The sequence below is a fragment of the Rana temporaria genome, chromosome 1, assembly GCF_905171775.1.
Source record: "Rana temporaria chromosome 1, aRanTem1.1, whole genome shotgun sequence".
In the NCBI taxonomy this organism is placed as follows: Eukaryota; Metazoa; Chordata; class Amphibia; order Anura; family Ranidae; genus Rana; species Rana temporaria.
This window is the reverse complement of record NC_053489.1, coordinates 544901855-545046033: the sequence shown is the minus strand read 5'-3', so window position 1 is coordinate 545046033 and position 144179 is coordinate 544901855. Positions and strand designations below refer to the sequence as shown.

The 144179-nt window shown below is 42.5% G+C and overlaps 1 long non-coding RNA gene across 1 annotated transcript; it reads left to right on the top strand.

Moving 5' to 3' along the window:
• Window positions 1-29180: 29180 nt before the first annotated feature.
• LOC120920886 lies at window positions 29181-101947 on the top strand. The gene is made up of 4 exons (XR_005744801.1): window positions 29181-29266; window positions 51622-51700; window positions 101550-101645; window positions 101813-101947. It is a non-coding gene; the product is annotated as an uncharacterized LOC120920886 (long non-coding RNA).
• The last annotated feature ends 42232 nt before the right edge of the window (window positions 101948-144179 follow it).

Here is a 144179-nt window from a genome sequence, read left to right as displayed (position 1 = left end):
CACATATTTATTTGTAGAAAAATTGAAAACCATTTATCATTTTCCTTCCATTTCACAATAATGTTCCACTTTGTGTTGGTCTATCACATACAATACCAATAAAATACATTTATGTTTTTGGTTGTAGCATGACAAAATGTGGAAAATTTCAAGAGGTATGAATATTTTTTCAAAGCACTGTATGTATTAGCATTGATTTATGTGTAGCGCTCACCCCCGAAGGAGCCGCTGGATAGAATAGGGATGGCGTGTTACCTCTGTGAGCGTCTAGGGGTAGATGATGATGAGAGTAGCAATGATGGAATGTCCAAACAGCAGGTGTCTTTCTTGTGCTTTTATTTATGCCCAACACGGCAAACAATAAACTTGAGGTAGATAGATCAAAGATGGGTGAGGAGGAGAAGTAGCAGATTCAGGCCTAACAGGACGGAAGCAGTCCTACTTCCAATGACACTTCATTTTCGTCGCCACTCCAGCCGGAGTGGGTATAGTGTACCTGGACAGGCCTCTCACACCGACCTGGCAGCCAGGGTATCACTCGGCATCTTGAGAGGAACAGGTCTCCGCCACAGACCTGGCCTCAGAAATTAGGATATGGAGAAATGTTCTCCTCAGTAAACTTCTTCTTGCCTGAATCTTGCTCAGGTAGTCCCAATTAGGTTACCAACTGATAGGTGGCTAAATTCCACCCCTCAGTGTCTGGCTACCTCGATCCACGGTGGATTGTCTAGGCCCTGTTGGACCGCCAGCCTCTCATTGGCGCTCCTCAGACGGACTCCCCACCGAACAGCTATCACGCTTGGGATCTTCTCAGAATTGGGGGCCCAGTTGATTACTGGAGTCCCGCCACAGCTTTAAATGTTCCGGGCCAACATGGTCCCGGAACCAGGAACACCGCGTGTCACGTGCACCCCCCGGCCTGGTAGGCCGCATCGCCGGGGGCCGTGATGTGTGGTCACCCTGAAGGTGGGCGCCACACCAGGAACAGCCCCCCGCCTAATGGCGTCTGCTCAAGAAGTACCCTCCCCCAGCATGCTCCGTGAGGGAAAACCCCTCCTGATTTACTGATGGCAAGAGGCACTCCAGCCTGAACTCCACTGCCGTCACCTGCCGCCCCGGGGTGGAAAGGCACCTCAGGAACACAGAATGAACCGACAGTACAGCCCAGCTGGAACAGAGGCCTAATTTGTACAAATCACTTGGATGAGAGCTAACTAACTCTCTCATCCCCCTTTAAATTTAGAATAGCACCTGGACTGAAAGTACACAGGCGCTACATATGTTTTGCACTAGATCTTTCTTAACTACACTTTGATATTGTTTATATATGAGTTCACGAAATACTAGCAATGTACTTGATAGGGCTATATATTAATCAACCTCAAATCTTTTTGCAATACTGTATTAGAGAATGCTATGTCTGTATCAACAGCATTATAACATATGCACTTCTCAGAGGTATACTTGTCAGGGTTTATAATACTGCATGATATACTGTACCTCTGCAGAGATTCAAAGTTTACATAAAATGCTTTAATGGCATATTTAACATAGTAATTGCTGATGTTTATTGCATAGCGTTATTAGTTAAATTCTTTCACTTGTTGCTTGGAATTGCTTTTTAAATGACACAATTAAGATCAGTGCTTTTCCTTTGGGCTCACAGAGAAGGAGGTCAGAGGAGCTTTGGTCAATCATAAATATTGAGAAGATACAAATGCTGCCAGGGTAAATAGCACTTCCCAAATGTATACACTTCTGAAAACGAATAGCTTATTTGCTAACTGAATGCTCATAGCAAAAATTGCCGTACTGTGGTTTCTGAGAGCAAATGTCACAATGTAAATATTTATCTGCACATGCCTGCAAATGTTGTGCTAGGAGTCTCCAAAGGGAAAATTTTAAGGAGCATGGACAACCTTTATATATCATCAGCATTCTATTCTGCTGCCAATATAGCTTGCATTCCACCCATTTCATGGTCATCGCAATCGATGTTTCAAATCATGTTCTGTAAACTGTGCCCTGTGTTCAATACTATATGCAGAAAGAAACTGCATACATATTGAGATAAAAGCAAAATCATTTTATTAAAACGATAGATAGATAGATAGATAGATAGATAGATAGATAGATAGATAGATAGATAGATAGATAGATAGATAGATAGATAGATAGATAGATAGATAGAAGAATGAAGCTCATTATTATATTTTCAAATGTTGCCAAATATTTTAATTTGAAATGTATCCAACTTGTATATAAGATTATTTTTATATACATCTAGCTTTAATTAAATTATATGAGATACTTTGGGCTTCCTCGTAATCATAAAATTGTACATACTCTGTTTCTAGAAAAATAAATAAAATGGCATTAGCCGTTAGGAAACCAGTCTCTGCTGAGGATTACAGTGTGGTGTTTTTACATAAATTGTAAGAAAATGTAAAAGATATGATAATACATTACATAATATATATAGTAGGGCTGTTACTGATCAAAATTTTTCTGTTCGATTAATCGTTTTTTTTTTAATCGATTAATCGACTCATTTTGATTAATTATAACACACATACAGATCCAACTACTTTTAGCTGATCTTTTTGCAGGCTGATTCCCAGTGCAGCTACCAACCACTGGAAAAATGGATAGCAGGATACAAAAAAAAAAAAACACACAAAGGCAGCGCTCGATGGGAATAGCATTAAAACTTTTATAGTCTTCAAGTAGGTAACCAAATAAATATTGCACTGGAGATAAAATCGATGTAGCTACATAAACCGTAAAAATGGTGCGAGTAATACCAAACGGTACCAAAAGCAGTCATAAAAACATGTAGCTAAGTATGATACTGGTATAAAAATGTGTACAACGATACCACTGCTGAATCCAGATGAGGAGAGGTTAACATCAGTCCGTCGGCATGTAGATGTCCCATGAAGGGAACTATCACAACTCCCAGTGGATGGTTGTAGAATCCCAGGTTGATAGAGGGAAGTGATAGAGGGAAGTGTAACAGCCCTTGCGTGTGGCAGATAGTAAGGTCCCGCCGGCATGCAGATATGAAGGCACAGCAAAGGAGCCCTTCAGATGGACACAGCAAGCCCCGCCGGTGTCCGTGACGTTACTGGATCTCCGACGGAACTCCCTGAAGGCCCAGAAGCCGGCGGAGAGGTGAGTACCAATCAAAAGAATTTTAATCGATCAAAAAGATTTTGATCGATCAAAGAAATTAAAGATTAATCGATTAATTAAAAGTTAAAATTTGCACAGCCCTAATATATAGCACATAGTCTGAATTGTGGTGTAGTCGATCTTTGGAAGCTTAGTTGATCATGTGGACTCCTTACTGTGCCCCACTGTTCAGGTTTCTATTCTGCTATTGCTCCTTCTATCTTCCATAGGTGCTGCTGTACACCTGTGCTCCTACAAAGATGCTGCTGACCTCCCCATGGTCCTGCTTTTTCTGTTTAGGCCACTTTTCTTTTTCACAATGTGTGCACTGAGGAGAGGCTTCCGTCGGGCCACTCTGCCATAAAGCTCCGACTGGTGGAGGGCTGCAGTGATGGCTGACTTTCTACAACTTTCTCTCATCTTCCGACTGCATCTCTGGAGCTCCGCCACAGTGATCTTTGGGTTCTTCTTTACCTCTCTCACCAAGGCTCTTCTCCTCCGATAGCTCAGTTTGGCTGAACGGCCAGCTCCAGGAAGGTTTCTGGTCGTCCCAAACGTCTTCCATTTAAGGATTATGGAGGCTACTGTGCTCTTAGGAACCTTACATGCACTGTGAGCTGTAAGGTCGTATATAGACAGGTGTGTGGCTTTCCTAATCAAGTCCAATCAGTATAATCAAACACAGCTGGACTCAAATGTAGGTGTAGAACCATCCCAAGGATGATCAGAAGAAATGGACAGCACCTGAGCACTTAAGCCCCGGACCAAAATGCAGCTAAAGGACCAGGCCCCTTTTTGCGTCGCTTTAACTGACAATTGCGCGGTCGTGCGACGTGGCTCCCAAACAAAATTGGCGTCCTTTTTTTTCCACAAATAGAGCTTTCTTTTGGTGGTCTTTGATCACCTCTGTGGTTTTTATTTTTTGCGCTATAAACAAAAATAGAGCGACAATTTTGAAAAAAAATCAATATTTTTTTACTTTTTGCTATAATAAATATCCTCCAAAAATATAAATAAAAAAAAAAAAATTTCCTCAGTTTAGGCCGATACGTATTCTTCTACCTATTCTTGGTAAAAAAAATCGCAATAAGCGTTTATTGGTTGGTTTGCGCAAAATTTATAGCGTTTACAAAATAGGGGATAGTTTTATTGCATTTTTATTAATTATTTTTTTTTTACTACTAATGGCGGCGATCAGGGATTTTTTTTCGTGACTGCGACATTATGGCGGACACTTCGGACAATTTTGACACATTTTTGGGACCATTGTAATTTTCACAGCAAAAAATGCATTTAAAATGCATTGTTTACTGTGGAAATGACAGTTGCAGTTTGGGAGTTAACCACAGGGGGCACTGATGGGGTTATGTGTGACCTGAAGTGTGTTTACAGCTGTAGGGAGGTGTGGCTATAGGTGTGACGTCATCGATTGTGTCCCCCTATAAAAGGGATCACACGATCGATGACGCCGCCACAGTGAAGAACGGGGAAGCTGTGTTTACATACCGCTCTCCCCGTTCTTCAGCTCCAGGGCCCGTTCGCGGGACTCCAGCGGCGATCAAGTCCGCGGGTCCCGCGTTCACGGAGCTTCGGACCGGGTGGCGGAAGCCCGCCGCGGGCGCGCATGCGCGACACCACAGCTGGGCTTAAAGGGCAACGTACATATATGTTGATGTGCCCAGCCGTGCCATTCTGCCAACGTATATCGTCGTGCAGCGGTCCTTAAGTGGTTAAATATATGAGTGTCACAGCAAAGGGTCTGCATACTTAGGACCATGTGATATTTCAGTTTTTCTTTTTTAATAAATCTGCAAAAATTTCAACAATTCTGTGTTTTTCTGTCAATATGGGGTGCTGTGTGTACATTATTGAGGAAAAATATGAACTTAAATGATTGCAATATAACAAAGAGTGAAAAATGTAAGGGGGTCTAAATACTTTCCGTACCCACTAATATATATATATATATATATATATATATATATATATATATATATATATATATATATATATATATATATATATTAAAAAGGAGGCGGGATTGCTGCACAAAAATGTCTTTAATGAAAATATAAAAAAAATGACATCAAAATTACATAGTATTCAAGGTTGACAGTTGTGTGCTCAAAAGATAATGGCCCAGATTCAGGTAGATCCGAGCAATATTTGCGTGGGCAAAGAGCAAATATTTTTCTCTGCGCCCACGCAAATATTGCGTTTTGCCCGCGATTCACGGAGCAGTTGCTCCGTAAATTGCGCGGGCGATATGCTAAACAGCCGGGCGTAAGGCTGCCTAATGTAAATGATCCCGCGGGGGGCGGGAATCATTTAAATTAGGCGCGCTCCCACGCCGAGCGAACAGCGCATGCTCCGTCGGGAAACTTTCCCGACGTGCATTGCGGCAAATGACGTCGCAAGGACGTCATTTGCTTCTAAGTGAACGTGAATGGCGTCCAGCGCCATTCACGGTTCACTTACGTAAACAACGTGAAATTTAAATTTCACGAGCGGGAAGCGCAGCTATACTTTAGCATTGGTTGCCCCTGCTATTAGCAGGAGCAGCCTTATGCTAAAGTCGCCGTACGGAAACTCCGTACCTTGCGTGCGCAGGGCCCGCGCAACTTTTGTGAATCGGTGGTAGTATGCAATTTGCATACTATACACAGATCACAATGGCCGCGCCACCTAGCGGCCAATGCAAGAATGCAGCCAAAGATATGAAGGCATAAGGAGGCTTATGCCTGTCATATCTTAGGCTGCAGTCGGTGTAACGAGGTTCCTGAATCAGGAGCACTCGTTACACCGGAGCAAGTAAGCACTTGCGCCGCGCAACCTATGGTTGCGCGGGCGCAAGTGCTTCTTGAATCTGGCCCAATGTCTTTCTTCAAAAACTGAATATCTGCCCTTGGGAAGGCCTGATTGCACTGCACTCACACCTATGACCGACGTGCACCTCCCCCATTAGAACTTTGTTATGTATATATATATATATATATATATATACATATACACACACATTATATATATATATATATATATATATAGATAGATAGATAGATAGATAGATAGATAGATAGATAGAGAGAGAGAGAAAGAGAGATCCAAAGTAAAATTTTGCATACAGTATCTACTATTGCAAATATATGTTAACAAGGATAGAATCAGGGCTCAAGTCCTGCAGGAACGTGTGGGAACGGAGTTCCTGCACTTTTTTCACAGCAGAAACTCAGTTCCCTTTGCAGGACTAGAGCAGCCGAGAGCAACTGAGCTGCCTGAGCCAATCCTTCACTAAGCGCCGATGCCCAGCTCGAGTCACTGTCAGGGGCAGGCGAACCTTAGTAATCCTTTATGTTTCTGGCAGCTTCCTGTATATGGATTCATCAGGTAGTGTGCAGGATATCGCGGGATTTAGAAAAAACTTGCTTCTTTCTAAATCCTGTGATAACTCGCGGCAGACCTCTGCAATGTCTCCTGGAAACAATGACAAAAGCTCCCAGGAGACATTGCGGCATCGAGGAAGTGATGGAAAACCCGCACACTACCCGATGAATCCATATACAGGAAGCGGCCAGTAACAAAGGATTACTAAGGTACAGTGGATCGAAAAAAATAATAAAAACTGCGGTTTAGTAATTATGCATATGAGCGTAACTTTTTTTTTTTGGTGGGGGAGTGGATCTTGGGTGGGAGTTCCCACACTTTTTTCCCCAGGACTTGACCCCTGGATAGAATGGTGCAGAGTGCTGTTGTCTGTGCACTGGAATTGTGTGATGACAGGCTGTTGGCGGAAAATCCGATCGTGTGTACGACTCTTTCATTTTCTTTCAGTGTGCATGAGCTCTCTTGTGCTTTTGATTGGATTTTTAAAACTGGTAGTAGGGTTTACATGTGTATTTTCTGGTATAATTTAAAGGTGCTGCAACTTAAAGCAAACCTCATACAGATATACACTGCAGAGGAGGATTAGGTGTAAGTTTAAATGAGGATGTGGGCTAAACATGTGGGAATAGTGATTCTGTAATTCACACAGCCTCTAAATTTACCACAAAATATAATCAACACGTCTGCTGTTTAAAATGCTGTCACATTAGTGCAAGTTTTATGTAAGGTAACTGAATGATAGAGCTAAAAGTGAATGTCTATGTTTTATTTTAGTAGAGCTTTGTTCCTCTTTTAATTCCACATTGTGATTATACCCAAGGGAAAAATAAAACAGTGTGCACAGCTTTTTAGGTAACAATAGGATAACTTTAAGTTGGGTGGATAAGGATACAAACTAGCACGACTGCAAATTTTTAAATAAGTATCTGAACGACCTTGTGTTCGCTTATGTGAGCATTTGATGTGATGACAGCTGTGAACACAAATTTCATCCAGATCATCTAATGTCATTGTTGAAAGTTAGGAATTATTCTGGGGAGGAAATATTTTTGTTTGCCCCATACACATGGTCGCTTTTGTCCATACACACTAATGCCGCGTATACACGACCATTTTTAATGGTCTCGAAAAATGTAAGTTTTTTTCAACCCGATTCTTGTTAAGTACCATTCGGATGGCGCCACCCTTGGGGCTGCTTTTGCGGATTTCGTGTTAGTAAAAGTTTGGTGAGAGACGATTTGTGCTTTTCAGTCTGTTACAGCGTGATGAATGTGCTATCTCCATTACGAATGCTAGTTTTACCAGAACGAGCGCTCCGTCTCATAACTTCTGAGCATGCACGTTTTTTTCACGTCGTTAAAGCCTACACAGCCTAACGTCGCGAAAAATGCTCTGGAGCCCACACACAATTGTTTTTAATGACATAAAAAAAAATCATTTTTCACATTGTGAAAAACGGTCGTGTGTATGCGGCATAAGGCCGCTTTCACACTGAGATGTCATGGCGTTGGCAGTAAAGCAACGCTATTATTAGTGGCACTTTAGCGTAATTTTCGTGTCGCTATTCAGCCGCTACTGTGGTGCTTTAGCATCCGAAAAAGGGTTAAAACTATCGGAAAAACATGGCGGTTTGGCAGCACTGCCCATTAATTTCAATGGGCAAAAGCGCTTTAGGAGTTGTGTATACACCGCTCCTACAGCACCTCAAATATGCAGCTAGCAGGACTTTTTTTTACCGTCCTGCCAGTGAACCACTCCAGTGTGAAAGCCCTTAAATATCCCAATTTAAAAATAAAAATAATTGTTTTTTTCCCTCAGTTTAGGCCGATGTGTCTTCTTCTACGTAAAAAAAAAATGCAATAAGCGTATATTGATTGGTTTGCGCAAAAGTTATAGGGTCTACAAAATAGGGGATAGATTTACGGCATTTTTTGTACTGGCAACACACGATTGGTCTCCTCTCGCCTGACAGGACGTGGATCTGTGTTTACATGCACATATCCACGTCCCTGCTCTGTTACAGGCAATCGTGGGTGCCTGGCGGACTACGTAGCCGCTGGGCAAGCGCATCAGCTCCCGAGTGACGCGGCGAACGCGTGCCCCCTAGACGGCCGGGAAGCCAAGAACGTCATATGACGCCTGCCCAGGATGGGAGATCCTTCCTGCGGACATCATTTGATTATGGGCAGAAAGGAAGTGGTTAATAAATTGGGAGTTTATCCAAGTCCCAAAAGTAAAGGTGCTGCTTACAGATGCCTATGTAAATGAATAGCTGTGTGTGGCTGTATGCTGATACTCGAGTAAACTGGCATGTAACGTATTGGTGTATTCCATTACAACTGGCTGTAGGCGGCTCTATGTTGAGTTATGGCTGTACTTGAATTAGAGTGGAAACTGCAAGCCAGACCTTCTCATCTCATCCCCCGATTTTTCGCCGCCGCCGCTAGAAGTCCACGGTCGGGCGGAGACAATGTCTCCGCCGGCCGCCATTTTCTTGTAGCCCAAAATCGAGAGAAGGCAGTGTGGCTGCCAATAGGAATTGAGCTGCGGCACCGCCCACCTCCCGCCCCGCTGATGTCTGCCTGTGACCTGGCCGACTCCTCCACTGACTCCACTGACTCCACTCTGTACTTTTATAGGTCAGTACCTGATGATGTAAGGGGGCTAGGGGGGACTCCAATGGGAATGCCTGATGTAAGGGGGGACTCCAATGGGAATGCCTGATGTAAAGGGGGACTCCAATGGGAATGCCTGATGTAAAGGGGGACTCCAATGGGAATGCCTGATGTAAGGGGGGACTATAATAGGAATGCCTGATGTAAGGGGGGACCCCGCTGGGAATGCCTGATGTAAGGAGGGGCTCTGGTGGGAATGCCTGATGTAAGGGGGGACTCCGCTGGGAATGCCTGATGTAAGGGGGGACTCTGCTGGGAATGCCTGATGTAAGGGGGGACTCTGCTGGGAATGCCTGATGTAAGGGGGGACTCTGCTGGGAATGCCTGATGTAAGGGGGGACTCTGCTGGGAATGCCTGATGTAAGGGGGGACTCTGCTGGGAATGCCTGATGTAAGGGGGGACTCCACTGGGAATGTGTGGTATAAGGATGGACTCTGCTGGTAATGCCTGGTGTAAGGGGGACTCCTCTGGGAAAGTGTGGTGTAAGGACAGACTCTGCTGGTAATGCCTGGTGTAAGGGGGACTCCTCTGGGAATGCCTGGTGTAAGAAGGGACTCCGCTGGAAATGCCTGATGTAAGGAGGGACTCCGCAGGGGACACCTGATGTAAGGAGGGGCTCCGCTGGGGACACCAGATGTAAGGAGGGGCTCCGCTGGGGACACCAGATGTAAGGATGGACTCCAGGCTTCCACTGATTCTGCATTATGGTGAGTTGAATATTTTCATTCTATATTAAATGTAATAATAATAATAGAAATAATGCGGATCTTTATCTGCTGATTTGTTAAACTTTCAGGAATACACATATTTCTATTGTGGTGAAGGATCTGGCCTGCTGTCCCTCCATCCCTCTTTCTTTCTCTCTCTCTTTCTCTCGCTCCTTTTTTTCTCTCCCTCTTTCTTTCTTTATCTCCCTCTGTCTCTTTCTCTCCCTCTTTCTTTCTTTCTCCCTCCATCCCTCATTCATCTCAGACTCTAACCACACCCCTCCAAACCACGCCCATGATTTCACATAAACCACGCCCATTTTGTGCCACCGTAGAGGGCCCCTTAGCAGAATTTCGCTTAGGGCCCCAGGGAGGTCAGTATCAGCACTGGCAATAGGTCACTATAGCAGAGATCTGCTGCTGTGTGCAACAGCTGGTCAGAGCGTGATGTCATCAAACTCCCAAGCTAAATACAACATGGAATTGCTATGTTTTCTTTTGTTTTCACAAAACACTCTGCAAAAGCATCGGATGCCCAGGCGCTTATCATTTCAGCTCCTAGGCTTAGCATTGGATTCTGGCTGTTACACGCAGCCAGCAGTTCCAGTGCTTATACCCACTGGAACCTACAGGTGCCACCGATTCCCACCGCCATTTTAATAATGCACTGGGATAAATAGCTGCTATTGCAGTGCCATTTTAAAACAGTTCCTGTGACTCAAATGGTTAAAATAAATTTTCTGTAATATTTAATATGGCCTGTGACAACGGGCTTTGTGCTTGTGTCATCAGTTCCACATTAGTTTAAGATGCTTCTGGGATCATTCAGAATTCATTGCCATTAACCTCCTTCTGACCTGCATTTTAACTGCTAAAGTCCCGTTCACACTAGTGTGACTTAACAGTATAAAATCGCATGACAAGTCTCACCCTACTGTCAGCAATGGAACCATTTAAATCGGTGTGACTATAACTTTGCGGTGCCGCACCGATTTGAAAAAAGGGTTCCTGTACTTTTTTGGCGATTTCAGGTGCAACTTGCGTAGACATCTGTGCATGAAGTGGCACAGATGTCAGCCAAGTAGCACCTGAAATTGCGCCGTGCTGCTACTTTGAATTTGTGCTACTTCAAGTGAAGTGGCACGATTTTAAAGTAGTATCAATGTGAACCAAGGCTTAAACAAATTTTGCATTATATAGACTTGTATGGGAGTGCAAAACCCATTAGAAGTGAAAAAAATCATGTCAATACAGGACCTTATACTTTTATGTGGGCAATTCAGAATGCTACAAAACAATTAAAAGACTACAAACATAGTAATAAGATAATTTGTTGAAATTAGTTTATTGACAATGTGATCACCAGTTGAAGCTTCTAATTGGTGTTACATTTACAAAAAAGCTGATATAAAACTGCAAATGATTTTAATAACTATGGTATATGACCTTCCATATGATTAATTGACAACTAATTATTTTTCAAAGAAATGTAGAATTTATATTTAGTCCAAGTTTTTCAGTAGGTTAAAGGCATTAGTTAACACAACCCCCTTAAACTCACAATCTGAGTTGGCATCCTGTTGAGAGTCTGCATGCAGTTTTAATTAAATGTGCCTTACATTGATTTTTCTTGACCTAAACAATGTCTTACAATCACCTATTATGTTATTCATAGTTCTGAAAGTAATAGAAGATAAAAGAATTTCACTTCCAGAAGTTCTGATAGATCAAAATTAAACATTCATAAAAGGAATGATTCATAATTGTAATTTTTTCATTATCATTCAGACGCTCTGAATAAAAAGTATTTTGCAGAAGCAATGCTGCATACTTCCACAAAAGTACTCCATCAGCCAGTTTTATTGCAGTTTTCGATAATGTTAATCTTGAATAATTTGTTTAGACTTCAGTCATATATAAAATTAGCTCTAGGTTTAATTTAGTGTGAAAAAGCTGTGTTGTGCTCCCTAAAATCATTTGTAGCGATGATGACCCAATAAAGAGCTACTGAGTTCAACAGACTCTCCTAGCCCTGCTACAGTATTTGTGAGCCCAAAGCACTCACAGACCAACCAGTGCTGACCAAATAGCTGATATCAATACTGTCAATCTTTGCTTGCAGATTTTATTGGCTCAGTGTCCAGGGAAGTAAAGGATAGGTTTACACCAATTGCCCCCTCCGAGAATGCGGGTGAAAGAGCGGGCAGCCCTGCGGGTGACAGCGCGAGCGGCTCTGCGGGCAGGCAGTTCGTTGGTGAGTGGGCGGGTGAGAGCGGGCGAGCAGCTGGGCGGCTCGGTGTTTGAGCGGCTGCTGGCCAATCAGGAAGCCGACGGGCAGGGGAGCAGGGAGATGACATCATCTCTCACCGCCCGGCGCTCCCGCCCTGCATCCCTGCAGTTCCTCACTGTGCAGGCAGCCGTGGGCAGCAAAGAGATTACATCATCTCTCTGCTGCCTGACCGGTAATATGCTGCCTGAAAATCTAATGCCGCATACACACGATCATTTTTCGGCATGAAAAAAAACACAGTTTTTGGGATGTAGAAAAAAAATATTTTTTTTTCCAAATTCATCATTAAAACGACGTTGCCCACACACCATCGTTTTAAAAAAATGCTCTAGCAAAGCACAGTGACGTACAACACGTACTACGACGGCACTATAAAGGTGAAGTTCCATGCAGATTACGCCACCCTAGGGGCTGCCTTAGCTGATTTCCTGTTAGTAAAAGACGATTCACGCTTTTCTGTCTGTTACAGCATGATGAATGTGCTTACTCCATTACGAATAGTAGTTTTACCAGAACAAGCGCTTCCGTCTCATAACTTGATTCTGAGCATGCTCGGGTTTTTAACATCATTTTAGCCCACACACGATCATTTTTTACAACCCGAAAAACGACATTGTTTAAAACGTCGTTAAAAAATGCAGCATGTTCAAAAAAATTTTTTATCAGAACCTGAAAAATTATGTGAAGTCCACACACAATCATTTTAAATGACATGTTGTGTGTATGCGGCATTAGACACAGCAAGAGACCACCTTAGCAGAAAAGTGACACAGCAGGTGATAATCCGCAATGTGTGTCAGGCGACGTGGCAAGTGACAATCCGTAACGTGTGGCAGGTGACAATCTGCAACATGTGGCAGGTGACGTGGCAAGTGACAATCCGCATTTGGTGGCAGGCGACGTGGCAAGTGACACGCTCAGGGCTCTGCATTATGGTGAGTTGAACTATTTAATTTTATAGTACAATGTAATAATATAAATAATGCACTTCAATCATCCTGACACCATAACAAACCATGGTGCCGTGATGATTGAAGCGCCAATACCAGCCATTTCCCCGATAAATTTACCCCAAAAAAAATATTTTCTGGCAGTGCCCCTTCCGAGACTAGACTCTGGATCCGCCCCTGGTTTACAGTTTATGCAAACAGCAGCAAAATCCCTCCACTAAAAAAAAATAATAACCTCCGCTCCTATCGCTAATCAAAGGTTTGCCTTTAAGCTGAGACAAGCGATTCATCAATGTATGCTTTCAGACTGAGACCGACAGTTGACTAAAACATTTTTCTGAAGGTTCTTTCCTTTTCTGGCCACTCCCTCATCTTCCAGGCTCTAGCATAGGTCCATTTACAATACTTAGGACTGGATCCTGAAGTTGAAGGGACCTCCCCAGGCAGTAGGCTGGGATGCAAAAAGGCTCTTTACCATGGATCTCAAAGCTTTGGGTCTGTGGATTCACATATTCTCCAGACAAAGTGTGGGGCAGGCAAAGACCCTTATAGAAGAGATCTCCACATAGATATCTTCTTCCCCAGCTCACATCACTAGCAATAATACTCCTAGTGATCAGCTAGTGTGAAATAAACATTTACAATTTATAACATTGTGTCTTCTTGGTCTATCTACTGGAGAGCACTCCATAATAATAGGGGGATGCAAACAATTCCCTGGGTTAAGTGTTCTAAGGACTTCAATACTAACTCATACTCGTGGGGAGCAGGAAAAGCTGAAAATATATGTGCCATGGAGTTATGCAAAGAAACTGTCATGTATAGAGCCAGGAACATACATTACTGCACCAAAAATGAGCTTGGTGGGTTGTTTTCTACCTTGCTGCATCTCGTGTCAATATGGTATCCCAGACAGACGTGCCGGAGGAGCCTGCCACCTGGCAGATATTGCCACCTGTTAGGCGGCCCTTACCACTAAAATTGATGCGGTTCAGCTGGACATTGGGCTCATGCGACAAGATCTGGACAAAGTCCGCTCCAGCTTGTCAACTGCTATTACCCACCATGTGAAAGACAATGTGGTGGGTAATACAGGCACGATCCGCTCCCTGCAATCTAAGGTTAGGGCATTGGAATATTGGGCTGGGGACGCCGAGAACTGATGCAGAAGAAACAACATCCGCATTATTGGCCTGGCTGAAGGAGCGGAGGTTAAGAACCCTACAGTCTTTGTAGGAGCTTTTAAGGTCCCTACTGCCTGCCGCCCAGCTTTCCCCATCCTTCACAGTGAAGAGGGGCCACCGCACACTGCCAAAAACCAGGGCCACAGGGGGCTCCTCCCTGCACGTTTATCATGAAGCTTCTTAACTTCAAAGATCAGTATTAATTATTGCATTCTGCTAGGGCAGCAGGGAGCTGGTGTACCAGAACAACTGGTTAATGCTGTTCACAGACTACTTTGTTGAGACCCAGAAGCTCCGCCGGTCTTTCAAATCCATCAAGGTGGCCTTACAGGTGAAACTGTTCGAACACTGTGAAATGATCCGCTTCTTTACCTCCCTAAAAGATGCAGCAGCCTGGCTGAAGACCTTGCCCCCCATGGGCTGAAGATGCTTCCCTATACCTCTCTCTATTTTTCTGTGCTTTTGGTGTCTTCTTCTTTACACCGCTCTGAGCTGCGCACTTATCACTGTTTGGGGGCATTGACCCATGCAGGATTGCCAGGGTCAACTGACCCTTGGGTGCCTAGTTACGGAACTGCTGCACCTTATCCTGGCACAGGTCACCCGAACATACCCGTTACTAACTAGCTGATAGTTGGCTCTGTTTGCATGTACATTACCTAGTTTTCCAAGTTTAGTGCCCCTGGTTCTGCCCAGGTGATTCATCGGAACCCAGGCTATGAGGACATTCCAGCATCTCCAGTGGGGATCTTTATGTTTGTTTCTTTTTACTGTGGACTCCAACTCAGGGAAGTACACAGAAGGCACTCGACAGGGTTGCCCCCTATCCCTCTCTCTTTTTGCTTTGGCCCTTGAGCCATTGGCTATTTTAATTTGGGGCTCCAAATTAGTTGAGGGATTGCAAGTAGGCTTCATGGAAGAGAAAATCTCTCTCTGTGCCGACGACGCTCTTCTATACCTCCAGGATGCTGATGGGTTTCTTAGAGCTTCCCTCGCTCTGACGAATTTGGCAGGTTCTCAGGGATCTGAATCAATTCGTCCAAGTAAACGTTATTCCCTCTAGACCCTTAGGCAAGGGTGACTGCAGCTGATGTCCCACTGCAGTGGGTTGATCAGTTCAGATATTTCGGTATCCAGGGCCAGTGGAAACTGACAAGTTTTTCTGATTTTAATCTGATGCCGTTATTCTCTCAACTTCATTTAAAGTGTGCATCTTCGGCTTCCTTACCGTTGAATCTCATGGGGCTTATTAACCTCTTATAAAAAAAGATTTTTCTCCCTAAATTCCTGTATGTTTTCTGTAACTGCCCTACCTGGATACCCAATTCCTTTTTTTTTAGGGAGGTTGATCAATGTGTTGGAATGTTCATATAGGGAGGTTCTGTTCCTAGGTTGGCAAAATTAACTTTGCTCCTTCTTGTTATATGTGGAGGATTGGCATTGCCAGACTATTGGACCTACTACTGGGCAGCCCTTTTAGTTACTGTCCGTTGTTGGTTTGTGCTCTCTCAGGCCAATGCAGCCGTATGCCTAGAGGCAGCTATTTTAGGATTCCTTCAAAAGCTAGGCAATTTGGTTGACAGAGGTCCTCGATCAACTCCTTATCTTCCACACGCTACTAGAATGACACTTAGGGTCTGGGCGGTGTCTAGATGCAGATTTCTACGTCCTAACAGGTGGTCCTCTTTTAGTCCACTTTTGGGTAACCCAGCATTTTCACTCTCTGACCCTTACCTGTGTTCCAGGTATGGAGTTAAAATTTGAGGTATGTGATATCAGCAGGAGACCTGCTCCCTTTCTCCAAGCTTAGGGCTAAGGGAATCACTGTCCAAACCATTGCCTGCCCTTTACCAGATGTTACTAAGTGTGGACTCCCCTAAGATGGAAAGGTTATGGGATCAGTGGAAAGCAGACCTTCCTGACCTTGATAGGCAGGACTAGGGTTCAAAGCCCCAAAGCACCCCCCACATGTTGAAGGCATGTGGCTTGGTATGGTTCAGGAGGAGGGGCACTCCCTCGCCCCCCTTTTTCCTGGCCTTCTAGTCTGCATGCTCGGATAAAATAAAAATAAAATATAAAAAAAAAAAATTGAGTGGGAGTTCCCATCAAAATCCATAACATAAGGGTTTGGCATGGATTCTGGGGGGAGGCTGCTGTTTTTTTTTTTTTGCAGGCAAATTCGACAATGTTTTTTTTTTTTTTATTTAGCTAACAGCTGATGACTCATCCGTTGTTAAAGTGGATGTTAAGGCAGAAGTTTTTTTTTAGCTTAATGCATTCTATGCATTAAAATAAAAAAACATTGGCCCAGATTCTCAAAGGACTTACGACGGCGCAGCACCATGTACACCGTCGTAAGTCCTAATCTGACCCGTCCTATCTATGCGACTGATTCTTAGAATCAGTTACTCATAGATATCCATTAGATCCGACAGGTGTAAGTCTCTTACGCCGTCGGATCTAAACTGCATTTTTTTTCACCGCTAGGTGGCGCTTCCGTCGAATTCCGCGTCGAGTATGCAAATTAGCTAGATACGCGAATTCCCGAATGTACGCGCGGCCGACGCAGTAAAGTTACGACGTTTACGTTAGGCTTTTCCCGGCGTATTGTTGCCCCTGCTATATGGTGGCATAAGTGCGGCGCAACAATGTTAAGTATCGCCGTCGTTCTTGCGTCAAAATTTGAAAAAGTTACGTCGTTTGCGTAAGTTGTCCGTGAATGGGGCTGGACGTCATTTACGTTCACGTCGAAACCAATGACGTCCTTGCGGCGTACTTTGGAGCAATGCACACTGGAAAAAACGTCAATCACGTCGGGTCACAGTAGTTTTGCATAAAACACGCCCCCCTGATCCAAATTTTAATTTTTGAATTAGGCGGGCTTACACCGGCCGAATTACGCTACGCCGCCGCAACTTACGGAGCAAGTGCTTTGAGAAAACAGCACTTGCCCGTCTAAGTTGCGGAGGCGTAACGTAAATCAGATACGTTACACCGCTGCAAGGATACGCCGTTCTACAAGAATCTGCCCCATTCTGTGTGCAGCAGCCCCCTCAGTCCCCCTAATACTTACCTGAGCACATCTCTATCCAGTGATGTTGTACGAGAGACTCGGTTGTCTGGATTTTCCTAATCATTGGCTCCCACTTCTGTCAAAGTCAGTGATCCAATGAGGAGAGAGAGGGGACAGGGCTGAGTCACGGCTCCATGTCTGAATAGACACAAGGAGATGTGGCTCGGCTCGTGTGTCCCCATAGCAAGCTGCTTGCTATGGGAGCACTAAGAATGAGGGAGGAGCCAGAAGCGCTGGAGAGGGACCGGAGAAGAGGAGGATCTGGGCTGATCTGTGCAAAACCACTGCATAGAGCAGGTAAGTATAACATGTTTGTTATTTTCATACAGACGCGACTTTACAATAACTTCCCGGCCCTGCTACTTAACAGCCGATTGACTGTGTGCTCGGTGGGCAAACATCCCACAAGCACACAGAAAAGTCACATGTCCACCGAACACCCGACCGGGCAGTGTTCGAGCCAAACTTTTGTTCTGCCCGAACCGGTCACCCATCCCTACTCTGGATACACGTTTCCCTCCACCATTTTGATAACACACAGAATGCATTGACAGCAAAAGGACATTTAGCAGCAATAGTTTTTTTATTTCTAAGTGTCACTTTTGCTGTAGTGGACCACTTTATGGCAGATTCATATATTCCCATAAATGTTATTTAAAGAAAGTGTGTATTTTTAATTTTGTCCTTGAAGCTGCATTAAAAAGGGTTGCCCCCTGATTAACTGAATTTTTTATTGGTACCTATCCCCCTGGCAGTGCCCAGCACCCCCCAATGCCATTTTCTTGACAATTCCTTGACTATTAATCTTGAAGACGAAGAGAATTGAGTTTCACACTAAAGTTCAGAATTCCTGAACTTTTGAAGTTCATTAAACATCTTGTGAATCAAACTCAGGCACATTCATAACATTGCTATTCCTGCTTTGTCAGTCACCTTTTCTTACATGCCTCTGACGTAGACTATAAGCATCTGTGCTGACACACATTGTGAAGGCAAGGTCCTCTGTGGTAACAAGATGCCGTGCCTGATGAATGATATGCATCCGACATGTCTAAAGAACAGACCTAAAGAGGCTGAAGGAGATCAACAGCACTGAGGTGCAAAATAAGGAGAAAAGAAGCTGAAGGCTAGACATTTATATTTGTTTTTGTCCGAATGCATTTTCTTCCGAATTTCGGGTATTTTCGTTATCGTTTTAACGAACGAAAATGAACGCGTAGAATCCGAAATCCGAAAGATCCGACATAAAAAAATGCTTTATTTTAGTGTTTGTTGCTACAACAGTTCGATATAGATAGGAGGTTCGACATGACGCTGACAATAGCAATCTATTATCTATCAAACCTGTGGTCGAATGTGCCTAACCTTAAAGCGGATCTCCGCCGAAAAAAAAAATATTAAAAGCCAGCAGCTACTAATACTGCAGCTGCTGACTTTTAATATTAGGACATTTACCTGTCCTGGAGTCCAGCGCTGTTGTCAGCAGAAGCACTGACATTGGTGATGAGCTGAAACACACATCACACAGCCCCCTACTGCTGGCTCATTGCAGCCAGAACAAACAGCTGCCACACACAAAACCACTGCAGTTTAAGCCCAACTCCAGGGTATTACAAAAAATAAATAAACCTTGACCCCAGGCACTGCGAGGGTTAAATGCTCACTAAGTTCAGGGGATAAGGAATTAGATGTAATACTTACCTTGCTCCTTACTCTGGCACTCGCATCTGCTTCAAGTTGTGGGAAATTACTCATCATTCTTATGTACAATGCAGAGTTATTGGTCCTGCATTGTACAACCACTGGCCAAACAGTTTTAGAGAAGCGGCTTTGAAGGATCAAACACACAAATTGAGGGAGCTGCCAGAGTGCGAAATAAGGTAAATACACCTTATCTCTCTTCCCCTAGATTTATTGAGCATTTAATCCCTGCAATGCAGTGAGAAGCACTACAAGAGTCATATTTTTGCGTAATTCCTGGAGTTGGACTTTAAGGGTTCATGGAAGACCAAATGCCTCACCACCCATTATTCTCAGCTGCCCATCTACAGACGGTTTTCCTATGAAATTGCGTTTTCGGTGGTACTAACTAATGTGATTGAAATTCTTTATAAACCTCATTAAGAGAATTAGAAAACAATTGTGCATATCTCATATATAGTTCTTGCCAAAGTGGAAGCTATAAAAGTAAAATTAAATAATATATTTTCCCAGACACAAACTATTATTGTGCATTTATTGATCTTCAGTGAATCTTAGCACATAAAATTGAAACTGAATGGAGTCTGCACTAAAGGGAGGTAGAGTCTGATTGTTAATGTAATGTAGAACTTTTAATGAGTACCACTTTAGTGTTATTGTAATGTAGATGGGAGTATTTTATTCAAAACATTAAGAGAATAAATACATTTAAAGGTCCAACTACAAAATAGGATATTTTTGCTACTGAATATTTTTTTATACAAACAAATTAGAAAACATGTTACTATTACACACAAGTACTTGTATTAGTATTTGATGAATACCTTGTTTTACTTTTGGTAATACTTATAATTATGTATTATTACAGTTTCATGTTTCAAGATGCTGTTTCACGACCTTTTAATTTAATTCTGAAAAGCCTCATAGATTTTTGCAGACATACTATAGCATATTTTCTGTTTGCACTCATTTTAGCCCTTTATCGATGTGGCAGCACATCGATAAAGTGGTGGACTTTAAACACATCCTCCGAACTGTCTTGCGCTCTACTTTAATAAAATCAAAAGGAATTTGCTGACCTGTGCTTGGTGTGCCTTACAAACTCATGTCAAATGTAGGAAAGAAATGCTTGTAGACATAAGGCTCTTAAATGGTCAGTCAAATTTAAAGTGATGTATTCTTTGTGGTTACTTTTTTCTAACGGAGACTTGAGTGGCTGTACAAGTTCCTGGTCTATCTTGGAGTTTTGGATGTATTTGCCCACCTTTGGATGCTCCTGCTCTTTATATTGCATTGTACATGTTATAAATTAAACATACAATCCCTGGAATTCATAAAGACTGACACATACCAGATTTAGCAAAAGTGACTATAAGGCCTCGTACACACGACAGAGTTTCTCGGCAGAATCCGGCGAGAAACTCGGTCAGAGCCGGATTCTGCCGAGAAACTCTGTCGTGTGTACACTTTCGGCCCGATGGAGCCGCCGAGGAACTCGTCGAGAAAATAGAGAACATGTTCTCTATTTTCTCGTTGTTCTATGGGAGCTCTCGGCCCACCGAGCTCCTCGGCAGCTTCAGGGCTGAACTGGCCGAGGAACTCGATGTGTTTGGCACGTCGAGTTCCTCGGCCATGTGTACGAGGCCTTAGCCCTGGTTCACACTGGGCTGCGGGAGTGAAGCCGTGCGAGTTCAGCTGAACTCGCACGATTTCACTCCCGCCGGCAGTCCCGATTTCGGCCGCGATTTAAGAGACATCTGTGCAGGTTTCTGCACAGATGTCTATGTAAATCGCGGCCAGAAATCGCAAAAAGTAGTACAGGAACTACTTTTTGAAATCGGTGCAGCGCCGCAGATGCAGCGTCGCACCAATTAGGACAGTGTCATTGCCGACAATTGCCGGCAAATGCCGCCGATTTGAGATGCGATTTCACATGTTAAATCGCATCTCAAATCGAAGCAAAACGTACCCAGTGTGAACCTGGGCTTAAGTGGTGAAGAATATGCCAAATGTGTGCACCTGTCCAGAACTTGTACTTGAATTAGGCTCATGCTGTGCCATTTTTAGAATACAGTCGAGACACTTTCACTAAAACTGTCTGAGACAGTTGTTCTCTCTGGGCGCCAAAAAAGAGTTGGTCTTAATTAGCTCCATTTTGAATTTGGCACATTTAACCACTTCCCTACCTGCCCATAGTCAAATGATGTCCACAGATATGATGTCCTGGGCTTCCCGGCCATCTAGGGGGCACGCGGGTCATCGTGCGGGACTCAGTGCGCGTGCCCGGGCTTGCCCGTGATTACAGCAGGACTGTGGATCTGTGTGTGTAAACCACATCATGTCAGAGGTGAGGAGACCGATGTGTGTTCCCACTACAGAGGAACACAGATCGTCTCCTCCCCTTGTGAGTCCCCTCCCCCTACAGTTAGAATCACTCCCTAGGGAACATATTTAACCCCTTCAGCGCCCCCTAGTGTTAACTCCTTCCCTGCTGATATGTCCGTTGCAATGTCATGGTCACAATAAAAATCGCAAATCGCAGCCGTTACTAGTAAAAAAGAAAAAAAATGCAATAAATCTATCCCCTATTTTGTAGACGCTATAACTTTTGCACAAACCAATCAATATACGCCCTATTGCGATTTTTTTACCAAGAATATGTAGAAGAGTACATATCGGCCTAAACTGAGGAAAACATATATATTTTTTTTAATTGTGATATTTATTACCGTATTTGCCGGTGTATAAGGCGACCGGGCGTATAAGACGACCCCCTATTTTTACAGTTGTTTATACTCATCGTATAAGACGACCCCCCTTCCGAGGCTTCAGACGCTTCATATTTCTTCCTTCTGGAGCCATATTCTTCTTCCTTCTGGCTGGAGCTGGAGCCAATCACGGCGAGCGATGTATTCTAATGAATACAAAGCCTGCTTGGATTGGCAGAGGCTGTAACATCATCAGCTCATGCCTCTCTGACTCTCAAAGCCAATCCGAGCAGGCTACTGTATGTAGCCTGCTCGGATTGGCAGAGGTTATTACTCCAATCCGAGCAGGCTCTGTATTAATTTGAATACATCGCTCACCGGGATTGGCTAAGAGGAATATACTGTATGTAGCCGAAGCTACATACAGTATTACCGCACATCCAGCAGGCATCCGAGCAGTTGACCCGGCGTATAAGACGACCCCTGTTTTTTGACCATTTTTTTTAAGTGTAAAAGGTAGTCTTATACGCCAGAAAATACAGTAAATCAAAAAGTAAAAAAAATATTGTGTTTTTTTCCAAATTGACACTCTTCTTTTGTTTATAGCGCAAAAAATAAAAACTGCAGAGGTGGTCAAATACCACCAAATGAAAGCTCTATTTGTGGGGAAAAAAAGATGTCAATTTTGTTTGGGAGCCACGTCGCACGACCGCACAATTGTCATTCAAAGTGTGACAGTGCTGAAAACTAAAAATTGGTCTGTGCAGGAAGGGGGTGAAAATGCCCTGTATTGAAGTGGTTAATGCAACACAATGGATGAAGGGTGCATTTAATGCAACACAATGTAAAAAGTGGCACATTTTAGAACTACCAGAATTTGGCTCACGAGTTGCTGTCAGAACCAAAAAAGTTGCAAATGCTTCTTGAATTTGGCACAATACAGTAACAAGAGGGTTTAAAGCAGAAGTAAACCCTGGAAAAAAAACTGCAAGACAAAGCCATAATGAGCTAGTATGACTAGCATACTAGCTCATTATGCATGTAATTACCTTAGAACGAAGCACCAGAACCCGTCGTCGTGTCCCCCTCTGCCGCATCCATTATACCCGGAGGTTACTTCCGGGTATCGCCACTTTGGCGCTGTGATTGGCCGTTGCCGCGATGAAGTCATTCCGCACATGTGCGCGGGAGCCGTCAAATTCGGCATTGCCAAATTTAGACCGGCTATTCTCAGTGCGCCGTTGTCTATGGTGCATGCGCCGTAGATGGCAGTGCCTGTCATTCGGTGAATATCTCCTAAACCGTGCAGGTTTAGGAGATATTGCTAACACCAACAGGTAAGCCTTAATCTAGGCTTACCTGTAGGTGTAACTTACAAAAGTAGGTTTACAACCACTTTAAAGCCAGAAAAGTGGTGGAGCTACTCTATTAAATTGCCCCAAATTAGCTGAATGAAAGCTTCTAGTAATGTCAGCAACAAACGTGCTGACTTGGAAACTACATCAAATACATTTCATAACCAGAGTGAGAGAGAGCTTGTTTCTGAAAAAGTTAGAACTCAAAGGTTTTCCTAAAAACAGTTAGGGCTGTAGGGTGGCTCCTTTCATTCCATGGTGTCCCTGGAGCCACCCTAATGTTCACTCTCCCAGGACTACAGCTGTATGCAAAGAGCCAGCAGAGTAGTCCATAAACTGCAGCTCTTTTCTGTCCAACAGCATTTAGATTAACAGCTGTCCACTGTAATCTGCCCTTGCATGTGTGATGCAAACAGTGGGTGCACCCTGATGGAGAGTTCATGGAAGCACCGCAGAGATCAATACAGCCACAGCCTTCCCTAAAAATGCAGTTATTAACATGGATAAAGATGCAAAGATGAAAATGTTAAAGGACAATGAAATGTTTGTTTTTGCAAATATATACAGTACATAGCTTACAATCTAGGAGTAAGGGAAAGGGGTCTTAAAGAGGAGTTTCACCCTCTGGTATCACATTTGGCAGAATCTGCGGTGATCTACGCCATGTCCGGCTCCTCCTTTGTCGCTGTCTTCTGGGAGACAAACATGTCCCAGAAGACAGCAGGGACCAGTGAAGAAGCGCAGCGTGACTTGTGCATGCGCAGCAGAGAACCAGGTCGCAAGGCTCCACTTCCTGATTACCTTACTGAAGATGCTTGGGCCTGCACCCGGGAGCCAAGGGACAGATCGGCTTTGGGTGAGGACATCGTGGGCGCCCTGGACAGGCAAGTCTCCTAATATTATAAGTCAGCAGCTGCAGTATTTGTAGCTGCTGACTTTAATTTTTTTTTTTGGCAGAACTCTGCTTTAAGCAAGAGTTCTGCTGGAGTGTATATACACGAGTGTATATAGAAGTCCCAAGCAAGTTACGCTGAATCTTTCTAGGCATCCCATAATTTCCCCATTCCCATCCAAGTTAAATCCCCTCAATAACAATAAAGAAACACAAAGCTTATTCTATGTCTCTGAGTGCATGAGAGATGAATGGCAGGCTAGTCAAGGTGACAGGTGAACCACAATATCCAGCAAGCACTACGGGGGCATGGCTACATTTGGGGACTTTGTCTTGGATCACCTGTTCACTGTTAGCTTGCCAGCCGTTGCCCCTAGAAACCGAAGTTGATTGAGGCAGGAAACTGTGCTTTGTTCCGATACCAGTTGAGGAATTACATTTTGAGGAAGTACTTTTGTGCACTGCCTGCTATTCAGCACTATAGTAACAAGTGCTATAGCAACCAGCGGGAGCTGCCTTCAAGTTACATTTTATTGCTGTCTGCTCACCCAGTTGCCCCAACTGCTGCTGGGTGACTGAGCAGCTTGAACTTTTGCTTCAAACCCCTGCTTTGAACAGTAAAGTGTGCCTGGAAGTGTCTGTTGCCAGGGGTGACCGGGGTAAGCCTGCGGGTGCATGCGGGCAGGACTGTGCTAAATGTGTTCCCTTCAGTGAGACATGGGTTTCAAACTTTATTGTTGCTACTGGCAACCACCGGGGATGTCAGTGGTCATCTGCTTCTAGTTGCTTGGGCACAGTCAGTGCCAAGGGACATGCCTGGACAAGTCCTGGTAGTTACAATGTGCCTGCAAACTTCAGTTCACCTAACAAGGGGTTACAGAAGCACGTCCAGGAAAGAGCCTGCTTATCAGTTCTGCAGACGCCAGTCTGCCTGGAAACGAGAAGGTGGTGCCACGACCTGGAGGAGATTCAGCATTCCCAGACACCACGAATCAGAGAACCAAGATGGCAGAGAGTGGCCGCATACTATCAGCGCTAACTTGGTTGCCTGACATGAAGGAGTGGATGCTGGTCGACACCGGTGTCCGGTTGGAACATCGTGGGGGATTCGCCCTCGGGACGATTGAGGGAATGGATCGGCTGTGTCTTCACCTTCAGGTGAGCTGAATGAGGAGTTGCTGGGGCTGATATTCTTTATAGAAGGGGCTTGAAAGAGGAGGAGAGGAGAGGTGGAGCTGCCTGGGGTATTTTGAGGAGCCTTGACTAATCCCCAGCTTGGATTGTCAAGGGGAGGGACTCATTTAATACCTGGGGTCAGTCCAGCTTGGGGAGGAGTTTCCGGGTGGAAGAGCTGGAGTGAGAGAGTGTGGATGCTCGGGTGCATCCAGGAGGAGAGAGATCCTGGGAGAGAGGCACATGAGAGAGCAAGGAGAGGACAGCAGGAGAGAACACTGCTAAGAGACTCCAGGAAGGGCCAGACTGGGAATAAAAACCAGCCCTGGAAATAATTTCATACAAGCCCCATAGTGTTATTATACCAGCCAAACAGCATAACGTCATTATTTTCTTGTTCATAAAAGGGAAAACCATGTATTTTAAAGCACATTTGAAGAACGTATTATATATAGATAAAACAGATATGAAAGCACATATGGCTAGGGATATATACAGCAAATTCAAGTTAAAAGTGGAGCAATCATCAAGGAGGACACATGGGACTCTGGGAATGTGGGGGGGGGGATGCTGGTGACCAGAGATCATCATCTTCCACAGAAAGAATACACAAGGTAAGGGGGTGAGTTACTGATATAAGGGGGAAACCTTTATATCAGTACCCCCTTACATTATTGTATTCACTCCACCCTTACATCAGTGACCCCTCCCCCCTCAGACTAGCCTGACGGCGCTGTCACTGACCTCCTCTCCGGTGCACCATGCAGAGATCATTCAGTCGGCTCCAGCTTGGTGGTTTTGGTTTTCCTATAGTCTCCTCTCCACAGTCCGCACACCTCTGTGTTCTCCCATGACCCCCATCCCAGCGGCGCTCCCACTCTTGACTCCACTCCAGAGGTTGCGGACATGGTACAAGGGATTGGGTAGAGGCTGTGGACATTGTACAGGAGATGTCAGAGGCTGCGGGCATGGTACAGGAGATGGTTAGAGACTGAGGACATGATACAGGAGATAGTAAGAGAATGTAGACATGATACAGGAGATGGTCAGAGACTGCAGACATGGTACAAGAAATCACTGTGCCCACCATTGCAGCCTTACTGTGCCTAACAATGCAGCCTCACCATGCCCATCATTGCAGCCTCATCATACCTATCATTGCAGCTTCACCATGCCCATCATTGCAGCCTCACCGTGCCCATCATTGCAGCCTCACCGTGCCCATCATTGCAGCCTCACCGTGCCCATCATTGCAGCCTCACCGTGCCCATCATTGCAGCTTCACCGTGCCCATCATTGCAGCCTCACCTTGCTCACCATTGCAGTCTCACCGTGCCCACCATTGCAGCCTCACCGTTCCCACCATTGCAGCCTCACCGTGCCCACCATTTTAGTCTTACTGTGCCCACCATTGCAGTCTTACTGTGCCCACCATTGCAGTCTTACCGTGCCCACCATTGCAGTCTTACCATGCCCACCATTTCGGTCTTACCATGCCCAATATTGCAGCCTTACCGTGCCCACCATTGCAGCCTTACCGTGCCAACCATTGCAGTCATACAGCCCTGACTCCGGGGAGGGAAACTGGTCACAGCCAGGAGAGCTGGTGAGTGAAACACAGTCAGTAGGACAGAGAGGCACACCTTTGAGAACTGGGAGTTTACAGTTGATGATGGGTGCAGAACCAGAAAAGTAGACTGTGGGAAGGGCAGTGGAGAGAGGTGGTTGCAGCCAGGCTGGCTGGCAGGACCTCTTGAGAGCTATTCGGGATCAGTAGCTGGGTAGAGGACAGTTAGCAGCAAGAACTTTCTATTTACTACACTATAGGGGCCCTCGGTCCCTGCCTGCAAAAGGCAATTCACTGAGGCCTTGCTGAATTGGTGTCAGGCCCAACCATGTGGTGCTAGCTGGTCTGGGAATCTGCAGAAAGTGAAATGCTGGAGGAGTAACAGTCTGCAGCAAGTGAAGTGCTGGAGGAGTAAGGGAGAGAGATATTAAGCAAGAGTTGTGCTGAAGAGAAGACTGGAGTGTATATACAGGAGTGTATATAGAAGTCCCAAGAAAGTTACACTAAATCTTTCTGGGCATTCCATAATTTCTCATTCCCATCCAAGTTAAATCCCCTCAAAAACAAAACAAATCAGCTTATGGACTGTTCTATGTCTCTGAGTGCATGAGAGATGAATGCCAGGCTGGGCAAGGTGACAGGTGAACCACAATATCCAGCAGTCCCTATGGGGGCATGTCTACAAGTGGTTTCCCCATTGTGAGCGCTTCACCTGTTTCCGATTTTTCTAGTGGAAGTGCTAACCACTTAGCCACTGTCATGTTTCTGTGCTCCACAGCTGCCAGTAAACAAATGTAAATACTTATGCTGCGTACACACAATCGTTTTTCGGGTTGTAAAAAATGAAGTTTTTCAGGCTCTAGAAAAAACGTCATTTTTTTTCAACCCGATCATTAAAACGGCCTTGCCTACACACGATCGTGAAAAAAAAAATGCTCTAGCAAAGCGCAGTGACGTACAACATGTACGACAGGACTATAAAGGGGAAGTTCCAATGCGGATGGCGCCACCCTTGGGGCCGTTTTGCTGATATTGTGTTAGTAAAAGACGATTCACGCTTTTCAGTCTGTTACTCCGTGATGAATGTGCCATCTCCATTACGAACGCTAGTTTTACCAGAACGAGCGCTCCCGTCTCATAACTTGCTTCTGAGCATGCGCGGGTTTTTCACGTCGTTAAAGCCCACACACGACCATTTTTTACAACCTTAAAAACGACAACGTTAAAAACGTTGTGAAAAAATAGAGCACGTTCAAAAAAAAATTTGGACATTTTTTAGAACCCGAAAAATGCTCTGAAGCCCACACACGATCGTTTTTAATGACATAAAAAAAATGTGTGGTTTTCCATGGTAACTCTAACAGCCCTTGACATAAGGGGGTTATTTACTAAAGGCAAATCCACTCTTTGCATTACAAGTGCAAACTACAAGTGCAAAGTGCACTTGAAATTGCACTGAAAATGCACTTGGAAGTGCAGTCGCTGTAGATCCTAGGAGGACATGCAAGGAAAATAAAAAAACAGCATTTTAGCTTGCGCATGATGGGATAACAAAATCAGCAGAGCTTCCCCTTATTTCAGATCTACCCCTCAGATTTACAGCGACTGCACTTCCAAGTGCACTTTCAGTGCAATTTCAAGTGCACTTTGTACTTGTAGTGCAAAGTGGATTTGCCTTTCGTAAATAACCCCCATAGTCTCATGGGGACAAGACCATTTCTCTTAATAATAGCAATTCATATGGGCAAAGTGGAACAAGACATTTCACAATTCAATTTCCCTGACATTTTTGCAAAAAAGTTAGCAATTTCAGCACAATTTTGATATTTTAGTGAAACGCATTGGCGTCAATTGAGAAGTAATCCAAAAGTTGCAAACATAAAAAGAGAAAAAAAAACACAAAATGTTAAACTAAACAAACAAAACTACCCTAAATACACCCTCTACTAATTTTTGTTTAAAAAAGTAATACATTTCACAACGAGCAAAACCTATAGTTCCCAAAACTGGTCATTTTGCAGTAAACTGACTTAAACTACAATCCATGATTACTTTTGATTGCTTTTACGGTGTTTTTCATTGCAATACTTCGGTTTACGGCATCAAGTAAAAGCCTTAAACAGCGGCCTTGTTTTTTACTATTTTGTGAGTGTTCATTTTTTTTTTTATTATTACCGTTTTTCTACATTGTTATATGGTTTTAGATTGGAAAGTTTTCTTTGAGTGCTCTGTGGATTGGATTACTTTGCAAAAAAACTCCACTTTTGTTGACAAATGTATATACAATATATAATTGCTATACCAGCCATTTTGTAATTTAATGTTACCTTTCCATTCCAATTCAGAGAGGAGGTAATGACTGGAATGCATATCAGTATCCACAGAACAGAATGGATGTAATATTCTGCTCGAAGCTTTTTTTAAAACCTTGCAAGGTATATATTTCATCTAGAATTATTGTTTTTTTTTCCTCAACAAATGTGAAGTTTTACTTGAGGCTTAACTGTGTATGCTACAGGCACTGTTACAGAAAATAGACTGCCATTAGATATAATATTTTTATGATATTGTTTGTATTATTTTATATATCATTATGCTATTTTAATATGTTTTATTCTTTCCCACTTCTTAAACTACACAATATTTACATTGAACCTACAGTATAACAAAGTTTCTAATTCTGTCAGTTTAATGCACAGCACTAGATTCATCTTATGTGTTAATTTCCGATTCACAGGGGTACATTTGCTGTGAGCGTTATCAGCTTACCAAACCTGAAGCACTTGTAAGCATATTCACCTGACTGTCTGACTATTCAAGTTATGCCAGGTGCTGGAATATTCATCCTGATGCTTTTTACCATTATCATACTCCCTTGTCAAATTGCATCTGGGATTGTAAGTTCAAATGTTCATACAAATTGCGGTATTCACCAGCAAAGCCTTAGAGAAAATATGCCAGCAATGCTAGAACAGAATTTGAAGTCAATGTATTCCTGGCACATTAAACTAAAATAGTTTTGGGAACCAATGTAGCTAAAATTAAAGGAAAATTTATAAAGGATGATAAATGTAAACTGTTCCCTGAATCTGATCCCAATTTCCTTTATCGCTCACAGGGCAAGCGTACCTGGATGATCAATTGGGAATAAAATATTTGTTTTAGGTTTCGTAGCTGTGTAGGCAGAGCTTGCTAATTGTAAAATGGATACATTATCAGGCTGGTGCAGCTTGGAAAATCCCTGGATGTACAGTATATTTGCAATGCAACAAAATTAAAACCTGTAATGATTCTTATTAACAAGATCAGGCTCCAGGACTCAAAAACAATAGTTGTAAATGTTAGGCTCTAGAGAAGAAAATGGATAAAAGAAGCATGGTGGCAGATCCTGAAACAGAATCAGAGATTGTGGATATAATTCAAAACCTGGGGTAAGTAGACACCATAGTCAAATGTAAAATCCAGGACAGGAAGTCAGGAAAGTCAGAGGTCAACCCAAACATATTAGAGAAGGGACAAATAATCTAGGACAAAACAAAGGACCAGTGTATTGTCCTCCAGACTTTAAGGGGGCCGGACTGTGGCCAGCGGGAGTAAATATTTCCTTGGCATCAGTGGGAGTAAACATTGCCAGATTTGGTATCAGGGGGTAGAATAGTGCCCCATCATTGATATCATTGGAAGGAATACTGCCCCATTGTTGATGTCAGTTGGCAGAATAGTTTATTTTATCAGTGAGAGGAAGGCCAGCAAAAGGCCGCATCCGGCCTCCGGGCCACAGTTTGGATAACACTGATCTAAGATTTTGGAGTGCTGCTCTACTCACAGTGGATTATTTCCTCATAAAGAGACCCTGTCAGAGTCTCTAAACAGTTAAAAGAGCAGGTCTCTGCAGTAGAAGACTATAATCACCTCTCGGTCTCTGGTGGCCTGTTTCACTCATCAGACATCTGTTTTAGAGTTACAACCTCTGGAAACCTCCTCAGCATTTGAACCTTCTGGAAATGTTGGGTTTCTTTGTCTCCCACCTTGCATCGTTGTTCCTTTTTCAGACCTTTACATCACTTCTAAGACCCACAGTAAACAAGGAGGGGAGACCAGTGTGCAGTGGGGGACAGAGGCATTTATAGTGCAGCCTGAATCTTGTTGTGTCTTTTAAAAAGCTCTGAGTAGCTGTTTTCTGGCACACTGAAGGTAACAGTAGTAGCCGCTAGAGAGCAAATTTGCACCACTTGGCCACACCTTTCTGCTCTCGCCACCATTCACTGAATTCTAATTACTACACTCATGCATAGCATTCTGTTAATGGAGGAGGAACTGTGAGTGACAGGATCTTCTCCACCCTATCCACAGAATGCAATGCACTGTGGGAGTGGAAAACAATTAGTTCTGTGAATGGCGGATAAGGCAGAAGGGGGAGGTTTATGGCGCAACTTTTGTCTTTAGCATTCTGTTCTCTTAACCTCCACACAGCACCAAAAGACATCCTCTCAGGACAGTATGCTATGTCTGTTAAGGAGATACTGTGGGGATTTTTCAGAAAAGCAACTGCCTACAGGACCTAGATACACATCATTACATATACCTTATGATTATTGTGCTGCATCTTCAAAAAATATACGAAAACTTTACACACCTAGAGCCCCATACACACTTTCAGTTTTCCTGCAGGTTTTTGTCTTCAGGTTTACCAAAACCATTTAATATGAGGTCAAACCTCGAGTTTCAATTTGTAGGCAATCAGGCAGGCCCTTGCACTACATGGTTTTGGTAAACCTGAAGAGAAAAACCTGCAGGAAAACTGATAGTGTGTATGAGGCTTTGCTTTTCCCTATGTCATGAAATATTAAAGAGGGGGATGTGAACATAGGGGGTAATCCACAAAGATCCTGCGTAACTTAATTTTTTCCATTTAAGTTACACTGCCTTAAAATTTCTACCTAAGTGCCCGATCCACAAAGCACTTACCTAGAAATTTTGGGCTGTGTAACTTTAATTCCGCCGGAGCAAGGCGTTCCTATTTTCATGGGGGCGATTCCCATTTAAATTAGGCACGCTCCCGCGCCGCCCGTACTGCGCATGCTCGTGACGTCATTTTCCCGACGTGCATAGCGCAAAATTACGTTACGCCGAGCTTTGTGGATTGCGACGGGTCAATAAAGTTGCGTCGGGAAAAAAAAAAAGATACGGCGCTAAAAAAAAAATTTAAAATTTAAAAAAAAACGCGTCGCTGGACAGAAAGGTCTGTTTTTACAAGGTGTAAACAGTTTACACCTTGTAAAAGCAGCCCTAATTTTGCATTTGCAAACTAAAACTTACGGAGAAAAAACAAAGCTGAAAAGCTTTGTGGATCTCCGTAAGTGCTAATTTGCATACCCGAGGCGGCATTTCGACACGAAATGCCCCCAGCGGCGGATGCGGTACTGCATCCTAAGATCCGGCAGTGTAAGTCCCTTACACATGCCGGATCTTCTGCCTAACTATGGAAAACTGATTCTGTGGATCAGTTCCATAGTTAGGAACAGGGATACGACGGCGTAACAGCAGTTACGCCGTCGTATCCCTTTTGTGGCTCTGGCCCATAATGTTTACCAAACCCTGCAAATTAGATTTCAACACTGTCCTAACAAAGGGTTAAATATCTCAAGGCTTGGATGCAGCATTGTAGGTTTATAAGTTGAAACTCAATTTGTCCCCTTTGTCCTCACTTTGTCCTTCTAACATTGTCTATTAACCAGAAATGTAAGAAATATTATATTTAAAAAGTTTTTAGGTATGTGTAAATGGGAATGCATAATGCATATAGTATGGGTTTCTCAAATTCTATTGCAAAAATGGAAATATACATCAATGTGACCTTAAATAATATTCTTATTCTCCAAAAATAATTCATATACTGCATATGCACTCAAATTTTCATGAAAATGTTTCTTAAGCCTCGTACACATGACCAGTTTTCCCATCTGGAAAACTGCCATGACAGCTTTTGGCTGGGAAAACTGTCCGTGTGTATGCTCCATGGCAGCTTTCCCAACAGGAAAACCGATGGGAATCGTAGCGGGAAAAACGAGAACATGTTTCCTTTTTTCCCACCAGGATTCCCGGTGGTTTTTAACCCGGCAGTTTTCCTATGGGGAAAGCCTGCGGGGGAGCATACACACGGCCGGGTTCCCCGGCCAAAGCTTTCATGGCAGTTTTCCTGCCAGGAAAACCAGTCGTGTGTAGGGGGGAAAAAGCTGCCGAGCAGGTTCTCGGCTTTCCCCTTGGGTTTCCCAGTGGTATAAAAGTCCGCCGGGAAACCCGATAGTGTGTACAAGGCATTACTGTGTTTTCTTCCTTGTAGCCTCCTTTGTGAGCGATCAAACCTTTCCTTTTCCACCTTGTTTATTTGGAACAAGGAGTGCACATTAGTTGCAGTCATGTTCACTGCGCTATGCACACAATACATCCTATAACCTCGAGTCCTTAGTTCATCTCGGGAGTGAGAAAGAAAGAGTGGTTATGTTCTACATACAGTGGGACTGTGGGGAATGAATGTAGCCACCCATCTAACTGTAAGTCAGATCACAGCAACAACACAAAAAAAATAACAAACATAACATACTTACTTCCACTGTGCAGTTAATTTTGCACAGAGTTGCCCTAAACACCGTCTTCTGGGGTCCCCCGGCGGCTCTCACGGCTATTCCTCGCAACAAATAACCCCCTAGGAGAAGCGCTCTCCGGGGGGGTTACCTTGCGGGGGTTACCTTGCGGGCGCACTCCCGAGTCCAGCATTTGGCGTCCATAGCCGCCGAATGCAGGACTCAACCCCGCATCTCACATCATTGAATTTGATTGACAGCAGCGGGAGCCAATGGCTGCACTGTATAGTTACATGCTAATTTAGAAGATATTAATAGCAATTAAATTGGAAAGGCAAAATATTCTCTATATTTTTAATGCTTGCTTAAACAGCATGCATGTACATCCGCCGACACCCGCGATCTCATAGGGACCAATGTATGTCCCTTTTTCATCCGCACACGGATGGATGAAAAAGCGGACATACGGTCCACAAGTGTAAAAAGGGACATAAGTGTGTTCCCTGGGTGTGTTCTAACTGTAGGGGGGGTGGGCTCACTGGGACATGACAGAGATCACTGTTCCCGATCTCTGACAAGTCATTAGGCAGAACGGGGAATCGCCTTGTTTAGGCAGTTCCCCGTTTTGCCTCTGTACACAGCGATCATAGGTCGCCGGCGGACATCGAGTCCGCGGGACCCACGGGTACATGCCCTCTATCCTCTTTGCACAGGAGAGCCGACCTTCCGCAGTAAATGTACGTGAGCAAGTCGGCAAGTGCTCAATCACATGCAACGAAAATAACAAAAAAAATAAGAAAAACATTTTTTTGCTTGTACATACAGTATATGAACAGTAAGTTAAGTGAACATTTTTTACTTCTTTAGTAAATAAACCCATTGACTTGAATTGTAGGAAGGCGCAGTAATGCACAACCAATATGTAGCACTGCAAAGCAAAGAGCAAAAGTGTGTTATACAAAAAATATGGCTACCTTAATTTACATATAAAATTATAAACTCTACATAGAAATTAGGTTATGAGGTTATTTTTTACATGATAGATATATATATATATATATATATATATATATATATATATATATATAGATAGATAGATAGATAGATAGATAGATAGATAGATAGATAGATAGATAGATAGATAGATAGATAGATAGATAGATAGATATATTATTATTTTTTTACATGAATATTATACATTCCTTTGTATGAGAAAATGGTAGTCTGTTCAAGCAAGCATTAAAAATATAGAGAATATTTTGCCTTTCCAATTTAATTGCTATTAATATCTTCTAAATTAGCATGTAACTATAAATCAAAATACCAGGACCTGACATCAGTCTAATAAACAGGAATTGCTGCATGATCAGATTTTCTTTTTCTCTTATTTCAGTGGTGAAAACCAAAATGTATGAGTTGAGCAGTAATGTGCTGTTTACCTTCCCGCTATTTCCAAGTCTTCATTACTATCATTTCTTGCTGTTCAATAATTCAGCCTAGCAATATTGTTTCCCATGAAAAAAGTACAGTGTCATCATTTTACTTTCTTTCCTAAAATGTATTTTTTTCATACCAGAAGCTATTCTTTACTCTAATTAAAGCAGTAACTCTAACTGGAGGAAGTTTGTCCTTATAATGAGTTCCCTGGTGACACAAAACATTTTTTAAGACTGAAATCAGCAACTGTTCTCTTCAGTCACATGGCAAGATGATTGGAAAGAGTCCATAAGAAGATAAATGTAAATCACCCTAAAAATGCAACTGCTAAACAATAAGTGGGACTGATTAGATTGCAGGGGCTCTGAAGTGTGATTGATCAATAGATAATAAAACTAGTAACACGTTCACAGCGGAATACCTAAATGACATTGTTGGAACTGAATCGATGTACTGATCTATGAACATAGTTCTGTTTATGCGTGACTGAGGGAAAAATACACTTAAGAAAAAGAAATGTAATCTACATGCATGTGTAGAAATTAGTCACCGGTTGTTTAGTAGGACTGGAGCAATCATTCAAAAACTCATTCTTTTATTGTGAGCGTGTGTATTTTTGTGCTGATAGAAAACTGTATTGCTATTTGGGGGTTTGATTGCTGCATAATTTTGTATTATACAGCAATCACATGCTATTTTTTATTGGCGAAATGAGGGTGTTTTATTAGAAGGGTTCCGTTCCGTATTATTTAAAAATAAGCTAACCAGTTCTGTGAAGAATTACAAAGAACAACACAGTAGTAAAGCGGGCCATAGATGGATCAAAATGTGTCCAGTTCAGCAGAGACTGGCTGAATTTTAATGCAATTGTAAAGAATTCAAATAACAAACATGTCTTAATGTACCTGCTCTGTGCATAGAGTGGCCCCTGAACCTCCTCTTCTCGGGTCCCCTGCCAGCACTCCTGGCCCCTCCTCTCTGTCCAGTGCCCCCATGGGAAGCAGCTTCTAATTGACACACACAGTGTCCCGCCCCCCATTCCCTCATCACTGGCTTTGATTGACAGCACTGGGAGCCAATGGCTCCTGGTGCCCCAACAAAGCCAGCAAGACCTGAAACTGAGGGGAGAAAAGACCTGCAGATGTGCACGGCGCTGGATTGAATGAGTGTTTAGCTAAGTAAAAAGGGTTGTAAAGGTTCGATTTTTTATTTATTTTTTTAAAAACAAACATGTCATACTTACTTCCACTGTGCAGTTAATTTTGCACAGAGTTGCCCTAAACACCGTCTTCTGGGGTCCCCCGGCGGCTCTCTCGGCTATTCCTCGCAACAAATAACCCCCTAGGAGAAGCGCTCTCCCGGGGGGGGGGGGTTAACTTGCGGGCGCGCTCCCGAGTCCAGCATTTGGCATCCATACCCGCCGAATGCAGGACTCAGCCCTGCATCCCGCATCATTGAATTTGATTGACAGCAGCGGGAGCCAATGGCTGCACTGTTATCAATCTACCCCAGTGTTTCTCAACTCCAGTCCTCAAGGAGCCCCAACAGGTCATGTTTTCAGGCTCTCCATTATTTTGCACAGGTGATTTGATCAGTTTCACTGCCTATAGAGGCGCATTGCGGCGGTTTCCCATTGTTTTCAAAGGGAAGGAGCGGTGAAGGAGCGGTATACATGCCACTCCTCTCACCGCTCCAAAGATGCCGCTGACAGGAGATTTCTTTCTCTCCCGCCAGTGCATCGCCTCAGTGTGAAAGCCCTTTGGCAGTGAAGGAGTTTTTTCAGGCGGTATAGCAGTGCTGTACCGCCTGAAAAACTCCTCAGTGTGAAAGGGGTCTTAGTGTATTCTGACAACTGGGAAGTCCCCCCTGCTGATTGAATACAATACCTCAGTGGGGAGGAGTCCCCCAGCCACACACTCCATGTGGAATTAAAGCGGGAGTTCACCCATTTAAAAAAAAAAAAAAAATCTCCCCTTAGCTTCCTGCTCGTTCGGTCTAGGGGAATCGGCTATTTATATTAAAATATGTGCAGTACTTACCCGTTTTCGAGCTGCATCTTCTTCCGTCGCTTCCGGGTATGGGTCTTCGGGAGCGGGCGTTCCTTCTTGATTGACATTCTTCCGAGAGGCTTCCGACGGTCGCATCCATCGCGTCACTCGTAGCCGAAAGAAGCCGAACGTCGGTGCGGCTCTATACTGCGCCTGCGCACCGACGTTCGGCTTCTTTCGGAAAATCGTGACGCGATGGATGCGACCGTCGGAAGCCTCTCGGAAACCTGTCAATCAAGAAGGAACGCCCATTCCCGAAGCCCATACCCGGAAGCGACGGAGAGGATGCGTCTCGTAAACGGGTAAGTACTGCACATATTTTAAAATAAATAGCCGATTCCCCTAGTAATAACGAGCAGGAATCTAAGGGGGAAAAGTGCCCTCTAAGGGTGAACCCCCGCTTTAAGTAATTTTTTTCATTCAACCTACTGGCTTAATGGGAAAAAAAATGCCTCGTCTATAGACTTCTTAACCATAAAAAAAGAAGTTTATTGTTTTTTGTTCTCAGTGTCAAAATATTTCTGTGTCATAACCAAAAATCTATAGATCACTGCATTACATTACCAAGTTTAGCATAAAATCTTAGAACTGAACTCCGGGTAGATATAAAAGAGTAATTAATGTAGCTCTGTAATAATTAATAAATCATTAAATGTAAATTTTAACATGTAGGCAGAGTAAGTATCTGAATTTTACCTGGAGTGTGAAAGGAAGCAGCAGTACAAGAAGCCATTCCAATCAGTTCTTATGCTTTCAAGAAGCATGCTGATAAGAAAACACACACAAGCAAAGCTGCTCCAGGTGAGTAATTAGCTGTCCATCGACTAGCACTTGAGGTGAAGGTGCTAGCACAGCTCGTCTGTAAGCTACAGAAAATAAAAAGGATCCGGAATCCACTGCACTTCTTCAACGTTTATTGCATGTTCCATAAAATCATCACAGACAGTGTGGGGTACAGCTAAAAATGAACGTGTTTTAGGCTGGGTTCACACTGCTGCAAATTTTATTGCGAATTTGAGCCCTTGCGATTTCTCAAATTCGCAAGTTATTAAAATAACATTGTTTTCCATTAGTGCAGTGCGAATCTAAGCTGCGGGGAAAAAAGGGTCCTGTGTGAGTTTGATCCATGTGCGATGCAAATTCAGCTCTATAGACTGGTATTCCCTCAAATCGCGGCAAATTCACGGAAAAACTCAGCCGCGGAATCGCGGTAAAATCGCAAATTTTACTGCAATTTTGAATTCGCAGCAGTGTGAACGTAGCCTCATGCTACAACTAGTACTTACTCATACCCCCTATCCCTAGGACAAACATAACTAAATATATACTATGGCCTAGATTCACAAAGCACTTATGCCGACGTATCTCCAGATACGCCGCATAAGTGCAAATATGCGCCGTCGTATCTATGTGCCGGACTCAGAAACCAAGATACGCTTGAAAATAGGCTTCATCCGACCGACATAACTTGCCTACGCCGCCGTAGAGTGGGCGCATATTTACGCTGGACGTATTTGGCGCTCCCATTGATTTTCTATTAACATATGCAAATGAGGGAGCTACGCCGATTCACGAACGTACGTCCGTCCGACGCAGCGTCCGGCGTAAAGTTATGCCCCATAGCAGGTGTAACTCAGCAGCATCCATGCAAATGGCTGCACCAGGGAACACAAGCCGACATATTTTATGTAGTTTACGTAGGACGTGAATATGACTAGGCGTAGGTTACATTCACGCCGTAGGCAGTGATCCAGCGTATCTTAGGGAGTAGTTCCGACGTGATTCTGAGCATGCGCACTGGGATGCGTCCACGGGACGGCGCATGCCCCATTCATTATACGTATCTATCTGAGACTCAGCCCATCATTTGCATGGGGTCACGCCTCATTTGCATGGCTCACGCCCACTTCCACATACGCCGGTTTACGCCTAGGAAACCCAGCGCAGATTTGGCAGCACTGGATTTGTGAATCCAGTGCTTGCCTCTCTGCGCTGCGTCGGCGTAGCGTAAAGGAGATACGCTACGGCGGCATAAATATGCGCCGATGTATGTGAATCCGGGCCTTTCTGTATAACAATGGGACTTATCTCACCTGATGAGAGGATTCCTCCTATCCCAAACAAACGAGGAGCATAAGGAGAATCCTTATCTTGTAGACACTATAACTTTTGCGCAAACCGATCAATAAGTGTTTATTGCGATTTTTTTAGAAAAATACGTATCAGCCTAAACTGAGGGGAAATTTTTTTTTATATATACAGGTAGTGCAGAATTATTAGGCAAGTTGTATTTTTGAGGATTCATTTTATTATTGAACAACAACCATGTTCTCAATGAACCCAAAAAACTCATTAATATCAAAGCTGAATATTTTTGGAAGTAGTTTTTAGTTTGTTTTTAGTGTTAGCTATTTTAGGGGGATATCTGTGTGTGCAGGTGACTATTACTGTGCAGAATTATTAGGCAACTTAACAAAAAAAAAATATATACCCATTTCAATAATTTATTTTTAACAGTGAAACCAATATAACATCTCAACATTCACAAATATACATTTCTGACATTCAAAAACAAAACAAAAACAAATCAGTGACCAATATAGCCACCTTTCTTTGCATGGACACTCAAAAGCCTGACATCCATGGATTCTGTCAGTGTTTTGATCTGTTCACCATCAACATTGCGTGCAGCAGCAACCGTAGCCTCCCAGACACTGTTCAGAGAGGTGCACTGTTTTCCCTCCTTGTAAATCTCACATTTGATGATGGACCACAGGTTCTCAATGGGGTTCAGATCAGGTGAACAAGGAGGCCATGTCATTAGTTTTTCTTCTTTTATACCCTTTCTTGCCAGCCACGCTGTGGAGTACTTGGACGCGTGTGATGGAGCATTGTCCTGCATGAAAATCATGTTTTTCTTGAAGGATGCAGACTTCTTCCTGTACCACTGCTTGAAGAAGGTGTCTTCCAGAAACTGGCAGTAGGACTGGGAGTTGAGCTTGACTCCATCCTCAACCCGAAAAGGCCCCACAAGCTCATCTTTGATTATACCAGCCCAAACCAGTACTCCACCTCCACCTTGCTGGCGTCTGAGTAGGACTGGAGCTCTCTGCCCTTTACCAATCCAGCCACGGGCCCATCCATCTGGCCCATCAAGACTCACTCTCATTTCATCAGTCCATAAAACCTTAGAAAAATCAGTCTTGAGATATTTCTTGGCCCAGTCTTGACGTTTCAGCTTGTGTGTCTTGTTCAGTGGTCGTCGTCTTTCAGCCTTTCTTACCTTGGCCATGTCTCTGAGTATTGCACACCTTGTGCTTTTGGGCACTCCAGTGATGTTGCAGCTCTGAAATATGGCCAAACTGGTGGCAAGTGTCATCTTGGCAGCTGCACGCTTGACTTTTCTCAGTTCATGGGCAGTTATTTTGCGCTTTGGTTTTTCCACACGCTTCGTGCGACCCTGTTGACTATTTTGAATGAAACGCTTGATTGTTCGATGATCACGCTTTGCAATTTTAAGAGTGCTGCATCTCTCTGCAAGATATCCCACTATTTTGGACTTTTCTGATCCTGTCAAGTCCTTCTTTTGACCCATTTTGCCAAAGGAAAGGAAGTTGCCTAATAATTATGCACACCTGATATAGGGTGTTGATGTCATTAGACCACACACCTTCTCATTACAGAGATGTACATCACCTAATATGCTTAATTGGTAGTATGCTTTCGAGCCTATACAGCTTGGAGTAAGACAACATGCATAAAGAGGATGATGTGGTCAAAATACTAATTTGCCTAATAATTCTGCACTCCCTGTATATATTTTTGGGGGATATTTATTATAGCAAAAAGTAAAAAATATTGATTTTTTTTCAAAATTGTTGCTCTATTTTTGTTTATAGCACAACAAATAAAAACCGCAGAGGTGATCAAATACCACCAAAAGAAAGCTCTTTTTGTGGGAAAAAAAGGACGTCAATGTTGTTTGGGAGCCACGTTCCATGACCGCGCAATTGTCAGTTAAAACGACGCAGTACCGAATCGCAAAAAGTAGTCTGGTCTTTGGCCAGCTAAATGGGCCGGGGCTTAAGTGGTTAATCACCACTGGCTTTTTTATTTAAAAAAAAAAATAGACTGAAAATTTGGAAGAAAAAAAAACACGCTTGCAAATAAATAATCTTTCTTAATAAATTGTGGCCAAACTTTATTCTGCACCATTTCTTTGGTGAAAATAATCCAAATAAGTACATAGGGCCAGATTAACAAAAGAGAAACGACGGCGTATCTCCTGATACGCCGTCGTATCTCTGAGATACGATTGTCGTATCTATGCGCCTGATTCATAGAATCAGGTTACGCATAGATAGCCCTAAGATCCGACAGGTGTAAGTGACTTACATCGTCGGATCTTAGGCTGCAATTCTAGGCTGGCCGCTAGGTGGCGATGCCATTGCGGTCGGCGTAGAATATGCAAATGACTAGTTACGCCGATTCACGAACGTACGCTTTGCCCGTCGCTGTAAATTTACGTAGTCTCCGTAGAGATACGCGGCGTAAAACTAAACCTGCCCTCTAGGTGGTCTAGCCAATGTTAAGTATGGCCGTCGTTCCTGCGTCAAATTAAAAATTTCACGTCATTTGCGTAAGTCATCCGTGAATGGCGCTGGACGCCATTTACGTTAACGTCGAAACCAATAACGTCCTTGCGACGTCATTTAGCGCAATGCACGTTGGGAAATTTTAGGGACGGAGCATGCGCAGTACGTTCGGCGCGGGAACGCGCCTAATTTAAATGGTCCCCGCCCCATTTGAATTAGGCGGGCTTGCGCCGGGAGGATTTACGCTACCCCGCCGCAAGTTTACAGGCAAGTGCTTTGTGAATCAAGCACTTACGCTGAACACTTGCGGCGGTGTAACGTAAATGTAATACGTTACGCCGCCGCAGCATAGGGCGATTCTGGCCCATATTATTTAGTCTGTATGAAAGTTATAGAGTCCACAAACTATGGGATATATAGATCTGAAAATTGATCAATCCTGATGTACTGATGGCCTATCTCATTTCTTGAGGCCAGAAAATGCCAGGATAATACAAATACCCCCCAAATACCCCCTTTTTGGAAAGTAAATAGTCTGACGTATTTAGTAAGAGGAATGGCTTGTTTTTTGAAGTTGTAATTTACATACTGTCACCAGTGCAGTACAGCATCATCATATGACTGGTGTTTGCCGTGATCAGAGAGAGTATCAGTGGTGGAGTAGGACGCTCCGGACCTTCCGCTTTCGAGTCTGCTCTCACCAGGGACCAGACAGATAGTCAGCTAGACTGCAGACAGGCAGGCAGGCAGGCTCCTACAATCCTTGCTGCACGAGTCAACTGCAGCTCATAGGACCGGCTCCTTCCTTCCCTTGGGCCCCCTCGTGGGCCCCCTCTCCTCAGGTAAGACCCTGTCTTTCAGGGCCATTTCCACCCCCAGGAATCGCTGATGACCGTCCTTTTCAGGACAGCCATTCCAGCGACCCAAATTGCGGCTCTCTACCTCTTCTTTAAGCCGCATCGCACCCCACACTGTCACCCACTATCATCCCGGCCCCCCGTCGCTCATAGTAGCGTTTTTCCCAGTGGTTTGCGGCTCTTCCCCGCACCCGCGCCAGACCAGGCCTTATTCGCCGCCGCCGCAATCAGGAAAGACCGCGGCTTCAGCCGCGGCCTAGCGGCGCGCCGCATATAGGCCCAGTAACAGCCCGGAAATATCTGGAATTGTCTAGTAACATCCCCCCCCCTATCCCTGGAGGATCCCTTCCTCCTCAGGATTAACAGTCCTAGCTTAAACCCACCAAGCTAACAGCCCCCAAACCTGAGGCCTGTGTCTCGGTCGGTGGCCATCTTGGTACTCCCCAGCAACAGTGACACCTCTCATCCCCCCTTCCTCCCTCAATCCAACAGTACTTGATCCAGGGTTTTGTCCGATCGCCTCTCAGGGATCAGGAAGGAATTTTTTTTCACTGCGGCAGCACATTGGCTTAGCACTGCCAGGGTTTTTTTGCCTTCCTCTGGACCAAGGCCAAGCGAGAGGATTCAGCGAATCTTCCCTCTATCGCAATTTAATCATCACCCCCCCCCCCCGGGGACTGGCGACAATGGATAATCTGCGATACTCTGCAGAGACTATTCGGGTCTGAGACAATTCGCAACAGTATTACCAGCCGTCACCAAAAAGGCTTTAAAAATAGAGCAACTTTTGAGATTCGATCGACGATCGACCATCAAAAATTTCAACCAATTAACCCAGCTCAAGCACATATCATGTGCTTTGATCAACACAAGATCGGCAGTAAAACACCGATTAGAAATCCACGATTTCTTACTACACAACGATCTAGACTGCCTCTTTATTACAGAAAGCTGGCTTTCAGACGACTGCAACACCATTCTCGAAGAATTGGTGCCAGAAAACTATCGCATTATAACGGAAAACAGAATAGGGCAAAGAGGAGGAGGCCTGGCGGTGATCCACAAGATTCATGTTGCAATCACTAAGCCAGCCCTTCAAAATCCCCTTCCATTTATGGAAACCCTTACTCTTCAACTTCAAACTAACCCCCAGGAGACTGTTCCCATTCTCCTCTGCTATAGGCCACCTGGGCCTAAATCGCAGCTTCTGCCATCATTAACGGAGTTTATATCCACTTATACCCTTAACAGCAAACACCTTTTGCTGCTCCGGGACTTCAATCTGTGGGCCAACTCCTCACAGGATCCCATTGCGGACGCCTGCATCGATCACCTGGAAGGATTAGGGCTACAGCAACTTATATGCGGGCCAACACATACTTCAGGTCACACACTCGACCTAATTTTCAGACAAAATCTAAAAATAAGCATTTTGAAAAATGAACCATTGCCATGGACAGACCACCATGCAATTAATTTCATAATTTCCAAAATTCCACCATTGATAAAAGCACCCAAGCCGGTGACAATACACTGGGCTAGATCTCAGAAGAAGCTCCATTCGGAACTCTTCAAATCTACCTTGGGAAACAGAATCGGAACAATCCATCCACATCAAACAGCCTCAGATACACTGGATGCCATAAATGCAGCCCTGCTACAGTCAGCCGACTTAGTAGCACCGAAACGCAAAACCCACATCCGGAAAAAAAAGTCCGGCTGGTTCAACAACCAGCTGTCGCTACTGAAGCAAGAGCGCAGAAGGGCGGAAGCCGCCTGGAAAAGAAGCTCTTCAGAGGATAACCTCATCATCTACAAGGCAATAACAACACGATATCATAAAGAAATCTTCAAAGCCAAGAAACATCATTTTTCTATGGCGATTAACAGCGCCCTAAACCCCCCCCGCGAACTCTTCAAGATGGTCACCCAGACCATGAATCCAGGATGTCTTGAAGTCCCCAATTCAGACACCCAAGAGTTCTGTAATGAACTATCGGATTTCTTCATCAACAAAATTGAAAGAATCCTGGAAAGCATTCTGCAAAACAATACCCCCCTCAACCCCCCCTTCAATCAACCACAAAACACCCACAGAAACTTTCTACAATCAACAAAGTTCACTCTGGAACCGATCTCCATCGATACCACAAAAAATATCATTGGTGCTGTGCGGAACATGACAGCACCCAATGATATCATCCCCACCAAACTGCTGAAGGAATGTGCCGACATCCTGGCACCATCGATCACACAGCTTATAAACCAGTCATTTAAGGAAGGCAAAGTGCCCTCCCTGCTGAAAGAGGGCACAATCCAGCCCATCTTGAAAAAACCTAACCTGGATCCCAAGGACCCAACTCACCGCTGTCCCATAACAGGCCTAAACGTTCTCTCCAAGATAATGGAGAAAATAGTGGTACGACAGCTGCAACAGCATCTTGATACCCACAATCTACTCGATCGATTTCAATCAGGTTTCCGTCCCGGACACGGGACAGAAACGGCCTTACTCAAAATATGGTACGATGCCCTCGAGGCCGCAGACGAAGGAGAATCCTGTCTCCTGGTTCTGCTGGACCTAAGCGCAGCCTTTGACACAGTAGACCACAAAATGTTACTGATGCGACTGGCCGAGGTAGCCAGAGTCGCAGAAGGTGATTTACCATGGTTTTCCTCCTTTCTTGAAAACCGATCACAAACAGTGAAACTGGGATCTTTCACGTCGGAAAAGCGCACGGTGCCATGTGGAGTCCCCCAAGGATCCCCCCTGTCACCGGTGCTGTTCAACATCTATCTTCGCCCTCTCTTTGATATTATCAGTAGCCAAGAACTACTCTATCACTCTTATGCAGACGATACGCAACTGTATTTTCGCATTTGCAACAAAAAGGATCATCATCTCAGGTTAGAGAAATGTCTCTCTTCGATAGAAAACTGGATGACTAAGAGTTATCTTAAACTCAACAGTTCCAAAACAGAACTTCTTATGTTTCACGCCAGCCAAAAGAGTCAACTGGCAACAACCTGGACACCGCCGCCCATTCTGGGCCAATTCATCACCCCTAGCTCCAAAGTCAAAAGTCTAGGAGTCATTTTCGACGCCTTCATGACAATGGACGCACAAATAGGGTCAGTAGTCAGCGGATCGCACCATCTGTTGTGCCTACTATGCAGACTTATTCCATTTATCCCCAAAGAATACGTAGCAGTCGTGGTGGGAACAATCGTAAATTCCAGACTGGACTATGCAAATGCCCTTTACCTCGGACTCCCAAAGTACCAAATCTCTCGTCTGCAAGTCGTACAGAATACGGCCGCCAGACTGGTGACTGGGAAAAAAACATGGGAATCAATCTCACCTTCGCTGAGAACCCTTCACTGGTTGCCAGTAAAAGACAGAATTGCATTTAAAGCACTCTGCCTGACACATAAGTGCATCCATGGGAAGGCTCTGCAATATCTTTGCGACAAGATAGAACCTCACAATTCCAATCGCGTTCTGCGATCCACCGACCAAAATCTGGTCAAGGTACCAAAAACCAAATACAAGTCCAAAGGAGAAAGAAGGTTTGCTTTTCAAGGTCCTAGACTATGGAACGCTTTACCAACCAGCATTCGGTTGGAGGAAAACCACCTGACTTTCAGAAGACATATCAAAACTCTGCTCTTTTGATGTCATTGAGACACGAACAACTAGCGCCCAGAGGCGATTCAGTTCGCATGTGCCACGCTATATAAGTTTTTCATTCATTCATTCATTCATTCAGTATGTAAAAAAAAGTAATTCAGATTGTTTATTATTTTTTATTATTTTTATTTTAAAAAAAATTACGACAGCGATCACATGGTACCAGCAGACTGTCAGTGTCAGCTGTCTGCTTGTACCTCATACCAGCAATTACTGAATGACAGGATACATCAATGAACTACCTTGATTGCTCAACAGCACCCTGGTAGTTCATAGAGGACTACAAGCAAATAACTGCAAAGGCTGTTGGCACTGATAGTTCTCCCATTCACAGAAATCTGTGAATGAATGTTGCAGTCAGGCGGGCATAGCCCCACACAGCCATGTGTTTTTAAAACTGTGTTGGCTTGTGGTCACTACAGGCGGCGGATTGAGGAGACATTACAACAGTGGGAACATGTAACACCTAACACCTATAAACGGGTGGAACATGTAACATGTTCCCAAAGGTGTACTTATCCTTTAAAGCGGGAGTTCACCCATAAAGGCCGTTTTTGCTCTTTTACCCTTAGATGTATGCTCATTTAGTCTAGGGGAATCGGCTAGTTGTTTTAAAATCCGAGCATTACTTACTGTTGTAGAGGGCTATCTTCTCCGCCACTTCCAGGTATGGGTCTTCGGGAGTGGGCGTTCCTTCTTGATTGACGGTCTTCCGAAAGGCTTCCGACGGTCGCATCCATCGCGTCACGAGTAGCCGAAAGAAGCCGAACGTCAGTGCGGCTCTATACTGCGCCTGCGCACCGACGTTCGGCTACTTTCGGAAAATCGTGACGCGATGGATGCGACCGTCGGAAGCCTTTCGGAAGCCTGTCGGAAGACTGTCAATCAAGAAGGAACGCCCAGTCCTGCAGCCCATACCCGGAAGTGGCGGAGAAGATCACCCTCTACAACGGTAAGTAATGCTCGGATTTTAAAACAACAACCCGATTCCCCTAGACTAAATGAGCATACATCTAAGGGTAAAAACAGCATTTTACCGGCGAACCTCCGCTTTAATAAAGGGCCAGTTCTATATATTTACATTATTAAAGCTCTTTTTAGATAGGTCTATGTGGTGTTTGTTCATTTTTTGGGATGTTGGGGTGGAGAGCAAAATTGCATGAGGGGGGACCAAGAAAATGTTTGTCCAGGATCCAATCCATATTAAAGACTCAAGTGCATAGGTGTACACATGTCGCAACAGGGATTATACCCCCTGTCACTCGTGAATGTGGAGCCACTCTGAAAGCGTGCTCTAGTGCACAGTATTCAAGAGGTCAAAGCAAGCAGTGAGGAGGCAATAAAACGCCTTTCAAATGCTCTATGGCCTCATACACATGACTGAGAAACTCAACGGAATCCATCAAGAAACTTGGTGAGAGAGCTTTTTTGCCGAGGAAAACAGTCGTGTGTACGTTTTTCATTGAGGAAACTGTTGAGGAACTCGACGAGGAAAAAAGAGAACAAGTTCTCTTTTTCCTCGATGGGATTCTCAATTTCCTCGTCGCGTTCCTCGTCAGGCTGGTTTTCGACGAGAAACTCGAGCGTGTGCATGCTAAGAAACCTGCGCATGCTCAGAATAAAGTATGAGACGGGAGTAAAAGTAGCATTTGTAAGGGAGATAACACATTTTTCACGCTGTAACAGACTGAAAAGTGCAAATCGTCTCTTAACAAACTTTTACTTAACACGCAGTAACATGAGATTAGCAAAAGCAGCCCCAAAGGGTTGTGCCAGTGGAATCGAACTTCCCCTCCCATTGTATGTGTTGTATGTCACCGCGTTTGAGAACAAGGAGATTTTGTCTTGACGTGTGTACGCAAAGCAAGCTTGTCAAGTTCCCTCGACAAGCCTAACAAGGAACTCGTAGAGGAAAACGATGTGTCTTTTCCGACAAGTTCCTCGGTCGTGTGTACAAGGCCTTAGAAGAGTGATCTGAAAGCAGGACCCATTTTAAGCATTTTTTTTCTGGGAGGGGGTAACTATTTCTAGCAGATACCCACTCCCACTTTATTCACCCCCCGACCGCAACCTCTTGGAACATGTCAGATGTCCCAGGAGGCTCCTGATCCATTCGGAAGGCGCAGAGCGACTCACGCATGTGCAGTGAGGAGCTATCTGTGAAACCACAATAAGGCACACCTGGTATCCCACAAGTAAGATGGAAAAGACCAGTGAAGAGTTGCCTGGCTGATGACAGCACTGGATTTCTGGGCTGGTAAGTGTCTTTTATAAAAGTCAGCAGCTACAATATTTGTAGCTGCTGACTTTTCTTTTCTTTTACTGGCTTTTCTACATCACCCTTTATATACCACTACAGCAAGCAACACTAATTCACGTGGGCGCCCAGCATCACTATGTGACTAATGGAAGTCAGAGGGCAATGTCAAAGACATGTCAAATATTACGCCTACTGCGACTATTGCAAAAGAAATATCAAGCAAGAAAATGTATATGATGGCTGATAATCGTACACCCCTGTTCTTATCTTCTTATTAAAATAGCTGTCATGGGGCACTAAAAACATCACGCTGATGTAAATCTGAAGGAAACCGTGCTAGTTTTACTGCCAATTTGCTCCTCACATTTTGACAGAAAATGTATGAGACAGGTCTCCTTCAACAACTTTTTTTCATGCAAATTTAATCTTCTTCTACAGTAAATATTTAAATATCAGCAATGTCAAATTATACTGCAATTACTCTGACAGCCCGATGCTATGTGCAACCTTCTAAGTGACATTGTGAATGCACTGAACCATACCTTTTACCTAATGTAAATCTTTCTTTTTTTTTATTAGGGTTTTCGTTTTAATAACACCAGCCTTTTTTATCCAATGAATCCTTTTCCAACCCTGCCCCAAATTTCTGCCTTTCAATAAGGTCTTCAGCATATATTTCTTGGGAACATGGAACAATCCTACTAATCCTATCTCTTGTAGTGACAACTAAGAGCAAGGAAAGAGATATGCATCACATCTGACAAGAGAAACACTTAATGTGCTACATAGAATTATTATATAAATGTCAAGTCATTTATTATACCATGAATGTCAGACATCTTCTGCACGCTGATGCAGCTGCGTTTCCAGCTTAATTTGGCCTGATCAGGTTTGTACCTATTCAGTAATACAAAACATTGGCTTGTGAAGCAAGTTTGAGGAAAAATTGTCATAACCAAACATAAAATGTTATTCATTTATATGGAAATAAAGGTGAAATATAAATAATTTGCAGTATATATATATATATATATATATTGCTTTTTTGGCTCAGATCCACACATGCTGCTTTATGCATTGATAGATCTCCTCAGACCCAGTCTGTTCCAACAGTATAGTCACTTGCTGATTTGGCAGTATCCACGGGCAGCTTTATTCTCAATAAAACAGAGAAGTTGAATGCAACACAATTTTAACTGATAATTGTAATATAACTGATAATTTCCAGCTGTTTAAAGTGTAAGAAAACAATGATTTTCCTAAGCTCTTTCTCTGAATGTGATTCTTCTGTGCTCAGGAGAGGGAGGTTGAACCTCCCCTAACCGCAGCTCCTAAACTCTGCTAAAAGCCTATGGGCCAAATCCTCAAAAGAGATACGACGGAGTAACTGCTGTTACTCCGTCGTATCCCTGGTCCTAACTATGGAACTGATCCACAGAATCAGTTTCCCATAGTTAGGACGAAGATCCGACATGTTTAATTGAATTACACTATCGGATCTTAGGATGCAGTACCGCATCCGCCGCTGGGGGCATTTTGCGTCGAAATGCCGCCTCGGGTATGCTAATTAGGACTTACGGAGATCCACAAAGCTTTTCAGATTCGTTTTTTCTCCGTAAGTTTTATTTTGCAAACGCAAAATTAGGGCTGCTTTTACAAGGTGTAAACTGTTTACACCTTGTAAAAACAGACCTTTCTTGCTCGCGACGCGTTTTTTTTTTTTAATTAAAATTTTTTTTTTGGGCGCCGTATCTTTTTTTTTACCCGACGCAACTTTATTGTCCCGTCGCAATCCACAAAGCCCGACGTAACGTAATTTCGCGCTATGCATGTCGGTAAAATGACGTCACGAGCATGCGCAGTACGGCCGGCGCGGGAGCGCGCTTCATTTAAATGGGAATCGCCCCCTGGAGAAGAGGAACGCCTTGCGCCGGCCCGATTTAAGTTACACCGCTCAAAATTTCTAGGTAAGTGCTTTGTGGATCGGGCACTTAGAGATTTTGCGGCGGTGTAACTTAAATGGAAAAAGTTACGTTGCGCCAGGATTTTGAGGATTAGGCCCTATGTGTACATGGACACATTTAACCTCTTCCCAACCGCTCCATAGACAAAAGACGTCTACAGAGCGGTTGAGTTATTCCGGGACGACGTCCCTGGGACGTCCTCCCAGAATCCTTCACTCGCGCGCCCCCTGCGGCGCGCTCCCGGAATCATCTGTGAGCGCATCACAGATCGCGGTAAATCGCCGCTGATAGCGGCGGTTTACCACGTGATCGCTCCGTCAAATGACGGAGCGATCACTTGTAAACAAACCGGCGTCATGTAATGACGCCGGTTCCTCCCTCTCCTCTCTGTACCGATCGGTACAGTGTGAGAGGAGGGGGGGGCGCAGGGTGTCAGCAGCTGCTGTGGGATGGATCTGTGACAAATGCAGTCACAGATCCATCCATCCCTCCCTGTGCAATACTCTGCAGTACCATCAATACTATGCAATACCCCCACACTCTGCAATACCCCCCACACTCTGCAATACCCCCCACACTCTGCAATACCACCCATACTCTGCAATACCCCCCACACTCTGCAATACCCCCACACTATGCAATACCCCCCACACTCTGCAATACCCCCCACACTATGCAATACCCCCCACACTCTGCAATACCCCCCACACTCTGCAATACCCCCCCATACTCTGCAATACCCCCCACACTCTGCAATACCCCCCACACTCTGCAATACCCCCCATACTCTGCAATACCCCCAATACTCCGCAATACCTGCTAATATGACAGAAACGAGAATTTTTTTTTTTTTTTTTTACAGAATTTTCAGTGTTTTTTTCTTTTATAGCGCAAAAAATAAAAAACCCAGAGGTGATCAAATACCACCAAAAGAAAGCTCTATTTGTGGGGAAAAAAGGACAAAAATTTCAGATGGGCACAATGTTGTATGACTGTGCAACCCTTATGCGTTTCAACACCACCTGTGGCAATCTCCACACATAATAAAATGAAAAAATACAACAAAAACAGAAAATGAAATCCTTCATACCCAGTAATTTCACCAAGTTTCCAAGTGATATACAATATATGCTTTAACATTCCGAACACCTTCATACACTGAAATATCAGCTTTAAAAAGTTTGACTTTTTTAATATGTTTTTTTTTTTTTTTTTTTTTTTTTTTTATCACAGTACAATGCCTCATAATTAACATATCCACATTGTATTAAGGTTGTGCCTAATCCATATTATTGAGCATGCTTAGTTTGTACTGCACAGTAGATACTAATTGCTTGATTTATTTTTAATGCAGGATTCTACTGTATTCTGGATGTCCACAAATAACAAAGATGGCTTTTCATCTAATTCTGGATCCCTGAGAGAAACAATGAGTAATTAAGTATGAGTGTGTGAGTTGCCATGTTACAAGCACAAAGAATGAACGTGAACAGTGAGGAGGAATAATTTTACAGAAAGGGAGGGGTCCTATGGGATCTTGCTTTTCAGATACCTGGCATGGAAATTTGTCAAGATTACATTCATCCGTGTGCTTACCATTTATTAGTGAGCCAATTAACAGGACAAGTAACAATCCAGAAAGTGGCCTCTGCATAATACATTGAAATACCTCTGCAACAGTTAATTCTGCTGGGGAATCGACTCAGTATTAATGGCAAATTGTGAGCGATTCATTATTTGGAAGACATGGAAGCTCTGGCATTTACGGATTTTTTTTTTGTCGAATACAGTACTTGAAATGGTTTGTTATGGTGGGAAACAAAATGAGCAGTTTTAACTGTTCATTAAAGTGTCTCTTACAAAAGCATACTGATGTTTTTCCTGTCCTGTTGTGCATTATACAATACTGCACATTTAGAATGCCCTAAACTAAGCTTGAACCCATTGGAAAAAAACTTTTATGAGTGCCACTGCAATAATATAAACATTAAAAGAGAATTATGGGTTAACAAAAAAAATTATACATACCTAGGTGAATGCAGCATCAGTCCGATGCTACATCTGTCCCCTACCGACTCTACCGACTCTCCATGTGTGAGAAGTTGTGTTCCAGGCTGGTTGAATGATAGTTGAAGGATTTTTCCATCATCGCTGACCCTGTCTTCAAGTCTCTGACACAAAAATGGATGCCACACCATGCGCATCTTAACCCCCTTAGCGTTTTTTTTTATGCTAAGAACGGTATCCCCGAGTCACGCTCGGGGTGGATGTGCAGAGTGTGCAGCGGCGCGGCTTACCTTTCGCAGCCTCCACAGACAAGTTACTCACCTTGTCCCTGGATCCTGCGATGTCTCCCCGCTGTGTGAGCGAGCGGGTCCTCCTCGCTCGATTCACAGTGCCGCCGATCTCCGTTCCCTGCGACGTTACGATGCACGGGGGCGGAGAACGGCGCCAAATTAAAAAAAGTAAACAAACACATTACATAGAGTATACTGTAATCTTATATATTACAGTACACCCCCCCCTTGTCCCTAGTGGTCTGCCCAGTGCCCTACATTTTATTTTATATAATAAAAACTGTTCCTTCTGCCTGAAAACTGTAGATTGTCCAAAAGTGTCCCTTTATGTCAAAAATGGTTTTAGATCAGCTAGAAAACAGCGATAATAAATTATAATCACTTGCAGAATTGTGCGATAGCGATTTGTGGGGAAATACGTCATAAAAAAATAAAAGTAATGACAGCGACAATTCTGCAACTGAGCAAATTTCAGTGATTTTGAGTTGATTACATTATTGAATAATTTTTATTAGAATTATATTATTATTTGTTACAATATAATAAATAATTATAAATAATTATAATTTATTTTGTTTTTTAAAAAAAATCATACCCGGGATGCCTACAAGACTCTTGCTTGGTCAGATTTATGTGAGTTATTCCTAAGGCCCCGTACACACGACCGAACATGTCTGCTGAAACTGGTCCGCGGACCAGTTTCAGCAGACATGTTCGGTCGTGTGTACGGCCGATCGGACAGGATTCCAGCGTACATTTTCCCGCCAGACCGTTTTCGAGCGGACAAATGTTTCTAAACTTGCTTAGAAACATGCCCGCTGGAATCCTGTCCGTCGGACATGTTCGGTCGTCTGTACAGACTTACCGTACATGTCCGAGCGGCCGCCATCCCTTGCATGCGTCGAATGACTTCGACGCATGCGTGGAAGCATTGACCTTTCAGCATCGCTCACGACGGCGCGAACACGTCACGCGCTGTCTGTCCGCGCGGATTGTCTCTCATTTCTGTATGATGGTGTCTACAGCCATCATAAAGAAATCTCCGGGCAGGCATGTCCGCTGAAAACGGTACGGCGGACCGTTTTCAGCGGACATGTTTGCCCGTGTGTACAAGGCCTAAGAATTACAGGCCTACAGTATAAAACGCCAAATTTCCTTGCAAAATAATTGTACCTTTTTTGTACGTAATTCCAGACAGAATCATACCGCCAGGGAGGTTAACCAGACTTTGCTGCAACATTCATCTAGAGGTTTCTATATTAATAACTATATATATATTTAGGTATATGTGTACAATTACATCAGGACTACTATCAGGCACTAGGGATGAGCTTTGTGTTCGACTCGAACGTATGTTCGACTCGAACGTATGTTTGACTCGAACATCGTCTGTCCGTACGTTCGTCGAAATTCGAACAAAATGGGTCGTTCGCGCCATGTTCGAGTGACGCGCAACGGCCCATAATTCACTGCGGCATTGCGCACTGATTATTGGTCAAGCATGCACTATGACCCTGCATGCTTGGCCAATCACAGCGTGCAAAAAATGGAGAGCAATTATTGGCCAAAGCCAGGGTGGCCTTTGCCAATTATGGCTCAGGGGGTTTAGTACACGCCCCACGCTATATAAGGCCGCCTGCAAGTCGTTTTTGGGCATGGATGAACTGGGCTGAGGTGTCTGATCCCCCCCTAAAAAAAACTTGAACTGCTTCACTCTCACCGGGCGCCACCCACACAGTATGCTGGGAGAGATGTAGCAGCCAGCTACTAGCTAAGTAGATAGCAGGAGCGTCCTAGCCAATCAGCGCCCTCAGAAGTGTCAGCTGACTGCCGACTGCCATCACATGACAAGAGTGATGGTTGCCCCCTGTTGCATGCTGCTAATGGTGTTGGTTCCCTCAGTCCTGAGGGCACAGAGCACGGAGGTGTCGGTCACCCACTCTCTGGGAGTCTCAGCACCTTGCCCGGGAGGAGGGTGGACGCTGTGGCCTGGGCTGCATTGAAGAACACCATCAAGCAGAACGGTGAGTGATACAGGTTGACTGGGGTAGGGAGATCATAGATAAGGTGAGAAAGTGGAAGCTCATTACAGAGCTGATACCAGGAGGAGCTCCAGTTGTTTATGTGACATGTAATGAGGATGTAGTGCTCATGGCAAAGGTGATACCAGGAGATGGGTCTCTCTCTCTCTTTCTCACACTGTGTCACAGCTGCAGAAGTTTAAGCAGCAGCAGCAGCTCGCCTGTCCTGTATGCAGATCAGCCAGCACTCACAGTGGTTAGGAAATTATTCCCCTTGCTCTTCTCTTTATCTATTTACACTGCACACAGGACAGGGGAGCATACTGGGGATAAGACTTCTGGAAGACGCTGCAAGAGTGTGACACAGTATTCCTGGTGATTTGCAGCTGTTTCTCGAGAGTAGGCATGTGCAAAAGGGAAAAATTTGTTTCGTTTCGTTTTCATTCGTTATTTAATTAATTTTGTTAAGTTAGATTCGTTCCATGTGTTAAACTCGTTTTCGGAATACGTTCGTTTTCGACCGAATTTCGAAAAATCTGGTCGGAATCGAAACTATTTCGACCGGATTCGAAAACAAATAGTCTCTTTTCGAATAGAATTTTTTTTCGAATTCAATTCAAATAGAATTTTTTTTCGAATTCCGATCGAATTTCGTCCGCGGGTTTTCGATTCGGTAATATTGCAATTCGGGAATTCGTATGCATCCGAATGTCCGAATAATGAAAAAATGTGTCCGAATTTCGATTCGGAACGAAACTAAATGCACATGCCTACTCGAGAGTTCTTAGTGCCAGACTCCTGGGTGCTCTGCATGATTTGTTTGTTTTTATATGGCCTTTCTGGATTTAGGATGGTCAGGCTTGGATCTTCACAGACTTTTTAACCATTTATTGTCTTACTAACTGTGCTTGAAAAATAGACTGTTGGTAAGCCAGAAACTGCCGTCTTTGAGCTCTTGTACCATGCCCGCAGTCTGACTATCTCCTGCACCATTTATATAGAATGGAGAACCTGCGCTTAGGAAAGGCTTGATATAAGACTGCAGCCCCCTCTATTATGTTCCCCCTAGGGAGAGCATATGATAAGTAGAGAAAGTGTAAAAGGAGGGTGGTGGCGCTGTCTGTAAGTCCCCCTACCGCTAGGAGGTAATAAATGGGCTACCCACTACCACAGTAAGTCACCAGGCTAAGTTGCTCCAAAAGTGGTTTCCCAGCTAGGATAAGCAATTAATCTGTCTAATAGATTTGCCTGTGATGTCTGTGGGCATACCCCGATCTAACCATAGAGTGATAAGTGGGTATCTCAGTAGAGTGATTAGATAGTAGTGCCCTGATTAAATTAATGTCGCACACAGGGATTAATTATATGAAGTGCATAGTGCATAAATAAGCGCTAAATCAGTGTAGGTGTACACAGGGGTAAATCGTGCCACAGAAGCTGCTAAATAGCCAAAAATAATATAATATACAGCCGTATATAAATAATGTGTAAGTGTGAGTATAGATGCGCACTCTAATGTGCTCTTACTACTCCAAAAATGAGTGTAATAATAGTGTGTGTATGAGTACACAAAAATTTTAATAAATATGTAGACACAAAATATACCAGGCACATATGTGCCACCAATTACCGTATGTCAAAACACAATGAGGCTGCTGCCTGTGAACATATAAACATAAAGTGCTAAACGTGTCTATGATTCAAAAGTCCAAGCATGAATTAAATGAATAAAATTGCATTTGAACAGCATCAGCATTGAAGATGAATAAGTCCAAAGCCGCATGTAAGTTCCATCCAGCCGGTTATCTTGGTGCAATATATATCACAAAAATCCTTGACTGATGAGTGCTCTAATACGATCAATAGTGCTTCCACACGTGATTCCAGTGCTCCCCCACCAGGGTCCCCACTCACCAGATGTCCCAACCCCTGCAGGGGTAGACAGCGTGTAGTATAAATTTTCCACTCTGGGATGTATAGATGTCCTTTTTCTCTCCTTTTAAATCTGCTGCGATGTGCTGTTCAAATCAGGCTATGCACAGTTGCCAGTAATCCACAATCCTCAGATAAAACATAAAAGACAGGCTTCCATGGTGTAGTAAAAAGTAAAAAAAGGTTTTATTTACAATAACAGTCAGCTTCCAGTTAATAGGTTGTGTGCCTTGCTGATATAAACGCTGTGCGCTCCAGCTGAATAGCGCAGACGTCTCAGCTAGCTACCCCGGAAGTGACACGATAGCAAGTGTGCGTGCTACCCGCCCGACGTACGTTTCGTATGACATTTTCAAAGGAGGACCGCCAGGCGGGTAGCACACACACTTGCTATTGTATCACTTCCGGGTACCTAGCTGAGACGTCTGCGCTATTCAGCTGGAGCGCACAGCGTTTATATCAGCAAGGCACACAACCCATTACCTGGAAGCTAACTGTTAGCCTAACTTGTTTTACTTCTTGTTTTTAACTATTGTTGTATCTAGCTACTTTTTGTTAAGCCAAGCCTGTACTGCATTCCCCTGGATTAGTGGGGGCATTGCAAATAAAACCTTTTTTACTTTTTACTATACCATGGAAGCCTATTTTTTATGTTTTATCTGAGCATTGTGGATTACTGGCAACTGTGCATAGCCTGATTTGAACAGCACATCGCAGCAGATTTAAAAGGAGAGAAAAGGGACATCTATACATCCCAGAGTGGAAAATGTATACTACACGCTGTCTACCCCTGCAGGGGTTGAGACATCTGGTGAGTGGGGACCCTGGGGGGGAGCACTGGAATCACGTGTGGAAGCACTATTGATCGTATTAGAGCACTCATCAGTCATGGATTTTTGTGATATATATTGCACTAAGATAACCGGCTGGATGGAACTTACATGCGGCTTTGGACTTATTCATCTTCAATGGTGATGCTGTTCAAATGCAATTTTATTTATTTAATTCATGCTTGGACTTTTGAATCATAGACACGTTTAGCACTTTATGTTTATATGTTCACAGGCAGCAGCCTCATTGTGTTTTGACATAATTGGTGGCACATATGTGCCTGGTATATTTTGTGTACTCATACACACACTATTATTGCACTCATTTTTGGAGTAGTAAGAGCGCATAAGAGTGCGCATCTATACTCACACTTACACATTTTTTATATACGGCTGTATATTATATTATTTTTGGCTATTTAGCAGCTTCTGTGGCACGATTTATCCCTGTGTACACCTACACTGATTTAGCGCTTATTTATGCGCTATGCACTTCATATAATTAATCCCTGTGTGCGACATTAATTTAATCAGGGCACTACTATCTAATCACTCTACTGAGATACCCACTTATCACTCTATGGTTAGATCGGGGTATGCCCACAGACAACACGGGCAAATCTATTAGACAGATTAATTGCTTATCCTAGCTGGGAAACCACCTTTGGAGCAACTTAGCCTGGTGACTTACTGTGGTAGTGGGTAGCCCATTTATTACCTCCTAGCGGTAGGGGGACTTACAGACAGGGCCACCACCCTCCTTTTACACTTTCTCTATCTCCTGTACCATGCCCGCAGTCTGACCATCTCCTGTACCATGCCCACAGTCTGACCATCTCCTGTACCATGCCCGCAGTCTGACCATCTTTTTTACCATGCCCGCAGTCTGACCATCTCCTGTACCATGCCCGCAGTCTGACCATCTCCTGTTCCATGTCCGCAGGTCTATGATCATCTCCTGTACCATGCCCGCAGTCTGACCATCTCCTGTACCATGCCTGCAGTCTGACCATCTTCTGTACCATGCCCGCAGTCTGACCATCTCCTGTACCATGCCCGCAGTCTGACCATCTCATGTACCATGCCCGCAGTCTGACCATCTCCTGTACCATGCCCGCAGTCTGACCATCTCCTGTACCATGCCCGCAGTCTGACCATCTCCTATACCATGTCCGCAGTCTATGATCATCTCCTGTAGCATGTCCGCAGTCTATGATCATCTCCTGTACCATGTCCGCAGTCTATGATCATCTCTTGTAGCATGTCCGCAGTCTATGATCATCTCCTGTAGCATGTCCGCAGCCCATGATCATCTCCTGTAATATATATATATATATATATATATATATATATATATATATATATATATATACACAAAGACATACAGTTACACTGACATCATGCAGGTATGTATGTCAGTGTATGTTAACAATTATGTGTGTACATTCTGCACATAGATCGAAATTCTGCTGGTTTAGCAGAAAATTAAATCTGTCTATGGTGGCTTAGACCCATTTCACACTGAGGGCGTATTGCAGGCACTGTAGCGTTAAAAATAGCGCCTGCAATCCGCCCTCAAACAGCTGCTCCATTGTCTCCAGTGTGAAAGCCCGAGGGCCTTCTCACTTGAGCGTGCGCTAGCAGGACGATAAAATAAGTCCTGCTAGCCGCATCTTTGGAGCGGTGAAGGAGCGGTGTGTTTACTGCTACTCCACTGCTCCTGCCCATTGAAATCAATAGGACATTGCGGCTATACCGCTGGCAGTGCACTGCAGTAGCAGCGCATTGCAGGCGGTTTTAACCATTTTTAAACCGCCCCGCTAGCTGCCGAAATGCGCCGCAAATCCGCCCATAGCGCCGGCAGTAAAAATAGAAGAGTTTTGCTGCCAACGCTGTGGGGGGCTCAGTGTGAAAGGGGTCTTAAGTTCACCAGTCTCTGGGTTTAATAATATCCTCAAATCTTCTGAAATGGGTGTTCCACCTAGGTGTAGAAATGCACTTTGAACTCCACCTTATTTTCAGAACACTTTAGGTATTAGATGTGCAAACAATAAGATGAGAGCACATCTAATACCTACAGAGAATAATGGAAACAAGGTCGAGCTCAAAGTGAACTGTGCCATTACTTGGAGGGATTGGCATTTAGGGGGTTAAAACAGGCAGGGATGAAATTTTATATCACCTCCTCTGCCTGTCACTTTTCAGTGGAGTGGCAGTGCCTGCTGCAAGTGAATACAAGCCTTTGGGCTCACACTGGTGTACTGGCAGTTTTCCACAGTCATAGTCCCTCAGGTTGCAAATTTTTGCTGCATTTTCTGGAAGTGCACCAAAGATGTAGCAGGACGTTTTGTGCACTTTCAGAACATGCAATAAAAATGTGCAACCACTATGGGACTAGAGGCAACATGTAGGAAGTCTGCCAGTACACCACCAGCACTGCAGAAAAAACCGCAGCATGCCAGTGTGAGCCCACATCATAACACCTAAGCAGGGGCGGACTGACAACTCATGGGGCCCCCGGGCAATCGGAGATTATGGGGCCCCTGGGAAATAGATTATGGGGCCACACAGTATACAGACACACAGTATACATACACACAGAATACACATACACACACTAAAAAGGTACTGGAGAGGAGGGGCAGCTTTAATCTTGGGATTTTTTTTTTAAAACAGATTTTTACATACTATCCCTGGTTTTACTGAGGCTGGCAACCCTGATGGGGCCCCCTAGTGGCATGGGGCCCTCGGGCAGTGCCCGAGTTTCCGAATGGTCAGTCCGCCCCTGCACCTAAGGCAAGCAATGTAGTGCACAGGCTGCTAGGGGGAAAAAATCTTTAGCTGCAGAGAGAGGAGGAGCTCACTTACTTGGATGGTCACAGCCTCCAGGAGACTCACTGTATTCGAGCCGACTGCTCAGATTGAACTTTCCCGCCACACATCCTCACACATCCTCGGGCTGCCTGTGGGCAGGGAAAGAGAGAGCAGGTCCAGCCTCTGCCAGCCATTCGTGTGGAGGAGGGAGGGGCTGGGCAGGGCTGTGCTTTGCTCTGTACAGACTGTCAGCCCTGAGACATCGCTGGCTCACAGTACTAGATGGAGACGCTGCACTCGGCCAGCTCAAAAACTGTGCATGTGCAGTTCTGAGCTGGTGACACAGTGGCCTTTGTAGAGCATATGAGAGCAGCCCAGGGGGAGAATGCATCTCTGCCCCCTGGCCCAGCCCGCCCCTGCTGAAAGCACTAGAACACCTTCAGATAACGAGCTCTTACATTTCTACATTTGAACTGGTTAATCTTGAGTATGACAATGAAATCAGGGTTAATACTGTTACATTCAACTTCATTGTAAAGTCAAGTCACCAGTTTGGATTTCCAAGTGGTCTTCCATTGTAAGAGCCAAATTGACCATCACCAGACACTGGAAACAAACATTGGCTTCTAATCCGTCAGAAATTGTTAATGCTACCCACAACCATTTCTTACATGAAAAATCTATTTGCTTCTTAATATTGACATTAAACTTTTAGATAAAATACTCTCGACCCACTTAAATCAAGTAATAGGCAAACTTGTTAATTGAGATCAAGTTGGGTATATCCCCTCACGCCAAGCAAGTGATAAATCCAGACATCTACTTGCGTGTTTTTTATTGCTCGATATAAGAAAAGCATTCGACACTGTCTCATGGCCATACTTACAATATATTCTTCAAAAAGGGGGGTTTGGATCGCATTTTTTAAAGTGGATTTCATCCTTATTCGACAAGCCGAATGCATTTATCAAATATGCTGGTTTTAAATTAGACCATTTCCCTATTGGAAGAGGCACCCGTTAAGGATGTTCTCTCTCCCACCTCCCATTTGCACTCCTCATTGAACCCTTGGCCGATTTAATTAGATCTGATTCAAACATAAAAGGTATTGAATTAGCTGGATGCCATCATAAAGTATGTCATTTTGCAGATGACATCTTACTGTTAATGTCATCTCCCCATATCACAGCACCTAATCTTCTCTCTATCCTAAACCGTTTTGCACACATTTCGGGCTTAACAGTTAGCTATCAAAAATCGACTGCACTTAACATTTCCTTGCCTCCTTCAGACCTTCAGCTAGTTAAAGATTCACTTCCCTTCTCTTGGACACCTCATAGACTTCCATACCTAGGAATACAATTCACTGCTAAGATAACTGACGTATACACAGCTATCTCCCCTCCAATACTAAAACAGATAACTGAATTATTATCACAATTGTCCTCTATCCCTTTATCCTGGATAGGCAAAATTATTGTAATTAAGATTGCTATATTGCCCAAGTTTTTATATTTTTTTTAAATCTTGCCCATCCCAGTTCCATATAATTTTTTTACGGCTTATACAGCGCATAATTATCTCCTTTATCTGGGGTAAAACGAAACCTCGAACCTAAATCCACTGTCTGTCTCCCACAATGCTGCAGAGGTTTGGGTCTCCCAAATATTTCTGCTTACTATCATGCTGCACACCTTGCACATTTACCAAAATACAATGCAATTATAGAAATTCCTTTATGGGTAATAATTGATTCTATTGACTGTGACCCTATTTCAGTATCTAACATGTTATGGTTAAGACAAACTGATCGCTCTTTTATTGGCATGTTTTTAAAATAACAAACACATCATACTTACCTCCACTGTGCAGCTCATTTTGCACAGAGTGGCGCCGAACACCGTCTTCTGGGGTCCCTGGGCATCTCTCGCAGCTCCTCCCCCTCATCGTATAACCCCCTAGTAGAATCGCTCTCCCGGTGGTTACCTTGCGGGCACGATTTTGAGTCATTCATTTGGCATCCATACCCGCCAAATGTATGACTCGGCCCCGGCACCCGCATCATTGGATTTGATTGACAGCAGTGAGAGCCAATGGCTGCGTCGCTATCAATCTATCCAATCAAGAACCAGGATCCCGTGGAGAGAGGGACGACGTGTCCCCGCAGAGTGAAATTCAGGGCTCAGGTAAGTAAAACCGGGGGGGGGGGGGGGGCTAGGGGGCCGGTCACTGCTCAGCCACCTTCCAGATAAAGTCAAAATGAACAAGAGGTATGTCACTCTTTGCTCTATAAAGGATATAAGAATTCCAAAGGCATTGTTCCAGAAGATACATGAAAATCTTCTTATAATATTTTTTTTGCTGTTTGCGCATAGCCGGGTAAAATGTCATTGCCTGATCGGCTCTGTCGACACCTCCCATTGTGTTGTTATAGTCGATCACGACTTGCGGCTTCAGCACATCTTTCCCATGTTTTGTATGGACCATGGCAGTGGAGGTATTGTGCACGGTACTCATGAGACACACGTCCTTCTTGTCTCGCCATCGCATTGCCATCATCTTACCCTTCTGAAAGGCAACCATTTCTCTGCTTTTTAGTTTTTTCTTGACAAACATAGATAGCATGTCAATTAGTCAATTTGAGAAACTCTGGCTTCCTTGGTTTAAGCATTGTTTACCTCCAGACTTTGATGACACACTATTATTGCCTTGGTAATTTTACTCTTTTTGCCTTGACTATACTTTCTAGTCAATTTGGGATTGCATCACCACTTGTAATACCTCCCTCCTCATTCCCATTCCCCCTTTTTTCTACCCTCTTCTCTCTATCTAATCCTATTTTTTTGTTTTCTACCTTTCTTTTAACATTGTGTGGATGTTGTACTTATAAACACATTTAGCTGGATTCATGTACAGTTACGATGGCGTATCAGTAGATACGCCGTCGTAACTCCAAATCCGCGCCGTCGTACATTTAAGCGTATGCTCAAACTGAGATACGCTTAAATGTTGCTAAGATACGGCTGGCGTAAGTCTCCTACGCCGTCGTATCTTAGCTGCATATTTACGCTGGCGCTAGGGGCGTGTATGGTGATTCACGCCTAGAACATGTAAATCAGCAAGATACGCCTAATCAGAAAGATTAGAAGAACTAAATCTATTCACTCTTGAGAAGAGGAGAATTAGGGGGGATATGATCAACATGTACAAATATATAAGAGGTCCATACAGTGTACTTGGTGTTGAGTTATTCACTTTACGGTCAACACTGAGGACAAGGGGGCACTCTTTACGTCTAGAGGAAAAGAGATTTCACCTCCAAATACGGAAAGTTTTTTTCACAGTAAGAGCTGTGAAAATGTGGAACAGACTCCCTCCAGAGGTGGTTCTGGCCAGCTCAGTAGATTGCTTTAAGAAAGGCCTGGATTCTTTCCTAAATGTACATAAAATAACTGAGTACTAAGATTTGTAGGTATAGTTGATCCAGGGTAAATCCGATTGCCTCTCGGGGGATCAGGAAGGAATTTTTTCCCCTGCTGTAGCAAATTGGATCATGCTCTGCTGGGGTTTTTTGCCTTCCTTTGGATCAACTGTGGGTATGGAGTTGGGTGTATGGGATTGTATTGTGTTTTTTATTTTGTTTGTTTATTTTTTTGTGGTTGAACTGGATGGACTTGTGTCTTTTTTCAACCTGACTAACTATGTAACTATGTAACTATTCACGAACGTACGCTCGACCGTCGCAGTAAAGATACGCCGTTTACGTAAGGCGTTTTCAGGCGTAAAGATAAACCACCAAAAAGATGGCGCAGCCAATGTTAAGTATGGACGTCGGACCAGCGTCTTATTTTTCACATTTTACGTTGTTTGCGTAAGTCGATTCAGAATAGGGCTGGGCATAGGTTACCTTCACGTCCAAAGCATAAGACTATTTGCGACGTGATTCGAGTATGCGCACTGGGATACGTCCACAGATGGCGCATGCGCCATTCGTTCGAAGCATTATTTACGCAAGGTCGCGATTAATTTCCATAATACACGCCCACCTCTTCCACATTTGATTTAGGCGGGCTTACGCCGGCCAATTTACGCTACGCCACCGCAACTTACGGAGCAAGTGCTTTGTGAATACTGCACTTGCCTCTCTAACTTGTGGCGGCGTAACGTAAATAACATACGTTACGCCCGCACAAAGTTAAGCCGCCGTACGTGAATCTACCTAATTATCTCTTCTGTTTTTAATATATACCTATTAGTTTGATTTTCTTATTACTGCTCTTGCAAAATTAACCAATAGTTACTAGCTTACGTTTTTCCTTCTGATGGCTTTTTTGCTATTTGAATATTGTACCACCATCCTCGTACGTACTCATTTATCAATCTTTGTTATATTTAAAAAAATAATAAAAAAAATTGAGGAGAAAACCCTTATTGGGTAGTAGTTTCCTTTAAATTTATAATTTTCACAAAACTTAGACATAGTGACAAGAATTGCCATTCTGGTTTCAACCACTAGAAAATAATTTATAAAATGATTTGCAAGTTATCAGCAATGTCTGCTTAACACATTTTAAAAAGACACATTACTCACAAAATACACTTTTAATGTGTCTTTATTTGAGAAAATATTCTGGTGGGCCATTCTGCTTATCTCTAACACACAATAAAGTAAATACATTTTTTCATGTTTAAAAAGCCTTTCTGTAATGATGTTGAACAGCAGCATTATTGAATTCTAAGCAAAATCAGTTTTAAACCATAGGCATTAAACTGTAATAACAATTTGATGAATACTAACATTTTGCTGTGTATGCTAACAGTATGATGCATCCATTCATTATCATAGGCCACATACATTAATGAATACATTGATCACCTTAGTTGCATATGCCATACAGGCTCTTGATGCTCCTTAAACACCATCAACATGAAATACTACACCATTTATGTTTCAGTGCTGGCTGATAAATATAAAACACACAAAATCAAGACTAATACAATCCTCCATAAACCTATTCTTCTTCTGTATTTTTATTAAACCTGATCTCAATACATGCATAATGTAACTATGTTCTCTCACTCTTATGTTCAAAAGATCAAGCAAAGCAGAATTCTAAGTCATTACAGATGTTAGAAGCTAATTAACCTTATTACATTTTTTCTCCCCGTGGCAGAAAGAAAAATTCTCATTCAAGTTCAGAGAAAAATATTCAGTGATTTTTATTTTAAAACATCACAGGAACAGTGCAGGTGACAGCAGTTAACATTGCATTAAATAAAACAATAGTATAGCAAGGAGAGATCAAATTATAGCATTAGGTTTAGCAAATGCATCCCAGATTCATCTTTGTTATGGAAAGTAATAGTAAAATATCTCCTGTCTCCAGCAGAAATGTATTTGAGGATTAACAAAGGTATGTGTAGGCAGCACAAGGACGAGGTTACATGCTATACAAAGATACCCAAAGCTCCCCAGCATTCAGGACATGAAAACCGTTTTAATAAAAGCACAGATCCCTGGTTGCATAATTGGCATGTGTACGACTGCCTCCCTTTTGTGTCATCAATTATTAATCATTGTAATGTATAGGAACAGCCACCACATTGTGTATATTGTATTTAATATGTATGTGTGATACATCAGCTTCCAACAGTAGAGCATTAGAGCAGAATTTCACTTCCTCGCATCCTTACGCTGCTAGCATTATTTAATAGATAGCAGTGGCGGCTGGTGTTCAAACTTTTTGGGGGGGCGCAAACAAACGGAAAAATGTTGCCGCGTGAAAAATTGTGACAAAATCACGGCACGATTAGGGTGCCATTAGAAGTAATGGTATTGCAAACACATTTAATGTTTTTGCAGTAATTTAAAATCATGTGTAAATAGAGCCTTAACCACTTCAATACCAGGCATTTATTATACACCCTCCTGCCCAAGCCACTTTTTAGCTTTCAGCGCTGTCCCAATTTGAATGACAATTGTGCGGTCATGTTGCACTGTACCCAAACAAATTTGTTATCATTTTGTTCCCACAAATAGAGATTTATTTTGGTGGTATTCGATCACCTCTGTGATTTGTATTTTTTGCGCAACAAATAAAAAAAAGACAGAGTTTTTTAAAAAACAATTGTTTTTCTTTGTTTCTGTAAAAAAAAATTGTAAATAAGTTTTCTTCTTCAATGATGGCACTGATATGGCTGCACTGACGGCACTGATAAGTAAGGTGGCACCAATGGGGTGCACTGATGATGGTCACTCATAGGTGCCAGTGATGGGCACTGATGGGTACTTATGGGTGCACTGATGAGTATTTATGGGTGGCACTGATAGGTGGGCACTGACACACTGACTGACTCAGACTGACACACCGCTCCACCGATCGCCGCAATGCGCACCCCTACAGGCGCGCGGCGGCTGTTATACTGCTGGACGTCATATGGCGTCCAGTCAGTATAATTGAACCACCGCCTGGCCATCATTTTGCTATAGACCGGGCGGTAAGTGGTTAAACATGAAGGATACATATATTTATTATCTCAAATTGCTTGTAATACACTTCTCAGAGGCTTTAAAAAAGCTTGCAAAAAAAACCACCAGTAAATACGCTCAGGAGCCTGATTTTGCGCTTTTAAGCTTTAGTAAATAAACCCCATTGTGTACTTAAAAGTGGGGTATGGCTGTATAACCTTAATGCCACACGAACCAGCAAGAACCTTGCTGGGAGATATTTTTTTGTCGAGGAAACCGGTCGTGTGTACATTTTCGTCGAGGAAACTGTTGAGAACCTCAACGAGCAAAAAAGAGAGCAAGTTCTCTATTTTCTCGACGAGAGTCTGATTTGGCTCGTCGAGATTCTGGTCGGGCTGGTTTCCAACGAGAAACTCGGACATCTGTATGCTAAGAAACCCGCGCTTGCTCAGATTAAAGTATGAGACGGGAGTAAAAGTAGCATTTGTAATGGAGATAACACATTTTTAAAGCTGTAACAGACTGAAAAGTGCGAATGTCTCTTACCAAACTTTTATTTAACACGCAAACACATGAAATTAGCAAAAGCAGCCCCAAGAGTTTAGCCAGTGGAATCAAACTTCCCCTGCCGTTGTATGTGTTGTATGTCACCCCGTTTGAGAACGGGGAGATTTTGGCTTGACTGTGTGTTCGCAAAGCAAGCTTGTCGAGTTCCTCGACAAGCCTAGCAAGGAAATCGACAAGGAACTCGATGTGTTTCGCCCATCGAGTTTCTCAGTCGTGTGTACGAGGCCTCATAAATGCCTTTGCTCCTGGAAGCAGTATTTTGGTAGAAAAAAACTCTTGACATGAGTAAACCTGATTAAATGCATTTAAACGGATTTAGGCACGTCAGTCATTTTAGCATTAATTAATTTAATTTGTCAGAATAATAATTTATTCTGGCCTTTGAAATAAATTAAAACTAAAGCGCCTGACATGCCTAGCGTTAATATTTGTTTACATGCGTCAAGCATTGTTTTCTGACAAAACGCTGCTGCTCCTGGCAGGGTTTATTTTTCTGCCTCTGAATGCCTCTAAATACCTATATGTGCATGGACAAATAAGCTAAAATGGAGGGGTATTTAGATGCAGAAAAAAAAATGGTAGATGCTCCTAAAAGCAGCATTTTTAGCACTCAATGAGGCCTAATGGAAAGTATATATATATGCACACGAGTATGGAGACAATACAAGCTTTATGTAGCGCTAACCCTGTAGGAGTTCTTGGATAGAATGGGTCCTCTGTTCTTTGCCTCAAACTTTTCAAGAACCTCAGCTTCTCTGACCTACCAGGTTGAGTGTACAAACATACAATACCACAGGAATTCGCTGAAAGTAATACCTAGTACCCATGAGTAGTGCTATATCGAATAGAGCAGGCACCAAACCAGGTGGTAAAATCAAATTTATTATATTATCACCCAATATGGTTGGTAACAAAGCAAGCATTAAATCGATTAACACTGGTTTTAATTCAATTTAGGAAACAAAGTGATTAACAGTAGGGAGTAGGTATTGGATGACATTTGATCAGCATAAGTAGTAGCAGCAAGACCACCTGAAGGGCAAAGTGAGCAGTGGTAATGTTTTATCTACCGAGTGCTTGAACTATACTGCTAGAGCACAGTCCTAGACCAACTGGGTATGCACTGTCCAAAAGAAAAGGAGGATGGTATCAGAAGGTGCATGGGAAGAAGGGGGACTTGCAGAATATTTATTACGTGAGAGGCAGTCCATTGGAATGTTATTTTGCTGGCTATTGTTGGGGCTCTTTAAAAGCATTGGTGCACTTAATGACCCAGTAACCTGCCTGCAGTAGAGGTACAGTATAGTCTCAGCACAAGTGCAAGGTTGATGTGGTTCAGATGTGGTAGAGTTGGAATAGGTCTAGGTTTGGAATAATCAGGGTATTGAGTGCAGTATGACTGTAGTCTGGATTAAGTACACTTGGTGTCCTGTTGCTAGCAATATCAGCAATGAATGAATAGTCCCCTCACCAGTCCCTTGGATGCTGTGGTGACCTTTTGCTGTAGAAGGGGTCTCTCCTGAAAGCCTCTGGCGATCAGCAGTGGGAAGCAGAAAGTGAGTGTATGCTCCAGTCTTCCTGCAACAGTGTAGCAGGTGCTGTGATTTGGGTGGTGCTGGGCTTCCCCCGAGTCTCCTCACTCCCAGTTTAAGGCTCTGGTCTCCACTGGCAGCCAATATCCAGACAGAGGTGCTCTTCTTATAACTCCCTCAATACCAAGAGGAAGAACTTTCCCGGGCAGCTTAATAAAAATAATCTCTACAATCCTGCTACTGCACAATACCTATTGGGATCTGTAGTGTAAGGTTTCTATCCATCATATTATATAGCTGCCGTCTCAAACTACAACTCCCAGGATTCTCAGCCTTCTGCATATAAGTCTATAGGCTTGATTGACTTTAACTCTCTCCCTGCTGGGCAAAGGTAAATGGTGCAGCATAACATCAGTATTTTAGTAGAGGGAGAGACAAATAAAAGGCAATGTCTCCTTCTCCATATTGCTTTAGCCCAGCACCTAGCTACATTTTATAAGCATAGAATAATAATAGTACATTCAGCCAATAGTACATGCATCCAAAGTACAAACAGGTATTATCAGCAAAGGGCCTGATAGGAGTCCTGGTAGAATTGTGCTCATATACTGTACCTGTTATATATAGTTAATCATAGAGATACCTCAAGATGAAAGTTGCAGCAAAGTTCAGTTACAGGGGCCCCTGAGGATGATCGCGATACAGCGTCCGTCTTTGTGTTGGACATCTGAAGGCAATACCAGTAGTAATGAAAAATGTCTCCAACTGTTGTCCAACTTACCTGGAACACAGCTTTTTACATGCAGAAACCACACTTGATCTCTGTGCTTTAGTTCCTCCCTAGTAGTTTCTAATATGACATGAAACCAGACCTCTTACTCTGACTATTGGTGCCTAGCAAACAACAGACAAAACATACTAAGGTTTCCCCAAACGTTACCAAACTATATAAATACAATTCTAGCTGGAGTTATACTTGATGAATGAAAGGTACTGCAACATTTTCCCTATGCATGGGAGTCTATGTAGAGCAACTGAAATGAAAAGGGGCATATGACACTCATTTATATGCTTGTGCCTGCTGCAGCCCTGTGCATTAAAAATCCAGATGCAGCAGTTCAGTATGATACAGAAAGAAAGTTTATTCTTCCTCCCTGTGCTAACCGCTCAACGCCACACATTAGCTTTTTCACATATCATTTTTATTATATTGATTCTTCCGTTCAAGGTAAAAGCTATAGCACTGATATCAGATAAAAAGCACTCATATATCTTCCTCTTAAAAGCCATACAAAACATGTCTATAAAATCCAGAATTCATAAGCAATGTAAATACAATAAATACATCGGATGAAAAATAAAATAGCAGAGGAGACTTTGAAGCATTTCTTGAATTATAGTGAATCATGTTTATATTACTAGTATATTAGCACTACTATTAATCATACACTACGGTGTTGATTTACTAAAACTGGAGAGTGCAAAATCTTGTGCAGCTGTGCATAGAAACCGGACTCCTTGTTCTTCTTTACGCTCAAGATAGGTCTTAAAGACGGAACAAAGATTGTCTCTGGACAGCCGCACTCTGAACAAAGTGTAGCCTTTTATTAAAAGAAGGACAGCACTACAAGTCACAGCAAAATAAATAAAACCTGACTACTGACGCGTTTCGCACTGAAACTAGTGCTTAGTCATAGCTATCATTAGTACCTGCTGTTGACACAGTAAACAGATGAGTAAATGCTTGTCTAATATAACATTTCCAGACAGTTTTCTTGTCAACCCTGTCAGCCCCCTGTTGGTGTATGGTGGTGCTAACTAGCATCATGTTGTTGGAATGTTTTTCATAGGTAGGCGTGGACTGGGAAAACTGATCACGACTGAGGGCATTATGTAAACAAATACAGTGCAATTGTAGATATGAACATGTTTCAATCAATTTTGAATCTGTTACGTGACTTGAAAATTGCTGTACACCAGCATTTTCCCATCCAATCTGAAAGAGACGAAAAAATTATCAAGAAGAAATAGCAAGAATTGAAGGATACAGGGGCACATAGTTTGTATAGATTTACCAAGAAAGTGTCTCAGCTGTAATGGAACCCGAAGGTAGTTCTACTGAAGTTGGTCATAGACGGGCCTCTTCAACAGGGATCAGACAAATTTCAACCCATATGTGGCCGTGCCTGTTTAACTGAAGTCGATCATTAGATTGACTTCTGTTGAATGGGAATGTTCGAAAACTTTTGTTCAGCAGCAGCTGCAGCTCAGTATATTCAGACAGCAGAGAATCCTGATGTTAGAATACAATGGGGTTGATTTACTAAAACTGGAGAGTGCAAAATCAGGTGCAGCTCTGCATGGTAGCCAATTGGCTTCTAACTTCAGCTTGTTCAATTAGACTTTGCCAAAAATCCTGGAAGCTGATTGCAGAGTTGCATCACTTTTTGCACTCTCCAATTTTAGTAAATCAACCCCTATGTCTCATCAGGGGAGATTCCTTCACCCAACTCGCTTGTGTGGATGGAAGAATCTGTTGCATCCAACACGTCCTGTCTATGTTAAGAGCTGGCCCAACACTCCAGCCTTCAGCAATATTGCTCTCTATTGTTTATTTAATAATAAACACGCTGGGTTTTGAAAAGAGGGCCAGATTGTACCCCTGAAAGTCCATTTGCTCTCAGGTTATCTAAGCCATCACCCACTGTAATGGAAGGGTTTAAATAAATAAATGTGTAACAAAATAATTTCTCTAACCCAAGCAATGAAATTATTATCAGCAGACAAAAAACAAACAGTGCCGCTTACCAGATTTGTTGGATCTCAAATTATAGAGATCATATGGGCATACACAAGAGGGATCACTTAGCCAGGGACAGTATATCATGGATAGCGGGACCTCTCTTCTTATTGCTGCTTTCCCCTGCTACGATGTTCCTTGTGGTTTTTGGTAAGGCAAGGTTCACTCCCAAGACCGGTTTAGGAAGGATAAAGAAGAGACTTCATGGTGCAGTACATGAACATATTCACCAGCACACCATAGAATGTATATAACATCCAAAAGTTTTAATGCACAGAAAACATCACAAGAAGTGCAATGTTTCGAGGCCACACAGGACCTCTTCGTCAGGCTGGTGCAGTACTCAGGTTAAGGCTTTATTCAAACAATGATACTGGCATCCAACAAACAAAAATTTCAAACACAGACACAGCTCAAGCCAGACCAGCTGGTGCATGGTGACATCAGAGACTGTAGCTCCACCCGATGCGTTGCAGACGTAGGAAACGCATCTGTCAGTTGATGCCTTCTACGGGGAAATGCATCGGGTAAAGTTACAGTCTCTGACATCACCATGCACCAGCTGGTCTGGCTTGAGCCGCGGCGGTGTTTGAAATCTTTGTTTGTTGGATGTCAATATCGTTGTTTAAATAAAGCCTTAAACCGAGTACTGCACCATGAAGTCTCTTCTTTATCCTTCCTAAATCAAAATCTTGGGAGTGAACGTGGCCTTACCAAAATCCACGAGGAACATTGTAGCAGGGGAAAGCAGCAATAAGAGGAAAGGTCCCGCTATTGGAGGAACTCGTGGATATACTGTCCCTGGCTAAGTGATCCCTCTTGTGTATGCCCATATGATCTCTATAATTTGAGATCCAGCAAATCAAGTAAGCGGCGCTGTTTGTGATTGTCTGCTGATGTTGATGAACAGGACATTTGATTGATCTTCTGTCAAGCCATCTTTTCACTGGTCTGCAAGGAAATTTATGGACACATTTTTATTATTATTTGGAATTATTGATTTTTGCACTTTTTCTTGTTTATAAGCAGTAATAATTTCATTATTTGGGTTAGCGCAATTATTTTGTTACACATTTGTATGAACTAAATATTTAGTTTTTTTAATTGCAGCACCTATAATTTCTCACATTTATATATATATATAATTGTGTATATATATATATATATATATATATATATACAGGGTGGGCCATTTATATGGATATACCTTAATAAAATGGTAATGGTTGGTGATATTAACTTCCTGTTTGTGGCACATTAGTATATGTGAGAGGGGAAACTTTTCAAGATGGGTGGTGACCATGGCGGCCATTTTGAATCCAACTTTTGTTTTTTCAATAGAAAGAGGGTCATGTGACACATCAAACTTATTGTGAATTTCACAAAAAAAACAATGGTGTGCTTGGTTTTAACGTAACTTTATTCTTTCATGAGTTATTTACAAGTTTCTGACCACTTATAAAATGTGTTCAATGTGCTCTCCAGTGACATGCGGCGAGTGCTACGCTATGAGCTCTTGCTGAATGAAGCTAGGACAGCCACTGATGTTTCTTCATTAGACCCCTTTCACACTGGATACGCCTATAGCGGAGCATTAAAATCGTGGTAAAACACTGCTATTTTACCACGGTTTTACCCCGATTTTAACGCTCCGCTATAGGCGTATCCAGTGTGAAAGGGGTCTAATGAAGAAACATCAGTGGCTGTCCTAGCTTCATTCAGCAAGAGCCCACAGCGTAGCACTCGCCGCATCTCACTGGAGAGCACATTGAACACATTTTATAAGTGGTTTGTTTTTCTTGTGAAATTCCCAATAAGTTTGATGTGTTACATGACCCTCTTCCTATTGAAAAAACAAAAGTTGGATTCAAAATGGCCGACTTCAAAATGGCCGCCATGGTCACCACCCATCTTGAAAAGTTTTCCCCCTCACATATACTAATGTGCCACAAACAGGAAGTTAATATTACCAACCATTCCCATTTTATTAAGGTGCATCCATATAAATGGCCCACCCTGTATATATATATATATATATATATATATATATATATATATATATATTAGGGGTTTAGCGCAGATATCCTACCATATATACCACGTTAAATAAATAAATGCCTTGACAAAATAAATAATTCATGCATATTCCATTTAAATGACCTAAAGTATTGCTAGTGACTATTACCAGACACACCCCACATAATAATCTATCTATCTATCTATATATCTATCTGTCTAATCTAATCTAATCTAATCGATCTGATCTATATATCTGATCTATCTGATCTATCTATTTACTCTATATACAGTATATATATATATATATATATATATATATATATATATATATATATATATATATATCTACTCTATATACAGTATATCTATCTATCTATCCACTCTATATACAGTATATATATCTATCTATCTATTTGTACTTGTTAATAAACTGGGTACATTGAACAAAACAAAATAGGATACCTGCTGTCCTTGAAAAATAAACAATGTAGCTTACTTTCTTTATTAAATATTTATCATAATAATGCTGGCATATTTTATATTAGTGTGATCATTCCAGTGTCTATCTATAATACTCATGCTTGAAAATCATTCATTCAACAAAATGAACATGTATTCTCCATTTTTTTACACCAATAAATATTTTTCACTATACAATGAAATACCTGGTGATTGCATATTTAACAGTCAGCTTGAGTAACTTGTAATTACCTCCCAGGGGAGTGCAACCCAAGCCTTCGTCTCTTTAATATGTCCTATTAATTTTTAATGGTCTAAAAAAGAAGCTTGCAGTAAAGGAAACGTCCGCTGTGTATTTATTTCTCAGTTATACATGTACAGATATCAGTGGTCAATACAGTATATGAACTTGTCAGTTTTAGTCATTAGGGGCATTAATATTGTCGATCTTCAACTTATCCAGTTATTATTATTTGAAAAGTTGGTTCAGTTTAAAAGGGGAAGATCTGCTGATTTTATTATCCAATCGTGTGCTACCTAAAATGCTGTTTTTTTCCCTTGTATGTCTCCTTCGAATCTACAGTGACGGCACTTCCCAGTGCATTTTCCACTTGTAGTTTGCACTTGTAGTGCAAAGTGGGTTTGCCTTCAGTAAAAACCCCCCTATGTGTGATGGAGCTCAATGCAAAATCATCATCTACAGTACCATGGAGTATCTTAAAATAAAGTAGAAGTATGAACCCAGTCATCTGCCTGACACTGTATATACCGAATTTATCGGCATATAACACGCACAGGCGTATAACTAGCACCTTAATTTTAAGAGGGGAATTTCAGGGGGAAAAAATCATTTTAAATAAAGAACTTTGAAGCAAAATAAGGGTCAGTGTCCATCAATGCAGCCTGATCAATGCCCATCTGCAGCCTCAAAATTGCCAATCGATGCAGCTTGATCAATGCCCATCTGCAGCCTCAAAATTGCCAATCGATGCAGCTTGATCAATGCCCATCTGAAGCTTCACAATTGCCCATCAATGCAGCATGATCAATGCCCATCCACAGCCTCACAATTGCCCATAAATTCAGCTTGATCAATGCCCATCTGCAGTCTCATCATTGCCCATCAATGCCTCTTAATCAATGCCCATCTGTAGCCTCAAAATTGCCCATCAATGCAGCTTGATTACAGTAATGCCCATCTTCAGCCTCTCCATTGGCATGAATGCTGCCTGATTAATGCCCATCTCAGGGAGGGGGGCGGGTTGAGCGCCAGCAGATTACTCTCCTGTTTACTCTTTAATACAAAGTCCCGCCTCCTGGACCGGCTTCTAAGATAGACAGAACACTGGTCCATGCACACACTATTTGCAACCGATTTGCAGGGTTAAAAAGTAAGTGCTATACACCAATAAATACAGTATATATAGATCTATATATCAATATATATATATATATATATATATATATATATATATATATACACACAGTATCTCACAAAAGTGAGTACACCCCTCACATTTTTTGTAAGTAATGTAAATTTGCTGTCCCCTCAAAATAACTCAACACGCAGCCATTATTGTCTAAACCGCTGGCAACAAAAGTGAAGGAAAATGTCCAAATTGGGCCCAATACAAGGTCTCAGGTGTGAATGGGGAGCAAGTGTGTTAAATTTGGTGTTATCGCTCTCACTCTGTCATACTGGTCACTGGAAGTTCAACATGGCACCTCATGGCAAAGAACTCTCTGAGGATCTGAAAAAAAGAATTGTTGCTCTACATAAAGATGGCCTAGCCCTAGACTATCAGAAGATTGCCAAGACCCTGAAACTGAGCTGTAGCACAGTGGCAAAAACCATACAGAGGTTTAACAGGACAGGATCCACTCAGAACAGGCCTCGCCATGGTCGACCAATGTAGTTGAGTGCACATGCTCAGCATCATATCCAGAGGTTATCTTTGGGAAATAGACCTATGTGTGCTGCCAGTATTTCAGCAGAGGTTGAAGGGTGGGGGGGGGTGTCAGCCTGTCAGTGCTCAGACCATATGCTGTACACTGCATCAAATTGGTCTGCATGGCTGTCGTCCCAGAAGGAAGCCTCTTCTAAAGATGATGCACAAGAAAGCTTGCAAACAGTTTGATGAAGACAAGCAGACTAAGGACATGGATTAATGGAACCATGTCCTGTGGTCTGATAAGACCAAGATAAACGTATTTGGTTTAGATGGTGTCAAGCATGTGTGGCAGCAACCAGGTGAGGAGTAAAAAGACAAGTGTGTCTTGCCTGCAGTCAAGCATGGTGGTGAGAGTGTCATGGTCTGGGGCTGCATGAGTGCTGCAGGCACTGGGGAGTTACAGCTCATTGAGGGAACCATGAATGCCAACATGTACTGTGACATGCTGAAGACAAGCATAATCCCCTCCCTTCAGGGAATGGGCCACAGGGCACTGTTCCAACATGATAACAACCCCAAACACACCTCCAAGATGACCACTGCCTTGCTAAAGTAACTGAAGGTAAAGTTGATGGACTTGCCAAGCATGTCTTCAGACCTAAACCCTATTGAGCATCTGTGGGGCATTCTCAAATGAAAGGTAATGGAGTGCAAGGTCTCAAACATCCCCCAGCTCTGTGATGTCATCATGGAGGAGTGGAAGAGGACTCCAGTGGCAACCTGTGAACCATGCCCATGAGGGTTAGGGCAGTGCTGGAAAATAATGGTGGCCACACAAAATATTGACACTTTGGGCCCAATTTTTACATTTTTCACTTAGGGGTGTACTCACCTTTGTTGCCAGCAGTTTAGACATTAATGGCTGTGTGTTGAGTTATTTTGAGGGGACAACAAATTTACACTGTTATACAAGCTGTACACTCACTACTTTACATTGTAGCAAAGTGTCATTTCTTCAGTGTTGTCACATGAAAAGATAGAATAAAATATTTACAAAAATGTGAAAAATGTGTCGTATACTGCATATATATATCTATATATCTATATATAGATATATAGATATATATACTGTAGATAGATAGATAGATAGATAGATAGATAGATAGATAGATAGATAGATAGATAGATAGATAGATAGATAGATAGATAGATAGATCTGTATTGTTCATGTGGCTGGTGGAATGGCATTCCCTCTGTGTCTCAGGTATATGCCACTCCAACACATGGAGCAGCCACTCTTGCCAGTGAAGATACCTTCATGGTCCACTTGTTCAGCTTAATAAGGAACGCTAATTACAATGCATCTTGGCAGGATGCAGAACTAATGACACTATACAAACAAACAAGCCAAGCTCGAAAATCAGAATCCTTTCTGTCTTCTTCAAATTGTCCATGCAGAAATGCTCCCCATCCCCAACAGCAACACAGTAAATGATTCTGGATCTACAATGTCAAGATGAGTGAAGAAACATCAAATTTGTGCTCATAAGATTTGTTTCCTCCTTCTCCAAGAGGGCGACACGGTTAGCAGTAAGTAAAACATTGTCACTACTCTACACTCAGGGAAAGTAGCTTCATGGTACATAAGTTTAATTTAGATGCAAATACATCTGTATTTAGATGCAAATACAAAAGGATTGGGTATTAGCAAGACAGTGTCATTAGCATGCCAGCAGATACTACAGTGCTAGAATGCTGCCCATAAATACAAAACACTAACCCCTTCAACAGTTTGAACTGTAGTGTTACCACATTATGGAGTTCAAGCAAGAAAGTAGCTAATGTGTTGGAATACAGAACTGTATTTTGTGCAACTACTGTACATCAGTATTTAGTAGAGATATATTCTACATCAGACAGCAGATGACAGTGTTTATAAGCTTGTAGCTGCTCTATGGTAAACTCTATGGCCCGGATTCAGGTAGATCGGCGCATCTTTGTGCCGGCGTAGCGCATCTCATATGCGCTACGCCGACGTAACTCTGAAGCCCCATACACACCATCAGATTATCTGCAGATTTTTGTCTTCAGATTTACCAAAACCATGTAGTACAAGGGCCTGCCTGATTGCATACACATTGAAACTCTTATGCCGCGTACACACCATCGCTTTCTGCGATGGAAAAATGCGACGCTTTATGTGCTTTAAAAAAACGTCATTTTTCAAACTTCAATTTGAACAACGACGTAGCATACACACCATCGCTTTTTCACAACGCTCTAGCACAGCGCAGTTCCGTCAATCACGCACGACGTCACTATAAAGGGTCGTTTCCATGCGGAAGACGGCCTCTTTTGCTGATATCGTGTTGCTGCGTGTTAGTAAAAGTTTGGTGAGATACGATTCGTGATTTTCAGTGACTGTGCTTTAAATTTCGTTTTCTGTCGTACAGTTTGTCTATTTGTTGTCGGATCTGTGATACAGTGCTTGTACTAAGGACGTATTTGTTTTGGCATTACGTTTTGTGTGCACGGTGCTGTTTAGCAGGTCGTTCTTCAAAGGCCATTCTTTACTTCAGGGCGTAATTTTTAGTCTGATCTGATTTGACGACCGTTTTCTAGCCATGTTGCGGGTACGAACTCGTCGCCGAGATCGTGCTGTGCTTGTTGTTAGGATGTGTGCTGCATCCCAGCGACGGTCCATGAACAGGGTGAGGAGGAGGTTGTGGACCAAGAACTGGTTGCTACGCAGGGACCAGTTCTCTCATATGCCTCTGCTGCGGGAGATCCGAGAAAATAACCCTGATGATTTCAGGAATTTTCTTAGGATGTCTGACCCCGTATTTCAGCAGCTTTTGGCTTTGGTGTCGCCATATATCACCAGGCAGGACACCGTTATGCGGGAAGCCATCACTGCTGAGCAGAGGCTAGTTGCTACGTTGCGCTACCTTGCAACAGGGAGAAGTCTGCAGGACTTGAAGTTCTCGACGGGCATCTCCCCCCAGGCTCTGGGCCTCATAATCCCGGAGACCTGTTCGGCCATCATTCAGGTTCTTCAGGAGGACTATGTTAAGGTAAGTGGTGTTCTTTCAATGGTCAAACTATGTCCCAAAAAAAGTAAAAAAAAAATGTTTCTAATATGCTCAGAATGCTCACTTTGTCTCTATGTATGCTGTTCTACACAATTTGTAAAGCCCTACATGTTAATTTAATTTAGCCAACCTGTCCATCATTCTATGTTGTGGCCAAACCCACCTAGCATAGTCCCTATATCCCCGTTTATTTGTGGCCTCCATTGTAGTGCTGCATTTTGTGTGTCCCTATATCCCCGTTTATTTGTGGCCTCCATTGTAGTGCTGCATTTTGTGTGTCCCTATATCCCCGTTTATTTGTGGCCTCCATTGTCCAAACCCCCCCCCCCTAGATTTTTGAACTACATAATAATAATTATTTTTCTTATTTTTTTTTCTTTTTTGTGGGGTTGTTTCTCATGTGAGAAACTCATCTTGGGCCCCACTCCCCCTAAATATATTTTTTGAACATCAGAGGGGGTGATTAATATGCTTAGTGTTCACATGTTATTTTTTAATACTAACCTTTTTTGTGGAATTGTTGGTGGGATCCCTTTGTAATTTTAGCTATATTCTGTTTAAAATGTTTGTTTGAATGTATTTTTTATTTTCTTTCTATCCAGTTCCCCACCACGCCACAGGAATGGCAGACTGTGGCAGCGGACTTCTCCCAGCGTTGGAACTTTCCGAACTGCGGAGGAGCCATTGATGGCAAGCACATCCGCATTGTGCCCCCACCCCATAGTGGATCCCATTTCTTCAATTACAAGGGGTTCCACAGCGTTGTTTTGATGGCGGTGGTCTCTGCCAATTACGAGTTCTTGTACGTGGATGTTGGGAAAAATGGCCGGATGTCGGACGGCGGTGTCTTTGCGGAGACGGAGTTCGCCCAACGGCTTCGGTTGGAGGACCTAGGATTGCCACCTGCGGAGGAGAACGAAGAGGGTCTGCCCTTCGTGTTTGTTGCAGATGAGGCTTTTGGTTTGGGTCCCCACCTCATGAGGCCATTTCCCGTACGCACCCTCACCCATGAGAGGAGGGTTTTTAATTATCGGCTGGCCAGAGCAAGACGTGTGGTAGAGAATGCCTTTGGAATCATGGCCAGCCGATTCCGATTGTTTTTAACAGCAATAAACCTTGCGGAATACAAATGGAATTACATCATCCTATGTTGTTGCATTTTACACAATTTTTTAAAGAGAAATTCACAAACTTATCTGACGGTATTGCCTGATGAGGCTGATGTTGTGGCTCCGGAGCCGGGACATCAGGCTAGCCATAGAGGCTTGGCCCCCCAAACCGCACGTGCAGTGCGTCAATCATATGTGGACTATTTTATGGGGAGGGGGGCCATAGAAATGCCCGATCTTGACTAAAGAATAAAATGTACTTTTTGTTTGATTAAACAGTGTTTATTTTTTGGATTTTCTTTATTTGTAAGTTTTGGGGGGTAATGTTTCTTTTCCTAGGTTCTCATCCAGCCATGTGTTTGGGATGTCATAAATTCACATGAGTGTTAAATCTTAATAACTCTACAAATATGCCTGAGTAATTGAATGAGTCTGCATTGATACCAATAACTACACACAAATTGTTTGGAGTCCAAAATATTATTTATTTTTTACTTTTTTATTTTTGATTATTACAAAATAGAATAATTTTTTATTTTTTTTGTCTTTTTTTGATTATTACAAAATATTCTTTTTTTCTTTTTTTTGTCTTTTTTTTGATTATTACAAAATATTCTTTTTTTTGTCTTTTTTTTGATTAGTACAAAATATTCTTTTTTTCTTTTTTTTGTCTTTTTTTTGATTAGTACAAAATATTCTTTTTTTCTTTTTTTGTCTTTTTTTTGATTATTACAAAATATTCTTTTTTTCTTTTTTTTGTCTTTTTTTTGATTAGTACAAAATATTCTTTTTTTCTTTTTTTTGTCTTTTTTTTGATTATTACAAAATATTCTTTTTTTCTTTTTTTTGTCTTTTTTTTGATTAGTACAAAATATTCTTTTTTTCTTTTTTTTGTCTTTTTTTTGATTAGTACAAAATATTCTTTTTTTCTTTTTTTTGTCTTTTTTTTGATTAGTACAAAATAGAATAATTTTTTCATTTTTTTTGTCTTTTTTTTGATTAGTACAAAATAGAATAATTTTTTTTTTTTTTTGTCTTTTTTTTGATTAGTACAAATTTTTTTTTTTTTTTTTTTGGTGTTTTTAAAATTCAAGGGAAATAAAAATGACACAAACAATTAAACCCTCCCCAAAACATTAATAAAATTTTTAAGCTGCCGTTCCAGCGTCTTCGCTTTGTGGCGTATTTCACGGCAGGCCAGACGTATGTCCTCGACTTGGGCCCTGCAGGTGAGAACCTCGCCGATGAGGAGCTGGGCACTATACAGTAGGTGTTTGTGATATTGTGCTTTTAGCACGACAGCGTCGCGCTGATACTCGGCGACAGGGTGCCGAGATCTCGCCGACATCTCACACTCACTGGAATAGTGACAGCACATCCCAGCAAGCGCGTCATAGAAGCGACGGGAGATCCGACTTGGATTCCCGCCAATTCTACACGTGTGCGGCGTTTGTTATGAATCCTGAAGGGGAAGTCCCCGCCGGATTTTAAATAAAAATCCGGCATGGGTTCCCCCTCAGGAGCATACCGGGCCCTTAGGTCTGTTATGGGTTGTAAGGAGAGCCCCCCTACGCCGGAAAAAGCATGCTCCCCTTCGCCGGACAAAGCATGCTACCCGGCCAGCCAGGAAGGGAGTGGGGACGAGCGAGCGCCCCCCCCCCTCCTGAGCCGTACCAGGCTGCATGCCCTCAACATGGGGGGGTTGGGTGCTCTGGGGCAGGGGGGCGCACTGCGGCCCCCCCCACCTCAGAGCACCCTGTCCCCATGTTGATGAGGACAGGGCCCCTTCCCGACAACCCTGGCCGTTGGTTGTCGGGGTATGCGGGCAGGAGGCTTATCGGAATCTGGGAGCCCCCTTTAATAAGGGGGCCCCCAGATACCGGCCCCCCACCCTAAGTGAATGAGTATGGGGTACATCGTACCCCTACCCATTCACCTGCAAGAAAAGTGGTAAAAACACAAATAAACCACACAGTGTATTAAAATATTTTATTTTTCTGCTCCGGAGGCCGCCCCCTGTCTTCTTTATTAGCTCTTTTACCAGGGGGGGCTTCTTCTTTGACGTCTTCGGGTGGGTGGGGGCCGCCGTCTGGTTCTCTTCCACCGCCGGGGGGGGGTGGCTTTTAAAAAAGCCCCCACCCCCCCGGCGGGTTTCCTCCGGCGTCTTCGGCGGGGCTCTTCTTCTTCCGCTATCCCGACGGGTCTTCTCAACTCTCCGGGGTTCTCCTTCTGTCTTCGCCGCTCTCCGTTGTTGACTCGGCGCACCCCGGTTCTTCGTCTCGCTGTCTGGTGTCTTCTTCCGTGATGTACGTCTTCTCCTTCCGTGCTGTGAGTTCTGGCTCCCGCGATGGGGCTCGTAGGTGCTCAATCTCGCTGAGAAAGAGAGCGAGATTGACACAAAATCGGGTTCACCTACTGTACGTGTCCAGTCCCTGACCAGCCCGATTTCCTCCTGAAATGTGGAACCAAAACATGTGTTAAAAGATTGTATGCCTATATCTATATTCACAGAAAATGTGGTATATGTTACTTTACCGGATGTTGAGGCAGGTTCCTCTTCATCTACATCCCTCGGGGGTGTGGCTTGATTGGCTTGTGCCTCCTGCCTTTCTGTTTCATTGTGCCCTACAAGATTGAAGAAAGGGAAAACATGAGGTTAAAACATTACGAGCGGCCTGAAATGACCCAAAAATATTCCTAAATTATAAACAAAAGGGCAATATTGTTGATTTTTAAACAATTATCAAGAAAATAGACCAGTATTTAATCCATTCACAAAGTAATGTCAAATCTGTTGACCAAATTTTTTTTATTATATATGTAAGCTAACCAAGTCTCCCCTGGATCTGCTCACCCCTGTGTGTGACCCAACATAGGTTGTGATTGTGACAAACAATTGTGCTACTGAGTACACATGTTCAATAAAAAAAGGAGTAGCAAACGCTCCTTTTTGGGAATCTCAAGGTATTTACGTTTCTTCTAAAATAAGCTGAAACACATTTACATCAATACCAGAATTGAATACACCTTTTTTTTAAGCCCCAAAAATGTCACAACTTTCATATTTGTGTCGACTAATTGGTCATAAGAGTCGTCGTTCATTCGCCCACAATTCCTAAATTTACGATTTTAGTTCAGATACAGTGCTTCAACTCCCCTTTGCACATGTAAACTAGGCATGATGCCATTTCTCATTAATATGGTATTGGATTATTGAAAGTCAGCGAATAAACGACGACTACGACGACTGCATCATGCGTCCACATTCATAATATTCATTATGGTCAACCTGCAAAAAAAAAAAACATGGCACAAAGAACACACCAAAATAATTAATACACATGGAAAAAACTTACTTCTTCTTCGAATCACCCTATTAATTTTGGCAAGTTGGTGGGGTTCCCTTTTTTTTAAATCCGACCACCTTTTGCGCAGGTGCTCTCTGCTCCTGGTTTTCCCAAACTTCCGCTGGAGCCTACGGATGACCTTCTCCATAATTTGTGCTTTTACTTTATTGGGATGCATGTAGGGGCCATGCTTGGCATCATAGTCCTCCCTCCTCAATATGGTGACCATCTCCACCATTTCATTAAAACTCATGTTGGAGGCTCTGCAGCGGAATCTGCGGCGTGGTTGGGCCTGGCCTGCCTCCTGGCTTGAGCTAGAATACACCTCCATGTTGTCCATCTTTTCTCCCTCACCAAATGACAGAGAAGGGGCGTGGAAAGGACCATACCGAACGTCAGGGGCGGGGTGTCGTGCGGAGCGTCACGCGTGCGTAGTGTAAAAGGGATGGGACGTGTTTGTAAACGGCGTGCATAGTCTGTGGAAGAAGGCGTAAATCACGATCTTTCATAACGACGATACGTAAGTTTTTTATTCCGACTTTATTATAGTGAATAGGGAATGAGTTTGTGGGCTAGTTAGGGGAAGTAAGCTAGTGGCTTTAATTACATTATGTTTTGGCTTCTGTTTCATGTGCAGAAAGAATGGATCCCTTCAAGGATGCTGATTTCCTCACAGAATTCATACAAAAATGGAAGGAACATCCTGTTCTGTGGCAAACCAAAAGCACAATAAATAAAAACAAAGATGCCAAGGAAAAAGCTAGACAGAGCATGCTTGTTTTTCTGAAAACAAGGGTCCCCAACGCCACAACAGACACAGTGAAAAGCAAACTAAATTCCATCAGGGGCACCTACAGGGCCCAACGGGTCCAAGTCCTGGCCTCAATGAGGTCTGGGGCTGCAGCTGACTCCATATACAAACCAACCCTGTGGTACTACGGTCAGCTGCAGTTCCTGGACGACCACATTGAGACCAGGGCATCCATGTCTACCCTTCCCCCAAGAGGTAGCTCCCAGCTTCCCAGCAGCCAATCCTCCAGTGTTCCCTGCAGACAAGAGCAGGCAAGCTCGGAGGAAGAGGAAGAGTTCCTGGAGGACCCCAATTGTGAGCCATGGAGAATGGTATGTGTTTTTTGTATGAATTTAGTTAGTATATGACAAGTATAGTAATAATGTTAAATGTATGTTACTATTGTTCTAAATTCTATGTGAATCTCCTAAGTTTAGGGATAGGATCAATAGTCAGTAGTGGCAAAACATGATGGGGTCAAAATTGGCAAATTAATAATGTTTATGAAGGAGTGGGTGGCATTTTCAGATAGGCCAGTAGGGGGGAGTAACGCAATACACCTGCAAGGGGTCCCAGATGGAAGACACCCTTTTTGAGTACTATCTAGTTGACACTAAATTTAATATAAAATTTTTTGGGGAAAAGGCCACTTATTTGCTAAATTAGGCATGCAACAACCCACATAATTCCAGGGGGACCATGTCTGAAGGTGTTTAAGGGGCCACATAATTAGGGATGGCGACCCTGTGTGTAATATATATTGACATTCAATTTGCATCACTCATGATTGTAAAAATGTGTGTGATTAATGACAAACACAAATAACATATGTTCCTTTTTTTGATACACAGGCAGACCCAAGCCAGGAAGAGCCAGGGCCCACAGGGAGCCAGGAAGAGCCAGGGCCCACAGGGAGCCAGGAAGAGACAGGGCCCACAGGGAGCCAGGAGGAGCCAGGGCCAACTGCAAGGCAGGAGGTGGCAGAGCCCACTGGGAGCCAGGAGGTGGCAGGCCCCAGTGGGACCCAGGAGGCACGCCGGCGGGATACCATCTCCCGGATCCCTCCATTCCGCAATCCCAATAAACGGCTCAGGAGTATGCGACAAATGGAGGAGGAGACCCAGGGCCTGCTTCGCCAAGCTACTGCAGCCATCCGAGAGCCACCCAGTGAAGTTGAGGGGTTCGCAGCGCTCATTGCAGCCAAGCTCTACAATCTGGAGCAGAGCCAGCGTGTGCGCTGCGAACTCCTCATCTTCCAAGCCATAACCATGGCATCCCTGGGGCAGCTCGATGACGACACCCACATTGTGCGGATTGCTCCTCCTGTCCTTGCTGCTCCTCCTGCTCCTGCTCCTGCTCCTGCTCCTGCTCCTGCACCTGCTCCTGCTCCTCCACTTCATGAGGCTGCTCTGGCTCCTGCCACCTCATCTCCTCCAGGAACCCAGCCCCCAAGGACTCGGGCTACAGGGAAGGCTGCAGGGAAGACTGCAGGGAAGGCTGCTGGGAAGAAAAAGCCCAAGAAATAATACGGTGCCCCTGATGGAATTTTAATGTGGACTCACAGGCTGTATTTGTGGCTTCGGGGACCCTTGTTTTCAGAAAAAATCAAGCATGCTCTAAAGTGCTGCCTTCCTTGGCATCTTTGTTTTTATTATGTTGTGTTTTTGGGTTGCCACCTTTTTTTTTTGAAATTTTTATGAAGACTAAAATAAATGTTAATTTTTCAGCCAAATTTCACCATGTTTCTTTATTGTATATTTGAGAGATCATTATTGAGTGGGCAGACCCATTACAAAATAAATAATGCAAACATTAACAAGGTCAAAAAACATGCTTGTGGGTGAGTTAACTAAAAAATTAGGTTGTTGCAGACACTTCACACACTCCTAAATAAACACAAAATTGAGATTAGAAATAAAATTGGTGACAAAAATATAAAAAAAAAATAACAAAGGTGGACCAATATATATATTTAAAATGTTTAAGATGGAAGATACAACTAAATAACAGAACACAAACATAAACATTATCAAACAAGAAAGAAACTAATTAAAAGCTTGTCATAACTATGTAACAAGATCAGCCGCAACAAACGTCCATTTCTGGGTAGCAGTTAAAAGCAGGGGTTAAAGAAGCGCTTTCTTTTCTTGTCTATAAGTTGAAAAACACCTTAACGAATGTGCTGATTCCATTCTGAACAGTCGTTTTACATGAATGAGCGCTGCCGTCTCCTAACTCCTAACTAACCTGCCGTCTCCTAACTTGACCGCATGCGCGGGCTTAAATCGACGTTTTTACGTACACACGGTCAATGTTTAGAACACAGAAAACGACGTCGGCCAAAAACGACACATAAAATTGAAGCATGCTTCAATTTTTTTCTGTCGTTTTTTAGAAGACATAAAACGACGTTTTTGCCCACACACAGTCAATTAAATTGACGTTTTTGAAAATGACGTTTTTTTCCATCGCAGAAAGCGATGGTGTGTACGCGGCATTAAGGTTTGACCTCATATTATATGGTTTTGGTAAATCTGAAGACAAAAATCTGCAGATAATCTGATGGTGTGTATGGGGCTTGAGAGGCAAGAGCAGTATTCACAAAGCACTCGCTCCTTACGTTCCGCCAGCGTAACGTAAATTGGCCGGCGTAAGCCCGCCTAATTCAAAGTAGGTGGACTGTAGGCGTGATCCATTTAAATGAACCGTGACCCCATGCAAATGAATGGCCGAACTAACGGCGCATGAACGCGCATGCTCAGAATCACGTTGCATATACTCCCTAAGATACAACGGCTCAATGCCTACGACGTGAACGTAACCTACGCCCAGCCCCATTCACGTACGACTTACGTAAACGACGTAAAATACGACGGCTGTTCCGTCGTCCATACCCTAACATGACTTACCCCTGCTTTATGAGAATACGTAAAATAATTAATATAATGAAAAAAATAGCAAAAATACATAAAATAACATTTGAAACAAACACCACACATGATGCAAAACCAAAAGTGGAGACGGAATTATGAATAAAATCATGAGCAAGTCTCCTGCTGTGGTTGAGTCTGAGGTGGCAAAATTTTTTTAAAAATAAGCAGAGCTTATCCTCATTTCAGATCTACCCCTCAGATTTATAGCGGCTGCACTTCCAAGTGAACTTTCAGTGCAATTTCAAGTGCACTTTGCACTTGTAGTTTGCACTTGTAGTGCAAAGTGGATTTGCCTTTTGTAAATAACTCCCTATGTGTTCTTGTGGGTTGGGATACCTCTCGGTCTCAAAGTACTGAAGACAAATCTTCCAAAAGTAGAGCTCAATGATACCAGCATCAATAGTTTACTTTAACCACTTCCATACAGGGCATTTTTACCCCCTTCCTGCCCAGACCAATTTTTAGTTTTCAGCGCTGTTGCACTTTGAATGACAATTGCGCGGTCGTGCGACGTGGCTCCCAAACAAAATTGACACCCTTTTTTCCCCACAAATAGAGCTTTCTTTTGGTGGTATTTGATCACCTCTGCGGTTTTTATTTTTTGCGCTATAAACAAAAGAAGAGCGACAATTTTGAAAAAAACACAATGGCCCGGATTCACGTAGCACTTACGCCTGATGTATCTCGAGATACGCCGCGTAAGTATAAATGTGCACCTTCGTATCTGTGCGCCATGCCCACAGAACTAGATACGCCTGAAAATAGGCTTCCTACGAGCGACGTAAGTTTCCTACGCCGTCGTATCGTGGGCGCATATTTACGCTGGCCGCAAGGGGCGCTGCCATTGATTTACGATTTGAATATGCAAATGAGTGAGATACGCCGATTCACGAACGTACTTGCGCCCGGCACATTAATATACGCGGTTTACGTAGGGCACAGCCATCATATTTTACGTCGTTTACGTAGTAGTACGTGAATAGGGATGGGCGTAGGTTTACGATCACGTCGTAGGCAGTGATTAGACATATCTTAAGGAGTATTTCCGACGTGATTCTGAGCATGCGCACTGGGAGGCGTCCACGGCCCATCATTTGCATGGGATCACGCTTCATTTAAATGGATCACGCCCACTTCCACCTACTTTGAATTAGGCCGGCTTACGTCTACGAATTTACATTATACGCCGACGCAACGTTGGGAGCATTTGCTTTGTGAATACTGTGCTCGCTGCTCTGCGCTACGTCGGCCTAGCGTATATTCGATACGCTACACCGGCATAACTATGCGCCGCTCTCTGGGAATTCGGGCCAATATCTTTTACTTTTTGATTTAATAAATATCATAATCAAAAAAAATCCTCAGTTTAGGCCGATACGTATTCTTCTACATGTTTTTGGTAAAATCGGTTTGCGCAAAAGTTCCAGCATCTACAAAAAAGGGAATAGAATTATGGCATTTTTTTTTACTAGTAATGGTGGCGATCTGCGATTTTTATTGTGACCGTGACATTGCGGCGGACATATCGGACACTTTTGACACATTTTTGGGACCATTCACATTTATACAGCAATTAATGCTATAAATCTGCACTGACTACTGTGCAAATGTGACTAGCAGGGAAGGGGTTAACACTAGGGGCGCTGAAGGGGTTAATATGTTCCCTAAAATGTGTTCTAACTGTAGGGGGGAGGGGACTCACAAGGGGAGGAGACCGATGTGTGTTCCTCTGTACTGGGAACACACATCAGTCTCCTCACCGCTGACAGGACATGGATCGGTGTGTTTACACACATAGATCTATGGTCCTACCATGTTTGCGGGCAATCGCGGGTGCCCGGCGGACATCGCGGCTTCCGGGCACGCGCATTGGTTCCCGAGCAATGCGGCGGGGGCACGCGTGCGCCCCCTAGCCACCCGGGAAGGCAAGGACCTCATATGACGTCCACCTGAGGGAGGGTTCCCGCCGACGTCATTTTACAATGACTTGGTAGGGGAAGTGTTAAATGTGATCTTGGCTATAATGAAAAAAGAAATCATACAGATAAAGCAAATGACAATATCCTATTCATTCCAAAAAAAATAATGGGCCAAATAGTGTTTTTATCATAATGGAAAAAAGTATAAATGTTATCTCAAGTCAAGATGTTTGGATGTTTCTTTTGTTTTTGATAGTTTAGGGACAATTGAGTACTGTTCGTGATACTTTTTTTTATTTGCACTAACATAAAATAAAAAAGGACAAGCTTTCGGGGGATTTCCCCCCTTCTTTAAGATCCCAGCAGTACAGATTCACAAATGTTTTAGCAGAATGTTAAAAAACACAATCTCTGAGAATGTTTTTATAACATTCTGCTAAATCTTTTGTGAATCAGTACTGCTGGGACCAGGGCTGCTGTTAGAAATCACAGAGCCCCATACAGCTTACATGACAGGCCCCTAGCCAAAAGTAACTGAGGACATACAGTAGATTTTAGGGTTTCTCTGTAGCCTAAGCTGCACAGGTGAATGAATAAGAAGCGCTCTGAGGCTTCCTGCTTATTCAAAAACTAAAGCATAGTAAACACAGTTCAAAATACTTCAGTGATGAATGGACACAGGGGTGATTGGTGTGTTGGTGTGGTGTGTTTATTCAGGAAAGTAATGGGGCAAGTAAATAACATTGTTACCAGCCCCTTCGCTCGCTCTCCATCTTGAAACATCCCCCTGTGTGTCCGCAGCACCTGCCAGCGGGAGAGGACGGGAAAGAAGCTGGCGGCACTGCGGGGGAAAGTGGCACACAGGGGATCATGTGCCAAAACCAATCCCCCTGCAGTGCAGCCGGACGGAGAAAGAGGAGGAGAAGCTGGCAGCGTTGCAGAGTAGGCAAAAGATGATCAGTGTCTGCAATAAGACAGTAAAGCCAGCCCTCTCAGCAGAGGCCCAGGCCCCCATTTTGAACTGATGGGGCCGAGCCTAGTATAGGAGGGCTGGTTGTACTGCATAATCAATGGCCTTGGCTGGGATCTTGAAGAGGGGGACATACCCCGAAAGCTTGTCCTGACTGCTTAAAATGTATATGTTAGTGCAAATACAAAAAGTTTTACAAACTGTACAAAATTGTTTCTGTCGCAAGTGCCCTAATACGGCTTCAATCACCTCAAGCATTATAGATCAGGGGAAAGTTTAAGTCTCTCTCAGTTTTTTACTCTGATCTATCTTCCTATTGTGTAGATATTCCCTTACTTCCATCAGGGATGGAAGTGATGGGAAATCTTTCCAATTATGGGAAAAAAACTTAGGGCCAGATCCACAGACAGAGTACGCCGGCGTATCTACTGATACGCCGGCGTACTTTCAAATTACCCGCGTTGTATATTTAGTTTGAATCCTTAAACCAAGATACGACGGCATCTGGGTTTGATCCGACAGGCGTACGAAGCTTTGTACGCCTTCGGATCGTAGATGCAATACTTTGGCGTCCGCAGGGTGGAGTTTGCATCGTTTTCCGCGTCGGGTATGCAAATTAGCTATTTCCGACGATCCACGAACATACGCGCAGCCGTCGCATTCTCTTACGTCGTCTCAAGTCGGCTTTTTTCGGTGTATAGTTAAACCTGCTATTTTGCGGTGTATAGTGTATAGTTAGACTTGCATCGAAATTAGAATTTTTTTTTTTTTGTGTAAGTCGTCCGTGAATCGGGATGGACGTAATTCACGTCTAAGTTAAAAAAAATGACGTTGTTGCAACGTAATTTAGCGCAATGCACGGCGGGAAATTTAGAAACGGAGCATGCGCAGTTCATTCGGCGCGGGGACGCGCTTCATTTAAATGAAACACGCCCCCTAATCGCCGATTTGAATTCCGCCGCCAGAAATACACTACGCCGCCGTAACTTACGGCGTGAAATCTTTGAGGATTCGAGAGAACGCCAGGTAAGGTACGGCGGCGTAGCGTATCTCTGATACGCTGCGCCGATCTATTTCTATGTGGATCTGGCCCATAGTTTTAGTAGCATGGGACAGGATTAGTATGTCTAACTACGTTTTGTATTACTTTCATGGCCTCACTGCCCCTGAGTCTCCAACAAAAATAAAAAACCCAATAGAAAACTATTTAAAACCTAAAAAAAAATCATTTAGCTGGTGTTTGGCTTCAGTTTGTTGCTGAAGCCTTTCATAAAAGATTTATTATCAAAAAGTATATGAAACCTATTAAACTTTAGGGAATGTTTAACTAACTTCTAATGTATGAATTTTAGGTCTGCTCTGTACAGATAGTTAGCCCTCAGCCTGCCTTAACAACTCCTTAAATTATTCACAAATGCTAGTGGCGACTGCAACATCCCCATCATCAAATAAAATTCATGCTTAGGAATATATCACTGCCCTCCCTTCTAGATGGAATATATCTTAATATAGGGATGCTCTGATGTGCCCTTATATTTATTTCCACAAAGCTAAAATGTAACAGATTTCTCTCCCCCCCTCGGCAGGATTCTACACTTTATATTAATCTTCTTTCTGGTGACAGTTGTCACTGTCTGTATTGAATCAGGCTTGATATACCTGAAGGGAAGTGATAAGAGTTCTCCGGGTTTAATTAAATGTTTTAAAAAAATAAAAATAATCTGACAGTTGACAGCTAACTGGAAGAACCCCTTAGCATCTCTCATGTGTCCTCACAGTCCACCAGCACTCAAGCAGCAGATTGCAGCAGTCTGCTAAGTTCAAACGACGCCCCCTCTTAAGCAGTTTAATAAAATATACATTTCCAGTGACCTACTTCATGCTTTTATTAAATAGAATAATCCATCCAGTGTTCAAAGTACCTTTGTGATATAGCACAAAATCATATTTAGTTGTTTCTCGTTTCAGCATGCAGGAATCATGACAGATCCATCTAAGCTGAACAAATTAAAATGATAACCTGAAGCCACTATCGCCCTTTCTTCATACAAATTAAGTCAATTTAAGAAAATGCCAAAACATTTCTTAGTACCTGGTGTTCTAAATAAAATGTACAACATTCAGTTTACAGGCAATTAAAATTTAAAATCAAAATGATCCTATTTCATAAAGATGAGAGCATTTTTTTTGCCAAGAATCTAGAAGGATTTATGTGCTTTGTCAACTTTTGGAGTTTTATACGTCTCATTTGATTTTAGTCAGCCTCAGCACTTTGCATTCAGAATTCTTTTCCTATGAAATCAATACATTCTCGTACTATTTTAGAATGTTACTTGCTAGAGGAATATAGCTTCTGTGCATAAACAAACATCCCCCTCCCAACCACCACCCTCCTGAGTGCCCATTAGATTTGGGAGAAGTTCAGAAAGGATTCATGCACAACTACAGCCAACTACCTAAATGGAAAAAAGAAAATACACATAAGTGGATGGTTTATTCTGCCATAATCATAGGCGTGTGCACAGGGTGTGCCAGGTGTGCCCAGGCACACCCTAATCACCCTGTATAGCACACATTCCCTCTACTGCCCTGGCTCCCATCTTTCCCCCCCCCGCAGAGCTGCCAGCTTTCCTCCTCTCCTATCTGCTATTGCTCCTGGGATGTTTTAGGAGCGGGGAGGGGGCCCGTAAATATGTAATTTACCGGCCCCTTCCCTTTCTGAATGATCATCGTGAGTGATCGGTAGTTTGTCTTTGGGGTGCACACCCTAATGCAATAGGTTGCGCACACCTATGGCCATAATGTTTGTGTCTATGCTGCTACTATTGTAGTCCACACAATCCCAATGCCTTGCATAGCCAATGGGTGAAGCCACAACTCGTTATTGCCATATATACAAAGTTTCTGAGATGAGAAAGAGGGACAGCACAAACTGTGTAAGCAATGGACTCATCCCTGCCACATACCAAGTTACACCACATAGTACAATTGGTTACCACAATGAAAAGTGCTCTAGGAATGGAGGACAGGCATATAACTGAAAGATCTGCCTCCTCAATTTATAGAGTGCTTTTCATTGTAGGAACCGATAGTACAGCTTTTAGGAATGGAGCAGGGGGGTGGAAAGGGCGGGCATAGTCAACATGTTTGAGGAGTGCCAGAGAAGGTGAAGCCACTCATATTAACAACTGCAGCACCAGAAGATCACAGCTGTGGAGGTATCTGGGGGGGGGGGGGGGGGACTGAATTTTTTAGGCAACACAGTAGCCACCAGCACAATGGACACCTTTCAGTGATTGTAAGTATTGTCCCTGGTACTGAGTTAGGCTTTAAGGCTTGTGTCAAACCTCCATACTAATTATAACATGTTTAACACATCAGAGACACAGGTTTCCAGCATGGCATGATGATGTCACATGGGTAGGTGGGATTGCGGCCACATACAGGGGGACATATAAGGGAGATGGCTCACTCCCAATGTTCCCCCCTGGTAGTGCCAAGGGGAACGGATTCTACCAGTCAGTGTTTAACAAGTAAGTATAACAAACAGGGGGGGTTAAAAGTATATTGTTAAACATGTTGGTGATAGTATTAAAGGAGGATTCTTAAAGCGGGGGTTCACCCTAAAAAAAATTCTAACATTACATTCAGCTCACTACCGACATTGACAGTATACAGATGTTCTTTTTTTTTTTTTTGCTGTACATACCTCGTATAGCTATTTTCTTAGCCGGCTTCCGGCTAGTGAATCCTGCGGGAGTGGGCGTTCCTATGCAGCAGTTAGTGATTGACGTGATGACAAAAACTCCCTCACCCGTCGCATAAGGAGCGTCACGAGTTGCCGAAAGAAGCCAAAACATCGGTGCGCAGGCGCCGTATAGCGCCGACTCAGCGTTCGGCTTCTTTCGGCAACTCGTGACACTCCTTATGCGACGGGGGGGGGGTAGTTTTTGTCATCACGTCAATCACTAACTGCTGCATAGGAACGCCCACTCGCGTGGGATTCACTACCCGGAAGCCGGCTAAGAAAATAGCTATACGAGGTATGTACAGCAAAAAAAAAAAAAAAGATCTGCATACTGTCAATTTTGGTAGTGAGCTCAATGTAATGTTAGAATTTTTTTTAGGGTGAACCCCTGATTTAAATGATGAATTTAAATCTTTGTTGTTTGACTTTCTTAAACATATTCGACCTAGAGATCCAAGTTGATCCTGGGACATGGCAGCATGGATTCAAAATCTCCTATGGGTCGACATCAAAGAACAATCACAGGGACTGGTTTAAGCAAGGTGTGAGTGTGTGGTGATTTAGTGAAATAAGTGCTATACAGGCATACCCCACTTTAAGTACAATCACTTTACATACACTCGCGAGTAAGGACATACCCACGAGTGTATGTAAAGTGCCTTACAAGTACTGTACAGACATTTTGCAGCCGCAGTAGAAGGAGCTGAAGTTCCAAAAGCATTGGCCCACCCTGTTCCAGTGTGCCCCTGACACCCCCACTACAGCCCCTGAGACCCCCACTACAGTCCCTGACCCCCCACTACACCCTAGAAGTGAAAAAAAAGGTATTGTTTCACTTTAAGTACATTTTCGTTTTACATACATGCTCTGGTCCCATTGTGTAATTAAAAATGGGGTATGCCTGTAATGGAAAAGTAGTATTAAAGTATTAAAACTAGATATGGAGCAAGCTGCCTTTAACGGTAGTTGGCAGGGCCAATCTGTTAAAAAAAGTTTGGATGCCACAATTTCTGTATCTCCTACATAACTGTGCAATATGACTTCTGAATTTTTTTTGTCAGGTGGACCTTATCTGGAGATATAAACACCCCCGGATTAGGTTGGGAGTCCTGCAGCTGTCCAAGGATAGAGAAGGTCTAGCTGTCCCCACTGCCAGTTTGTATTAGCTGGCATCACAACTTCAGCAACCATGTGTCTGGAATGTCATAGATTCTGAGGAGCCTATACAGCAAACTATACTTTCTCAAGTTTCGGTGGAATACAGCCACCACGCTTAACCACTTCAATACTGGGCCAGACATATGACGTCCACAGATGGGATCTCCCATCCTGGGAGGACATTATATGACGTCCTGGGCTTTGCGGGGGATATCTGAATGATGCCTGCAGCTAGAGGCATCATTCAGATATCATTCTTTAGTGCCGGCGATCCTGCGCACCATAAGAACAATCATAGCAGCGGTTCCGCCGCTTGATCGTTCTTATAGGCGGCGGGAGGGGACATCCCCCCCCTCCTGCTGCCATCAGGTGCTTCTCCGGGCTCTCCCGGGGCCCGGAGAAAGAATCGTCCGGCGCTGGCAGGAAGCATAGAGATGTCTGGTGACCAGATGGTCACCAGTCATCTCTATGACCGTCGGAGGACCCGGGCACGATGTGATGACATCACGCCCGGGTCCCCGTAAGTAAACAAAGCCGCGATTGCGGCTAGTAAGCAACAGTAATCATGAGATCGGTGAAATTTTTTTCACCGATCTCATGTTTTCCAGCCTGGAGGAGAGATGCAGGGTCTTTTTGACCCCGCATCTCTCCATAAAGAGGACCTGTCACACACATTTCCTATTACAAGGGATGTTTACATTCCTTGTAATAGGAATAAAAGTAATAAAAAAAAAAAGTGTAAAAAAAAAAAAGTAAAATAAATAAATAAAATAATAATAAAAAAATTAAAACGCCCCTGCCCCCGGTAGCTCGCGTGCAGAAGCGAACGCACACGCAAGTCTTGCTGACATATGTAAACGCTGTTTAAACCACATATGTGAGGTATCGCTGCGTGCGTTAGAGTGCCAGCAACAATTCTCCTCTGTAAATCTAAACTGGTAACCTGTAAACATTTTCAAAGCGTTGCCTATGGAGATTTTTAAGTACCAAAGTTTGGCACCATTCCATGAGTGTGCGCAATTTTAAAGCATGACATGATAGGTATCTATTTACTCGGTGTAACATCATCTTTCATATTTTACAAAAAAATTGGGCTAACTTTACTGTTTTGTTATTATTTTAATTCATAAAACAATTTTTTTCCCCAAAAAAAGGCGTTTGAAAAATTATTGCGCAAATACCGTGCAAGATAAAATGTTGCAATGACCGTCGTTTTATTCCCTAGGGTGTCTGCTAAAAAAACATATATAATGTTTGGGGGTTCTGCGTAATTTTCTAGCAAAAGAATGATGATTTGTACATGTAGGAGAGAAGTGCCAGAATAGGCCTGGTATTGAGGTGTGTATAAAAGCCCTGTATTGAAGTGGTTAAGGAATGGTAAACTACAATATCATACTTTTTTGGTTTGGGGTTTAATACTGCTTTAAGCTTAATAGCATATGTGATTTTTTAAATCATGAGAGAGTGGAAATATTCTAAAAATAAACAGATGTGCCAACAGAATCTAGCAGACATCGCTAAGAGGCTTTTGAAGTTGTTAATAATATAACTGGAACCTTACTTTATCAAACAGTGTTTTTATCAGAAGTAAGTACAGGAAAACTGTAAGGACAAGGAAACAGATATTTACAGAATTTATTTTACTGAATCTTTTGTATATCATTTTGATTCTAATACCTCTGCCCTGCTGTTATTATGATACATCCTAAGGGAAATCACATGAGTAAAGGCTCCGCATAGAAGATATCAGAATGGCTTCTTGTTTAAAAGTTGACATATCTACACAGTCAGAGTAAAAGATGAGTTTTATGTGCATAGTAGCAAAACATGGAAATATTACATTTTTATCTTACTGTTGTAGCTGTTATTTAATATTTTTACACATTTAGGGCTGGTTCACACTTCTGCGATGCGGGAACCCTGCGAATCGACTGTGGATTCCCACATTGCATGTCTCCCAGGGGCAGTTCACACTGCGATGCCCTATGCGAACTTCTGGGAGTGTCAAGTAAAATTTAATGACACCCCCAAATCAGTTTGCATCTGAAAATTGGAACAGGAATTGGATCACATGGGTGTTAACACCCATATGATCCGATTCTGCTGCGGACCAAAAAAAGGGTCCTGTGCGAGTTTGATAGCATTGCACAGAGATCGCATATGATTTACACTGCAGTGCGGTGAGAATAACATCCGATCTCGGACAACGCTACAGTGTGAACCGGCCCATAGACCCCTTTCACACTGAGGCACTTTGCAGGCCCTATAACGTAAACAATTGCATCAAAAGCGTTAAAAGCGCCACTCTAGCGGCTGAATAGCGCAGCGAAAACTACGGTAAAGCACCACTAAAAATAGCGGCGCTTTACCGCCGATGCCCCCACCGCCCCAGTGTGAAAGGGCTCTTATATCTCTTTTTTCATACATAGAAAAAAACATGTCTTACGGTATATGTGGTGATACTGCTAGTAAGATCAAACAATCCATCCTAACCAAAGAGATCCAATCAAAGGTTGATGCTATTTCCAGTGTACAGTATCTATAAATAATTTCCCATTAGCGGGATAAAAAGGATTGGCAGTAATTTACTAAAAAATCTCAGTAATGGCTATTATTCAGATTCTATGACAGTTACAGTCATCACTAAGATGGGTAAATTGATCACCTAAAGCAGGGATCCTCAAACTACGCCCCTCCAACTGTTGCGGAACTACACATGAGGCATTAAAAACTCTGACATTCACAGACATGACTAGGCATGATGGGAATTGTAGTTCCTGAACAACTGGAGGGCCGTAGTTTGAAGACCCATGGCCTAAAGAGAGATCTGCTTGTCCATCATGTGCAGTTATTGGTGGTTAGCTAGACTGAAAATTACATTCTGTTCTTGGATCAGAGTTTTACCTTGAGTGGATACCAAATAACCTTTAGAAGCATAAATTGTGATTGCATGTGTAGCGTTACCTTAAAAGAAGCCACTTGGCCATTTGGATTCTGCACCTTGATTCCAAGAACAACCTCAGCCGCTTTCACATACTTGATTGAATAAAAATTACTGCTAGAATTATAAGAACACAAGATACCTTTAACTCACTTGTGAATTATCACCAGGAAAAAGACGAAAGACTCAAAACTCTATTTTCTTCATTTTATGAGGAAATTTACCTAAACTCGAGCAGCCAGAATCTGAAGTTTCTGTGCATGACAACCAATCAGCTTCTCAAGTTCATTATCAGTTTAACTGAACAAACTGAAACGAGAAGCTGATTGATTACTATGCACACTGCCCTAGAGTCTGTCTACCCCAATTTTAGTAAATTCCCCCCAATGTCATGTTTTTATCTTACCAGAATCTTAATTCTTTTCATATGCATCTAATAAAAAATATTTCCATCACCCCATATAAAAAAACAACACTTAGAAGACCTGGAACAATAAGTTGCTAGGGACTAAAAAAGCTATAACAGCAAGGCAACTAGCATTTTCTCAGGGTTGTTAGTAATTGCAGCCTTTGTATTTCTCTAAGGAAAAATGTACTTTAACCACGTGCTGACCAGTGCACGGCGATATACATCAGCACAATGGCACGGCTGCGCAAATGGGCGTACACGTACATCCCCTTTAAATCACGGCTTAGTGGGCACATGCACGCGCCGTCACACGACTTCGCAATTGTCAGTTAAAGTGACGCAGTGTCGTATCGCAAAAAGTGCTCTGGTCAGGAAGGGGGTAAATTCTTCCAGGGCTGAAGTGGTTAATACAAGGCATCAGTGGGAAAAGCTGCTCACAAACTATAATTTTGAGACAGTTCCTCAGGCCATTTTCCATCTGACATCATTCTAAAGGAAAATTGAAGGAGCTGGGTGTAAAATTGTCAGCCGAACCTCAACTACATCCAATGAGATGTAGGCAATGCTTGAGTATTCTCACATGCACTGTTGGAGCCTCTCAGTGTCAGGATACAAAAGCTGGACATTCCTCCATCCATGCTGTATACTGTAGATGGAGGAATCTGAACAAAAATATTGTATATGTGCATACCCAGCTTTAGTGCTTAATGTAAATGAGGAAGAGAAAAAGAGGTATCTTGTAAGAGGGATATTCAAAGCTTAAATAAAAAGGTAGTAGTAAGAAGGAGACTTTACGGAAAAATAAAGAATTAATATAAAAATATGATACCCCAGTTGAAGTCTTTATAGACGAAATGCGTCGTTTCCATGCCATTGCGCCTTTTTGAATTTTATGCTTTTGTGATCACAGAGATTTTTTACTTAATGCAACACATCTTGGATACTATGTAAAGCCTTTGTATTCCAAATAAACCCGTAACCATATGTTTTTTCACTATTTGGAGGCTTTATGTTGTTTTTTATGGATGCTTTTAACCATAACCCTACCAAATGGTTCTGTAGTGGAAGGAGGTTTTTTACCATCAGGGACATTACCATCCTGATCCATATTCTCACATGCCGGGTCGAAGTTGCCTGAGGTGGCTTACCTGAGAAGGAGGAATTGCACCACTCGCTATCCAGAACTTTGATATCACATGCCTGATTGATGCTACCTTATTTAATTTTCTTCCCTGGGTGGTGGGTGCACACACGGCGGTGAATCCTTTAGTCCTACACTCTTGGATTCCTTCCCATTGATATATACTAATGGATTAAAGGTGTTGTAAAGGTACAATTTTTTTTCCTAAATAGCTTTGATTTTGCTTTTAAATGTCCTTATTTCTTCTGAGAAATCCTCACTTGCTGTTCTTCTGTCTGTAACTCCACACAGTAATGCGAGGCATTCTCCCTGGTGTGGAGTGTTGTGCTCGCCCCCTCCCTTGGACTACAGCAGAGTCAGGGCGCTCTCTACATTGCAGATAGAGAAAGGGCGTCCTTACTCTCCTCTCCTCGAAGGATGAGGTAAGTGAAGGAGGACTGCACTAAGGTAAAGGAAGCTATTTAGGAAAAATAAATTGTACCTTTACAACCCCTTTAATGCTTTAATTACCAATGGGACTATACTATCAATGTTGATTTACAATTTGCACAGTGCACTTTATTAAGAGACACTATCAATCAGATGATGCTGTTGGAGTCTTTTGTATATGCACAAAGATGATTTTGTATATCACAATATGTTGGTATCTCGATACTCAACATTTGATTCTTAGCACTCATTTTGGCTGGATGTGTGTTTAAAGCTGAATTCTATTCTAAATTCAAAAGATTGTAGAGAGACATTAGAGGGTGAATTTACTGAAACTGGATCACACAAAATCTGCATACTGGATTACACCGTACAATTGCACAAGATTATGTGTGCCCTAGTTTTAGTAAACCCTCCCATAGGTGCCTTCTTAAAGAGAACCTGTCACCTGCACTATGCTATCACAGAGGCGGCTTATTAGCCTCCTTGTTATAGCAACAAAGTTAAGTTAACTACTTGACCTCTGTGGGGTTTTACCCCCTTCATGACCAGGGCATTTCTAAAATTATTGCTCTTGCTCTAATGATCGTGGCGATACCTCACTTGTGCGGTTTGAATACCGTTTTCATATGCGGGCGCTACTCACGTATGCTTTCGCTTCTGCATGCAAGCTCGTCAGGACGTGGCACTTTAAAAAAAAAAAAAATTCTTATTTATTTTAATTAATTCTATTAATTTTTACACTGTTTAAAAAAAAATGGGTCACTTTTATTCCTATTACAAGGAATGTAAACATCCCTTGTAATAGAAAAAAGCATGACAGGTCCTCTTAAATATGAAATCCGGGGTCAAAAAAATCCCTCAGATCTCATATTTAGACTAAAATGCAATAAAAAAATAAATTTAAAAAAATTGTCATTTGAAAAAATGACAACAGGAAAATATGCCTTTAAGAAGCATGGGCGGAAGTGACGTTTTGACGTCGCTTCCGCCCTTCTATGCTATGGAGACTGGTGGGGGCCATCTTGCCCTCACTCGTATCCCAGTCAAGCAGGAGGAAGGACCCGATCGCCTCCGCCTGGCTCCGGTAAGCGGCGGAGGGCGCGGGAGGGGGGCCCTCTCCCGCCGCCGACAACGGTGATCTCACGGCAAATCCACCATGGAGACCACCGTTATCATTTACAGGACCGCTCACAACAAATATGGATATCTTGGTTGTGGCAGCAGCTGCTGCCGTTACTGAGATATCCATTTTTAAAGTGCCAACGTATATATACGGGAGCGGGTCCTTATTTAACCCCTATGTTCCTCCCTGGTGTACACAGTTTAAAAATGGTGATTGTGCCACATGTATTAGGTATCACCACACATGCCAGAGGGAGAACAATAATTCTAGGGTCATCATTGTCTGTTAACTCTGAACTGCTAAGCTGTAAAGGCTTTAAAAGTGTCATCTATAGACATTTTTCGGGACTGTAGGTTTTCTCCATTTCCAGAGTGCATGTGGTTTTAGGATTTCACATGTTTGGTATCTAATTACTTGATGCAATGTCATCTATGATCATTTACAACAAAAAAAATGTGTTATATTGTGTTTCTGTGCAGTTAGTTTAAAATATGGGCTTGTAAACAGTTGTTTATTTTATTTTATTTTTTTTGGGCAGTTCAAACCTGTTACATCTGGGCTTCTCTAGGCCACCCGGATAGACTGCTATTTCGGTGTGCTTGGAAATAACTGGATTCTACTTTCTATCATTGAGGTATGACTCCATTTACGGAACTCTTGCCAATGGAAAGGTTGCATTCACGTATCAAATTTATTGTATATTTATTGTAAATGTATTGTATACACTATGTATATTGTTGGTATTTACTGATATAACATTACATGTATTGTTTGTAATTCCCTTTCTGATCATTCATATAGTATCCACAAAACCATGTTTGTCCCTGAGGAAGCCATACGGCGAAACATGTAGGATTAAGATGTGGGAACAACTATAGAAGCTGCAATAACACATCTTGAATGACCATAAAGCAGTTAATGTATTGTATATAAATTGTTTTTATGTACCCTTGTAACTTTAATAAATTGCAATTTTATTTAATTTGGTATGTCCTTGTACTAATTGCACCAATTAAGTCCCATCCCCCCTACTTTGTATTTTCTATACCTTTACGGGGACATTGGTGCTGTAGCACAGTATTTTTGTAATTCTGTAAGTGACTACTTAACTGCAAATAGTGTTTTATTTTTAATAAAGCTGCACTTGTTGGGACATAGATGAACATTAAAAAGAAACATAGAAATAAGCAAACACATAAAAAGGCAAAAGTCCATAAAGTGAAAACGTCCATCACCAGAATTATGTGATCTTTGGGCGAGGTGATAAGTGTCCAGGGATCCACCCATGTAGGTAGAGGAGGTGTCTGCTCAGAAGTCAGGAGGGTTCCAACAGGGACAGGTGGAAGCCAGGACAGCCAGAAACTGTTAGGTGTATACACACAGTTTGTGTGAGAAGACTGTCTGGAGGAGACAAACAAAGAACCTAAAGTGTGAGACCAGAGCAGCAGTGCTACAAGTAATAACAGGATATATGCCTTGAGAAAATCAACCCCATACATATCAGCTCCTGGGTAGAATAACAGGATATTTGCCTTCAGTAAATCAACCCCTACAAATTAGCTCCTGGGCAGGATATCAAATGATTTCTTTAGCAGCTGCAGAGGCAAAGAAGACAAGACAATAAAGTTTCTATGATCGAGTACCCATGAGAAGTGGATTTCCATCCGTTTCAAGGAAGGAAAAAGGCCCTGGCCAGGATACAAGCCTCAAGCGGGATTGACCTTCCATAATAGGAGGTCAATCCATTCCCGTAAGCAGGCACTTTGTATGGTGGAGGTCTGTACCCAAAGATCACATTAATCCAGTGAGGGATGGTGCACATACAGTTGTGTTCAAAATTATTCAACCCCCCAATGCTGTAAAGGGTTTTAGGGAATTTAGTGTACATTTGTAATTGTATTCAGAATGAAATCCTACAAGGACTTCTTAAAGAACCATATGCAACTAAAATGACATCAATTGGTTTTGTAATATAGTAGTAAATGTTTCTTTTGTGAATTCTTCATTTGCACAATTATTCAACCCCTTAAAGGCTACCACTCTGAAGAACAGAGGTTCATTGAAGTGTTTTCAATCAGGTATTGAAAACACTTGTGGATGTCAGGGAGCAGCAATAAAGCCTAATAAGCACCAAATATGCAGCTTTACAATGACTGTGATACTTGGCTCCTTCTAGACATTTACTGGTGTGGTTACAAACATGGTGAAGTCAAGAGAATGGTCCAGGAAGACAAGAGAAGAGGTGATTACTCTTCACAGGAAGGGCAATGGCTATAAGAAGATTGCAAAGATGTTAAACATACCAAGAGACACCATAGGAAGCATCATTCGCAAATTCAAGGCAAATGGCACTGTTGAAACGCTACCTGGTCGTGGCAGAAAGAAGATGCTGACTTCGACTGCTGTGCGCTACCTGAGGCGTAGAGTGGAGAAAAGTCCCTGTGTGACTGCTGAGGAACTGAGAAAAGATTTGTCAGATGTGGGTACTGAAGTTTCTGCTCAGACAATACGGCGCACACTGCGTAATGAAGGCCTCCATGCCAGAACTCACAGGCACACCCCCTTGCTGTCTCCAAAGAATAAGAAGAGTCGACTGCAGTATGCCAAAAGTCATGTGGACAAACCACAGAAGTTTTGGGATTGTGTTCTGTGGACTGATGAAACAAAATTTGAACTGTTTGGGCCCATGGATCAACGCTATGTTTGGAGGAGGAAGAACAAGGCCTATGATGAAAAGAACACCTTGTCTACTGTGAAGCATGGCGAGGGGTCAATCATGCTTTGGGGCTGTTTTGCTTCTGCAGGTACAGGGAAGCTTCAGCGTGTGCAAGGTACCATGAATTCTCTTCAGTACCAGGAGATATTGGATGACAATGTGATGCAGTCCGTCACAAACCTGAGGCTTGGGAGACGTTGGACCTTTCAACAGGACAATGATCCCAAGCATACCTCCAAGTCCACTAGAGCATGGTTGCAGATTAAAGGCTGGAACATTTTGGAGTGGCCATCGCAGTCACCATACCTTAATCCGATTGAGAACCTCTGGTGGGACTTAACCTCCCTGGCGGTATGATTCTTTCTGAAAAAACATGCTGAAAGCGGTACAATTATTTGCAAGGAAATGTGGTGTTTTATACTGTAGGCCTGTGATTTTTAGGAATAACTCACTTAAATCTGACCAAACAAGAATCTAATAGGCATCCCGGGTATGACATTTTTTTAAAAACAAAATTTTAAATTATAATATAATAAATAATTATAAATAATTATAGCAAGTAATAATATAATTAAAATAAAAATTATTCAATAATGTAATCAACTCAAAATCACTGAAATTTTCTCAGTTGCAGAATTGTTGCTGTCATTATTTTTTTTTTGTTATGACGAATTTCCCCGCAAATCGCTATCGCACAATTCTGCAAGTGATTATAATTTATTATCGCTGTTTTCTAGCTGATCTAAAACCATTTTTGACATAAAAGGACACTTTTGGTTGCTATGGACAATCTACAGTTTTCAGTCAGAAAGAAAGGTTTTTATTATATAAAATGACATGTAGGACACTGGGCAGACCACTAGGGACAAGGGGGGTGTGTTTTTTTTTTTTTACATACAGTACTGTAATCTATAAGATTACAGTATACTGTATGTATAGTGTTTGTTTACTTTTTTGAATTTGGCGCCGATCTCCGCTCCCGTGCGTCGTAACGTCGCAGGGATTGGAGATCGGCGGCACAGGAGGACGCTGTGTGAATCGAGCAAGGTCCCGCTCGCTCACACAGCGCGGTGACATCGCTGGATCCAGGACAAGGTAAGCCAGCGCACGCTGCAGGCTCTGCATAGCTACCCCGATTTTGGTAGAAAAAATCAACCCCGAGTCACGCTCGGGGATACCGCCAGGAGGGTTAAAGAAAGCAGTTGCAGTGCGCAAGCCTAAGAATGTGACTGAACTGGAGGCTTTTGCCCATGACGAATGGGCGAAGATACCCGTAGATCGCTGCAAGACACTTGTGTCAGGCTATGCTTCAAGTTTAAGAGCTGTTATAACTGTAAAATAACTGGATGTTGTACTAAGTACTAAGAATGTCACTTGGGGGTTGAATAAAACTGATAATGATGTGAGCACAGAAAATACATTTGTGGTTATTTCATTATAAATGTTATGTTATATTATATTTGTCTGACCTACACGTGCCTCTTTGATTTAATTGTAAGCAGGATGACTGAATGATCAAAATCAATGTCAAACTGGCCAAAAAAATCAATTTCAGTGGGGGTTGAATAATTTTGAATACAACTGTATCAGTGGATGGACGTTTTCACTTTATGGACTTTTGCCTTTTTACATGTTTGCTCTTTTCTATGTTTATCTTAATGTACATGTATGTCACGATAAGAGCAGCTTTATTAAAATAAGTGATTTAGTACTGTGTGTGTCTCACAGCAAAGCTGCTGCTGTGTATTTTGTCACATTTTTTTGATGAACAGTTGTGCTAATATTGTGTGCCAATACAATTGCAACTGACACTATTTTTTTAGGGTCCTTACTTTCATAAAATATATAGTATTTGAAGGGTTTTAAGTAATCTTTAGGCCAACAATTTAAAATGTAATGTGTGCAAAAAATTTCAGATTTGCTTGAATTACATTTTTAGACTGGTTTATTGGCTTATAGGAAAAGCAGATGGAACTAAACATAAAAAGTGTTGTTTATCATTAATAGACAGAATAGAACATGCTATCAATTCATAAACAATAGTACATGGGACATACAGTAGGTACCGCCAAAAGGACTTGTCCTTCCAAACCCCTCCCCCCAATGCCTGCCGCCATAATATTCCAGTATAGCAGGGGTTAATACAATTAACAGGCTGTCATAGGCCTTTGTCAAGAGAGCTTGACTATGGTCACCCATTCTGCCTGTACTACAGTTTATATGAATGAAATGAGCTCTAAGGATCGAGGATAGGCAAATGATGAAAAGGTCCACCCCCTTCATTCATAGATTGTGTTTCATTCATAGAAGCTGTAGAAATGGAAATGGAAATTACAGGCATAGTCGGACTCTCTTGATAAGAGCTTCTAACAGCCCATTGGTTGTATGAAACCCTCGCACCAGAAGATTACAGGTTGGGGGGGGGGCAGTGGGGAGGAGGATTTTCAGAATAGGAATCAAAAGGAAACATCTTACTGACTGTACATTATATGCCTTGTGCTGATTTTTCTGTTAGTAATTTTGGCTGCACTTAGGCTTTAAGTACTCCAGGAAAATTACCGTTGATGTGTGGAAATAGGAATTGCCACAAGGCAAAAGCCTCAGATGCAAAATTTCATTTAGTGAGTTTACCTACTTAAAAAGAACCTTCCACCTACCTATCCAAAACTAAAAGCAGTTACTCTAGTAGCCGTCTCAATATTTTTTTAAATAAACTGAAATAAAGCCTACTGGGATGTATGACATGAATAACCCAGAAGGCTGGGGGGCTGACAATCACTATGTAAACCTTACCTAATGCCCGGTACACATGATCCGATTATCGGACGAATGATCGTCCGTTTTTTTTTGTATGCTAATCTCATATCGAATCTGATGAGTTTACTAAAGTCACGAAAATTCTCGTACGGCAGAATAAAAAATCGGAAGTGATGTCATGTGTTGTAATGCATTTGTATTGCATTTTCGAACGACAGCTGTACGAAAAAAAATTCTGTGCATGTCCGATAGAATAAAATCAGATAAACTGTCCTGATCGGCTCTCGGAAGCTCTGTACTAAAGATCCGATTATCGTACGATCGTTTCGAAAGCGGCATTTTTCGTACGATTTTCGGATCGTTTGTACAGGGCTTAAGACAGAAATTAGGAAAAGGAGGGGTACGACACTCTAACAGAACATAACGTATTTACTTTGCTGAAAATTAGGAAACTATCTTCAATTGTAACAGGGAGAGGGGGATTTAATTTGCTGCTAAAACGTTTGCTTTTTACAAAGTAGAAATTGATCACTTGGCTTAGAAAACAATAAGGTTTACTTTGAATGCCAATAACGTGGAAGGGAACTTAAAAAAATAACTTCACTTTTGTTGAGAAAAAAAAAACAATTCCCTCTGGGTGATCAATGTACATTGCAAGGATTTTAACAAGCTTTGTTGCAGATTCCTACCCATAGAAAAAGTTTGTTCCACTATGTCTTTTGAATACTGGTTCTGATTAGGGGGACTGGTCATTATAATCAGTTGATGCATTTTCAGTTGTGCCCTGCCTTCATCTGTTTAGAAGTAATCAACCCTTAATGAGTATCTCATCAAAAATTGCATTTTTTGTTGCAGAGAATGCCTAAAATCTGTCTTGTATCTTATTGCAGACCAATGGTTACCATATTGCATTGCGTTTTACAGAAAATTACAGAGCTGCAGATTAAAATGGAAAGTAATTTTAAAGAACATTGAATAACAAAATGGCTTGTTCAGTAATAGTATATGCTTTATTATTATTTTATTTGGTATATTTTTTGTATTCCACAAATGTGGAGTTGCCATTTTGAATAAGGATTTTGACCTGAATATGATTGGATGATTGAAGTGAACCCAGCTTCACTGTATTATTTATTTATTATAAAGCTTCACTATAGAAGAATCAAAAACCCAGGTTTCAGGGAATGGCAGCTTCATCTAGAGACTTCTGACTTCTGTTGTTTTGTGGCAGATTTGTGTGGGTGAACAATGTAGAAATTTAGAACAAACACTTTACAGCATGCCTCAGATAGCAATGGTATTGGGATGACAATACCATTTATTGTGGCCTTGCTTCGGCATGGTTTACATAAAATACCAGGAAGTGGTCTAGAGTTGTGAGTGGTATGCTTTAGGGCTCTGTCCTGAGACAAATTCTGATTAACTTGTTCATAAATGACATAGAGGTTGATATAAATAGTTTGATCTCAGTATTTGCTGATGATACAGGGCAATAACTTCACAACAGGATATAGCAAACTAGAGGTTAGGGCAGCTTTATGGCAGATGAGGTTTAGAATTGAAAAATGTAAAGTGATGCACTTGGTATGCATGCGATTTACATGTTAGGGGGAAAGCCTCTGAAGGAATTGAACATGTAAAAAGATCTGGGGGTCCTGGTAGACCACAGACTCAGCAATAGCAATGCCAAGCTCAGCGAGAAAGGCCAGCCCAGCCCAGCAGTCTATCAGCATGCATTAAAATGGGTGTTTACTCAAAGATAAAACTATAATTCTACCACTTTGCAAAACTGGTTCAGCAACATCTTGAATATACTGTGCAGTTTTAGTCACCAATCTTCAGTAAGGATATTCTTGAACTGGAGAGAGTCTAGAGAGGGGTAACAATACTATAAATGGGGCTGGATGATCTCAGGTATGAGGAACAATTACCAACATTATGAAAAAATATATGGAAAATACTGCGCTGTTTATTGACCCCAGATGACGACTGTTTAGTTGAAACGCGTTGGTTGGACCTACCCACACACATTGCTCTTGTACCTCATGATATGCCTATGATGTTCTTCCAAATGTGAGTGTTTATTTTACACCTTTTTAAATAAATATTTCTCTGTATGGTATCACACTATGTGGGTTTCTCTTCTCATTGTGCATGGGATGTGGTTACTTACAGTGTCTCTGGCTCCAATAAAACTACATGTTATATACCTCCTGACATATATTGAAAATTTAGGTGTGAACTGTTGGGTGGATCCACGACCAGCCTTATCCATCGTGCCGATCTAATATATAAGCCTTTCTTGACTTGGGTGGTGTATATCTCTCCAAGTAAATTTTATCTGGTAAGCCTCCCCCTATTAGCGGTGGTGGTGTTTCCGGTGTTCCATATAGAGGGTTACACCCACGTGGGATTCTTCACTTCAAGTTCTAAGACTTTCTTCATATTTTTGGAATGCTGTTTGTGTTTGGTCACATTAGCGGACTGATTTCTATTCACTGTATATATTTATCACTGATCACACTCAGTCACATGGTGTTATTGAAATCAAGTACTATATTTATATATATATTTTATGTGTTTATTTGTGTTTGCAACATTTAATAATTCACTTACAAAAACAAGTGCTACATTTCTTCAGATTCACCAATTACCTTATCCTTTTAGTGAATTAGGCCCCTTTCACACTGAGGAGTTTTTCAGGTGGTTTAGCGCTAAAAATAGCGCCTAAATAGCGCCTGAAAAACTCCTGCACTGCATTCTCAATTTGAAAGCCAGAGGGCTTTCACAATAAGGTGATGCGCTGGCGGGAGAGAAAAAATCTCCTGCAAGCAGCATCTTTGGAGCAGTGTGTATACCGCTCCTTCAACGCTCCTTCCCATTGAAAACAATGGGACACCGTGGTAATACCGCCGGCAATGCGCCTCTGCAGAGGCACATTGCCGGCGGTATTAAACCTTTTTCGGCCGCTAGCGGGGGTTGATACTGCACTGCTAGCGGCCGAATTCCGCAGCAATTCCGACAGTATAGTGCTGCTATTTTTAGCGGTGCTATACCGCCACTGCACGTCCTGCCCCAGTGTGAAAGGAGCCTAAGGGTAAAACAAATGTTAATGCCTAAGCACAATTTTGCAATTTAACTGTAAAACTGTATATATCATCGCAACTACTTTGTGTATCCAAATGCATTATATCTTGTTTTTCATTACAAATTTGGCTTTCTTTTGGTGGTAGATGGTAATGGATATCTCCTGATTTTTTTTTTTATCCATGGAAAACTGGCCCAGAATAGTAAAAAAAAACATATTTTTTTTAAATGTAGCTGTATTTCTTACTGTTGCCATAATTTATCACCTAAGAACAGCCCAAGATAAACTCTCCTGCTTCTTATGATTGCAGTGATACCACATAAGTGTATGTTTGTTGTTGATTGTTCCTGTAGTAGAGTATTCATTTTGCATTTTTTTTTCATTCTGCCTAAAACTCATTGACATTAATTAAAAAAAAGTAGTTTTGTTTTTTTACCTTGGACCCCAACCTTGACTTTTGACCCTTACCTTGACCCTGATGCCGCTGATGGTGCATCGCGCCTACACACCATCGGTTAAAAAAACGATCGTGTCAGAACGCGGTGACGTAAAACACAACGACGTGCTGAAAAAAACGAAGTTCAATGGTTCCAAGCAAGAGTCGACTTGATTCTGAGCATGCGTGGATTTTTAACCGACGTTCGGTTAACGATCGGTTTTGTCCTATCGGTTAGGAATCCATCGGTTAATTTTAAAACAAGTTGCCTTTTTTTTAACCGATGGTTAACTAACCAATGGCGCCCACACACGATCAGTTTTGACCGATGAAAAGGGTCCATCAGACCATTCTCATCGGTTTAACTGATCGTGTGTACGCGGCATAACACTAACCCTGGCAAACTTTAATCTAGTCCTTTTATACTTTATTTTTAATTTATTATTATTATTATTATTATTATTATTATTTTATTATTGTTTGTTTATATTGTCCCCTCCTGCAAGAAGAGAAAGATACAATGTAGAAGAGGAAGTGAACACAGGGGAAGACTCACAGTGACTGATCACTGTGATAGCTAATCACAGCAATCAGATGACACGGAACCAGGATCACCCAAGGTCTATATAACAAACCAAAATTGTTGAAATAAGAGAAGCCCATTGTTAGCGTTTACAGACATTTAACTCCTTGTATGCCCAATCCTATTTGCTGCTCTAAATTTCTTTGCACCAAAATAATCCTCTGCAGGCTTTCTGCTCCAAAAGATACCAGCACTATGTGTTCTGATGCCAGAATTTACTGATTTCAGAAAATAGACCTTTAAAAGACAAGAACAATATTGTATGAAGTAGTATGTTTAGACTTTTTATAACAGTTGGATATCAACAACATTGCAGGATATTGTAAACCTACCTCCACACCACCAGGGAAAATAGGATCTATTATGATTTAATTGCTCTTTTTCAAACTGTTTCTCCCTACAGGACAGAGCGCTAAGTTTTAGACAGAAGAATACTTTAGTAAAGACAGATGTCTGACTTTAAAAGATTGTATAAAATATTTCTTGTTCTGAATTATTTCTGTACCAATTTAAAATGCATGAGACAAAAAACCAAAGTCAATATGGATAGCCTCAAATCATGCTGTATTATTTATCTATCTATCTGGGATGTGCTGTTTCTTCCCTGCGGCATACATATTGACTCGTACAGTAGGACATTGTTGCTCATTAAGTAAGTGTCGCCTTTATAACAGGAAGCAATATGTCTTGTGCATTTGCAGTGGATAAGAGCTTACAGAAAACTAGCATTAAGTCAATAAAGTGCAGTCACCTTCTCATTACAAAAGACATTTTGTGAAGCCAAAGATGAAGAATTTGTGTCTGTACATTTTACTTTACATCTACCTTAAGACTCATGCATCAATGTCACCAGCAATGAAGAGGGGAAAGCAGGTTTCCCCAAGTTTTAGGTAGGATAACAAGATGGCTTGACTGCCCATTATTTTTATTGCACTGGAATACCACTTACACTGGCACTTTCGAGACAAGCTGATCCTAAATTGTCTAAATACTTATTTGAAAAACATACGTATGGACTGTTTTATCAGCTAATGTATTAAGCACGGCTTAAGATCCAATGAACCTTGGCAAACTGCAAAGCAAGGTTCAGGACCTCACTGGAAAAATTAAACTGCAGTTAAAGTGGAGGTTCACCCTATAAAAAATTTCTAACACTACATCCAGCCCAGTTCTGCATATAAAATTAGACTGACCTTTTCTTTTTTTTGCCGTAGATAGCGTTTAGTCTTAGAATCCACCGCGGCTTCCGGGTAGGGAATCCCGCGGGAGTGGGCGTTCCTATTGACATGCCAATTGATTGACATGCTAAACGACGGCGCACACAGCGCGTCACGACTTCCCGAAAGAAGCTCGGGTCGGCTCGGCTCTATTCGGCGCCGGTGCGCAGGCGCTGATATATATATATATATATATATATATATATATATATATAAAACTGAAAACAGACGTCTCCAAACCCCCCTTCTACTGCACTCCAAACCAGCTGCTACCCCTCCTCCCTCTTTCCACTGAGCAAAAGAAAGATGGCCCCCATGAGTGTGGAATGTAAGCCATGTGGTGAAGAAACAGACGTCACAAGAGAAGACCATATGTGGATTAGCGAATCAGATGTACCCATATGAATGATGATTGCTTATGTCACTCTGTCTATAAAGCTGTGATACCAATAAAGGTTCCGCCTCTCTTGCTGTTCGGATGGTAAAGGTTGCAGACTGAATTTCCCTCTTGTTTGCATGCTTTACTATTATGAAATTTGTCTCAGAGCAGAATGGGTTATGCCCTGGAGTTGTGCCAGGGGGTATCTTTATCAATTGACGCCCAACGTGGACTTTGGTTTCTTGACCAGACGCTGCAGACCGAGATGTGGATGGAGTGCACCTGTGCGGACAAAAAGATTGATCACCTTTTTTTTTTTTTTTTTTTTTTTTTTTTTACTTCAGACTCTACCTCATAGAGTGCATATTTATGCTCATGTTCTGCGTACCAGCCCATTGCTTCTCTATTTTGGTTTCGCATCATTAGTGTCACTTTTCTTTATATGGGTTTATTTTTTTTTTATTTTTTTTTATTTTTATTTTTTTTAATATTTTTTTTTTTTTTTTATTATTATTTCCCTTTCTTTTTTGTTCTCATTTCCTTTTTTTTTTTAATTTTTTTTCTTCTTCTTTTCTTATATATATGCTATTTTAACGTGCACTTATACATATAAATACATATAAACCCGTATGCTACTCCATTTACATAAACCAAGGAAAGCTCCCAAAATTAACCATTCCAAATTTCCCCCCCCCCTTCCCCCTTCCCCCCCCCCCCGTCTCACCCTAGATCTTCTCTTAAGACCTCTCGTTCTTTCTGATTTTCTTCTAAGAGAGCATTTAGATTTCTTCCCTTAACTTTTCTGCGTAACTCCATGATTTCTTGAAAATCCTCCAATCTTCCCATTTTGTACTTAATAAGATGTTATTGCCCTCTAAGCCCTCTTTCAGTTCTTCCATTTTATATGTTTCTTCGACCGCATCGATCCATTCCCATTTTAGAGGGGGGTCTGGATCTTGCCACCTTCTAGGGATTAATCTCTTGGCGGCGTTCAGGAGGTGCGGTACAAGTGACTCCCTGTACCTTTTAATGCCTTCTTCCCCCCCATGGAATAGAACGACCCATGGGTCCATCTTTATCTTTTTCTTTGTAATCTCTTCCACGCAACCCAATATATTTTCCCAATACTTTTTTATCTTGGGGCATCCCAACCAAAGGGGTGCCATGTTTCCCGGTGATCTGCAGCCCCTCCAGCAATCCCCTGTCTGCCCCTCCTTTAAATTTTCTTAATTTGTCCGGTGTCATATACCACCCGGACATACATTTAAAGCACATTTCCGCCGTGCGGCTATCCACCGCGGAGGAGTGTGTCAGAGTCAACATTCTCTCTATTGTGGCCCTATCCCGCTGTGTGCCCAATTCCCTTTCCCATTTTTCAATGAATGGAGGTATACTCTGCTCCCCTATCTAAAATCCTATATAATTTTGAAATAGTACCTTTAGATCTTTCTGTAGTACATATTTTTTCCAATTCTGACAGCTGGTCTCCTGACCTCAATGGGTGTGGGAGATCTTGGATAAAATGGTTTAGCTGCTGGTACCTCCACTCATTGATTTCCATTAAATTTTTATTAAGTTTTAACTCCTGCAGTGTTTTAATGTGACCCTCGTTCATTATGTCCCTTAATTGTGCAGTGTCTTTTTTGATCCAATCCCCCCCCACTTGTGTCATGCCTGGTGCAAAAAACCCATTGTTTTTTAGTGCAATGAGGGGTGAATTATATTCCTTCATAATTTTTTTATATACTGTGTCCCATATTTTCAGCGCATTTTTAGTAATCTCGTGTAAATTTATGTCTAATGTCCTAAATTTGGGGGGGTTCCAAATTATCTTATCTAGCCTTACCTGTGATAGTTCATTTTCTAATCCTACCCACCTTTTTTCTTTGTTGACTCTGGCCCACTCCACCACTCTTGCTAATATAACCGCATCGTAATATCCCCTAACGTCCGGGACGGCCAGCCCTCCCTTTTTTTTTGATTGCCTTAATGTTTGGAGTGATAGCCTATGTTTCTTATTCTTCCATATAAAATTCGTAATTAGTTTGTTAAGGGTTGACAGCAGGGTTCTTGGGAGGGCTATAGGGATCATCTGGAATTTATATAGGACCTTTGGCATGATAACCATTTTACAGTAATTAATTCGTCCTATCCATGATATTGCTCTGTTTTCCACCCTTTTTGTCTCTTTCTTGATTTCGTTTAACAATGGGATGACATTTATCGCGTAAGTTTTTTTAATTGATTTTGCCAACAAGATCCCAAGATATTTAAGTTCGCTGACCCAAGCGAAACGATGGTTCACTTTCAGGCGTTTTTCTTCTGCCTTGCTTACATTTAAGCTCATGATCTCCGTTTTGGTGATATTTAATTTAAAATTTGAGATTTCTCCATATTCATTACAAAGGTTTACTAAGTTTGGGATTGATGTTTTGGGTTTGGTTAAATAGAAGAGGACGTCGTCTGCAAAAGCTGCGAGTTTATGTTCCTCCTCTCCTATTTTGATCCCTTTTATTTTTTGGCTGTTGCAGATCTTAGCTAGCAGGGGTTCCATTGATAGCACAAACAGCAGTGGTGACAGAGGGCACCCCTGCCGCGTTCCGTTTTTCATTTGAAATGTTTGCGAGAAACTGCCATTTATTTTTATTTTAGCCGTGGGTGACTGATAGAGGGCGGCAACCCAATTCATCATCTTCTGGCCAAACCCCATTTCCTTTAAAGTAGAGAGCATGAGTCCCCAGTCTACCCTGTCGAACGCTTTCTCTGCGTCTATCGACAGGAGTAGACTTGGGGACCCCGTTGCTCTCATTCTCCAGATTATCAAAAGTGTTCTTACTCCGTTATCTCTCCCCTCCCGCCCCTGAATGAAACCCGTCTGATCTGGATGCACTAATTTATTCATTTCCTGCTTAACTCTCCCGGCCAATATCCTTGCAAACAGTTTTATATCTGTATTGAGCAAGGATATTGGCCGGTAGCCCGAGCAGCCTTCAATGTCTTTGCCCTCTTTTGGGATCACAGTAATAATTGCTTCAGAGGCCTCCTTGCTTAATTTGTACCCCTTCCCAAGGTCATTAAAATACTTACAAAGCCTCGGTAGTAGTATCTCTTTACATTTTTTGTAGTACATTACTGTAAAGCCATCTGGGCCTGGGCTTTTACCTGAGGCTGAGCTTGTTAGTGCCAATTTGATTTCATTTTCCGTGATTGGCCTATCCATCCCCATGGCATCTAATTGGCAAATTTTTGAGAGTCTTGCTTCTTTTAAAAATGTTGTGATCTTATTTTCTTTCTCTCCCATCTGCCAATTCTTTTGTTCTACTGAATATAGTTTTTCGTAATATAGTCTAAAAGTTTCAGCGATTTCTTTTGTTGTATGGGAAACCTCTCCTTTTTCATTTTTAATTTTGTCTATGTAATTCCTTGATTTCTTTTTTTGCACCAGCCGAGCCAGATGTTTGCTTATTTTATTTCCCCACCTATATCTTTCCCTTGCTATTGAGTTAAATTCCTTTCTTGTTTCCTGATCCATGAGGTCTTTGAGTTTGTTTCGTTTGTTGACTAGGGTCAGGTATATATCTCGTTGCTTTCCTTCTTTTTTATGTTTTTGTTCTAGGCTAAAAATCTCGTCTATTAATTTTACTTTTTTACTAATCTCTTCCTTTTTCCTCCTTGCTCCTTCCGAAATCAAAACCCCTCTTATCACTGCCTTATGGGCATCCCATAGGGTTGCTACCGAGATTCCCTCTGTCTCATTTATCTTAAAATATTCTTCTAGTTCTTTTTTGACCCTTGTTAAGCTTTTCTCCTCGATCAGTAGTGCCTCATTTAATCTCCAGTTTTGATAGGGCCTTTGGTTACCTAAAATTTTTATAGATATACTAATGGGCGCATGGTCAGATATCGTCATGGGCTCTATTCTCGTCTCGACCACCCCCTCCAGAATTCTATGGTCCACGAAGATGTGGTCGATCCGAGAATAGCTACCATGTACCTGGGAATAAAATGTGTAGTCTCGCTGACTTGGATTAAAAATCCTCCATGTGTCCACTAACTGATTTCTATGTAAACTTTCTTTGACCTTTCTTAGTTGTGTATCCTGAATTTCTGATGTCCGATGTGACTTATCCACCTTCGGATTCATACAAAAATGTAGGTCTCCTCCTAATATTATCTTTCCCCTGCTGTAATCTTTTAATTTCCCTAAAATTCCCAATAGGTATTTCATCGGGGAGGTATTAGGTGCGTATACATTTGCAAGGGTATAATCTTCCTCCTCCAATTTTCCTCTCAAAAAGAGGAACCTCCCTTCTGGGTCTGTTAGTCTATCTGTAAGCACGAACCTAGTCCCCTTAGCTATCCCAATTGCTACCCCTCTAGCCCTCTTGGAGATGGTATCTCCATAGTACCAAGTGGGAAAATCAGGCGAGTATATCCTTACATTTGATCCTATTGTAAGATGGGTTTCTTGCAGGAAGGCGATATCTGCCCTATAATGTTTCAATTCCTTTAACACCTTATGTCTCTTGAATGGGCTATTTAGACCCTTTACATTATATGAGAGACATTTAATTACTAACATCTTTTTTTTTTTTTTTTTTCCTGAGTCTGGGTCTACAGTTTTCCCTTCTATGGTTTACGCTCTTTTCTGATTGTCTAGGTGAGACGGGGTATCTTCCCTCCCTCCCCCCTCTGCCCCTCCCCCCTTCCCCCCCTCTGTCCCTCCCCCTCCCTCCTCCCCTCCTCCCGCCCTCCCATTTGGTCCATTAAAGACCCCTGAACCAACTGCCATGTCTTGGTCCAGATCACTCTGGGTGAGGTTTGGGATTTTCCTTCCCCCCCTTTTCTCCCGGGTAGGGGACATGGGGGACAAGCTTCAATCATCTCCCCTGTATCCGCCAGGGGTCCTCACGGGCCCCCCTAGCAGGCAGGGGGAAGAGAGAAAAAAAAAAGAGAGAAGACAGCACAAACCGAGGGAGCCTTCAAAAAAAGGTCCTAAAAAAAAAAAGATCTGATGCAACAAAAAGACAGAGCAGGGTAAAGGGAGAGGGAGAGGGTAGGGGGGCCTAGAAATAGAGCCCCCCCTCTCCACCCTCCCCTCCCCACCCCAGCCCCAAAGATCGGGTGCCCGAATATTTATTTTCCCGAGGGACTCGTTTAAGTCCCCGGGAAATCTTAACATTACAGATCCATTACAGATCCCCCCTCTCTTCCCTCTCCCGTCCCGATCGAGAAAGCAGGGAACCCCCCGATGAACCAGATCTCTTTATCAAAGGGACTAGTTGCAAGCATCTTCCCCGTGTCCACCTGGGGTCCCCCCCTCCCCCAAAACAGACGGGGGGAGGAAAAGGAGGAAAGGGATATCACCCAGAGGGACCCCAGGGGGACATATTTTAGCCCAAGTCGGAACCGGGTGGATAGGAGAGGGGAAGGGGTGGGGGGTCCTCAAAAAAAAGAAACCCCCCCTCCCTCTCGACCCCCTTCCCTACTCCCAGCCCAGCAAGTCAGGGATCCGAATATCCAATTTCCTGCAGAAATCGCTTAAGTCCTCTGGAAATCTGAAGGTCGCAGATCTTCCCTCTCTTGTCCCAATTAAGCAGGCAGGAAATCCCCAGTTATATTTGATGTTTAGATCAATCATCTGTTTCAGAAGAGGTTTTAACAACCATCTCCTCGTCAAAGTTTCTGGTGCCACATCAGTAAAAATCCGGAGCTCAGCCCCCTCAAAAACTATCGGGGGTTGCCCCCTCAGCTTCTTCCATATTTCTTCTTTTTCTTCATAGAATCGGAACCTTATTATAACATCTCTTGTTCGCTCGGGGGGGGACTCTTTTCGGGTTTCCTACCCGATGTACCCTTTCGATCATGATTGGGTTGTCTGCTGTTCTGTCCAGAATAGGGTTAAATATCGTCTGCATTATTGTCCTGAGGTCCTCGCCCCTCTTCTCTAATATTGATTTGATCCTCAGGTTTTGTCTCCGGTTTCTGTTTTCCTGGTCTTCTAATTTATAGAGAATGTGCCTCTGTTGTAATTGGATTTGATCATTCTGGGTTTTTAATGAGTTCAATTCTCGTTCTTGTTTCTCCATTTGTTCCTCTGCTGATTCTATTCTGGAGAGCATGTGACCGAAATCTGTCCGTAAATGCTGTATCTCCCCCTTTATTGCATTTTCCAATTTTAACAACATCTCTGCCATTTCTCTCTTTGAGGGGGACTGTCCGTCTATCCTGCTGCTTTCCAGTCCATTTCTCATAGATACCTCCTCTCTTGATTCCAGAGATGTTTCTCTGGAGGTTTCACTGTGGGGCTTCTCTTTTTCGTTCTTTTTTGTTTTGTTTCCTTGTTGTTGCTTTGTTACTCCCTGCGCCCCAGGGACCCGTGGGCTTTCTCCACTGGTCACGAAAGGCCTTATTGAGCTTGTTGCTGTTGTATTTCTTGGGGTGGTGGGGGGACCCCCTTTGTTGATCTACTTATCATTCTACTCATATTAGATTCCTTCCTTCTAATTCTTTTCCCCAGCTTGACCCTTTGTTTCCAATAATCACAACAAAATTAAGTGTAGATGTGGTGGCCTGCCAGGTAGGGTGTGGGAGGGAGATGTCTAGATGTTGTTTTTCCTTTTTTTTTAAATATCACTATTTATATTGAATTTTTCCGAATTAAACCCCCCGTGTGACACTTCCTCTTTTATGCGTGCTTGAGCCCACTTCTAATCTTTGATCATGTATTAGAGAAATGGAATTATTACTAACAGGTGTTAGGGGTGCGTGGTGCCGTATTGTTCCTGAGTGCTATAGTTTACATGGGACCCTTTTCCTTCCCCCTTTCACTCCACTGGCCCCGGCTCTACAGTACTTGCTGGGCCAGGGACCCGGAATAACAATAACATTCAAACAGCACAACCCGAAGAAAAAAGAGGAAGCAAAGAAAAAAAAGGAGGACAAGAACCATCAGTGACTCAGGAAACAATATCACTAAGGAATCGCAGATTCACAGGGGGACTCGCCTGTTGGTATTATTCACTTCCCGATCCCTCTTTTTTTTTTTTGCTTAACATTCCCCTATACCGATGTTATGTCACCGTTAGGTCTTAATAAGCTCTTGGTCTCTCCCCCTGTGTATGTACAGCTAGACTTCCTTCAGTGAGGTATCAGATCGATAACAGGGGGTCGCAAGCGTTTGCAAAGACCTGGATCCCTAGTTCAGCGAGACCCGCGGGCTAATTTAAATACCATGCCATTAAATTTCATACCAATATAAAATATGTTGCATAGGATTATTCAGCATACCAAGTACAGATTTCAAAGGCCCGGGTACCAATATAAGTGAGCTGTTTGAGCTACCTTGGGTGTTTGCACCCTGTGCCTCTTTTGCATATAATCATAGTTTGTTCTCAAACGCCCCCCTTCTGATACTCTGACCCCAGTTCAAATCAGATTCAAGTCTTTTCTTACACGTTTCCTTTACTGTACATTTTGTTGACTTTGTATGCTTAATCCCCAGGAACAGTCCCTTTCAGTTTTTCAGTAAAAGTGTATTCTCATACCTTAAGGATCCAGCAAGTAAAAAATGAGTAATGCATGACAGACCTGTTCTTTAGCGGGTTAGCGGTGCTTTCCGACCCTCCTTCAGGGAATTTCCCCTGCCTTACCTCCGTGCTTCCTTTCTTTGGCATAGGTGATTACTTGCCGCTGACCTTACTATTTGTAATAGTGGATGAAGCAGTAGATTGGTCTGAATGGGCTCGGCGAGCTCCGTCCTCCCGTCTCCTCCTTATGTCTCGTCTATCCCCGCTTCGCGCCGGTAATTCTCACAGATCTCTGCCACAGCGCAGCACGGTCTGCAGTGAGTAATACCGAGTACCCAAGCTCCCCCGCTCACCACGCCACTCGATTGTATCCGTGCGGGTCCTCCGCTGTGCAGCACGGTAGTCGGCGTGTGACGTATGGTGTGGAGGCAGTGTGGAGGCAGCCGTCATCCGTTTCCTCCCCTCAGCTAGCGCGGTCCGTCTTTCCCCTCAAGCAGTCCTATAGATCTTCATCCCCCCTCACCCACGAGCGCGCCGCGTCCTCACGTGCACGCCATGACCAGATTGATCACCTTTTAAGAATTCGGTAAGAGAAGTTTATTTTTACTCCTTGCCCATATTCTTCCGCATACATGCTCTCCCTTCGCTCACGGTTCGTCTGCTGCTTCTAGGCCATGCAAAGACGGGTAATTTCTTGTCCAAAGTCGCTTTAAAGAGAACCTGTCGCCCTATTCTGCCGGCTGATATTTTATGTTATGTTGTGTTCTATACGCTCAAAATAGCTGATGTCGCCCTTCCTTCTAAATTACAGCCCTGCTCTGCGCTTAGGATGCACACTGAGGTAATATTGGGCACAGGTATTCAGATAAACAAACAAGATAAAAGCTGCTGCTTAAAACTGGAAAACAATGTAAAATATACAGTAAATATAAAACTTCTAAAACCATAAAGGTCCAAAGTTCAAATAAAACACTGTAGCAGCGCTATTCCCAGACCAGCGTCTGAAACACTTCTATATGTCCATGATATATAGGAAATCAGATGATAGTGCTGATAGATAAGCAGAGAAAATCTTCAATTAGTGCTTCCTTCACCAAAGGGGGCGTTCACCACGTGAGGGGATAAACCCCTTAAGGGGATGCACTCACCACAAATAAGTAAAAGTAAAGCCTTGAGCATATGTCTCTCTGTATCTCCTGGATGTTGCACTCTCCACCAGCCAATGTGTTTATGTTCAATCAAATCGCCATCACATGGAAACAGAGGGAACTCAAATAGTGTGATATTGTTTCAAATAAATGTAAGTTTTATTGAGCCCCAAACACATCCCTTAATACATTCAGCGTACCATAAATATAAAAAAGACAAGCATAGATAACAAATAGATGCCAGTACTGTGCCTGTGAGTCTTTCTGGCCGGACAGCGCAGTGTGCTAAGAGCAGACTTTTTTTCTCCTGTTCCTGATTCCAAAAAAGGCTGTACACAGTGTTAGGTCATTGGATTAGCGTCACGCCCTGACGTTTCGTCCTTGATTGACTTCTTCTGAGGGCGTGACTAGGCTAATCCATGACCCAGTATTAGTATCCCCCCGTGGAGCGCATCTCTGCTCTCATTGGCTCTTTAGCGGTCACGTGTGCGTGTCATGTTGCACATGCGCACACGCGATCCGTAATTGTAGCCTGGGAGGAGGAGTGATTTGACCAGCAAGTGGAGCGTGTCTCCTCTCTTACTGGCCAACTCCAATCACGTGCGCGCGTCATGTCGCACATGCGCCCTACGCGACCGGAGACAACACAGGGCGGAAGAGTAGCATCCACAAGTGAAGGGCATCTCCTCGCCCATTGGTCGGAACGGGCCACGTGAGCGCATCACGCCGCGCATGCGCGCACTCGCTTAGTTCTATAAATCATACAGTTGAGGGGCTAAAACATCCACATTTTCAAGGATATACCTTAATATTGATAAAACATAGCGGTACTATAAACCTCATGCATTTACATCTAACACCATCTTGGTTATAATACCGTGGGTATATTTGTACACAGCAACGTTTCAAGATATGGTGATAAAATCAACTTATAAAATATGATGACATTATTTAAAATATATCATACTGTTAAAAAAGAGAGAAAGAATAACACCATTTAAGAAAGGATAAAATACACCATGAGAGTTACAATCAACGCACATGACTAAAAAGTGTACTGAAAATGGTGTATAAATGAAAGACCATGCATAGCATGCATTATAAAATCAGAAAATAATAAATATTATATATATTATATATAAAATATATAAAATCAATAAGAAAATAAACCTGAACCTGAGAAAACTTATTAAGCGTTACTAATAAAACAATTAATATCCAATTCTATATTGAGGCCTTTGGGCGCTAAAACATCAGTAGAAAAAATCCAACGAGTTTCCCGTTTGGACAATTCACGTACCCTATGTGAGCCTCTCCAATTTTTTTCGAGGTGCTCCACACCCCAAAATTGAAGCCCAGAGGGATCTTGCTTGTGTTTGAGCTTAAAATGCCATGACACGTTATGGTCCTTATAGCCTAACCGAATATTGTTAATGTGTTCTAAAATACGTACTTTCAGCTTTCTTTTGGTGCGACCAATATAAAGAAGGTCACATGGGCATTTTAAAGCATACACCACATAGTCTGTATTGCAGGTCATAAATTGTTCTATTTTAAATTCCTGGTTATTGGATGGAGACAGGAATCTATCTATTCCCCTTAATGGTCTTGATATGGACTGACATGCTTTACATCTTTTGCAGGCAAAGAAGCCATTCTGGTCCCAAAAGGACTTTGGTTTGGCAGGGGGATCCAGAACCTTTTTAACTATCCGGTCTCCATGGTTGGTTGATTTCCGGTAGATAAATTGAGGGTTTTGGGGAAGAGCATTCCCTATTTTCTTATCCAACTTTAAGACATGCCAATGTTTATTAAATATCGCCTCTACTTCTTTATATTGCATATGATACTGTGATATAAACCCCCATTCTTTACTATTTGTGATACTAGTTTCAGAAATAGGTTTTGGTTGTAAACACTTATCCCTTGGTATAGCCAATATATCTTCAACCAATTTTTCCATCACTATCGGTTTATATCCTCTGGCTTCAAACCTATCTGTCAGAGTCTTTGATTGTATCAGGAAATTGGAATCTTCAGAGCAATTCCTTCTTACTCGCATAATTTGTCCTTTGGGAATATTTCGAATCCATGAAGGATGATGACCGCTGGAAATGGGCAAATAACTATTCCTATCGGTTGGCTTGAAGTAGACTTTCGTTTGTAGTTTCGTATTATGGCGATATATTGTGACGTCCAAAAAATTTATTTCTGTTTCACTAAATTCCGATGATAATTTAATATTATTTTCATTGTTATTTAAAACAATTAAAAATTCTTCCAGAGAACTTTGGGTGCCGGTCCAAATAAAAAATATGTCATCGATAAAACGTTTATAAAATAGAAGCTCTGATCTTTGATTGTTAAAAATCACCTTATCCTCCCACTCGGCCATAAAAAGGTTGGCGATGCTGGGAGCAAATCTAGCTCCCATCGCAACGCCTCTTTTCTGTGAATAAAATTTACTGTCATACCAGAAGTAATTATGTGATAAGCAAAAGTTCAATGCATGTCCTAAGAATACCTTCTGATTATGTGGCAAATCTTCTCTACCACTTAATGCCCAATTAAGGGCTAAAATCGCATCGTCATGCTGTATTACTGAATAGAGAGACGCCACATCTGCTGTTACTAATATGATAGGTTGGTCAGTAGTAAAGACTAGATCTTGAAGACAAATTAAAAGATCTTTGGTGTCTTTAAGATATGACTTAGTAGTTTTAACGCTTTTCTGTAAGAAGGTATCCAAATATTGTCCTAATCGTGACGAAATTGAATCAATGCTATTCACTATTGGCCTAGCTGGAGGATTCATGGGGTCCTTATGGATTTTTGGCAAAGTGTATATCGTTGGGACTTTGCTACTCGCAGGTATCAGGTATTTACGTTCTTTTGGAGTTAATACTCCTGATCTAGAGCCAATGTTGATCACTGTTTCTAGTTGTCCTGTATACGCCGTTGTTGGGTCCTGTTTTAATGTTGCATATGTGTCTTTTTCTGCTAGCATTTCTGTGATCTGGTTGTGGTAAAATTCTTTGGTGAGAATTACCACACCTCCCCCTTTGTCCGCCGGTCTGATAATAATATCATTTCTCTCTTCGAGTTTATCAATCCCTTCTTTTATATGTTTAAAGTTCACATTTTTTGCAGGCTTCAGTTCATCTAAGTCGCGTAGTACTAGACTTTTAAAAACCTCTATTTGGTGATTCGGGTTGTTCAGCGGATTAAAGAGAGATTTGTTTTTCAAACCACTGTTCTGTATACCATTTGTTAGCGTTGGTTTATCATTTGTACACGTGCTTTTCCCCGCAAAATATTTTTTTATATTCAACTTGCGAATATATTTATGCACGTCTATGAAAACGTCAAATTTATTTACAGGCCTTTTCATTCCACATTTTAAGCCTAGATTAAGAATGTTGATTTCTTTATGTGTCAACTCTACCGGGCTTAAATTAAAGATCCCCCCTATTCCTGATTTCTTCTTCTTTTGTTGAGTCTTCCTTCCGGCTCTACATCCTCTAGTACCTCGTGCCTTGGCTGGGGCACCTGTTCTCTCTCCCATTGGTTCAATGGTGGTAGTTCTCTACACCAGTTAAGAGGGGCCGTGGAAAAACAAGAGGCCCAAACCCTAGAGGGAATCAGGGCCAAGTGCAACAAAATGGACCGTACCAGGTACCAACATACAATAAATTCCAACCATTACAGACATACCAACAAAATTATTATGAAAATGCTCCCCCACAGCGTCCTTTTTTAGGGAGAGGAGGAGGAGGAGCACCGAGGAGAGGGAGAGGCTATCCACCTCGCAGGGGGAAACCCCAGTATTACCCTGCACCCCAATTCAGAGATCAGAACCCACGAGAACTACCACCATTGAACCAATGGGAGAGAGAACAGGTGCCCCAGCCAAGGCACGAGGTACTAGAGGATGTAGAGCCGGAAGGAAGACTCAACAAAAGAAGAAGAAATCAGGAATAGGGGGGATCTTTAATTTAAGCCCGGTAGAGTTGACACATAAAGAAATCAACATTCTTAATCTAGGCTTAAAATGTGGAATGAAAAGGCCTGTAAATAAATTTGACGTTTTCATAGACGTGCATAAATATATTCGCAAGTTGAATATAAAAAAATATTTTGCGGGGAAAAGCACGTGTACAAATGATAAACCAACGCTAACAAATGGTATACAGAACAGTGGTTTGAAAAACAAATCTCTCTTTAATCCGCTGAACAACCCGAATCACCAAATAGAGGTTTTTAAAAGTCTAGTACTACGCGACTTAGATGAACTGAAGCCTGCAAAAAATGTGAACTTTAAACATATAAAAGAAGGGATTGATAAACTCGAAGAGAGAAATGATATTATTATCAGACCGGCGGACAAAGGGGGAGGTGTGGTAATTCTCACCAAAGAATTTTACCACAACCAGATCACAGAAATGCTAGCAGAAAAAGACACATATGCAACATTAAAACAGGACCCAACAACGGCGTATACAGGACAACTAGAAACAGTGATCAACATTGGCTCTAGATCAGGAGTATTAACTCCAAAAGAACGTAAATACCTGATACCTGCGAGTAGCAAAGTCCCAACGATATACACTTTGCCAAAAATCCATAAGGACCCCATGAATCCTCCAGCTAGGCCAATAGTGAATAGCATTGATTCAATTTCGTCACGATTAGGACAATATTTGGATACCTTCTTACAGAAAAGCGTTAAAACTACTAAGTCATATCTTAAAGACACCAAAGATCTTTTAATTTGTCTTCAAGATCTAGTCTTTACTACTGACCAACCTATCATATTAGTAACAGCAGATGTGGCGTCTCTCTATTCAGTAATACAGCATGACGATGCGATTTTAGCCCTTAATTGGGCATTAAGTGGTAGAGAAGATTTGCCACATAATCAGAAGGTATTCTTAGGACATGCATTGAACTTTTGCTTATCACATAATTACTTCTGGTATGATAGTAAATTTTATTCACAGAAAAGAGGCGTTGCGATGGGAGCTAGATTTGCTCCCAGCATCGCCAACCTTTTTATGGCCGAGTGGGAGGATAAGGTGATTTTTAACAATCAAAGATCAGAGCTTCTATTTTATAAACGTTTTATCGATGACATATTTTTTATTTGGACCGGCACCCAAAGTTCTCTGGAAGAATTTTTAATTGTTTTAAATAACAATGAAAATAATATTAAATTATCATCGGAATTTAGTGAAACAGAAATAAATTTTTTGGACGTCACAATATATCGCCATAATACGAAACTACAAACGAAAGTCTACTTCAAGCCAACCGATAGGAATAGTTATTTGCCCATTTCCAGCGGTCATCATCCTTCATGGATTCGAAATATTCCCAAAGGACAAATTATGCGAGTAAGAAGGAATTGCTCTGAAGATTCCAATTTCCTGATACAATCAAAGACTCTGACAGATAGGTTTGAAGCCAGAGGATATAAACCGATAGTGATGGAAAAATTGGTTGAAGATATATTGGCTATACCAAGGGATAAGTGTTTACAACCAAAACCTATTTCTGAAACTAGTATCACAAATAGTAAAGAATGGGGGTTTATATCACAGTATCATATGCAATATAAAGAAGTAGAGGCGATATTTAATAAACATTGGCATGTCTTAAAGTTGGATAAGAAAATAGGGAATGCTCTTCCCCAAAACCCTCAATTTATCTACCGGAAATCAACCAACCATGGAGACCGGATAGTTAAAAAGGTTCTGGATCCCCCTGCCAAACCAAAGTCCTTTTGGGACCAGAATGGCTTCTTTGCCTGCAAAAGATGTAAAGCATGTCAGTCCATATCAAGACCATTAAGGGGAATAGATAGATTCCTGTCTCCATCCAATAACCAGGAATTTAAAATAGAACAATTTATGACCTGCAATACAGACTATGTGGTGTATGCTTTAAAATGCCCATGTGACCTTCTTTATATTGGTCGCACCAAAAGAAAGCTGAAAGTACGTATTTTAGAACACATTAACAATATTCGGTTAGGCTATAAGGACCATAACGTGTCATGGCATTTTAAGCTCAAACACAAGCAAGATCCCTCTGGGCTTCAATTTTGGGGTGTGGAGCACCTCGAAAAAAATTGGAGAGGCTCACATAGGGTACGTGAATTGTCCAAACGGGAAACTCGTTGGATTTTTTCTACTGATGTTTTAGCGCCCAAAGGCCTCAATATAGAATTGGATATTAATTGTTTTATTAGTAACGCTTAATAAGTTTTCTCAGGTTCAGGTTTATTTTCTTATTGATTTTATATATTTTATATATAATATATATAATATTTATTATTTTCTGATTTTATAATGCATGCTATGCATGGTCTTTCATTTATACACCATTTTCAGTACACTTTTTAGTCATGTGCGTTGATTGTAACTCTCATGGTGTATTTTATCCTTTCTTAAATGGTGTTATTCTTTCTCTCTTTTTTAACAGTATGATATATTTTAAATAATGTCATCATATTTTATAAGTTGATTTTATCACCATATCTTGAAACGTTGCTGTGTACAAATATACCCACGGTATTATAACCAAGATGGTGTTAGATGTAAATGCATGAGGTTTATAGTACCGCTATGTTTTATCAATATTAAGGTATATCCTTGAAAATGTGGATGTTTTAGCCCCTCAACTGTATGATTTATAGAACTAAGCGAGTGCGCGCATGCGCGGCGTGATGCGCTCACGTGGCCCGTTCCGACCAATGGGCGAGGAGATGCCCTTCACTTGTGGATGCTACTCTTCCGCCCTGTGTTGTCTCCGGTCGCGTAGGGCGCATGTGCGACATGACGCGCGCACGTGATTGGAGTTGGCCAGTAAGAGAGGAGACACGCTCCACTTGCTGGTCAAATCACTCCTCCTCCCAGGCTACAATTACGGATCGCGTGTGCGCATGTGCAACATGACACGCACACGTGACCGCTAAAGAGCCAATGAGAGCAGAGATGCGCTCCACGGGGGGATACTAATACTGGGTCATGGATTAGCCTAGTCACGCCCTCAGAAGAAGTCAATCAAGGACGAAACGTCAGGGCGTGACGCTAATCCAATGACCTAACACTGTGTACAGCCTTTTTTGGAATCAGGAACAGGAGAAAAAAAGTCTGCTCTTAGCACACTGCGCTGTCCGGCCAGAAAGACTCACAGGCACAGTACTGGCATCTATTTGTTATCTATGCTTGTCTTTTTTATATTTATGGTACGCTGAATGTATTAAGGGATGTGTTTGGGGCTCAATAAAACTTACATTTATTTGAAACAATATCACACTATTTGAGTTCCCTCTGTTTCCATGTGATGGCGATTTGATTGAACATAAACACATTGGCTGGTGGAGAGTGCAACATCCAGGAGATACAGAGAGACATATGCTCAAGGCTTTACTTTTACTTATTTGTGGTGAGTGCATCCCCTTAAGGGGTTTATCCCCTCACGTGGTGAACGCCCCCTTTGGTGAAGGAAGCACTAATTGAAGATTTTCTCTGCTTATCTATCAGCACTATCATCTGATTTCCTATATATCATGGACATATAGAAGTGTTTCAGACGCTGGTCTGGGAATAGCGCTGCTACAGTGTTTTATTTGAACTTTGGACCTTTATGTTGTGTTCTATGTTGACTTGAATGTGGCTATTTCAGCGGATGTCTGTATGAGAAGGGGGTGACACAGTTGCCTTGTCTGGCTTTTTGCACAGAGTGGCTTAAAGAGGGTGAACCGTAAAAGTCACAGATGCCTTGTCATCTCTGTGTTTTTTTAAAAAAAGGAAAAAAGCAGATTTAAAGATGGTGTACAAAACATTATAAATACAAATACCGTATTTATCGGGGTATTGCTTTGCTCCGGCATATAGCGCGCACCCCTAAAGTGGACCCGCATTCCTGTAAAAAAAAAGATTTTAGTACTTATAGTTTTGGTGTCTTGCGCAGCGTCCATCGGCGGCCATCGGCGTTCGTCTGCGGCTTCGGTGGTGTCCTCCTCGTCGAGTCCGGCGTCCTTCTGCGGTGTCCTCCCCGCTCGATCCCCGCTTCCCGCGCTGAGTTTGAACTACTGCGCCGGGATATACCGAGCTCAGTACACTCGTGTATAGTCGGGCAGGCTTGGCTCCTCTCGCGTTCACGTCCTGTGCGTCCTGTACGTCCAGGACGTGACTGCCAGAGGGGCCGAGCCTGCCCGACTATACACGAGTGTACTGCGCTCGGTATATGCCGGCGCAGTAGTTCAAACTTGGCGCGGGAAGCGGGTATCGGCGTATATCGCAATGTCTTGTCCAAGGTAATGCCCTCTATCTAGGACTCACCAAATACCAAATCACCCGTCTGCAAGTCGTTCAAAATACGGCCGCTCGACTAGTGACTGGAAAAAAAACATGGGAATCAATCTTACCTTCGCTGAGATCCCTTCATTGGTTGCCAGTAAAAGACAGAATCACTTTCAAGGCACTCTGCCTAATACATAAGTGTATTCAAGGAAACGCCCCCCAATATCTATGCGAAAAAATAAAAGCCCATAACCCCAATCGCATTTTGCGATCCACCAATCAAAACCTCCTCCAGATACCCAAAGCCAGATACAAGTCCAAAGGAGATCGAAGATTTGCAGTCCAGGGACCTCGCCTGTGGAATGCACTACCAACCACCATCCGACTGGAGTCGGACCACTTGGCCTTCAGGAGAAAGATTAAAACCCATCTCTTCTGAGGTTAAGGGGTTCCTTACCCATGAAATGGATACAGCGCCCAGAGGCGATTCAGTTTGCATGTGTTGCGCTTTACAAGTCTCTCACTCACTCACTCACCCACGATTTTGCCCTGAATTTCAGGGCAAAAAAGTGCACGGTATACGCTGATAAATACGGTATGTAATATAGAGACACAGTTACCTTGCTGAAATGTTGGTTTACAGATGGTGTTAATGCATGTTTGTGTATATAATAATTACCTCCATACAGACAAAGGGGAAAAATTATCGCTGAAATAGTGTGTCATATTCTCACTGTATGTGTAGTTTCATGTTGTTTTCGTTCTGGGACAGAAACTAGCTTGCGTAGCCTGGCCTCTCCCCCCTCTCACTCCCTCCTGTTTTCTTGAACAGGAGACTTTAAAATCCTGTTGATGAGATTGGGAGTCTCAGGTTTCGTCTGCCTCTAGATTCCAGGATGGCAGATTAACCCTGTGTTTGCTGGCCGCTTGAGGCCAAGGAAAAAAAAACAAGGGAAATGGTTTTTAAAACTAGGACAGATGAATTGCAACTGTTTCTTTGTTAGCTATATATATATATGTGTTTAACTGTTTCACACCACAGCAGCTGATAATGTTGATGCATAGGAATGCAGTTTTTAGTAACTCACAATGCTTATTTATCTTTGAAGCTTATTTTTTTTTAAGATGAGCTTAATTTGGATAATGAATAATGACCACCCTACACTGATTTTTGTCGTTTTATCAGTCAGATTGTGTGATCTATGGAGCCCTGCCTGTAGTTCTCACTGAGTTCCCACCCAACTTGGTGACTTTCCATTGTATGCCACTTCCCTTATGCCCAGCCATCTCAGCTGAGAAAGCCTCACATGAGCAGTTCACTGTGGCTGACTAATGCTTGCTTTGAGCTAGCTAACCAGATGGTGAAATGTGACCCACGACATGATAAATATATGGCTTACTATCTGGTGCCCACGGATGTTCATGCGGCTGTTGCCACCTTCAAGACTAGGCCTAATGTTCAGTTTATGGACTGGTGCCCTACTGCTTTCACTGTTGGTATTACCTATCAAACACCGACTGTTGTACAAGGTGGTGATCTGGCCAAGGTTTAAACTGCTGTGTGTATGCTGAGCAACACCACTGCTATTGCTGAAGCATGCTGTTCTATGCTGGAGGTCCCTCCCCTTGCAAACAGGCCTTGCTCCAGCCTGACCCATCCTGCCCCAACCCCTGCCCAGTATTGAACTACCCCCTCTACCCCCTGTGAATGCAGATGGCATCCTATACTTCCCACCGGCCATTGCCCATACCAGATTCTGTGTTCTGTAACCCACCAACCCTGCTACTCTCCTTCTCAGACCTACCTGCTCCTACCCTGGATGAACATGATTGATTTGAACTCATGAAGGTGGAATCCGCTCATCTACCCTCTGCCCTGTGTGCCCCGATTCCAATGCCTTAACTCATCTTGTATGTTGATTGCTCCAGATTCAGATATGGGGTAACTGAGGTGATAGAGAGTGATCAAGGTCCTAGGTACCACATTAGCGTTTCACACACCTTACCACCCTCAGAGTAGTGGGAAAGTGGCCCCAAGGGGGAAGCATTCGTTATCCCCTTTTGAAATCTTGTTTGGAACAGATTAGGATTACCCACAACAGTTGCAATTACAGTCTGATACTTTGAGAAATTATGTGACCGCTCTTGCAAAATAATTAACTAATATCCATGTATGAGTATTTTCTTCCATTCCAGATCCTGATTTAGATACAGGTATTCACCGCATACTCCCTGGTGATTGGGTGATGGTTAAGAAGTTCCTCCGAAAACATTCTCTGGAGATGAGATATGATGGACTGTGCCACCCGCATCAGAATGAAACTTTATATATTTTTTCTTATATTTGATTACTGTACTATAGTCTCCTTCCCTCCATTAGACTGGCAGGGTAATATTTTCAGGAACCATATATATATATATATATATGTGTGATATAGGTGATGATTGTGACCACTGGGAATCTGTGGGCTGGAATACAGTTGATGACTGGGGATATAAGCCAAAGAGTGCTCTGAACAAGAAAGATAAATATGGAGAGTCATTACTTAGCATCTGAATCCAACGGGAAGCATAGAAGTGCCCCAGCTGGTAGTTTTGACCCCCATATGTATATATAGATGCCATAGGGGTCCCAAGGGGGGTCCCGGATAAGTTTAAAGCAAGAGACCAAGTAGCTGCAGGTTTTGAATCCCAGAGTCCCATAATCACTGTGATATATTCCATAGGGTAATTAATTAATTAATGTCAGAGTGTAAATAAGTTCTTTAACAAGGAAACTAAGTTTAATGCTGCATGTAAATGTTTATGAATATTTTAGCCCTAAACAGAAAATGTGTTATTACATGTGGTCATTTAAAGCACAAGCAAGGATCAGAAGAAAGTTTTAAGAGAAAATTATTGATTAAGATTGTGCAAAGAACTGTTTAAAATTCAGATAATGGAAAATAACATGGTATTTAGTGTTTAACAGAAAATCGTACAGATTTGGTTGCAGGAAATAATAAGTTAAGGATTGAGCAATTTTTTACAAAAGATTCAAAACTTGGATTTGGTTATTAAATTAAAGGTAGTAGATTGTTCTAATTTACTTAACGTTACCCAGGAAAAATATTAAAATATGAAAGTTTTGTTCATTTTTAAAAATTATAAAAATTGCAAAAAAACAAAACAAACAAGTGTTAAAAGTTTTGTAATTTGATGTTTCTGATAAAGGTAAACACTGGTTGGGGGAGGAGTTTCTCTGGAAAATGGCCAATACACAGTTCATTAGGCTGGAACTAATCTGTGAATTTCACGAGATTGCCCTCTAAACAATTTTTTGTCGCTGGTATAGTCAAGAAACGTCATATTATAATGTAATGTACATGATTTTTGGCAGATGTACAAACCAAATTTGTCTAAAAATTTGAAAAACTATAAATTCGGTTGTAATCAAATTGTACAATGAATGGGGATACAAAGCATTGGAAGATTAAGTCTAGCAGTAACAGATGTTTCTCTGGATATCATTACATGTAAAGGAATGTGTTCCCAGCAGAGAGATGCAGATCAGGTTACACAGCCTGAGACGCCATGACAATTTTCACTTCTGTGAATCTGAGAGCAACATTTTTGTGTTAAACCCTTTCAGAAACCTGGAAGAAGGAGTTCATGAATGAGGAAAAATATATTTAGAGGGTATTACGGTACTTACTATAGTAATAGTTTTAAAACATTTTTGAGCCTAAATAACTTTTCTTGAGAGTTCATTGAAATTTTTGAAGATGAAGTATCTGTGAATAAATGTTAATGAATTATAAAGCCTTACTATAGGGCAAATCTTTCTTTAATAATAAAAGATAACTTGTATACAATCATTTGAAGATCTAAAGAGAGCCCTTATTAATTTAGTATTTTTGATTAATATAGAGATCTCTCTCATACATTTACATTGTACAAGTGTATGTGGATGATGATTGGTATTTTAAAACAAATGTGGGTTTTGCACCATTTGTTTTGAAGAACATCTTATGGTACTTTAAAGGTGTTATTTCAAGGAGAATGGGAGGTGTCAATATGCACAGCTTTGACTAAGCTTTGTCTAGTGACAAGTGGATGTTAAAAAGAATGGTCAGTTGAAGTGGGATATAGATACATTATAAATAGATGATGCAGTGTGATAGAACCACAGTTGACGAATGTATTTATTGGGGAGGAATATTGTGCTTTTATAAATGGATCCATATATTAGCACAGTGGAACTTCCTGTATGTTTGTCTACACTGAAGGATGAACTAAGACTGCCATGTGTTTGTTTAACAGTCATAGTGTGACAGAGCATATGTGGTTCATTCAATCATACTGTATGATTGGCTATGAAAAATAGTGTAATTCAACATTAATAAGTTTATTTCCGAAATAAAATATTTGGGAAATCCCAATATAAATTAATGTTCTTTTGCAAAATTAAAACAGTTATAATTGAGAGTATAGTAAGAGGAAAAATACAGTAATCTGGTAAGATTGTTGCTTTTACTAAATGTAATTTAGTCATGGGATAAAGAGGGTTCAACAAATAATGTAGATTGGATTAATTATATATACTATAACCCACAGAAGTTTGTTAACTATACCAGGGATGCACTCCAAGGTTTATCTGAACAACTAGAGGCCACTTCACAAATGACTTTGTAAAATCGTATGGCCCTAGACATGATTTTAGCTGAGAAGGGGGGTGTATTTAAAATGTTACCTGGGAACAGTATTTTTGGTGACAACGCATTTGTACTCAGATAGGTATTGCAATTTTGTTTCTGCTTATATTGGTTACGATAATGGTTTGTTGTATTCTGCCCTGCATAAGGAAGCTGTTAAGAAAGGCAGCTGAAGAGGTAACTTCTACTTTTTTGAAATTGGGTGATATTAGAGATGCAATGAAGGAGGAAGAAGAGGGACCATATCCTCCATCACAGTCCTTACCTGTTAAAAACACATACAACATTCTCAAATGATGAGGGAAAGAATAGTGTTTGACCGCCTCTTGACTGTTTCGTTGGTAAGGACTACGGATAAGCCCTGTCTGGTCGCTAAGCGAAATACAAAAAAGATCCTGATAGGGGGGCCAAACACAGGGACAAAAAGCATAGGAACAGTACTGATAAAATAGTCATTTTAGGGGGGACTGTAATGGAGTTGATAAAATGATTATTTTGTGTTTATGTTATTTTCCTCCTAACCATTCAAATATTGCTTTCTTTCTTATATTGTTTTGTTTCTTTTATTTCTTGATATATATATATATATATATATATATATATATATATATATATATATATATATATATGTAATACGCTAGCATTGTTTTCCTTGAAAGTGTCATTATAGAGTTAAATCTCGGCCCGGGAAGTAAATCTGAAAACAGACGTCTCCAAACCCCCCTTCTACTGCACTCCAAACCAGCTGCTACCCCTCCTCCCTCTTTCCACCGAGCAAAAGAAAGATGTCCCCCATGAGTGTGGAATGTAAGCCATGTGGTCAAGAAACAGACGTCACAAGAGAAGACCATATGTGGATTAGCGAATCAAATGTACCCATATGAATGATGATTGCTTATGTCACTCTGTCTATAAAGCTGTGATAACAATAAAGGTTCCGCCTCTCTTGCTGTTGGGATGGTAAAGGTTGCAGACTGAATTTCCCTCTTGTTTGCATGCTTTACTATTATGAAATTTGACTCAGAGGCAGAATGGGTTATGCCCTGGAGTTGTGCCAGGGGGTATCTTTATCAATTCTTTCTCATACAAGTACATGGTACAGCAGGCACATATCAGGAATATTAAGTTTTAGGGTAACAAAAGCTTTAAACATGATTGGAGCGGTCTCTGTCCTCTCTCCTCCTGTATTTTGAGTGCTGCTAGGGATTACAGGAATCTGCTATCATATCATATACAGATACATAAGCTAACATAAAACACACAAGTATTTTAATAATGTAGCGATGGCCACCTGGGGTTGCTACGTGTTACAGCATCCACACATTTCACCCTGTTGGCAGAGATCCATTAAACACACTTCTCAGTCAGTGAACAGTCTCTTGCTTTTTTTGTTGTTTTTATTAGGGGATTGAACTTGGTTGGGGAAAAGGGACATGGGATGCCCATAGGATAAATTGTACTTTGTAGAATAAAAGTAACTGCGTTGCACTTCTCAGCAGAACAAGATGGCTGACCCTAAACTTGACAGACTTTTAGCTCAGACCACTTCTTCCAGCACACTACTTCAATTATCCAACTTTTGTACTCCTGTCTCACCATCAGCACATGACTAGGCCTCACTCTGAATAAGCCCAATGTCTTAACTTGAGAGCCCTTTGTAGACTGGGGCCTGCAGTACCCCTTTGTGGTAGCAAGCGATTCACTTGAGAAGAATAAATGTGGATGGACTACTGATCCCAGCAAGTCCAACTGCTAATCCTTCTAGCCCTCCTGGCTGCAGTGACTTGACACAAACTCCCAGTCTCTCCCTCTACATCCAGCTCACCTGGCATGTCTCTTCCAGAGCTTTCCACTGTGCTTTCCACTCACAGACACCTGGCCTGGATCCTTACTGAATGACTTTACTCCGGAAGTGCTGACCAACTGTCCTTTAGCTCCATTTCTAGGACACCTCTCTATGACCGTGTAAAGAGAGGCTCCCTCCCAGCTCCCGAACTTTCCGTCTGAGGTACCCCCCCAGAAAGGAGGTCCCTCAAACACGACAGTCTGGCATGCCATCACCCACTTCACCCAGCTGACAACTCCTCCCCCAGCAGGCTGACCGTGGGTTAATGTAGGTGGCCTGCCAATCCTAGTTGGGGATTGGTCAGAGCTCCTCACATGCACCCCATGTCACTCCAGCTCTCTGCCCTGCCCCTTCTCCAGAACCTTCCCCCTGGAAACAGAGGAGACGCCCAAGAGCTGAGGCACATGTCAGTCACCTACTGTTATACTCTCCTGCCCCCATATCAAAAAAAACAGGCCTAGCTCACAGCATAGGCCTGCCTTAGTTTACCTGTGCTGGCAGCTTACACAAAAAAATTACACCAGCACCTACCTACCTAAGGTGGAGGGTGCTACAATAAATACATAACCAGAATAAATTGTGGTTCCAATTTAACTTTTGCCAATTCTGGAGAACATGCATTTGTTGTAAATATACCATTGAGTTATTGAGAAAAATACTTTCCCCTTATTTATAGGGGCTTATATAAAAAAAAGTCAGAAAAAAATAAAAACAATACCCTATCTTATAAAAAAATGTTTGGCGAATGTCATGATCATTTCATTATAAATATACCCTTTAGAAGAGTCCCATTAGCTTTAGCATTTTTCATTTCAATAGCAGAAAGTCTGAACAGGAATTGTATTTTCAAATTTCTGCAGAGGCATAAGTGTTAACTTGAATACTTTTTTTGTTATTATAGAAATGAGATCCAAACAGTATGACAGAGTTGCTGACTATCAACAGACTGTAAAATCGGTTTCTGTTTTGAAAATGATTTTGTTTCTTAACAATAAAAATATAATTTATAAACTTGAAATGCCTTACAAGTAAAATATAGATGGTTCTGGGCAAAGGTTTCTGACCATAATTTTATTGAATGTCATAACAGAATGTAAATCCAGTTTAAAAAGGAAAAAGATTTGTGGAAATGTAGATGGCACACCGATAAACAGAGTGTTGGTAAGAATGGCATTCACCTGAAGTGCACAAATCAAAATGTGCTGTAAGGATTTATTTTTGGAATAACAGACTTACATATGGCATACGTGCAATTGTTTTTTTCTTTCTTTTTTCTTTAAATCCTGTTTTAGTGGGGTTGGCAAAGTTGGGATACATTGGTGGTTGATGTCCAAAAACAATGTCACATTGATGCCTTCTAAGACAGGCAGAAAGCAGCTTAACTGATTTGGTGGTCCCCAAACAGTTTATCCTGAGCTGTTGTAAAAGGAGTCACATGTTGGTCCCAACTAGGGTTGAGCGAACCCGAACTGTAAAGTACCGAATAATTTGCTGAAAGTTTGGATTCAGGTTCGGAGTTCGGCTATGTAATGGCACTGCACAAAGTGTCATTTCTGAAAGGAAAAAAAAGTCATTTAAAACCGGCTCTGCGGCTATAATGAATTGTCGGCTTCGGCAATTCAGAGAGGATTCATTCATAAAAAATAAAAAAAATAGTGTGGGGGTCCCCCCAAATTCAATTACCAGGCCCTTCAGGTCTGGTATGGATATTAAGGGGAACCCCGCCGTCAATTAAAAAAAAAAGACGTGGGGTTCCCCACAAATATCCATTCCAGACCCTTCAGGTCTGGTGTGGATTTTAAGGGGAACTCCACCCCAAATGTCCCCTTGCATCATAGGGGGCGGGGTCACGTTACGGGTGGCCCGCGCCGCGTCTTTGGCTGGGCTGTAGGGGAGGCGGGCCACCTGTCACGTGACCCCACCCCCTCTGATGCAAGGGGAATGTCTGGGCTTTCCCAGTGACGTAGCAGAGTGTGCGTCAGAGGGGGACGGGGTCACGTGACGGGTGGCCCCGCCTCCCCTATATAAGAAATGTCAAAACCCGCGTCATTCGGCTGTGATGTTTCCAGCGGAGAGAGAGAAGGTCGGCGATGCTGCTCTGGATGGATGGATTTCTCATCGCTGGACCGGAAAGATCACCAGTCGCTGGATACAGACAATGTTGGACCGGGGAGCCAGATCGAGATTGGATTTTATTTCTCTTTTTTTTAATTAATAACAGACTTTTTTCTACGGTGTCTGTGTGTTTTTTTTTACAAGAATTTACTCTTCCTTCATGAAATGGTAGGGGTACAGTGTACCCCATTACCAATTCACATAGGGGGGGGCAGGATCTGGGGGTCCCCTTTGTTAAAGGGGTCTTCCAGATTCTGATAAGCCCCCCCGCCCACAGACCCCCACAACCACCGGGCAGGGGTTGTGGGGATGAGGCCCTTGTCCCCATCAACATGGGGACATCCTCCCCATGTTGAGGGCATTTGGCCTGGTACGGTTCAGGAGAGGGGGGGCGCACTCTGCCCCCCTCTCTTTTCTGAGGTCGGCCAGGTTAACGTGCTCGGATAAGAGTCTGGTGTGTATTTTGGGGGGAACTCCAGGCCATTTTTTTTTTTCAATTTGGGGTGGAATTCCCCTTAAAATACACACCAGACCTAAAGAGTCTGGAATGGATATTTGGGGGGAACCCCACGTTTTTTAATTGACGGCGGGGTTCCCCTTAATATCCATACCAGACCTGAAAGGCCTGGTAATTGAATTTGGGGGGATCCCCACACAATTTTTATTTTTTTATGAATGAATCCTCTCTGAATTGCCGAAGCCGACAATTCATTATAGCCGCAAAGCCAGTTTTAAATGACTTTTTTTTCCTTTCAGAAATGACACTTTGTGCAGGGACAGTTCTAAGTTTATTTTAAGTTATTTCCCTATCCACATTTGTTTGCAGAGTACTTGCCATGCTCTTACCAACATTTTGCTGCCATTTGCAGCCCTCTAGCCCTTTCCATTCGTTCTTTAGAGACATTTTAGTAGTCAAAAGTCCGGGTCCCCATTGACTTCAATGGGGTTCGGGTCAAGTTCGGGTCCCGAACCCGGACTTTTTTCCGAAGTTCGGCCAAACCCGCCGAACCGAACATCCAGGTGTCCGCTCAACTCTAGTTCCAACCACTTTCAATGTTGGTGGTCACAGCCTCAGCATAGTTTTTGCACACTTTGCATTACTAAATTTATTTAAATGAAACCTTTGCTTTCACAGGATAGAGATATAGGGGGTTATTTACGAAAGTCAAATCCACTTTGAACTACAAGTGCACTTCAAAGTGCACTTGGAAGTGCAGTCACAGTAAATCTGAGGGGTAGATCTGAAATGAGGGGAAGCTCTGCTGATTTTATCAACCGATCATGTGCAAGCTAAAATGCAGTTTTTTTTTCCCTTGCATGTCCCCTTTGGATCTACAGCGATTGCACTTTCAAGTGCACTTTTCTAGAAAACAATACTAAAAATGACAGTCATCATGGATTTATGCAAGAACAAAGCGGTTAACCACTTAAGCCCCGGACCTTTAGGCAGCTAAATGCCCAGGCCAGGTTTTGCGATTCAGCACTGCGTCGCTTTAACAGACAATTGCGCGGTCGTGCGTCATGGCTCCCAAACAAAATTAGCTGTTGCTATAATAAATATCCCCCAAAAACATATATAAAAAAATATTTTTTCCTCAGTTTAGGCCGATACGTATTCTTCTACCTATTTTTGTTAAAAAAAAATCGCAATAAGTGTTTATCGATTGGTTTGCGCAAAATTTATAGCGTTTACAAAATAGGGGATAGTTTTATTATTATTTTTTTTTACTACTAATGGCGGCGATCAGCGATTTTTCCGTGACTGCGACATTTTGGCGGACACTTCGGACAATTTTGACACATTTTTGGGACCATTGTCATTTTCACAGCAAAAAATGCATTTTAATTGCATTGTTTATTGTGAAAATGACAGTTGCAGTTTGGGAGTTAACCACAGGGGGCGCTGAAGGAGTTAGGGTTCACCTAGTGTGTGTTTACAACTGTAGGGGGGTGTGGCTGTAGGTCTGACATCATCGATCAAGTCTCCCTATAAAAGGGATCACTCGATCGATGCAGCCGCCACAGTGAAGCACGGGGAAGCCGTGTTTACATACGGCTCTCCCCGTTCTTCAGCTCCGGGGAGCGATCGCGAGGGGGCGGCTAGAAACGAATAGCCGCGCCCTCGTCCCGGATCGCTCCCCTCTGGTTACCGACCGCCGCATGTCCGATCGGACCCCCAACCCGCGGAAAGGCGGGGATGTACATGTACGCCCATATGCCTGTATGTGCCATTCTGTGGACGTATATGTACATGCGGCGGGCGTTAACCGGTTAAACAAATCTACTTTTTTTAATAATGGGTAATTAACCACTTAAGGACCACCTAACGCCGATATACGTCGGCAGAATTGCACGGCTGGGCACAGGCACGTACATGTACTTCGCCTTTAACGTGACCTGGTTCGAAGCTCTGTGACCCGTGGACCCAATCGCCGCCGGTTTCCCCCGCGATTGGTCACAGGAGCTGAAGAACGGGAGAAGTGTGTGTAAACTTGGAAGTTCAGTCACTGTAGATCCGAGGAGAACATGTAAGGAAAAATAGAAAACAGCATTTTTGCTTGTACATGATTGGATGATAAAATCAGCAGAGCTTCCCCTCATTTCAGATCTTCCCCTCAGATCTACAGCGACTGCACTTCCAAGTGCACTCTCAAGTGCACTTGTAGTGCAGAGTGGATTTTCCTTTAGTAACTCAACCCCATTTTGTACTTGAACCACAAGTGTTTGACACAGTTCCCCAGAGACAGCTAATGTGTTGGACTATAGGTTTGGAAAATTCAGTCTGTAAATGGATAGAAAACTGGCTTAAAGACTGTATTCAAAGAGAGTATTGATTGATGATTCATAATCCCAATGATTAGTGTTGGGACCCTCACTTTTTATAGTATTTATAAATAGTTACATAGATGGTAAGGTTGAAATCCAGTTCAACCTGTGTAGGTTTGGGATAAAAGTACCATGGGGGTTATTTACTAAAGGCAAATCCATTATGCACTTGAAATCGAAAGTGAACGCGCACTTGGAAGTGCAGTCGCTGTAGACTAGAGGAGGACACGCAAAGTAAATAAAAAACAGCATTTTAGCTTACACATGATTGGATGATAAAATCAGCAGAGCTTCCCCTCATTTCCGATCTACCCCCCAGATTTACAGCGACTGCCCTTACAAGTGCACTTTCAGTACAATTTCAAGTACACTTTGCACTTGAAGTTTGCATTTGAAGTGCAAAGTGGATTTGCCTTTCGTAAATAACACCCTGTGTAATCTTGGAGATCAGCTCCCTATCTATAAGATATACATTGGGAGGAGTGGAGATCGTGAAAGGGTGGAAAGTGAACAGCTGATCCCTGATAGAAAGGAAAGACACACGGAGAGTGAGAAAGAAAGCATTTTTGAGTCTGTCGGACTCATCATTGAGGTGAGCAGATAAAGTAGCTGGTGGTAGTGTGCACAAGCAATAAGAGCTTTTTTTTGTAAAGCACAGTGATGTTACATTAACACTGAAGTACAGCTATCAAGATTTGTGTTGATAAATTAGACTTTTTTATATATATAAATGTTTATATTTGGCTAGATTCACGTACGGCGGCTTAACTTTCTCCGGGCGTAGCGTATGTTATTTACGCAACTCCGCCGCAATTTAGATGGGCAAGTGCAGTATTCACAAAGCACTTGCTCCGTAAGTTGCGGCGGCGTAGCGTAAATTGGCCGGCATAAGCCTGCCTAATTCAAATGTGGAAGTGGTGGGCGTGTTTTATGTAAATTAATAGTGACCTCACGTAAATGACGCTTCGAACGAACGGCGCATGCGCCGTCCGTGGACGTATCCCAGTGCGCATGCTCCAAATCACATCGCAAAAAGTCAATGCTTTCGACGTGAACGTAACTTACGCCCAGCACCATTCACGGACGAGTTACGCAAACGACGTAAAACGTGAAAAATTTGACGGCTGTCCGACATCCATACTTAACATTGGCTGCGCCATCTTTTTGGTGGTTTATCTTTACGCCTGAAAACGCCTTCCGTAAATGGCGTATCTTTACTGCAAAGGGCGAGCGTACGTTCGTGAATAGGCGTATCTTGCTGATTTACATATTATAGGCGTAAATCAGCGTACACGCCCCTAGCAGCCAGCGTAAATAGACAGCTAAGATACGACGGCGTAGGAGACTTACGCCGGTCGTATCTTAGCAACATTTAAGCGTATCTCAGTTTGAGCATGTGCTTAAATATACGACGGCGCGGATTCGGACTTACGACGGCGTATCTACTAATACACCCGTCGTAAGTCTACATGAATCTAGCTAATTGTATTGAATTATCACATATAATTTGCACAAAGTGTAGTATTGAATTATCACTGTAGTAGCGCTGCACTATATGTATGTGTGTGTTTTTTGGTACATCTATATTTATATATAATATTAATTTTTAAAGTGTAGTGAATTCACTTAGAGAGTACAGCAGCTGCGTGTCTATATATTTGTAGCACTACCCACGAAGGACCTGCTGGTTTAGATTTGGGCCTGCCGTTACCTTACTGTTCCATACACTCGTTTCAGGGGTTCTCCTTGAAGAGTTGTCCATAAGAATGTCTGCACCAAACACAAAGTCTCTTTCAAGGGTTTTATTTAAACAAAGTTCTCCAACAGAGGGGGTAGAGGGATAGGGAAAGACTCAGGTACTTTTGCTTTGCGGATCACGGGTACAACTTAGATCCAAAGGATTAAAGCGGTTGTAAACCGCATAAACTTTTTTTTTTTTCCCCCAAACCTGCAATGCAAAAGGCATAATAGGCTAGTATGCACCGCATACTAGCCTATTATGAAATACTTACCTCGGAACGAGGTGTGTACCACTTACCTGGTCCACGCCGAGCAGGATGTCATCTTGCTCCGGCGTGTCTTCCGGGTATCGCCGCTCCAGCGCTGTGATTGGCTGGAGCGGCGATGACGTCACTCCCGCGCGTGCGCGCGGGAGATTTAAAATCGGCAGGGTCCGGCGATGCCGGTCCTTCAGCCGTGGATTCCCCCCTGCGCATGCGCCGCCCGCATTGCGGGGGTAATATCTCCTAAACCGTGCAGGTTTAGGAGATATTATCCTTACCTACAGGTAAGCCATGTTGTAGGCTTACCTGTAGGTAAAAGTCCAAATAGTGGGTTTACAACCACTTTAACTACACACTGGATTTCAGCAACCACCAGATAGGCCTACTCTCACCGGCCTAGCAGCTGGTGCGAAACTCGTCAAAGTCTCTGCCACGATCTTCTGCCACAAGATCATGTAACCAACTGCACACTTTGTATAGTTCCAACAAAAGTTACACAACTCACAGTGCCAAGAATCTTTCAGCCGGACTGGCAACACAGTGAGTCAAATCCGCCAGGATACATCCATCAATTGAATCCCACTGGTTCAGCTTCCTTCCGTAGATAAGGTAGCAAAGGACCATCCCTGGATTAGTAGGTCCCAGAAACTCCTGGGCCTACTAGCAGTTGCGAGGCCTCGGGCCAGCCGGCCCAAGGCTACAAAACAGCTCACATATCCCTGAGGCCAGGAGGGCCCTCAGTTGAGGTTCGAGAGACGAACACCGCCAAACGGCGTCTGTCCCTTAAGTACCCCTCCCCAGAATAAACAGCAGGTTGACCACGCCCCCTGAGCTACTTCTTTTTTTTTTTTTAATCCAGTACTTTTTTTTATTGTTTTCCATCCATATACATAACAAAGAGTATAAATTCATATTTTACACACAGTGCATTTTATGTGCATACAAAAAAAATCTATAATAAACACTAAAAATCTCCATCCATCCCAACCCACCCCTCCCACCCCCTCCCTATCTTACATTTAAAGTGCATACACGTTTTAACCAGTTGGTAACCGCCCTATAGCCAAAATACGGCTACAGAGCGGTTCCTGTACTCTAGGAGGGCGTCAATGTACGTCCTCCCAGAGACTGCGTTGTGCGCGCCCGAGCGGGCGCGCACACGCGATCGCCGGTGCTCGCCGGGTCTACGGGACCTGCAGCAACAGCACTCGCGGTAAGGAGCCAATGGAAGCGGCTCCTTACCACGTGATCGCGCCGTCCAATGACGGCGCGATCACTTGTAAACAAACCGGCGTCATGTAATGACGCCGGTTCCTCCCTCTCCTCTCTGTACCGTTCGGTACAGTGTGAGAGGAGAGGGAGGGGGGGGGGATCGGGCGGCAGCAGCAGCCGCCGCACTGTGGGCTGGATCTGTGACAATTGCAGTCACAGATCCAGCCATCCCTGCGCAATACTCTGCAAAATAAAAATAATGATGAGTGCAATACTCTGCAATACCCCACCCCATACTCTGCAATACCCC